Source organism: Xiphophorus couchianus, chromosome 11, assembly GCF_001444195.1.
Source record: "Xiphophorus couchianus chromosome 11, X_couchianus-1.0, whole genome shotgun sequence".
Lineage (NCBI taxonomy): Eukaryota > Metazoa > Chordata > Actinopteri > Cyprinodontiformes > Poeciliidae > Xiphophorus > Xiphophorus couchianus.
Window position 1 is genome coordinate 22,424,143 of NC_040238.1, and position 127,821 is coordinate 22,551,963.

General features: G+C 38.3%; 6 protein-coding genes and 1 long non-coding RNA gene across 10 annotated transcripts; 6 read left to right on the top strand and 1 right to left on the bottom strand.

Annotated features, from left to right (window-relative positions):
* Positions 1-5,784: 5,784 nt before the first annotated feature.
* On the top strand, positions 5,785-31,813 carry LOC114153024 (protocadherin alpha-C2-like). Its single transcript, XM_028031251.1, has 4 exons — positions 5,785-8,609; positions 10,024-10,082; positions 17,219-17,304; positions 27,539-31,813. The coding sequence occupies exons 1-4, from the start codon at positions 6,066-6,068 to the stop codon at positions 27,850-27,852; spliced, it is 3,003 nt and encodes a 1,000-aa protein (XP_027887052.1). The 5' UTR covers positions 5,785-6,065; the 3' UTR covers positions 27,853-31,813.
* A 5,917-nt stretch (positions 31,814-37,730) lies between these two features.
* On the top strand, positions 37,731-47,915 carry LOC114152552 (uncharacterized). The gene is made up of 4 exons (XM_028030474.1): positions 37,731-38,184; positions 39,471-42,624; positions 44,145-44,219; positions 45,569-47,915. Exons 2-4 carry the CDS (start codon positions 39,542-39,544, stop codon positions 45,810-45,812), a joined length of 3,402 nt encoding a protein of 1,133 aa, XP_027886275.1. The 5' UTR covers positions 37,731-38,184; positions 39,471-39,541; the 3' UTR covers positions 45,813-47,915.
* A 1,206-nt stretch (positions 47,916-49,121) lies between these two features.
* LOC114152737 (uncharacterized) lies at positions 49,122-49,891 on the top strand. The gene is made up of 3 exons (XR_003597219.1): positions 49,122-49,354; positions 49,432-49,753; positions 49,833-49,891. It is a non-coding gene; the product is annotated as an uncharacterized LOC114152737 (long non-coding RNA).
* Positions 49,892-59,810: 9,919 nt separating this feature from the next.
* Positions 59,811-71,853, top strand: hrh2b (histamine receptor H2b). Of its 2 annotated transcripts, none has more exons than XM_028030493.1 (3): positions 59,811-59,861; positions 64,859-65,683; positions 69,578-71,853. In XM_028030493.1, exons 2-3 carry the CDS (start codon positions 65,012-65,014, stop codon positions 70,052-70,054), a joined length of 1,149 nt encoding a protein of 382 aa, XP_027886294.1. In that variant the 5' UTR covers positions 59,811-59,861; positions 64,859-65,011; the 3' UTR covers positions 70,055-71,853. The 2 variants fall into 2 exon arrangements, with proteins under 2 accessions (XP_027886294.1, XP_027886295.1); XM_028030494.1 differs by lacking the exon at positions 59,811-59,861 and adding an exon at positions 61,663-61,726.
* An 8,189-nt stretch (positions 71,854-80,042) lies between these two features.
* kcnip1b (Kv channel interacting protein 1 b) lies at positions 80,043-106,256 on the top strand. 2 transcript variants are annotated; one of them, XM_028032124.1, is made up of 9 exons: positions 80,043-80,201; positions 80,626-80,873; positions 99,961-100,085; positions 100,185-100,254; positions 100,359-100,429; positions 101,551-101,658; positions 101,742-101,846; positions 102,391-102,453; positions 103,272-106,256. In XM_028032124.1, exons 2-9 carry the CDS (start codon positions 80,786-80,788, stop codon positions 103,317-103,319), a joined length of 678 nt encoding a protein of 225 aa, XP_027887925.1. In that variant the 5' UTR covers positions 80,043-80,201; positions 80,626-80,785; the 3' UTR covers positions 103,320-106,256. The 2 variants fall into 2 exon arrangements, with proteins under 2 accessions (XP_027887925.1, XP_027887926.1); XM_028032125.1 differs by lacking the exons at positions 80,043-80,201; positions 80,626-80,873 and adding an exon at positions 92,180-92,466.
* Positions 106,257-107,249: 993 nt separating this feature from the next.
* npm1a (nucleophosmin 1a) lies at positions 107,250-113,532 on the top strand. Its single transcript, XM_028032176.1, has 11 exons — positions 107,250-107,405; positions 108,496-108,575; positions 109,754-109,873; positions 109,990-110,083; positions 110,177-110,301; positions 110,386-110,435; positions 111,674-111,731; positions 111,809-111,904; positions 112,018-112,125; positions 112,217-112,291; positions 112,572-113,532. The coding sequence occupies exons 1-11, from the start codon at positions 107,357-107,359 to the stop codon at positions 112,620-112,622; spliced, it is 906 nt and encodes a 301-aa protein (XP_027887977.1). The 5' UTR covers positions 107,250-107,356; the 3' UTR covers positions 112,623-113,532.
* Positions 113,533-116,150: 2,618 nt separating this feature from the next.
* Positions 116,151-119,087, bottom strand: cldn7b (claudin 7b). 2 transcript variants are annotated; one of them, XM_028032147.1, is made up of 4 exons: positions 118,580-119,085; positions 117,142-117,306; positions 116,976-117,060; positions 116,151-116,891 (listed from the first exon to the last, which is right to left on the bottom strand). In XM_028032147.1, the coding sequence occupies exons 1-4, from the start codon at positions 118,800-118,802 to the stop codon at positions 116,735-116,737; spliced, it is 630 nt and encodes a 209-aa protein (XP_027887948.1). In that variant the 5' UTR covers positions 118,803-119,085; the 3' UTR covers positions 116,151-116,734. The 2 variants fall into 2 exon arrangements, with proteins under 2 accessions (XP_027887948.1, XP_027887947.1); XM_028032146.1 differs by having other exon boundaries at positions 116,976-117,306; positions 118,580-119,087.
* Between the last annotated feature and the right edge of the window lie 8,734 nt (positions 119,088-127,821).

Genomic DNA, 127,821 nt, shown 5'->3' on the forward strand with positions numbered 1-127,821 from the left:
GTGGACAGATACCAATAATGATCTGTACTTAGATAACACACACAGGCTAACACACACTAATAGGTGTCATGGAAATAAACAGAGGATGTCATTTCAAGTCTGATAGATTGAGGCATGTGGCAGGGTATTTATGTGCGTGGGCTGAACTAGTTTATGTTTGCTGATTGATTTAGAGTATTCATCACCTTCAAAGTTATGGTGCGACATGACAATGCTTGACAGGTAACCAAAATTCCTAGTATATCCATCTCAAATGTGGTGGCAGTCTGAGTTGCACTTGATGTCTAGATGAATGAATATATACCTGGTAGCTCTGTTTCTTCCTGTGTGTGTCTTCCAAAGAAGAAGGTAACCCCAAAAACAACATTCAATGATTGGCATAGCTCTCCAAACAATACTCCTACATACGTGTCGTTAAGTGGGCATATAAATAAACTTGCCATTGTGTGAGAGCGTATGGAGGAAGTAAGGGGGGGCAGCATGTCCGATTTAGAATGTTGGTCAAAGCTCACGCATTCATCAAGTTGCTGTTGCCATGGAAACACGATTCTTATGCAACAGAAGAAGAAGAAAAAAACCGTTTCTAGAAGCAGGCAGGTGAACGAGAAGCGGCACACTGGAAATGCAGCCGTGTCGGAGCAAGCACCGCTCAATCTGGCGTCTGAAAACCAAAAGAATGTGGCACAACTTCAAACCTAGCAACACACGGATGCACACATGAACTGACAGCCTATAGGGATGTGGAATATTAATTAGAAAAACAGTCGAGAGGCATACTATAGCTGTGGAGGGACAAGAACAATATGGCAGCTCAGGTTGGCCGGTCTATCTACAGGTGAACGATTAGCACCTCGCTTTATAAATTTGACCTTTATGGAAGAGAACTAAGAAGTTTAACGTTTGCCATAAATCAGTGAAGGAGACAAAGCAAACATGTGCGTCAAGGTGATCTGGTCAGATCAGGCCAAAATTGAACTAACATGAAAAACACTCACACGTAATCCTCCATGGTTTACAGTGGGTATGAGATGCTTTTGAACATATTTCTCTTTGTTTCATACCAGACCAACACCATTAGTTTGTTGCTGAACTTATCATATATTCCAACAATGAAATGTTTCAACCATGAATTATAGTAATTACATTACTATAATTCATATATTATAGCCCTCTGATGCATGAATTATGATCCTTTGTGTCAGAATTTTTTTTCCATTTTTTAAAATTCTTTTCTTAAGGCATAAGAAAGGTAGGAAATTTTTTTTGTAAAAATAATTTTTTTTATTTTTTTTATTTTTATGTGATCAATTGTAATTTTGTCCAAATACAGAGTTGTTATTTGAAAAATACATCAGTAGTATTGTTCCTTAGGGGTTATCTGATGTCACAATATTTTTTTTACTTGCAAGAGTCGTCTACAGTAGAAGGAGGGACCGGGTCTGTTCTCATGCTTTTTTGTCTGTCAGCCATATTGTATTTAACAAAAATAATTTCTTGCATTTGCAGCTGATGGCCAGTAGTTGATGGTATATTTTATGATGCATTAGTGTCCACTTCAGTGGTCTGTGTGCATTTATAACATAAAAATCCACAGGAAGCACAAGAAAATGGCTTTTAGATAGCTGTCCACTGTAGTGACCACTATGCATGAAAGGGTTAATAATATATGAATATATATCAATGGTTTCAACCCTCGCGATTCTAAACACTGTCACTTTTTAGACTGAAATTGCTAAAAAGTAATTCCAAATTTAAAACAGAGTTGCCTCTTTCTGTTATGTGTTTTACTTACTGTTCTACGCTATTCTGATATATTCTTTGCCACATGACTCCAGTTCCATTCTGTGGTCTGATCTCTCCTGGTTCCATGTCCCAGATGCACAGCTACAGCTGCAGGGTTGCCTCAGCTGGCAGCGCACTGTGCCTTCATCACTGACAAAAGCTGCTTAAATTTGTAAGTCTGAATAAAGTGTTTGCAAACAGCAAATAGTATTCCTGCCACCCAACTGGAAGTTAGCACATTTCAACGCTATGAAGCTTTTGTGATGGTTGTAGAGGAGACTTTGTTGCTTTCCAGCTGCTGTCTGAAGGAGTAATGTGGCGAAGTGATACATGTCAGAGTAGATTTAAGTAATAACCCTCTACTTCACAGTATAGTGGAGCGGAGGCAGATCAGAGCTGAAATAATGACTGAAAATCATCCAATATAAGTTCCTGGAGAAACACAGATTAAGTTGTGAACTGAGAGTGTAGCTCCTTCTTTGTTATGTTTTGCAGAAAGAAAAGGATTGTTGTTTGAGCAAGAACTGTCATGGCTAAACGTTTCTAGCTTATTGACAGGAAGAACCATGGCTGTCTCTCATGAAATGAACTCATCCGGTGATCTGTCCTGCTTAAGGCTATGAGGACAGCTTCGCAGTGCCAGCTGTTGTGACCGACTTTGCTTCTGTGTTCTGGATGGATTTCCCAGACTCCGGCCTCACTGTGACCTGATGCACCATCCCCTCTTAGCGAAAAACGTTCCTAATTTCAGCTGGTTTAAGCGCTTAGAGCAGGCTTCACAGCCACCGTTTCTTCCTCTTGAACTAAAAGCCTGCATTTTTATGGAGCGTGGCGGCACTTAATGTAATCATTAAAATAGAGAAAATAATGAAATTTAAGTATTCTAAGTGTCTGCGTAAGTACAGAAAACGATATGTGTTTAGTATTTCTTCACTAGCGCTATTCAAGTCTCCATCTGGACTTCTGAGGTTCTGACAGGTTCCATATTTAAATATTAACTAAAGGAATTCGTATATGTCCCATTCTTGAATGTATTTTTCTAAAATATATGTATATTAACCAAAGACTCAGAACTCTGAATAATTGACTCTAGAGTAGTCTGCAGTTTGGATGTGAAGATTATGTGAACAACTTGATTTTTTGTCAGAATTAGCTCTCTTAGTGTGGCATGTATTTAGTTCCAGCCAACATGTGAAATGATATGTTTGGAGTTTTAGGCCTCCTTATTTTGAAAAGGCAAAACAAAACAAAACAAAAAAAACATGGTGATGAGGGGTGGTGGCAGCATCATGTTATGGCGATGCTTTTCTTTCAAGGCAGGGAAACTGTTCGGAGACGAAGGGCAGATTGAGGAGGACGAGGTCCCCTTTAATTCCAGTAGGACCTACAAATTCAACTCAAGGTACAACGAAGGACATCCATGTGTCCAGATCTAAATTCAATTGGGAATCTGAGGCAAGACGCAAAATTAGGCTCACAAATGTTTTTCCTTCGACTCTGACTGGGGTGAAAAAAATGGGCAAAATGTTTCAGTTTCTAAATGTGTCAAGCTGGTGGAGATATACTGCAATAGACTTGCAGCTTAATTGAAACAAAAGAAAGGTAGAGGTTGAGTACATGCTACACTATCAAGACACAACATCACAATGATGTGTTTGCGCTCCTGTCTTGCACAATCCTCCACTGAACGGAAGTTTTGACGAGATCTGGAAAACTTCACGGGGGTGGGAATACTTTTGAGATATACCCAACATGAGCTCATCGTCAGGTTTCTAAATGAGGCAATTAGGACTTCATGAGATCAGCCCCACGCCTCGTTTCCAACGCGGTGATGTGACCTGACAGCGTGAGGTCCGCTGCTGACAGTGATCCATGAGGAGGGAAGGTTGCGATTGTCAGGGCGATGCTGTCTTCCCCAAAACGCTCCCCATGCGGTACGCCGCCTTCGCCGCAGAATAGCTGCCGGCGAAATAAACCGTCCTTACGACTCAAGCGAAGGAAGACAAAGGGACGACAAAAGGATGAGCTCAGTCCCCAAACATGTGTCTGCGTCTGCAGACGCTTCTTCTCTCGTTTCTGTAAGGAAAAAAAAAATTTAAATAAGGAGTGGGTGGGATGCAACTATAAAAACGAAGCTGAATTTTGAGTTTATTAGCGCCACGTTTTTAATCCGGTGATTAGTGTTAATTTATAACCCAACTGGTGTCACTGGGAGCATGTGTGTGAAAGCGATTGGTGCAATCCTTCCAGTTCTTTCTCTTTCCTTCCTCTGCCTCATTCACTCTGTTTCTCTTTTTCTTTCTTTTTTTTTTTTTTTTTTGGACTGGAGGTGTTGTTGGTTGTAGCTCTGAGAACAAGCAATGGAGGGATGAGAGAGGAGAGAAATGGGTGTGGATGGAAGCTGCACCACGGCGGAGAGGAGGAGAGAGCCGGGGTCTGAGCGCGCGCGCCAGGGTGGGTTGCGCTCCTTCCAACGTCAAGTGGGCGTCAGTTAACCAAGCCACTTCCGCCTCTGTGCTGCGTCGGACTTTATGCTCTTTACAACAGTCTGCGCGTTCACAAATTGTTAGAGAAATCCGTCTTATTGAGGAAATTAAAGGTGCCTAAACTCATAGAATATATAAATAAAGGTTTAAATAAGACTCGGAACTCCATCTGCTCATGGTCAAACGAGAAGAGATTTTTAATGCACATCTGCGGAACTAAAATATCCAAAACACATCGTTACAGTAATCCAAAATCTCTTGCCTTCTACTTCTGGTATCATTTTTTTTTATAGAGTCCGAGCTCTACTGGTGTGTATTGGGAAGCCTCGACCAATGGCGTTGCTTTCCTCCATTTATGTAGTCCATTTGGCTCCGTCTTACACTGGATGTGTATTGGAAGTTCCTTGACTTCTCATCTGCTCCGTTTCAAAAGTGCTATTAATCAAATTGTTTGTTCTTTATCTGTCCAAACATCAGTTCCTTCCCACGTCTTGAACTCCGGCCCAGTTCCTTTGCTGGCGAGCAGGAGAAATGTCTGGCGCCAGAACTTTCTTGCACAAAAGCTTAAACTAACAACTTTCCTCTCTTTAATGATTGTTATTCCATGTCTTCTCCAAATCTGAATTCCTTCCTGACTTCTAGGTCAGATTGACCAAGTCCATTTGACACAATACATTTCTTTTAGGTTAAAACATATCTTAGTGCGAACCAACCAAACAACATCATTTTTAACTATTAATATAATTATATTCCTCTACAGTCTCCTGTTTTATCAACGCAACCCTATTAAATTGTCTTTATTTATTTTTTTTAGTTTGAAAATAATTGTTCGCCTTTATCTTATATCCCTACGAAAAACAGAGTCCAAATCATACGTGCATCTCAGTTCATGCATCGCGCATCTCACCTTGGCTTAGACTACAGACAGACCACTCCATCTCCACTCTTTGCTCCAGCATAATAATAATAATAATAATAATAATAATAATAATAATAATAATAATAATATAAAAAATATAAAAAATAAAATCAATAAATTCTAAGCCTTTTCTCTGTTTTGGGTGACTTTTTTCCATGGAGGAAGAAGCATAAATCTCTGACTAATGCTGTGGTATGAAGAACCTTTTTGGAAGAATTAATTTTGGGTGAACTATACGCAGAAAACTGCTTAACTGCGTTGTTAAGACCTGTTAGTAAACATGAATGGATATGGCACTTAAGAACAGGGGCCGTGTTTTTCTAAATCTGGGCCTGGAAACTCCCTATATATTTTTTCAGTTGCAAAGAAAAATATATTTATAACTTTAAAAAATATATATATATCTTTTTCCCTTAGAAAAAAATAGAAATGGAGTTTAACAATATTTAACAATCATGTTAAATCTCAAACTTAACAATAATAATAATAATAATAATAATAATAATAATAATAATAATAATAATAATAATAATAATAGTATTTTACTTTGAAATCTAACTTTGTTGTTTCCGGTTTTGCACGTGCATGTTTTATCAATCTTGACGGTCTCACGGCTCCAGCGGCTGGGAAACACACCCGTCAGCAACGCGCATTGGAGAGAGGAGAAGAAGAAAAAAAACGCATCACGGACAAAGGAAAAATATGGGTGCTCCGTGGAGCATTGATTTCAGCTGGGCAACGCGATGGATGAGCCGCTCCTGTTTCATTCACCGGGAGACCAATTAGCCCACCTTCATGAGGTGCTGGGATGCGAGATACTGCAAGCAAAAAAGGCGGAAGGGTGCGTTTAATCCGTCTGCGGATCCTGTGAGCTTGCCATGGCTGTGACGGGGACATGCAACTGGACAGGGAGGAATGTGCCTTTTTATTATTTCGTGCTGTTTTCCTTATTTTGTGGCCTTGGGTTTGGACAGCTGCGGTATTCGATCACAGAAGAACTGGAAAACGGAGCTCTGGTAGGTGATCTGGCGCACGATTTGGGGTTGGATATTCGAAGGCTCTCCACCCGAAAAATCAAGTTAACCTCCAACAGCGGGAAGCGCTACGTGATTGTCAATCCCAAAAATGGGAAACTGCTCGTCAATGACAGGATCGACAGAGAGGCGCTGTGCGATTTGTCTAGCACCTGCCTCATTAATCTGGAGGTGATGGTAGAAAACCCCACAGAGGTGCACCACGTCGAGGTGGAGATTGTGGATGCAAATGACAATGCGCCGCAGTTCCCCAGAGACGAGTATCAACTGGAAATAACAGAATCTGCTATGCCTGGTTCTCGTTACCCAATTGAAAACGCTCAAGATCCAGATATTGGGTCCAATTCTGTCCGCATGTATCAGCTCAGCACAAACGAGAATTTCGCGCTGGTATCAAACAAACCTTCAATCAACACAAAGCACATAGAGCTAGTGCTCAAAAAGCCCATTGATCGTGAGCAGACGCCTTACCACCAGTTAATTCTAAGTGCTGTAGATGGTGGAATACCTGAAAAAACAGGCATGGCCAAAATCAACATCCGGGTCCTGGACTCAAATGACAACGTTCCGGTGTTCGACAACTCGGTATACAAGGTGAAACTGTTAGAAAACTCCCCCAAAGATACTCTCGTAATAAAACTGAATGCGACTGACTTGGACGAAGGCACAAATGGAGAGGTTTATTACTCTTTCAGCAGCTACACTCCAGAGAGAGTCAGACAGATGTTCAGCATGGACACCAATACAGGTGAAATAAGAGTGAGGAGCAATGTTGACTATGAGGAGACCAACTCGTATGAGATGTACATTCAGGCAATGGATAAGGGCCCAGGTGCAGTTGCAGCCCACTGTAAGGTGGTTGTAGAGGTTGTGGATGTGAACGATAATGTCCCTCAGATAGTGTTGTCATCTCTCTCGAGCCCTGTGAGGGAGGACGCCCGTGCAGACACAGTAGTGGCCCTCATTAGTGTCACTGATCGAGACTCCGGCACTAACAAGCAGGTGACCTTAGAGATCCCAGCAGGCCTTCCATTCAAGATCAAGTCATTCAGAAACTACTACACCCTGGTTACCTCAGCCTTCCTGGACCGCGAGACCACTGATGCCTACAATGTCACTCTGAGTGCCACGGACGGAGGAAACCCTCCCTTGTCTTCCCAGAAGACCATACAGGTGGATGTGGCGGACGTTAATGACAACCCGCCACGTTTTGAGCAGACTTCATACACGGTATATGTGACTGAGAACAATGCCCATGGGGCCTCTTTGTGTACTGTGAAAGCTCAAGATGCAGACATCAAAGAGAACGCACGCATCACCTACACAGTGCTCAATGACAACAACCACGGCATTCCTGTCACCTCATATGTGTCTGTGAAGGCCGATACAGGGGAGGCTTATGCTCTGCGAGCCTTCGACTATGAGTCACTGAGAGAGTTTCATTTCCAGGTCAAAGCCCAAGATGGGGGCATTCCTCCGCTCAGCAGAGTTGCTACCGTCTACATCTATATAATGGATCAGAATGACCATGCTCCACTGATAGTCAGTCCTGCTGGCAATGGGACACGCTCCCTAGAGACGGTACAGAAGAATGCAGAGCCTGGTGCCTTAGTGACAAAAGTGGTGGCATATGATGCAGATGCTGGGCCGAACGCTTGGCTGGTCTACGTGCTGGAGACTGCTACTGACCTGGACCTTTTCAAAGTGCATGAGCACACCGGAGAGATCCGGACCACTCGGAGGATCCTGGAGGACAATTCCACTTCTTTTGCTCTAACAGTTGTGGTGAAAGACCATGGTGAGCCAATTCTCTCCTCTACGGCCACCATCAATGTGGCAGTCATGGAGGTGGCACCGAAAGTGGCACCTGATACCAAGAAAGTCATGCGACCTCATACCACATGGTTTTTTTCAAATGTGACTCTTTACCTTATTGTGGCTTTGAGTGCCACAACATTTGTATTCCTGGTCACTGTGGTGGTGCTCGCCATTGTCCGCTGCCATGCCTACTGCTCACAGCCAGGTTCATGCTCCCCTTGCTGTGGGTCACAGAAGCCCCCTCCAGATGGCGGGAGCAGCAGTGTCAATGCAGGCGGGGGAGGAGGTGCAGGGGCCCCGGGACAGCCTAATAACAACGTTGTGCTTCGAAGAGACCTTAAAGTGGAACCTCATTACATAGAGGTGCGTGGGAATGGTTCCCTGACAAAAACGTACTGCTACAAGACCTGCTTGACCGCCACCTCTGGCAGTGACACCTTCATGTTCTACAACACGGGTCGGCCTATCAGCGGCACCTGGGGTAGTGGCGCTGACCGTTTCTTCACTAGTGGAAGTGGATTTGTAAGGAGACTGAGTATGCCTGATGCCTCACTTCAGATATGCCCAGAGGTGGGTCAGTTTATATTATATTAAATGCAATTGTACATATTAGGTTTGTGTTCTGTGTTTCCATGACGCTGCTCAATGAAAACAGGAAATGTTTGAGAGGCCAGTATGACTACCTTCAATGGGGCTGTGTTTTTCACCAGTAAGATGTCATTCCTGTATGTCAAGTTTGATCCTTCCCTGTAGACTTCATTGCTTTCATTCACCTCCCACTTTGTAATGTGCAATCACACAGCCATGCCGAGCTCAGCACTCATTCTGCATTAGTGTCACTCCTGATGCTTTGCAAGGGACCAGTGTTTTTCTTGATGATTCAGAGATTTGTGCTTCAGACTTTGAGGTTGACATAAAATCTACACCTTCAGAAAAAAAACAACAACAATGTTTTGCCTTTTATTAGTGTCTCAACCATTTCTGAGTGTGACAGCTTGCTAGAGGGTAAAAGATGCAGTTATGGTGTAGTAGAGTTAAACACCCTGATCACGCTTCATAGAATTTTACCTGATTTGTACAGACGTGGGATATTAGAATCCATTACATTTAAAAGATTTAGCAGAGCCCTAAACAAGAAGCTCCATCTGAATTGAACTGAGTCACATCCATTCACCAGATTTCTAATAAAACTGGCTTTAACATTTTAATTTTACCATAATATCTGGTCCGACTGATTGTAAGATAGACGTTTGTTGAAATTGCCCCAAATTTCCACTTAGCCCTTTTTCACTTCCATAATTCTCATGTAATAAAATCAGTAAGTTGTTTATTAGATATAAATGTTTCAAAGTCAGCCTTAAATGTATGGGCGAGATGAACCAATAAATTCCCTTCACTGAGCAACGCGCAAACTACCTGCCACCTATGCCAAGCATAGCAAACCGGTATTGGAATATTACCCAATAATGCCACGGAATGGAACTGTTTTGGCAATCAAGTTTCTTGCATTCTTGGTGTCAACTGCAAGGGATATCTTCTGGGATCTTCCAGCTTTCGGACCAGTTTCATCACTAGCAGACATATTAACTCGAGTTACACATAAACCCACACACACATCAGTGTAATAAAATGCATGAGCACTCAGGGACACGGCCAAACCCTTCCAGCTTCCACATTTGAACAAGATTAAGTAACGATCTGTCAAAAAAGCTGTCATATTGGCTTTGAGAGGCAAACATGTTTAAAATATGTGTGTATGTATGCTAACGTGTATGCTTGTGTGTGGACACAAGTGCAGCCTCCTACCACATCCTGACCTGGGATGTGCATCATAAATAATTGATGAAACCATGGCCCAGCCTGCCTCTGCACAGTATGAGATCAAATTAAACTCACTCTCAACCCTCCCTGTCTCTCTCTCCTTCTGTGTGTTCTTTCCATTTTTTGCTTCTCTTCTCTTCCCCTCTTTCTCTCAATCTCTCAGCCGAAGGCCCCGAATGCTGACTGGCGATACTCTGCATCTCTGAGAGCAGGTGTGCAGAGGTAAGCATTTTTTTTCCCCCTCCAACTTTTTATGTTCTCTTCAGCTGTTACGCCTATTTTGAGATTTTTATCATAGTCCCATTATTATGCAAGTGCATAGTTTGTGCAAGTGAACTTATGAATGCATTCTGAACATTCTCTCAAAAGAAGTTCAGCGATAATGACAAGGATTTTAGTTTGTAAATGTAAAAGCAAGAAATGTATGCAGGATGCAATGTTTGGTACTGAAGAACAACTGGTCTTTAGATACCAGATTGATGCATTAAAGATGATTATTACATTCCTTTATTAAGAATATAGGCAGGAACCTATCTCCGAACTGGCAATTTTGAGGTAAAGTGCAAAAAATAAATGCAACATTTACAGTCCTTTTAGATTCAGGTTCTACTTCAGTGAAGGCTTACAAAGAATATTTTGCTATGGTACTTCTTGAACATTTTCACATTTTTTACAGTACAACTTCAATAGATTTTATTGAGATTTTAGGGGCTGGACCATCACTAAGTTGTGTATAATTGTAAACCAAAAGGAAAATTAAACAGGATGTTATTCAAAGATTGTAAAAATCTGAAAATGTGGGATGCATTTCCAAACAGCCACCTGGATCACACAAAATTAAATCCAGTGTTCCCGATTAGCTTTAGAAGGCATGCAGTTACTATACAGAGCTCATTCACATGCAATTTAAATTCAGAAAAAATGAAGTTGTTCTATGTAGGCATATGAAAGATTATTAGACAAGATCAATCAAAAACAGTCTCGAGGACACAGCAGATAGGTCAAGGATAAAGTTTAAAGCTTGGTTATGTTATAAAATAATATCCAAACCTTTATCATGTCACATGGTTTCAAACCAAACAAAATGGTTGCCATCAAGGCCAGGCCAGGTGAGCATAAGAAAAACAATCAGTAGGAGCATGGTTACTTTTGAGGAACTTCAGTGATCCTGAGCTCAAGTGGAAGAACTGGTTTAACATGACAAATAATTAGACTTCCAGACACTTTATATAAAAAAGTGGCTTTTTATAAAAAGCTTTATAGAAAAATCAATTTAATGTAAAACCAACAAAATTGAAGGAAGAGCTGTTTTCAGTCTACTACAAGCAAGTTAGGGGGCGAGGCAAACATGTCAAGGAAGAAGCTCTCGACAGATGAGAAAAAGAAATTGAACTTTTTGATCGACATACAAAGTGTTGTGTGTGGCAGGAAACAGTGTGCAAACTGAAGGCACCATTGTCTAAATGTGCAGTTGGCAGCACCATAACATGGGATATTTATTGATGAAGCACAGCAACCTAGTAGAGTTTAACGCTGATATTGAGCTATATGAAATACCCACTTTACTGCGCACACTTAATGGAAAAAGATAGTATTAGCAATATCATAATATTATTAGCACAGGCTACTTTTGAAAAAGCAACACAGTGTTGTACCCACAGAAGAAATCAAAGCAGAGCCCAATGGGGAGGTAATGCAGTGAAGCCAATAAGGAACAGGACATCATACACATTATTAAATGATGGAGGCCCCTTGTACTTAAAGCACTGAATGAATAAATCAAGTTATGAACTCAGAAATTACCTATGCGGAGCAGAGTGTGTTTGGCTGTGCTGAAATACTAAATTTGGATTTAAGCTACTGGGAATTGAGGTAGGAAATTACTCAAAGTATTTGTATAAAAGCATGAAAAATTTACTACATCGTCAAAAGAAATTCATTATCACCAGGAGAATGTTTTCTGCTCACTTTTGTAGCCAATAGATGGAAGTAATTTTCCAGAATATGCTTATAGTTTACTGTACAAAACAAAAAAATGTGGCCTTGTGTAAATAATTTCTGCAGCAGAAGGCCGCTTAGAGCTGAAGGGTTGGATCAGAGGGCTTAACCTCTCATAATTCATGAGTCAACTGGCCTAAATAATGAATAAATAAATAATAACATTGTAAGTAGAACAAAAACTATTCAGAAAAATCAAATGCATTGTTAAATCAAACTATACATACAATTTTTTATTTTCTATTTATCCTTGTAATTTATGGCAATACTAAGCTGCAAAGAAATATTAACTGAACAAAATGCTCTGTATGAAGGTACAAAATGGAAGTTGAAAGGAACAAATTAGCATTACATGGGTATAGGTATAAAACTGTTATATGGAATGGTGCGAGGCCATTGGCAGCTGAAAGCTTTTTTAGAAGAAGAAAACTTCCAAAATTAGTTTTCTATCTTGGCATCTCAGTCCTAATGGGAGTAAAGGACCATCCAGGCCTCTCACATCACATTGTTTTTAATGTGCTTCCATTCTGAACGGTGCCTCAGTATTGGGATCAGGGGTGTGGAATTCACAGTGTTCTGTTGCATCAAAACAGGCATATTTATTAAATTTTTAAACCAACTGACCTTCTGAGAATGGAATGAGTTCCCCGAAATTGTCATGTATTTATTACTTGATTGCAACTAACTAATCAGAAAGTAGGTCATGCTGTCTGTCTGAGGGAATCTCCGTCAATGCAGCCAACTAACCGTGATATTAAGTAATATTATTATTGGGCTATTGCTGTGATATTTGGGTTACAGTTGCAACGTTTCTGTTGGAATGACACAAAGGCCTTTCATGTAGTTGAACTTTGCTGCAGAGTGTCTTATCTGACATTCACTTTATCAGTTCTATGTTACAGTGTCACATGCATAGTAAGGCAATGTCAGAGCATTATTTTCATATTTTGTTGTGCCTTCCCACAAAACTGAACTAGAAGTCAGATAAGCCTTAGTGTCTCCGTGGTATAAGTAACTGCATGGTGCCACAGCAACCTACCAATAATAGTTTATTGCTTTTGTTGATTCACCTAGGTTTAGCCAACCAATATGGGTATTCTAATTTTGAAGCAAAATTTTTTTTGGACATGTTCCTATTCAAACTGAAACAAATGCATAGCAGCATCATTTTGCTGCTCAATTCCCCCGCCCCTGCTCCCCTTCCTCACTTTCAGTAACTGTTTCTGGGTACGCCTCAGAGTTTGTTTCAACCTCTGTCCTCGTCCGTCGGAGAGAACGGCTCCAACTGTGGATCCAGTAACCATCTTCCTCTGCAGTGAAGTACTATATAGGTCATCAACATTCAGAGTGTCGCTCCCCCTCCCACCGCCCCTTTCAGTCTTTACGCAGGAAGCATGAAGGACAAAATGAGCTGACGATGACCTTTCTCAGATTATGAGATGCACACATGTATCAATTTCTGCTTTAAAGCCTCCCCTCCATGCATATGTGTGCATCTCTCAGGGGGCAGTTTGAACTTATGTGAACTATGTCTTCTATTAAGTTCTCATAAGTCCTAATTACTAAATTAAATACATATTCCACACACACTAACAAACAGAATATTAAAATTGCTTTTAAACAGGACTGAATAAAGACTCTTGACACAATTTTTATTAGAACAGTTCACTCTTCAAAAAAAAAGAAAAAAAAAGTGATTTGAAATATTGAAACAACCAGAGTCGAATTTTTAAATGGTTAAAGTTCCATAGCAACATAAAATTAAGAGCTTCTCCATTTGGAAATGAGGACAGCTGGAACATCAGGAACTAATGAGTCTCCCTTCCACATCCGCACGCTTTGTGCAAAATTCTCCTAATTTCTTGCTATCTGTGCTTACCACTGACTTGTCCCGTCATCTGCTCCATCTAAGGTTAATTTAATTGGCTATTAGTGTTAATTTTTTATGGCGAGCAGGAGATCAGAACGCGGACGCTGCCTTCAAACACAACATGGATTATCATAAATCATCTCTGCAATTTGCCGCTGCCGTCTCTTCAAATGACAACGCTTGTAACGTACACAGACGCAGACGTGGCTCGCATTAACCCTTAGCCCCAACATGGACGCGGACGTGTCGCTCTGCACTCTGCATGTTGCTCCAACAGTACTGACCAACGGTCATACCTGTCAGTATGCATCCATACAACACTTTCATATGGTTAATTATTTTATTTGTACATACATAGCAATGTATATACACACAATGGGTTTAGGTTTGGCGTAGTAGCTGAAGCTACATAGCTCTCTGTACTGATTGTCTACTTTAGATAAATTAATAAACAAATGTACTCAAGAAGAAACTCTAACAAAAACGTTAGATTTGCTGTCGGAGGAGTAAAATAATCTGACTTCATGGTGAGACAATTGTTAGCACAGTTACCTTCTGGCAAAAACGTCCTGGGCGTCTTTCTGCATGGAGTTCATAAACATCAACTTGACAAGAAATAAAGGCTTGAAATATTCCACTGTACATGTAATATATCTGAGTGACAAAAGAACACATTTTAATTTTAAACAATCTGTATATAGGTTGTTTTAATTTTAACATACAGTTATTGTTAGAGTTTTACCTGTGAGAACACATTCACTTTATCAGGTTCTAAAATTATTTATCTCATGCATGCAGAAAACACAAAATAGATGGTATTATTTATCAAACAGTAGCAAAGTCTAATAAATAGATAATCAGGGAGTTAAAAAAAAGTAACCCTTTGCCTTTTTCCGTAGGTTATAAAAAAATCAATAGTGACTGAGGATGCTATTGATTATTAGCAAGTGTGACCAGTTCTGTACAAGCAGGACTTACAATAATTAACTAGTCTGAAGCACTTTACTGTATGTTAACACGATGCCAAGTAGAAAAGAATCACTACTGACTGTAGAGAAGTCATTGCCTATCTACTTAGGAAGCTATTTAAGACATTTCCACCTACTTAAAGTCTGTCGATAAACAGTGAAAGTGATTCTTCAGAAGTGCAAAATGCTTTTCTATTTTTACAACAGTAGACTTGTTAGTGCTTTGAGCCCCAAAGTCAGCCCTTATAGCAATACGATAAATTGGGGGAACAAAACAAAACAAATCTCCAAAACACAAAATTATACAAGAATTATACTGACCAGTCACTTTACAAGCCTCACTCAATTGGTACATAGACCGTTTACTTTTTCCAGTGTTTCTAATGTCTAAATTCATTGTTTTACATATGCCGCATACAAGATAATCAATAAATGAACTTTTTATTTGACGTTGTCAAAAGAAAATGTTCAACTTCCATATTGGACAGTCTTGGTGAAAAACAAATGTCCCGAGAATGGCGTTAAAAGTTTAAGTGCTTTCGCTGGAGCTTTCACAAATTCCCTAGCAAATCTGTTTTAGGAAGCATCAACAGTGGTTTGACTTTTATCTTCTTCTTTCCATTAGTGCACCCTGCTGTTCTTATGGAAATGTGTACAACTGGGTGTTGGTATAAGCATTAAATGCTCAGAGGAAAAGCTTTCTATTTGTGTAACACAGAGCCAGAAGGGAAGAAAAACCTAAGCTGACAAAAATACAACTATTTCCCAGTAAATTAAAATATAATTAAAGAGCTGATTGATGTAATTCATTTGAAGCAAAGACAAATTGTGTATAATATGGTTTCATTACACACGGCGTGAAATATTTTAAAGATTGTGGCTGCCGAGTGATGAAAACCAATAACTCAGTTTCTAATAAAATGTGAATATTGTCATATTCTGTAATTGAGAATGAATATTCCAATGAGTCTTGTTTTTCAGATTAAAAGTATCTTTTGAAAATAACAATCTTTCAGCAGGCTTAAGCATGCTCTTTGTTATGCCCAGATTTATGGATTTTTTTTCAATTCATCTTTATGTAATATTCTAATCACAACTGTTGCGTAGAGAAAATAATCATGGTAAAAAAGACGGCCTTAAAAAATCAATTTGTGTTTAAATAAGTTAGCTAATTTACTGAAACAAACAAACTTTTGAGTAATGAACATGACTGTGATACTGTGCATCTTTTAGAAGATTGTGAAGTGAAACCCCATTCCCTGCAGTCCAGCCTCCAGGACACTGACTACAACTTGCTTTCCTTGATTGCGCGACGACATCTAATTGTTGTGGTTCACTGTGTTTTGACAAGTCTGGAGTCAACATTGCCATCTACCAGGAAATTCTAGCATGTTATTCTTCTTTCTAGCCTGGTAAAACCCAGATCCTTGTCGTACAATTTGCTTCATACAGGGTCTGGGTTCTCAGCTGTTGTGAAACGATTGTTTCCTGTAGGCTTGGACTTTGTCAAAGTTTTAAATTTTACCCATTTGCTAACGTTTGCTATGCTGTAAACCACCGTCCCTCACTGCAAAGGGAGAAGTGCCGATTAGAAGGATGTGGCTGTTAATGTTAATATTTGGAAGCGTGACGAACACCAACTGAACGACTTCCTTTGTTTCCTCCGCTCCCATTGCTAAAACTGCAGGCTGACTCTTCTCTACAACAGCGCAGAAAATCAAAGTCATTGTTCACAACTTCTCTTTCTGTTCGCTGATTGGCTCAGTCAACCAGAGACAATCCAAGTCAAAGCCAGAAAGCACACTGTGCTGGAAGCGAGAATTATTTTCAAGCGGAATTACACAGGGAGGGAATGGCCAGGCTAGCTTGTTTCTGCTGACCGGCTTTTTGGAAATGCTGACTCAGTTTTCCAGCAACCCGACTTGGCACCTGTCCACAGTGCTGAAATGACCAATATCTAGTATAATATTCATGATGTCACTGTGCCTGACTAGCCAGCATTGACCTCAACCTAAACACTATAGAGAATCTATGGCTCACACTAAAGAGGGCGATAATAGACACCAGCCTAATAAACAACCTGGGCTTCCTGAACGCCACTAGCTGATCTCTTCTATTCTGCCTTGATGCAGTAACTCATGCAAAATGATTCCTGACCAAGAACTGAGTGGATATACTGTGCATTGCTGCACATGAGCCTTACTTTTTCCCCTAACCATATATTTATGTATTCAAAGTCCTTTTTTAACCATATCGTGGGATGTTTGTATTGTCTAAGAAACTAAGTTTAGAGTTTGCGTTTTCTCAATTAACTTTTGCAACATATCACTCTGTATGTAATCTATCTGTATAGAAAATAAGTTTCATTTTCTGAATTCATTTCTGAAATAAATGTAATGCTTTTACAATATGTTCATTTACTTTAGACCCGTGTAGATCAAAATCAGTGTGTTACGGAAACACACACACAAAAAAAATCTAACTTGCCAAATGACTGTTTGGATGTTTGATCTGTCTTCTAGTTCTGTCCACATGGAGGAGTCTTCGGTGATGCAGGGTGCCCAAGGGATGCTGGTGCAGAACTGGCCTACTGTATCCAGTGCTGCAGGTGAGTGGCAGCACTGCAGTAATCAGAAGGCGATGTAAAGCAGGACTTAACATGAGGTAATCTCTGCTGCAAGTCTGGGAGAAAAGAAAAGAACAACAACAACAACAACAAAAAGACATATTCAACATATTTCAACAACCTGAATCTAAGATTCTAAGAGGCGTTTAGGTAAACACATCTTTAATTTAAAATATTGTAATGCTTCATTGAGAAAAGAAAAAAAAACATTCTTGCAGATTTAGCAGATAAATATGCAAGAAAAAACATCACTAATTTGACAAAAAAAAAAAAAGCTTCAAACTCCTGCAAATATAAACAAGTAAAGAAAGCATGACACTTTACAAATTGGGTTTTATTAGTTTCGTGGATTAACAGGCATAGTTACCGCGATAAGTTTTGGATCTCGAAGGCAAGCTACCAGCTTAATCAAGCATTATACACACATGAAGGAATGGTTCTTTTTATCTAACTCTGAGCATTTATATGGATGAGTGAACGCTCCAAAATGTCAGTCTTCTTTTTTAATAACCTTTATCTAGGGCAACACTACAGGGAAAAACAGTGGCTCCATAAAACTTGCAACACAAACGATACCACATCCTTAAACAGGAATATGTTCAGCTGTGAATTTGCTCTAATGTCTAAAATTAAACTTTGCTTTGATTTCACGGGTTATTTGACAGAATTATTGATTGGATGTCTGCATCAACTGGAAGCTGATGTTGATGCAAATCTTAGATGAGATGCCAAATGCTCGAGGTGCTCATGGAGAGCCACAGATAAACAACAGATTCCTCCCTTAAAAGCAGCCAGCAGCATGGTGAGTTGCTGCTGAACAAATGCACTTATTTTCAGCTGGAAATCATTTGTCCTGAGTCGGATACAACATTGAAGATACATTTCAACTTTTAAGGAGTAGTGGAGGATCTTTGGAGTGAGGTTCTGCATCTTACAGTGTTGCAGTGTTAAACAAATGTTAATATCAGACAAAGATAGCCACTAACTGCAAAGAAAGATGAAGTGTTCAGGACAAAAAAAAGCTGTCCAAACCAATCTGGAAGCCTCATTTCCCATCTTTTTTTCCAGCCACACCCAGACCTGGTTACAGTCTGACTTGTAGAATCAGGGATTCATTCATGTTGAACCTGTCTGACAATATGAAGTATGCTAAACAATCTAAAAATAGAAAAATTAAAAAATAATAACACATCCTACTACAAACCAATCCAGGAATTATTAACCATTCACCCACCTTGGTTTTCTAGGAGTTATTTAGTGGAGAAAAGTACAAATGTATGTAAGTCTTCATCAGTCGGAAAGTGGAAGCGGACCAGTTGAAACGAAATATCAACATTGTTGTCCAACAAACTTCTGACCAATTAGACAACACTTTGCACAGAGTGTTGTACCAATTTCAGCACTTTGCATGAAATATGCTGGGGCCTTAAGTCCGGTGGGAGTATCTTTTCTCCTGTGTGATTCTTGGGAAAATATGCCGTCTGGATGAATGCACTAACAAGCTCAAAATCTTGGTCAATAAAGTGAACTGTCGAGCTTAAGTATAACTCCGAGATTCTGCTTGACCACAATTCAAAACTCACTAACTATGGTGCACTGTGTGGCCATAGTGCCACACACTATGGCCACACACACACTCCTCACGTTGGTCTCCTCACGTGAGGAGACCAACAGTTCTAGATGAAGCCGCCCTGCATTCGATTGCCAGCCTGGTTTCTTTGCTGCCTGTCTTCCCTCATTTATCTCTGTCTCTGGTGCAACAACAAGGGTAAACTACTTTTCTTTTTACAGGCAGACATTTGGCCCCAGAATCGACCTGCAGAGTGTTGCATCATTTGCAGAACTGTATGCCTTTGAGCTAATGACTAAGACCATCTGGTACTACTACAAGATGTTGAAAGTGGCAAAAAAATGACTGGAATATGTTTGTGAATTGTTGCAATGCTGCAAAGTGCTCCCTTCCCTTCAGCTGAGCTTCGATTCATTGATTTTCTGTCCGGCTGCAGGAACTTGAACAGGCTTGGAGACTTCAAGGTGAAAGGTAGCATGACAGTCTGTGACAGATGGTTTCTTCCTCCCTGTCAGTAGCTATATATATATATATATATATGTATATATATATATATATATACATATATATATATATATATATATAGTATATTTTCCTAGCTACCTTTAAGAATCTGGAATATTGTGTTTTGTTGATAATATTTCAGCTTGCTTTGTTGAATTTGGCAACATTTTTAGAGCTTAGGCAATGACATACTTTTAGCAGAGGTTCAGATTTTTTTTGTGACACATTTTCATCTTCTGTGGTGGCTACAATATCATATCTACAGTTAATCTTTTGCAATGATGAACTTGTCCAGCGTGCTGCTGTGCACCGAAGTGCAGCATCCCTTAAACTCACATTTTATATAAGCGATCCTTGGCTCAGATGAGGGAGACATTTGTTTCATGCCAGAGGGAGAGGCAAGCTCTTATCAAATATCGGGGGTGAAAGAGACAGAGATCCATTAATAGCAGTTTCGAAAGAGAAAGAGCAAAGGAGGCGTATGAGGGGGGGAGAAAAAGGAAAATGCGAGGTGCGGGGGGATGGAGGAAGAGAAAGGTTAAGAGGATTGTCAGGTTCCTGCAGTGGTGTTGTTGCTAGGTAACGGCATGTGACTTGTTGCCTGGCAACGCACTGTCTAACTGAGAGATTGCTGCAGCAGCCGCACCCACCATCAGTGGGGAGCGGGTGAAGGCAGTTTCCATCGCAACCGGGTGTATCTCTGAATGGAATTTTTGCAGACAGGAGTGGGAGCAGAAGGAGGAAGAAAACTCAGCCAGTGTGATATTAGGCGGAAAGAATGGGAAGTCGAGATGATTCTCTGTGGAGAACCAGGGCTTATTTAGGTCTGTCTTGCCTTGGATACGTACGAAGCGCGTTCCCATTCATTCATGACCTCTTGAGGGATTCACTTGAAAATAGAGCTGTGTCAAGACTGAAATTAAAGTAGCCTATTTTTTTTTTTTTTTTTAATAAGTAGGACATCAGGTTAGGCTAAATGAGGCTTCTTACATCCTCCTCAGGTGTCATGGCAACATCCTCACAAGGAGCTGTGCTTGACCTGCTTACCAGCAGTTACACAATAATCCATTTCAGCTCATCATATGCTGAAATAGGCTTATCTCTGGAAATTTTCTAGATGTGTCAGGGAAGCAGCAGCACGGAAGGCACAAATGTCGTCATAATTGTACCAATCTGGAGCATGACCTGCTCACACACACATACGCACACGGATGAATAGCTCTGATTATTATCAATATCCTAATTAACAATGTCCCGGATGAGGATTTGTCATCGCAACCCGAGAAGCTCTAGGGTCTCCCAAGGTCCTGCAACAATACTTGATTAGAGCTGCAGTGCTGTGTAAGAATTTGGAACCACCCCTCTAGTTCTGATAGCGTGCACTTCCAAGGAGCCAGACTTTCTTGGAATCTTTGGAAGTGGTCTTATGCAAAAGTTACGCTGGCTTTCTGAAAGTCTTTGAAGGACTCTCTTAAAAATTAGATTTTCAAGAGATTTGACTTTATTTAAGAAAATAAGCAATCAGTAGGACAGAGAAAACATGTGCATACATAACCAAGAACAAAATAATTTGTTTACCACTATTTTTCGATTTCAAAAGGAGTAGGAAAAAGTGAAAACTTATTTACCTCAATTTAATGAAATGCGTTACTTACCAACTCGATTTTAAAAAATTTGTAATTAAAACCGTGTTAAAACCATTCATTTACCGATTGAACATACTGTGCTCAATATACTGAGTCAACAAATAAATTGGATTACATAGACAAAATGGTCACAAACTAATTCATAACAAGACAAGAAAATCTACAGATAATTTCCAGTCTTATATATGACCTTTTTAACATGACCATTCTTTCTTTATTCATTTTTTATCCTGACTATTTACTTGTTGAAGTACAGAAAAGAGCATAAACATCAATAGATTATCCAGTGTTGTTTCAGCACTAAGCAGTTAACTTAGCTGAACCCATTTTAAATTGCATTTCTGGCTTCTGTGTTGATGGATCAAAATTCAGCACAGAAAAGTGCCATCTGGTTATAGTGTATCATGAAATATGCTCTTTATAGAGCGTTTTTGGTGATAACCTTATTTTTCAGCTTAATGGTTATCCCTTCCACCCTGGCAATCCAGCAAAATCCTACCTGGCTGATAACAAACGTTCCCCAAAGGATCAGTTTAAGGATTAATCTCCTGCCTGTGCCAAGACCCACATGTGGGGGGAAGTATCGGAATCCTGCACACAAAGTGGAGTTTGCCAAACCGAAGCTTGTTTCTAATTTATTTATTTTTTTGCCTTGATTTTATTTTCCTTTTTGTTTTTCCATGTCTTATTAAGTCACAGCTGCTCATGTGTTTCAAACCTGATCTGGCAAGAGCACGATCTATTTTACATTGTGAAAAAATTGCATGAAAGCCGACATTTTACTTGGGTATATTTAGAAATAAAGTGGTTTTCGTTTTGCTTTGTGTTGGAAAAATGCTCGTTCATTATCATTATTTTATGTTATCTACTTAGAATCGATTGCATTTATCAATTAGATTTATCATTCATTCATTTATTTCCATTGAAATTGGTTTCAGAATAACATGACATATTGACGTTGAAGAGAAACATGCATATCGAAACCTTCATAGTATGTGGAGTTCGTAAGTTCTTTTCGTGTACTGAGACGAAGGGTTTTCGAGATAAAGAAGCATTTGTTCCATCTTTGGGGGTTTTGGAGAAACAGAAAACCATCCTTCAGGCATGTGTTATGAGGAATTTTATATAAAATAAGTAATCTTCTTTGTTAAGGAGTGCTTTTGACCTGCCAACTGTCCACTCACTGCATTTGCAAGTATAGATAAATGTCTAAAAGAGACCCTTTGATCCTTGTGATTTCTGTTTTGATTTTCACTGGTGACTCAATTATTGGAGCTAAAATTTGCTGTTGAAATAAATGTGAGGGAAGCTTACTTTTAAGTTGATTGCAGCTCTTAGAAACCTCTAATTAATAATCCATTAATTTTTGTTTCCCTGTATTATGAATATGACAGGCCCATTTGTTTTAGCCAGTGGCCACGCAGAGTGAGCAGAATGGTTAGGAAGATCAAAAATCATCTCAGAAACTTGCTTTTCATCCTCATAACAACCATCAGTGGCAATCTCAGTCTTTTCTAACTTAACAATTTAAACATAGAGTTTACTAAATTTGGCATTTAACCAGCATTGTGTGCTTTGGTTAGATGAGACAGAGAACAAAACCATCTAGTGAAACTAGAGATTATTATGTGCAAATGCAACACTTTCTTATTCTACAAATAAGAATAAGACCTACAAATTAGTACCAATGAGTACCAAGATATCGTGCTACTAACCTTATTTTTGGTCTACATTTGTGCTACTATAATAAAAGACAAATGTGCTTTAACAGTGTTTACAAATTTTTACCACGTGTACTTTGTGGATAACAGCATATGTATAATTGTCCACCCAAATACACTACTCTCATTTTTATCAATTGTAAATTATATCCTTGTGTTAATGAATAATCCCCATGACATCAGAAAAGATTTAAGCCAAGAAAATCTACTGTAGTGTAACAAAAGACTGACAATAAACTGCATAAAACATTTACATGTTTCATAGATATTACTGGTTTCAGAGAGGAAAATTATTTAGTCAATTGATTATTGAGCTAAAATATGTAAGCTTAAATATAAAAAGCATACTGCAGCTCCAGTGACAGACTTTTCAGAGGCTGTGAATTCATCAGCAGATTTTTATGCAACACCTGCACTGAGTGTAATATTTGGCACTATCATAGAGAAATTGAAATTATCATAGTGCGTCAAAAGTAAACGCTAAGTTTCTACCTTCATTCACTTGAGAGTGAAAACTATTGCATGTTGAAAGACATAATGTAGATAATTTGTGCCAGATTATTCTGTGCAGCAAACTGATGTGTTGCAATAAAGTAATATGTAAAACAGAAAAGTAACCAATGTTTGTACCTCCACTAAAATGCATTAAATATTAAACTTATAGTAATAATTATCATCACATTAAAGCTGCCAGTTGTTTTCAGCTGCTTATTCTGTAGAATTATAATATATTTTTGCTTTTTCTGCTCTGCATAGTATAATTAAAGAGTAAGTATAACAAGCTGACATTAGCTCATTAATTAGTCAAGCTATCTGCTCACATAGCAAACCTGCAATGGCTTACTGTACCTTATGAACTGCAAAGTGGGAAATATTAGCAGTTTAGGTCAGCAACCCAACTCTACACATATCTTTTTTTTTTAAATTACAATTACCTTCTGGTATTTTATAGATCGTAATCTGATGTTTATTTTAATAATGTTTGTGATCATCCACAGATGTAATCTGTTTCTGCTAACCATGGATATCATTTAAATAGGACTTCCAAACGCCGCTGTGTTTTGTTGGGTTTAATACCCAGATTAAGTGCAGACGAACAGACCATGCTCTCAAATTTCATAATCCTCAGAAACAGACATCATTAAGGCATTACGGCAATGAGTCTGCTTATAATGACATGAGACATGTAATGGTTGATCCATCAAATTACCTCAATCACACTGTTAACATGCTTATTTTTACTTTAAAGTAAAAATTTACTTCTATTTTAAAAATTTTACTTTTAAGTTTTTTTCTTGCAAAAACACAAGACAAATGTGATTTAAAAATTAACCGGTATATGTAAATTAACGGGGTTTGTTTCTATGTTTATGTCTTCTCATTTTCTTGCAATTCATTTAATGCCTTGAAATACTGTATATATTTGTTGTCTCTTTTTCTTCCTTGTGGTGCAGCCACATTGCATTGCTATGTTGCTACATCATACAATAACTCTTCCCCTCTCTTAATCTGGAAACATCAATTGCTTCCATCATTGCATTTTAGGGAGCGATATAATCAGTTTGCAGTGAGTTGTGGCTCAATATCTTGCCACAGGTCTCTCTGTGATGCGCCCAGCTTTTCATTGAATGGATAAACGTGGCAGTTACGCAGGGCTATCTATTGACTTGTGCAATCATGTCCATATCGGCCGCTCTTTTTGTAGCCAGCGCATGATATTCCTCCTGTTGCTGAGGTGATTTAATGCGAGAACATGCACGCGGTTGTAGCAGATTTCTTTAAAAATAGTGTTTGTCCTGGAGGGACAGTGGCTAAAACAATTTCAGCACTCCAGCAATGTCATAAATAGCCTACAAAGGAACGAAAAAAAAAAAAAACGAAGAAGCTTTTTGCAATGGCTCATGTTTGATCTAAATAAAATCCAGATTGAAAGTAGGTCAGCGCTGAGGGAACTGGTGTGAGCCTGAGAGCACCATGTCTGCAAAACCCGCCCACCCCCATCCCTTCTGACTGCCTCGCTCTCATGCGTTCTCTCTCTTTTCATCTTATCTAATAACCCCTTTGCATTTCACTCTGAAAAGTCTGACCTTTTGACTCCAACAGGTATATTTTATTGGGGTTTTTTTTTATTATTATTTGTTTCCTTCAAAATAGGATTTTGTTTTTCTTGGCTTGCCAGCTGGGTTCGTTTCTTTTTTGCATTAGAGGCTGTGAATCCCTGTCTCTGGCCTCCTACGTGGTGGGATTATGTAGCTGGTATCATCTAAACACAAAAACCAATCACGCTGGCACATTAAAAAGCTCTCTGGGTTATTACCTTGCCTTACCTTGCTTTTAGTCATCTGGGCCAAATTACAGTTCTAAAAATAATCACTCACTGCTGTGACTTCTTACAAACTGTAGTTCAAGTAATAAAACTTAGTAAATAAATTAAATAGAGCCGGTTCCAAGGTCATCATAGCCCCCCCCCAAAAAAAGTTAAAATTTGTCTTTGAGGTTTCATAAATCACAAAACTATATTCTGTGCAACAATATTCTATTTATGCATGGTCAGTAAGTATTTTAAGGACAAAATGTAGTTACCAAATATAACGCTGCTATATGATCAATTAGTTGTGGTATTCTGTTTATAAAGCCCATTCATATATTGTCTGTCACTCTGTTGTAGATTTTTTTTAATAAATATTAAATCTCCAAAATGCTGCTACACAAACAACTGTCGTGGAAAGACCTTCAATATTTAAATAAGTGTTGCTGCTTCAAACCAAAGTCTTATACAACTTAGTCATCAGATGAGCAGGGCTAATTTAGCACTTTCTTTCTTCATTCAAAGTTGGCCTCTCAAACATAGAAACAACTAGTTGTCAGATTTAAAGAACTCAAATAGTACGGCCCTATTTCACCAGACAAAGTTGTGTGCTGATAGCCACCCGAGAGCACTTTTTGAGATAGACCTGACCTAAATATGATGACTTATTAATATTGTAAGACTGTATGCCATGGGATTTTGCTTCAAGCTTATAAATGGATAAAGTGTTGTTTCTATTGAGGTGAGAGGGCACTGTGAACTCGATGAACTCTTCCAAAGAGCTGGTGCTAAATTTCCAGTAAAATCTCTACACCTAGACTGACCATCTATCACCAGCTCCATGAAAATGACCTCAAGATACATGAATTTGTCCACATAGGGCAAAGACTGGACACCAACACGAAGGGAGAATGTACATGTCAGTTTTAATTGATTACTATCAGTACTTTTTTAGTACAACTTTAACTCTCAACTCAGCCACTGCCTTATTTCCTGTGATTGTGACAAAAGCACTAAGTTGTTAAAAGAAAAAAAACTATGTGGTTAATTTTTTTATTTTTTTTTATGAAGCTAAAAGAATGGAAAGTGGGAGATAGTGAGATATTTCCGCTTCTTGAGTCTGAAAGTTGAAAATGCTTCAAAATATCACACTGACAAATCAAACAGGTTTTAATCTGGAAGATTATTTGTTTTAGTTATATTTTTTAGTTTCTTATTTATTCAAGGACAAAAATATGGTTGAAATCAGACAAGTCTTAAAGAATAACTTGAATATGATAAAGACACGTTGTCAGATCTTAGCTTACATTGATTTCCCACCAGCTGCCTCTGTTTTAACAATGGTTATCTTGAAGTATGATTATACATTCCAGCATAAGAAAATGCACAATATTCCATTCATGAGATTGAGGAAATTTTTCTTTTTACAGTATTTTGGGGGTAAACTGTTAATGCATTTTGCCTTCTAGAAAATGCAGGTTTCAAAATATACCAAGTTTTAAATATCTATAAAATAACTAAACAGCTATAGGTATGCAGCCATACCAACAAAAATAACATAAGTAGCCAAGTAATGTTTACCAGTTTGTGCAGTCTTTAATATCTGACACGGTAATACATCCAGACGAAAACTCAAGAGCTGCTTATTGTTTTACTCCCAAAACAAGAGTCTAAAATATTAATAAAAGGTGCCAAGCCTAACGCACTCACCTTCACATGCAGGAGCCATAAATATTACCTTGGACCATAAGAGTAACTTGAAAGTGTTTTACGAGACATACCGCACTTTTACAAGAAATATTGTGCTGCTAAAATTTCCTAAGATTATTCTATACCCTTTGTATTAACCAAAACAGAACAGCCTCTAAAAATAATAGCTCTAGCTCTCAAAATACAGATAGAGTAAAGCAAGGATTCAGAATATACTGTAGGTGGAAGCTGCTAAGCGCACAATTCAGCAACGTCCGGACAAACCACTTCTTTCCTAATTCAACACTCGCTAACAGTTGCCATCACAGTGTCACTGTTCAAAACACTTGGTCTTAAATCACTGGAATTTGTAGCTTGTCGAAAAAACTTGAAAATGATAAAAAATATTAACTAATTACTCAGAAGGTCAGTCTTTGAGACGATTGTCACAACAACTATCTCAAGGCTAGCTTAAAGTGTGAGGGGAAAACAAGCTTGGCTTTCTAATTGAAGGTTATTATATGAAAAATGGGAATTACATTTGTATTTATTTTATCATTTAATTTTAAGATATGGTTTGCATTTTTCTGAATTTTCTGCCCATTAGCTGGAAACTATTCGTAACATAAAGCATCGTATTTATTGTGGTGACATGTTTCATGAACTTTCACACATAGATGTCCAGCAGATTTCATTGATAAAACAGGCAGTTCAATGCTTCTCACATTTAACATCTTTCATTTTTATTATGTTTTTTTGTTTTGTTTTGTTTTTTTAGATGGAGAGGGCGGTGGGGAACTCTCTCCCCCGGTGGGTGCTGGAGTCAACAGCAATAGCTGGCACTTCCGATACGGTGCTGGACAAGGCTATATCCCTCCTCAGCCTCTGAAACCTGGAGAGATTCCACCCGAGGCCTTCATCATCCCCGGATCTCCAGCCATCATCTCCATCCGCCATGACCCGGGCCCTGTGGATGACAAGGGTGACTTCATAAGCTTCGGCAAGAAGGACGAGGCCAAGAAGAAGAAGAAGAAGAAGAAAGACAAGAAGGACAAAAAGGATAAGGGAAAGGATGACAGCGGGGATGATTAGAGGAGAAGGAGGTGACCAAAAAGCAGAGCTACCAGTTAATCTACCGTACCAGTTTCAGAGCCAGAAAAAAAACCCAAATGCACAATATAACCAAGGGGTCTCCCTTGTGCCATGTTTGCATAGACCTTGTACAGTGGCCAAAGGCTCGTTTGATCAGCCTTGGCTCTCACATTAACCGAACAACAAATATTCCTAATCCAAAGGCTGGACCAAATTGAAACGAAAACCAATTTATTCATTAGCGTAGCCTTCCTGAGATTTACCATCCACTCCCCCAAGCCGCTATCTGCTTTGTACATTTGACAACAGAAATGCGCCATAGATGGTGCTCTATTTGTATCCGACCACTGTCGGCTGAAGCAGTTGATGTCAACGTCTCTGGCACTCTTATATCTTGCCAAGCCAATGTGAAGTGAAAGCCAAACGGAAACTAAAAACAATTGAAGTAGAAGCTTTCCTCTTCGGTATTACAGAGGGCTTATAGGAATTCAGAACATGAAGTCTTTTGTAAAAAAGAGAAAAAAAAAGCAAAAAGTTCTAATATTTCCTATGTATCTTTCATGAGATGAGCACCTTTGAGAGTATGAGGTGGATGAGAGTAGCTGGAGCACGCTTTGACAGAGCTGTGTCTTAATGGAACAGCACATTGGACGGGCTGAAGACCTGCACTGGGTTGCACCAGCTGTCCTGCAAGTTTCTCCCCAGGTTAGTTTATAAGTAAGGGGCTTCATAACTCCTAGTTCATTTGGAATTAGTAAGTTATTGAAATTGATTGTACAAAGTTAGTTTTGAGTATTTTGTCAGCAATAGCAACATGTTGCTATGGTAATTGTTTAAACAGATATGCGACTAGACTGATGGGGAAATAGTATAATGGTTAAAAGATAATAGAACTGTTTTTGTCCATTCTCTGCCAATTATTTTTTGCTAACAATTTTCCAAAGCTGCTGTGATTTTTATCCTATTTGTTTTATTTATGTGTTTTCTTCTTTGGACTGTTCTATAACTTAAACATGCTTAATCTCAAATTTCCTGGAAGTGAGCAGAGCTTGTGGGTTTATTGCCTTAAATTTATTTACAGTTAATACATTTTTTTTTTCTATCAAGCATATGCTAAATGAACTATAGTCTGAAAATGAATAAAATCAGGGATTAATCGGTATACCTCCAATCCCTAGGTGGCAGCACAGTGCTCCCAATACATTATGGAATGTGTGGTATGGGCATCGACTGGCACCAATAGGATACATATGCCACCTTGGTGGCATTAAGGCTGAAATTTATTTCACGTGAATTTTTTGCTACAAGGGGTTGAGCGTTTTTCCACGCTTTGTTACATAAACATTTTGCCCCTGTTGCATTTTTAACAAGTCTAAACATAGACAAGCTACTTTACAGATACTTACAGTCAGCATTTCAAGCTAATTTAAAGCTAATTTAAATTTTTTTTAAGTTTGGCTTAAACACAGCATCTTAAGCTAATTGTCAACACAATAATATTTTTGCCAGACTCATAGGAAAAATAAACTAAATGTTGACCTTTAGCTGGTTGAGTGAAAGATAATCTGTAGAAAATGGACAGAAACATAGAAATGCACACCTAAGGGTTTTTGCTAAATTGCCAATGCAAAAATGTGCTGTTTGCAAACAAAAAAGGGAAAAATGCTACTTTACTGTTCGTGAGTGCAGTTGTGTGATTATGTATCAGTTGCACTTGCTTTATTGCTTGCCTAATTATATAGTTGTTCCATAGGGTAACGCTGAATCAGACTGTTGTGGTATTGCTTGTCAAGTGGGAATTGGAAATAACTAGGGAACCTACATGCAGCTTATGCAGACGGCCTCCAAACTATCCTCTTAAAACATGGCAAGGCTCAATATGGTCTTAATAATACACCCACTCAAACTAAAATTCAGACTCTTCTTGCCTCACACATAGAAAAAAAACAACAACAAACACTGTCTACCCAACAGGACACATAAAAGAAAAACCAAGCTCAGATCAAGAACCCACACTACTTCCTGGAAGCTAAAGAACTGAAGGCCAGTGCTTAATAAAAGAGTGTATTATATGGCTCAGAAGCAGAAAGGTTGCTTGTCGCTTCATTTCTGTTCAATCCCTCCGCCTCTGTCTTTGAATGTTAAGTAGTTGTTCTTCAAGCTCTGCACCACTGCCTCAACTGCTTCAGTGCTTGTAGGATTTGCTTGCCCCCGCTGCCTGTTTCCTCCCTCGACTCCTCACATCTACATGGTTTGGCCTCTTCCGAGTCGCCCTCCTTCAGTGAACTGTGCAGTTGTAACAGCGTATAACATTTGTGTATATTCATATAGCCACACATAGCAATGCAGGAATACAGCGCAACACACTCGCATTTACTATCCCTTCCCTTGGGTTCGTGTTCAGCTCAAAGCGAGCTTGGGCGCTTCTGCTGGTGACTCTCACCTTCTGACTGTTCATTGTTGGCAGCTCTGTCTCCTCTTTCATGGGTTCCTAAGCTTGGCATAGTGAAGACGCCTGATAGGTTAGCAGGACCTCAGATTATGCTCTTCTGGATGTGATGGAGAGGCAAAAAGAGGAGACGGAGGGGAGCAAAAAGCCTTGGTCCAGTGCAACGGAAAGCAAAATCACTGGGCTACTTTTGTGCGAGTAAAGACATTGGAGTTCCTCGATAAGAGCTGATCAACTTGGGTTGACTCAAATCACTTACAAAGAGGGTGAAGCACAGTTCATCGCTAATGGAAATGGACTAAGGTTTTGATTCAATTAGAGATGGGGTTGGGAGTTGGGGGAGGGGGTTCAAACTAGCTGGGGGTGAAAGTGTTTGTTGTGCAGTCATTGGTGGTCATTTAAAAAGAAAAAAAAAAACAGAAAAAGAAAGAAATTCTGCTATTATTCCTACTGTTGTTATTATTGCTTTATTGCTTTTGCTGAAACAAGGTTGCCCGGAAGTGCCATGTCAAGTACCAAACTTGAGCGGTGAAATGTGAACCACTGTTGGCCAGACTGTTCGAAGCAGTAGGCATCAGGACAAAAATGATTAAAAGCGCCGGAAAATTTCACCTCAGTGTTCCTTTCTTTAGACCATCGTATTGCCAATCACCATTGGGGTATGTACGTAGGTGCTGCTATATGGCCCGATCCCTCCCATTCTCCCTGATTCCTGCCCCCTCTGCGACTTTCTGCAGACATACTTCTGTGCTGTCAGATCACCAAGTGGCTGTTTGCATGTTGTAAGCAAAGGAAACAGATTCTATATAGATACTATATATACATAGATATGTTTTTTTTTCTTCTCCAATGTGTATTGGAATACATATAGTTCCGATACTAGAAAATACACCCATGTTGAAAGTCTCGCATTCATCCATCCAAGTAAACACACGTCTACTTCATAAAGACACACTATTGCGAACAGTAAATTGTGGAAAAACCTAAAAGAATCACATTTTTATCCTGCTGAAAACAACTTCAATCTACTAGATATACACGATGCTGTTGTGTTATATTATGAAAGGCCTTTTTTTAAATGTTTTTACCCGTACGATTTTCATAGCAAAGAAAATCAATTCTTAAACCTGTGTTGAGCTTTGTAATGATCAAACAAACACTGATGTGAAATAGAACCATTTACTCATCCTGCATATCTGTCTGTTGCTCAGTAAAAAAAAAAAAAGTGAAAAAAAGAAAAAAAAATGTATATAAAAACATAAAATGTTGTAAAAAATAACGATAAAATTGATGTATTCTCTGCTTGTGTATAGTGAATGTTCCTCAGTCGCTGGGTGCGGGAGCTGTGACTGGCTCAAACCGGTCCACTGTGTCCGTACAGATCTGTTCATGACTTTTTTGTACACCTGCTAATCATTGTTACAGTGATAATAGTGGTTCTTATGATTTCATCAATCTGGTAATGTGTTTTGTTAAGAAGTCACAAATAAAGTTTTTTTCTTACATATCTTACAACTTGGTCAAGCGTTTATTTCGGTGTCAGATGTCTTTTCTGTTTCAACTGACATTTACAAATAATTCAAGATTTCGTCTGAAACTATAAATACAACACACCGGCAAGGTCAGGCTAAGGACAGTGTAAGCCTTTGGGGTTCAGCGTGTTTTCGTACCATGCCTTTAGGAGTTTCTTTGTTTTACATATTGTCACCTTCCTAAAATAATGGCCTAAGTTATTTTTTGCCAAAAGTGGATTTGGCAAATACCACAACCTATTTCTGCCCAAAATATGTTTTAGGCAAAAAAGTCACTATTGGTCAAAAAAAAAATTTATTTTAGGAAAGTGGCAATATGCAAGTTGCACTACTAACTAAAGTTCTGTAATTAGGTACACATCTACTTCATGTTGTTTTAACCTTTTCCACATTTGTTTTCTTTAATTTTTGGTTTTTTTATTTCCCAGAGATATCTAGAAAATGACCTAGAAATACTGTAGTAATTATCTAAGATCTGTTTAAAAGTATGGTTATCTTAGATGTAACATCATTTTTACATTTTGTGTTGATTATCTCAATGAAAGCCCAATACATAATTTCTTTGAAAAAAAACATTGCAAAAAATAAATACTACATTGTTGTCCACAAAACCCTGGGGCCCTGGTCTAATGCTCTTTTAGGCCCTTGCTGAAGTCCAGGCAAGCACACTAGAAATAGTGTTTCTCCAAACATTTAACTTTAACTTTGTGTTTTGTGTAGCTAGTTCTGCTTCTATGTACAAATGTTACTGCTGAAAAAATATACCAGAAAACTTTATCAGTAAGCCTTTTATTACCAAAGATGCAGCACTCTGAACTCAGTAGATCAGGTGACATGACAATGCCGCAAATCATAAGGGCCACATTCTAATAAACACATTGGCTAACTAATTATTTCCAGATCTCCTTAATTAGTTTAAATGGCAAATAGACACATAAATAACTAATTACATACAAATTAGGTGTATCATTCATTAAGATATTAATTGCCTTACCTCAAGCATATAATTACCTAAATTCTTAATTATTTTATGGTTCCGAGCTGCAAAGGCTGTAAATTAAGAATTTGGTCAGGCTTAGCAATCAAAGACACAATGTGGAGCTAATGCTGGTGTAATCAAGACCACCATTTATATTGAAGGGGAATCTTTTAACATGTGCTTCCAGTTTCATGGATGAACATGTTTAGGAAATAAGGATGTGAATTATATCTGATTATGCAGTTTGTTCTGTCTTACAGAAAGTCATGAACAATACATTTTTGTGCTGAAGTCCTTCAACTATAGTACTTTCTTTACTTGGACATCTAGATTTCACCTTTGCCTGCAATTGGAAGCAAATCATTTAGATAATTAGGGATCAAGGACACCAAGAAGATGATGCTGTTTCCAAGATGGTTTGTGTTAGCATGGCTAGTGCTAATGCAACCAATGTCGTATCGTAAATGGACACAAGGACAAAATTTCTGAGTTTAAAGTTGAAAAATGAACTAGAGTGCCCCCTGATATAAAACAACTAAGCAAAACAAAACCAGAAGAAAGAAAAATAAACAGAAAGTTTGAGCATTCACTCTCTTCAAGTATATCAAACAGTTCTATCAGTAATTCTTTGACTTTTACCTTAACCCCATGAATATTTGTGACAAGTATTCGCAAATATATTTGTGCTATGCACAATTAAAACATATTCGGCAGTAGAAACCTGATGAAGGAGAATCGCTTTGCTTCCGATTCATTTTAAAAATGAGCAATTATAAGCTTTTACATATAATCCGGAATATCTAAAAGTATTTTTACTGACACAATTACATTAGGATTACTCAACAGCGGTAGAAAAGTAGCTTTAAATATCATAATTTGATTAATAATAAAAGTTTAGGTCTTAAACAAAGAATGAAAACAGACACAATGAAGGGACGGTGAGGCCTGTACAGTGATGTAAGAAAGTATTTACCTCCTTACAAATGTTTTTGTTTGTTTGTCACTAGCAAACATGTCCCATACCATCACTATACCACTAGTAGAATAGACTGTTGATATGATTTTGAGGCTAATAACAGTTATTATAGGATTTTCAAAGGAAGTTATTGTACTTTATCACATTGTTTTGAAAAGCTTCATAACCTTGAAAATGAAATAATCATTTTCTAGCTACTTTGCAGTGTATAAATAAATAAATAAACAATTAAGAGGTCTGTATTTTGTGCCTCCAGTTACACAGCAGTTATGTCAGTTTTAGAATTATCAAGTTTCTGTTAATGTTTTGTGAAGGATCTGGTGTGTTTTTTTATTATTTTTATTAAAAACAGCTACTTGGATAAAGACAATGTCGTCCTAATTAAATATCCTGTGTAATTTCATTTCTTGTTTATTTTTTAAAATACTTTTAAACAAGAGCCAAAAATATGTAAAAAAAAAAAAAAAAAAAAGCAGTGAACAAGACAGATCTTTCAGAAAACATCCTTTGCATCTGCTTTTGAAAAACGAAACCTACTGTTATTGACTAACCAGCCCCTTCCTGAGGAATTTGGCTAAACAGAGCAACGTTTCAAGAAGTACTTTGTCTGGAGTCCAAACCAGCTCTTTACGTAACTGAAAAAAAAAAGGCAGACTTTTCTCTTCAATTCAATCCAAAACAGGATTTGCATGTAGACTATATGTTGGTCCTCTGACCAGAGCACCTCCTTCTACATGTTTACTGTGTATCTAACATGGCTTCTGGAACTTAATTATTTCAGCTATATATTTCCTACTGACTCACTTTCATGAAATGCCAGATTTTCACTCATATTTTATTAAGTTTATGGTTGCAACATGAACAACTGGTAAACAATTCAAGGGGTTATGCATTTTTTCACAAGAGATTGTATTTATTTTGTTGACATGTGGGACAAAAACGTATTAATAGATATTATTAAATAACATTTTGCAGTAAGGATCCTGGCATAGAATATGGAAGCAGCTGAATGACAACTTGGAAACAAAAGAAAGTGATAAGACCTTGGTGATGCTGCCCCTCAGTGGCTACTTTGTTAAATTACAGGCTTTCTATTATTTTTGTAAAAACAGTTGCAGGAGAAGCCTTTGATACTTTGTTCGAATTATGACAAGTTATGAAGTCAGTTGAGGTATGTGGTCAATAACATATCATTCAATTGAAAATAATATCAAAGACCCTTTTTACTTGTGCCATGATTGGCAAAGCATTAAAGTTAATGAGTACTTAATAGCCTCTACTAAAATATTATGTCACTTTTCATATTTTTGATGAATTGACTCTCAAAAGTGGAACATTTTTCCACCAATGTGATACATTTATGTATCACATTGTTTTTCAACTGAAAAACAAATGTAAAAAACACTTTTTCTTAATTTGTGATGTTTTTTTCAGAGTCTATGATCAGCCAACATCTCAACAAAGTACAATTTTTCTAATCTATCAGACTGTGAGGTGTTTCCTGCTCACAGTCCTCTTTCAGGTCACAGCAAGGATTTCTAATAACATTTTGCCCTAGACTCTGCCTGGACCTTTCTAAAACTTTATTTTTTTTCACTGGTAAACCCATTCTGTTGTTCTTCCAAACTCATCATGATGCTAGAAAAAATACATAAATAAATAAAATAAAAATCCTTCTTCATCTTCAGTTTAACCTTCAGTCTAATAAACTTTGGATCAAAAACGGCCGATATTAAGAACTTCTAATGATTTCAGCCTCCCTAATAAAACAGGGATGCTGTCACCACCAAAGAGGGAACTGTGACACAAAAGTTCTATTTGTGGTTCACAAAAAAACATTGTCACATTGGAAAGGTGTTGCAGCTCTTTTATGTGTTGCTTAACAAGTCACATTCCTTGTTTGTGCACATACGCTTAACAATTAAAGATGATTCTGAATCTATGAAACAACAGACCACGACCCACCGTACTCTGCGATCATGTCCGCTGGTGGTGTGCAGGTGTGAACTCGCCCCTGTTCCATAATTAACCTGAAAAAAAAAACTGCTGCTCTCAGCTCCACCTGGACCCCTCATTTGCAGCCTCTACTGCCACTAGCTGCAGCTACAACGCATCACTCTTCACAAGGAGCCACGCACTCTAAAAGCTATCTGAATGGAAAAGAAACAGAGTGCTGATGCCGAGGTAGGATGTTCAAGAAATACATGAATGAATAATGGATACACACCAGACATGGAAAACTTTGCAGCGCCAATAAAGCAGCGTTCAAGGCGTTTTTCGCTGATATCATATAATGCAACCCACATCCCCAGCAGCTTTGGGGTTGTATTCTTCCCAGAAAGTCAGCTTCGTGATCCCCAGGGATCCAGAAATGGAATTTAAGATCAGCCTACTAAACGCGGCACCATCAGTAAGCTCGCAGACCTATTTAACAGCACTATGAGTAAAGTGATGCGTGTGCAGTGCTGTAAACCCCCTGCTATTTGAGTGTATTATATAAATGCTGCAGTTTCACTTGTCATAATAACAGGTCCAGAGAATGCTGGATGAGTTTATCTACGGCTTTCAGGTATAAGTTCCTTTTCTCTATACAGTGAGAGCAGGTTGCTTAGCTTAATAAAATTATTCTACACAATTTCAATTTAGATTTAGGTTATTCATCCAGAAAACAACTTAGAGCTGAAGCTAACAAAGTTGTTAAACCAACATTTTCAGCAAGAATAGCACAGTTGTTGTGGTCATTTTGATACTGGTTGCACTGCAAAATGAAAGTGCCACATTGAGGTCCATGTTGCTGTCATGAAAACGGAATTTATTTCTAAATATTTAATGTAGGACTTGGTTTTGATGCATGTTGGGGGACATTTCATTTTGGAGTTTGCATTTTCTCTCAAACTATTGAGAGAAAATGGAACATTTCCTGTAGAGAATTCTACAATTTCTTTTGTAGAATTTGTTCTCGTTTTCAAAATCAGAAAATATTTTATTTTTTTCCAGCGTTTTGACTTCTTGGGCTTATTTTTCAGTATTGTTTACGATCCATCCATTTTCTAACCCTTGTCCCTAGTGGAGTCGGGAGGGTTGCTGGTGCCCATCTCCAGCTAACGTTCCGGGCGAGAGGCAAGGTTCACCCTGGACAGGTCGCCAGTCTGTCGCAGGGCAAGACAGAGACATACAGCACAAACAACCATGCACACACTCACACCTAGGGAGAGACCAATTAACCTAACACTCATGTTTTTGGACTGTGGGAGGAAACCGGAGTACCCAGAGAGAACCCACGCACTCTCAGGGAGAACATGCAAACTCCGTGCAGAAAGACCCCGGGCTGGGAATCGAACCCAGGACCTTCTTGCTGCAAGGCAACAGTGCTACTAACTGCACCACTGTGCAGCCCCACATGAAACGTACATTTAAAAAAAAATAAATAAATAAAAATATGTTGTTCAGATATAGAGCTGCAGTTGAGATAAATATTCAGAACACGTTCATATATGGAAAGTACTTAAAGATTGCTCAGCAACAAATGTAACAATGTTTTATGGTGAAATCACTGAATTCTCACAAATTTTGTTTCTATCACTCTGGTGGAGTGGCACAAAAATACACTTGTTCAGGGAAAACGTAATAAATCGACCTGCAGTTGCTGCCAAATGATGAGAATGACGTGAGAAACCGAACACTGTTTACACCGGCGATAATGGAAAAGTGAACCTTATCTGTATGCATGGTGGAAACAAATTACCACTGCTGCACAGTGTCCATCCAATGTAACATTTTTTTTTCATATCTTTCAAGGTGCTGCGTGTTGTTTTCCATTTATTTATTTTTTCTATTGCCACTTCCATTTTATGCTTCATTTAAATTGCATGGTAATTTACAGACGCTCCCTACTCTGCTGATGCAAGTCACTGCCTCCCTCTCCTGTCTGTTTTTCGTTCTCTCTCTTTGCTCTCTCTTCACCCAGCTGTAGACCAGGACGAACGCGTGCTGGTCAGGAGGATAGTGGCAGAAAGAAAGGGGTGAAAGAAGGAGAGAGTGAAGTGGCAGGAGTGACAAAGGACAAGACAGAGAGTAGGACAGAGAAGGGGGCTGCAGCCCAGTGTAGCAGATTGCCATGTTCAGACAATGGAGTGTGCATGGAGTAGCAGAACCAAAACAGGACACAGCTCAGCTGTATGTTGGATCAATAAACGGTAGATGAGTTCAGACTTCAGGCGATGGAGTGGAAACCTTATTATTAAGAAGCATTGCTCGGCCGGTCTGACTGCAAACTGAGTCCTGAGTTTGGAATTTCTAAGAACTGACGTTACAAGGATAAAGTCTCTCCAATCTTTGGAAACCTACAGAAACTTGGACTAATGCAAACTTGAAGCTGGATTGCAATAATATTCAGGTAAGAGTGGGAATCAGAGTAACCATAAATTTGCAGTAAACAGTTGTTATAAGAGTTATAAAATGTTATAAAATGTCCCGTGCTTTTTTTTTTTTTTTTGTTGCCTGTTTTATTTAGCTCTGCAAAGGATTTAGTGAAGTATTAACAGAACATGATAGTTGTCACTGATCATTAGACTGTGCAGGAAGACATAAGTCACTTGACTGAGCTTAAGTAAATTTAAACACAACAATCCAAAATAATAGTCCCTCCTGGTATAGCTGACTAAATGCTCTTCTTGCAGTTTTAAAAGTGTGTGTGTGTGTGTGCGCGCGGGGGGCGGGGGGTGCGTGTGTGTGAGTGAAGGAAAGTCTTCAAAGCAGAAGAAGAGGAGGGAAGGGATGTCAGAATGTGTTTGCATAAAGAATTTGTCATAAATCAACACTTGAAAGCAAAAACGCACACACACACACTTTTAGACTGGATGCTTTTTCAGGGATAAATAAAAAGGCTGCTTTGCTGCCAAAATCCACACATTGCTGCCTTGTTGCCAAACTGTGGTACAGATAAAGAAAATGACATGAGAATACTGGCACATAGATATGATATAAAAATAAATAAATAATTATTTTTTTTAAAACTGTGACAAAAGATGTGAAGGGAACTGCATCCCAGAAGTCACAGTTTGAATTCTGGTCTGAATTAAATTTGTGGTGTGGGTTCATAATGATACATAATAATAGAAGTGCTGCGCCAAGAAGGTCACTGCTGACCTGGAATTGGACGCTTTAGTTTGCTTGACCGGCTCTGATCCATTAGTCAAATATAGGGATGGACTTAAAATGTTATCACTATAATTTGTAGTTTTCATTCCAGTATCTATTCATTTTCATATGAAACTTGCTCTTGTTTTTACCTCTCATCTTATTAGCTTATTTAATTGAGTCACATTTCTGAACTAACTGTATTGTTGCGGTTTGTAAATTGTTTTTGTTTTATTAAAACAGGTCTCTCCTGTAAATGAGAGACTGGCCTTGGATCTCAATGAGTTATTTACGTTATTTCTTTTCTTACTTCTTTTCTGCTATTAATGAAAAATTTTGAAAACTGGGTGCACAGTTCTTTCTGTCTTATCTCGAGTCTGCAATTGATTTCTTGACAGCTCAATCTTTTCATCACTTCTGCTGTATTGAAGCAGTTTTTTTTGTCTCTGCATTGTGCTAGGCAATCTTGCTTGCTTGTGGATTTTCTTTGCACCACCATTTTGAGCGCCTCTCACTGTAAATGTGTTCCTCTTTTACTTTCAGACGAACAAAATGATGCAAAAAGCAATGTCCCTTCCTTGACTTTCCAGACCTTTAAGTGAGCCAAAAAAGGAATGGGGAGGCGAGCGGCTGACCTGACGACGCCGGTTCCGGTGTTGGGTGTCCCCGCCTCTGTCGGGGTGCGGAGTTGGAAGACAACAGGAGGAGACAGAAGCGGAGGAGTCCTGCTGCAGACTTGGGGACAGTGCAGCATCGGCATTCAGACGTCTCCGGGGATTAGCAGATCACTTGTTCAGCTACCTGATAGCGTCTCAAACAATGTTACTCAAACATCTAACACATATACCACCAAGGAAACCCGGGCTATATTGCTTCACGTAAAGAATGACAGTGAGAAAAGGGCTATTTTAAGGCAGAAAACTGAGGAAACCAAGATCAAAAAGGAAGTGACTTTCAAAGCAATTGGAGGTGTCGACTCAAAGGATGTTGCCGGCTGTCAAAAGAGAAGTGGTGGGATGTACTGCTATGCCAGGGCTATTAAAACCAATCCCCTCACGGCAGGCACCACCAGCAGCGGCAGATCCAGATTGAAGTCTTCCACCCGTTACATCAACGGAAGCGTAGTGGATTCTGAGGCAATCGGTGGAATCATCGAAGTCAAGGATGACGCAGAGCCATCAAAGGCCGCGACTTCTCATGGAACGGTCTCGCACCATCCTTGTGCAGACCAGTCAAAAAATATGTGCAACCACCATGGCGGGAAGCAGTCTGTAATATCCAGAGGCGCCGTCCCAGGGGAGACCGGCCCCGTTTCCGAAGCTCTCTTTGGGGAGAAGGCATCAAAGCCAGCGCTCACATCTCTGTTTACTGCCACACATTTACAACTTCCTCATGCACTGAAACAAAACCAGCTAAACTCTCAGAGCAGCAGAGTAAAAAACACACAGAATGCAAGTAACCCACATTTGTATTATCTTAATGAAGAGATAACATATAGACAAACACCCCACCCTGCATGTCCAGTACATTCCAGAGTTGGTCCAGGAACTCTGTATCATACACATGCTTCAAGCGACGTGACATCCATCCAACCGGAAGCCATTGTCCATACTAAAACTGTTACATTTGCTAAAGCCAGAATTGAAAGCAGGCAGGAGAATTCCACTATAAACTTTTTCGCAAAACCTAACCAGAATAATAAAATTTCCCTCCTTTCAAGTTTTTACTCGACACCTCAAATGGCCACGGCAACCAAAACTTTTCAACCTTCCCCTAAGGGCCTCAAGACGTCGCCTCACCATTCCCTACAAGATAATATTATTCAAAATGTATGTGTCTCTGTGCATGCTGTGCCCGAGTGTCCACCTTTATCTTTGTACACTGTAGCCATGGGAACTCAAAGATCATCCAGTCCAGTTGCACAGGCAACTTTTAATTTGGAGAGGATGTGTCCGCATAATAATGCCAGTCCAGCACCAGACGCCTTGCACTCAACACACAAAGCACACATTCTTGAATCAGACCCTTCTTCAGATCTCACAATGGTAAGCGCCCCATCTGATTTAGATAAATGTCAGGAAAAGCCCCCTTCAAGAGCTGCCGACGTATTAACTAAAATATCTCTTGTTGACAATGCAGCTCAATTCCCTGCTTCTGCTAATCCGCCTCAGAAACCTGCACCGCATTCGCTCCTAAGTGCCGCCGTCCCGAAGATCACTTTGAATTATAAAGTTAATCCAGATCAAATTACATGTAGAGGCAGCACAGACAAAGCTGTGGCTCCGCAAATCCACTCGGTTCAGCCTAACTCCTCAGACTCTGAAACTGCGCTGCCTATTTCCGCATCCTCTCCATGCACGATATCTGGTGCATCTAAGTCTCCAGAAGCAAAAGGTGAGTCGCACGCATCTCTCCTGAACTCCATTGCTGGTCGTTGCACAGTCTATAAAAATGCGACTGCCAAAACTGAGGTGAAACAAGTCACATCCCTGAACAGTTCTCTGCCATCTCTGGGCAGAGAAAGACGAGATAATGTTGCTGCATCCGGTACATGTTTGCTTCAGTTTACAGACGCAACTGAGGTACTAAGGAACAGTGATGCACACGACAAAAACAAAGCTCATCGCACACAAGCACCAGACATCAGCAGTCAAAACAGTAATAAACCTCGTGTTTGGGGTGTCGTTACCAGCCAGCAGAGCAACTCCATAGCAACTCCGCTCGTCAAGTCGCCAAATATGTTAGAAACCGCTGAGGAAGGACATGAAACTAAAAGCCAACACACTAATCCAACCATCAACCCCAATGTGGAATTACAATGTAATAAAAACAAATGTAGCGACCATGCTGTCAATGAAGTAGTGGTGCACAAGTCTGAAGAGCATAAAAATTCAAGGGTCACTAACCCTCAGAATTGCTTTTCCCCAATTAAGTCAACCACCTTTCTTCCACAGGGTTGTCTGGACAGAGAAAAACAAAGACTTAAACATTATAAAGGATGCACACAAGCAGACTATGAGGGACAAAGTGCAACAAGCCCACTGGGACAAGCAGCCAGGCACCCCGATTCAAATGCACAACAGTTTGCCTTGGGTGCAGCAGCCAGCCGTGCAAATAGTACGTTTGAATCCAATGCAAATGGGCAGAAGCATCTCAGTTATTCATCGCCCCCGGTCGCAACACAAACTAAATGTGAACCCAATATCTCACAAACAAACACAGAGGTGAAACACATCACCCAGTCTGCTGACTGCCAAAATCCCAATTTTGATATTACATTACGAAGGCAACCACAAACAAGTCCAGAACGTTCTGTCAGCGTGCCAGCATCATTCACCGGCGAAGGAGGGCTCTCAGCACACACAGGCCCTGAATGGGAGTTCGACCTACAGCCGTCTGCAATGCTCTCTAAATCGAGTTTCCCCCTCTGGTCCAGAGAGGTGGAGGGAATAAGCAGACCAGATTTAAAGTTTAGCCCCGCTGCTCCTCAGTCGGGCCCTGAGGGCACCGGGCTGTCTCACTCCCACCCGTCCGACGCAGCGCTGCTGTTGCCGCCTTCCCCGCAGTGCTGCAGATCTGCAGGCCTGGAGCAGAGGCTCAAGACTGTGGAGGCCAGCCTGGCGGCCAACAAGGACAGGATCACCACCCTGCTTAACATCATTCAGGATCTGGAGACATGCAATGCTCCCAGCAGCCTGTAAGTCTGTGTGCTTCACTGTGGCAGCTGGGTAAATAACTTGTCCAACATGTATATAGTACATATACAGGGCTTGAATTGAACTGAACAAACCCAATTGAATTCATATATTCCAAAGAAAGGATATTGGTGAAACACCACTTTCTGCATCTATTCCCTGTGTGATTAATCATTAGTTTCTCTGTAAATAAGCACCCAATGCAAACGGAACAATGATTTGAAGGTTACTAAAATATTGCTTGCTTTAACCAGTATAGCATTTTATTGGTCCTGAGTTCACTTTGGTTTTGTCCTCTCTTGGGTTACCCATTAACTTTAAATCTAAAACCATCTTTTGTGCATTTACACTTAGTGAAGATTTCAAAAAGTGTTATTCACTACATGTAAAGCAAGAGCAACTTATGAACATCTTTTTCAATGTAAAACCAAAAAAACCAAGTTTGGGTTTAATAAACATTTTAGACTTTGGAGCAGAGATGCATAAACACAAGCCATTTTCTTTAAAAAGAAAAGCAATGGAATCATTTTAATTTAGCTCAAGGTAAACCAACTTTACATCCTGGGCCAGATTTGGTGTACGGCCATGTTTATTTGAAATAACCACACCCTGCAAAACATATGCCTCACACTTTAACAGGTCATGCAAACAAGCAATATAAAACACTTTCAGATGTTCAAGTGTTAAAGCGACTCCTAGCAAAATAGTCATCCCAAAAGCCACTACTGTTCAACTTTTGCATGTTTTTGAAACCAATTGGGACTTAAGAATCAAAAAAGATATATATTTTTTTCTGTTTTAGTGTGAAACATATTTGTGTGTTCAGATCTCTCATTTAATGGGGAAAATGGTTAACTGCATAAGTCAGGAGTTTAGATTGTTTCCCTAAGCAATATAAAGGAAAACCATACCTCACTAGCACAGATTTCTTTAAATATTAGATATTTACAAAACATTTTAATGTTTACTGCCATTGTCATTGCAAACCCCTCCTCCCCCCGGAAAACAATGATGTAACAGGTCACATAAATGTGTTTTAGAGGTGACTTTAGGTGACAATTGCATAATAATAAATCATGGTTGTTAGTGCAATGATGTGGGGCTGCGACATCATTAAAAGCCTGCAAACAGGTCAGCGACTGTGTGTGAGTATGTGTGTGTGAGTGTGACAGAAACCTACTTGGGCAATTCAAGGGGCCACGTCTCACAGAGATTTATTTTAGCCACCCGGCTCTTCTGGGAAAAATAAGGGGAATTAAAACGCCCTTCTGGCAAAGTGTCTCTGTCAGTCACTCTCACTGGCTGCTGTGCGTTAATAAGTTGCGACTGCCTCTAAGGTCATCTTTCAAAATAACAGACTCCTAATAAGAGACGGGTGTCTAACAAAACGCATGCCAGGCAGCTCGTCACTGCCAGCAGCAGCCTGAACGAATTCAGAAGGAGAGGATAAGTGCAAAGATGATTGAGCTGTTTATCTGAGAAGATGAGCGCTGTGGAAGTAATTTCTTTTTGTTTGTTTCAGTCGGAGATATCATAAAAGTGGACTCGACCTGAGAAACTGCTCGACCTGCCAGAAGACTGCTTGTATTGTGTACAGGTGAGGCAATAGCGAAATCTTTGATCTGATATGTTTTTGGGGGGGTTTTTTACAGGTGACATAGACTCCTCTGGTGTGTGATGAATTTAGTGAATTTGTGCTGCTTCTTGGTGTTTCATTTGCTCAAGTAGAGATGACTTTGAAAAGGAAGACATGGACTTTGATTAACACACAGTATCTACCCAAACACTTAGGGTGAACATAAAAATATGGACTTTGTTGAGAGGGGTTGGCAAAGGACTCAATTTATGGATACGCCTGCTGTTTTTCATTTCTCTGAAAACTTGATGGATTTGCATCACACCTAATGAAAAGCTGCCGCTGCAGTTGAGAGAGAGACGTCTTTGTTTCATTTCATAATACAGAAAGAGAGTGTGTTTTTGTCTCAGTGTACACCACAAATCTTCTGAAATGTCAGTAAATGCAAACAGTAGCTCCATGCGACAAAGGAGAACTTCATCAGTAATTACTTCCCCACATTTTGCTATTTCATTCTTTCCTGTGATTATTTGTAAGCAAACTCTTAGACTATGATCAGGATTAAGACAAGAACAGTTATCTACATCTGTAAGTTTCTTTCATGCATCATTGTAAAGGATAAACTTTACATTTTGCTGAAGGAGTTAAGACTCTTTGGTCTTCAATGTCAATGTACGGAAGTGTTTTTCAATTATGTCGGCTTTTTTTGTTGCTCATGTAATGTTTTAGGATTCATCATTCTTTTTTTTTTTTGTACTTCCCATATCTGTGCCTTGTCTTGGTTTTGCACTCATTTGCAGAAATGTTGCATCATGCGTAGGCACCAGAAAAGGTAAAACTTCAACAATTTGCCCCAGTAATATTGGAAGCAGGAAGGAGGTTAAGTGAGGTTGTTAAATCTAAAAGTATTCTCCTCCTCATTCTGACAATAAAAGCCGTCTTCAAATATTCAAAACCTGTCCCTTGATCTACTTACTTTCAAAACTGCTTGTGTTTTAGACAGAGAGATGTTGAAGTGCTAAATGCTGCATGTTGGCATCTGGCCCTAAGAGGCCAAGTCAGACATGAGCATATTTACATGAGACGTGTCTTTAGAAGAATACGGGTGCCACGCTGGAAAATGTGTTCATGTCCAAAGTAATTACAGACTACTAAAATCTCATAAGGAAAGACGTTGCACATACAGACTACCGTCACACAATGCAATTTGTCTGTAGCAGCTCTTAAGCAACATGTGGCATGAAGACGTTTGAACCTCCATACAAATGATCTGGAAATCCTTAACTCAAGTTTGAGGTTCAGTTTGGACAAACTAAACCTTTAATACGTTTAATTAATAGTTTCTTTATTTTTGCCATGTCTCTATCCAGTGTTGAGTATGACTTCAGGCAGCAGGAGCGACACTTCTTGGAGGTTCTGAATCACTCACCAGGTGACAGCAACAGTTTCCCCGCACATCTGGCGGAGCCTTTAAACCTCAGCCTCCTCCGACACGCAATCTCTAAGAACCTCGCAAAGACAAAGTTGAAGAGCAAAAAGCTGTGCAAGACTCTGCTCAAGTGGATTCCAAGAAAAAAATCATCCACTGTAGATCTCTGTGTTACCAGCATGTGACCAGAATGCAAGAGTCTACCCTGAACTACAGTTTGGAATAATCTTAATAAAACCTAACCACAAAACTGGCAGCTACCCATTACTAAGAGACAGTAGGTCATTGGGTTATCGTTTAATCAACCAGTACTATGGTATCACTGGCTACGAGATACTGTAACATATTTTTTTTTGTTTGGTTGTTTTTTTTTTTTTTACTAGAAGTTTTCTTAACAAGACAAGTTTAAAGGTAAAACAGAAAAAAAGTGGAATTTTGCAGAATGCTATAAAGGTTTGTTCTAAAAGCTGCTGCACTAGGCTATCACAGAGCAGATATACAAGTTTTCAAATTACTTTAATATGTTCAAATTCATATTCTGTCTTATTGCAGCAACAAACTTCAGTGCATAATATTTGGATTTTATGTGACAGAGCAAGATAAAGGTCAGCATTATATAAAAAGAAAATAAAACCTAAAACAAATTGAACCCAAAAAAGTGCATTTGTGTACAACCCATTACTCTCATAACCCACAATAAAGTCTTTAGCAACAAAACTTCAGAAATTACCTAAGTAATAAATTAGACCTAAAATGCATGTAATTTAATCTCAGTAGAAATAAACTGTTCTGAGACAAAACGGCGTACAAATAATGTTGAAAACATGTTGAAAGATTGGCTGCGTAAATGAGGTCATCACTACATAATGTTTCCACTCATGTCTTAGAATGTCTTTGTGGAACCAATAGCAGCCTTTGACCAGAACCTCAGACTGCGAGACTATGTATCTTTGTGGTGCAGAGCAACATATCCCACAGAATACTGTGTATTGATCTCAAAATTGAAAGAGTACGGCAGAACAAACTGACCAAACATCGTTATGTCTTAACAGACAGAGCGGTCAAAGAGAGCACGGAGGTTCCGCAAAGAGGCTCAACTCTGGAGGAGCTGCAGAGGATCAAATGACAGAAGGACTATCAGTCAATTAATCCATATGGATGGTCCATATGGATGTTTGCATGGTTTAAATCAGTGCATATAAATATGTTATAATGGCAAACATAAATTAAAACTAATAATAGGAGAACTTATGTCACTTGAAACTTATCAGATGGTCTTCATCTGTTGTGACTGAGTTTTCAGCCACTTTTCAAAGAAACAGTCTCTAGACGTCAAATGGCAGAGACATTTCACAAAGTCCTTGCATTTGTCATTGCAGTAAAATGGTGGTTCAAAAAGTCTTGACTTGGATGCATCGAATAGAAATGGGTACTGCACTTCCCAGATTTTAAACAATTTGTTTTATGTCATTTCAGTCTATCACATAAAAAGCAAAAAAAAAAAAACCAAAACATAAAAATTTCCTTCTGGCCATACCTTGGCAACATGGGAAGTAAACTTCAGGTTTATTATACCCAGCATGAGTGGTCCACAGCCTGACAACCCTTATATGTCAGAGCAGGAGGATGCCTACACTTGAAGATATGTGGTTGGGTATTTTTTTACTTAATGTATCCCTGGTAGATGCATGCTGTCATCACATACAACTGAAACCAGAAGATTAGATAAACAAAATGTTAAAAAATTAATAAAAGAAAACACCATTTCTCACCATCTGAACTTAAGTCACAAAAAATATTCTCTTTCTTTTGGTCAGTTAGAATTACTAAAATTATTTACATTTACTTACTGAGATAACGAGAGAAACAGTATGTCAGGGATGTAATTTTTTATGTATTCAAAAGAAATCAGACATTCAGATAGATTTCCTCTCTATTTGGTAGTGTTACCTATGACTTTGGTCAAGTGTTTTGGGGATGCTTCCCACGAGCTTCTCATAACAGTTTGCTGGAAGTCTGGCTGATTCCTCCTGATAGAACAGGTGGAACTGGGATAGACTGGTTTTCTCCCAAAGTTTTCAAAAGTGGTATAAGGATTTCTTTGTTTTGCTTTTCAATGTTAATATTTAAATATGCCTGGTTGTATTTGATGACTAACCCCAATCCCAGATTTCTATATCTAATTTTCTATATACGACTGTTCTCTTTGCACTGTTGAGATTAATGCAGTTGACTGAAAGTTGACCTATTATCTTGTTCACCTGAAAATAAATGTCTCAAGCTTTGTTTCACTGACTGTTGATTTCTCCCCGGTGTTGTGTTGTGTTCCTAATAAAGATTCAGCACGTCCAACCATTTTCGCAGCTGCAAAATGGCCACATGGGCCCCAGAAAAATAGAGTATTCTCCATTATGTCTCTGTCAATCGTGCGATGGTCTCAAAATCCCCAAACAATCTGAAGTTCATAAAGGGTTTCTGAGGAAAACAACGACGCAACAAAGGCTACAGTGAAGCATGAGTCACAGACAGGCTGGTCATGAGCGCGGGAACACGTTCCTGAAGAGCAGCATGGACAAAGACTAGCTGACATTATACTCCAGCTAAAGCAGCAGGACTAGTGAAATTAGTGTGAAAACTTGAAAGAAACAAAGGAGAGCAACAACGCTGGTATTAGCTCCTAAACTCAGAAAGCAGGCGTTGCACTTGTCCTTTAATAGAAAGATGCCAAAGAAGAAATACAAGAGTGAAAATTAGTCTCTATATCAATGGAACAAGAGGGAAATATGGGCTCATAGCGATCGTACACAGTCTTCAGCAGGCCTTTTGTTTGCCTGCACAATAAAAGAAAATGTAACAGATTGATAACCTCCACTAAAGTATCTCAAAGACTAAGAAACGAATCGGTCTCGCATGAAATGAATCACTCTTATCTACTGAAAACACACATTGTACTTACTAATTCAAAGCTCTGAGGGAAGCGTTATCTGAGTAAGAAATTAAATTCTAAGCATTTAAACTAAAAGAAAGGGGTTATATTTTTCCAGTTTGAGGTATAATTTCAGGCAAATCCAGCTCAATACTGAGGTAAAGACAAACAACTTTGCCTGATTAAAAACAGAGGAATACTGGGGCACATGCATTCCCATATCTAGAACCCTAGAAGGGAGCATGTTAATCAGATTAAATCTGAATGAGATTCAGTGGCGAGACCTTAAAACTGGCTGCTCCGAGTGGGCCAGAATCCCTCCACAATGTTTTTAAAAGCCCATCGCCACTTATCACAAGCACTTTATGGCAGTTGTTGTTGCTATCAAATTATCAAGTTGCTGAAAGTTCTATGGAGGCGCTAATTTCATTTTCCAGCAGGACTTGGCATCTGCTCACACAGCCAGAAGTACCATTACCTGATGCAATGGAAATGGTGTCACCTAATTGGATGGCCAGCAAGCTAAACAGGGTGTATGGAGTGAATTTGAAGACTAATTTTTGTTAGGTTGGGGTTCTTTTTCCTGTTTTATTTTGTTTTCTTTTCCTCTTCTGTCCTGGGTTTTTTCTGGGAAGCTGCGTTTCCTTTAACAGCCATCAGATGTCACCAGTGAGCGGAGCCCCTGGAGAAGTGTGGCGGCCAACCTGTAGACGCACCTGTGTCTAATTTTCAAGAGCTGCGGAGGTGCTTCATAAGGACAGCCTAGCTGACACTCCAGTGCCTGAGTGTTTGCCTTCACTGGTAGACGTTTTTCTTAGGAAGAAGCCTTCTATGATCGCTCCCTGTGTTCTGATCGCTCCTTGTGTTCTCCCCGTCAGATTTCCTTGTGATCGCCCTGTGACTCCTGGATGTGGACAAGCGCTCCCCCCTGGATTTCCTTGTGTTCCTCACGACGCCATTGGTATTACCAATCGGTTGCCTTCCTCCGTGCACTTACCTCCCTGGTCCCTCCCCGTGGATCCTCTGTGCCTCGCCACCGACTGAGCCTGCCAGCGTTTCATGTTCCGGGAGCTAACTGTCGAAGCCCCGCTCGGAAGTCAGCCCACTCTGCTCTCCAGCTGCAAGGCTTACCTGCTCGCTCTCCGACGGTAACTCACTTCTCCAGCCGCCACCATTGACAATACTAACCTCCGCATTCAAGTAAGCGTCCTACGAAAGATTCTCAGAATTATTCCATTTGACCCATCCCGTGTCTCACTCCGCTTTTTCTCATATACAGTCTGATGACCAGTTTCCTCCAGTCCCAGGTTCCAGAACTATTTCCCCTGACCCCTCTTCATTCACCAAAATAAATATTATTGTTGTTTCATATCGCTTCTCTTGGTGTGTTCTTGCATGTGGGTAACCCGGCTATCACCCATCATGACAATTTTATGAAATATGTTCAGTTTTGTGAAAAAAAGATTTTTCAGTTTTGAGAACTGAAAACTGAAATGCTGCCTATTGCTTTACAAAAGCAATAGGCAGCATTGATACTCAAACAAAAACCGTGCTGTAAAAAGAAAATCTAAGGATAATAAAGCAAATATATTGTATTTTATTACTTTTATTAGTTTAAAAAAAATCACAGAAGACAAAAAAATTAAGAAAATGATTAAGAAAATATTCCAGTAAACAACAAATGTATTTAGTTAAATATTAGAGATTAGTGAGATAATCTCTTCTAAAATAACAACTAAAACTTTACCCTATAAGTTGCATATAGAAATGGTGGAGATGTCGGGTTTTTTTCCCTTGAGGTTAATCTGTCGGCTAGAGTTGCAGACAGACACTGGAAAGAATGATCTGATCAATAAAAGCATGTGTTGTACTGCAGGGAAGAATTAGGAAGTAATGAGACAAGAAAATCAGAGTACTTGGAAGTGCATGTAAGCAGCCTGCATCTTGCATAGTGTTGGGACTTTTAGCTGCATTTAATAGTAATCTCTCCATTTGTTTTTCTGTTCTTGTTAGCATTGTATCATGTTACTGTTTTCATAATTTTATAAATCCTGTTCACTATATGTCTTCTGCAGCCCTTGCAAATGTTGTTTTCTTTGTTTGTTTGTATGTGCAATCCTCTTCAATCCTTTACTTATTTGCTCCTTATAGCTAAGATTATTTATCTCACAATCAAATGTAGTTTGCTCATTAAAAATGTTAGCAAACAGTTTTGGTTCTGGTCACAATATCCGTGAACCCAATTTTGAAATAACCTGCATCTGCTATACTACTGCACCTCTTTACTTAAAAGTGTCTAGATTTTCCCCGTCTCCAACAAGAAAGTGCTACATTACAGTCAACCATTTTTTTATTTTAAAAATTGTGAAAATGTTATGTCTCCTTTTTAATAATGTTTTATTAATTTATTCGTTCTATTTGGTTTTAGTTTTTTTTTTTTTAAATGAAGCTTGAGATAAGGTCAACAATTATACCCCTAATTTTAAGTTGCGATTTCATAAAACCTTGGAAGACCAGACCCAACATGGTGGCGGCAGCATCTGGTCTGAGTTGGTGAAATATGAATGGAGCAAAAATACTTTGGAAGAAAAAAAATTGTTGACAATCGCAACAGACAAAGATAAAAAAGTTACACATGCGTCTCCTAGCAGAACTGTGAACCCAAACATACAGAGTTGTGTCAAAATGGTTTACATTTAAGCATATTTATGTGTAAATAAAAAAGAATACAGTGAAAGTCCAGACCGAAATCAATTCGGGAATCTATGACAAAACTTGAAAATTAAGTTTCACAGATGCTATCCGTCTAATGGGACTGAGCGCGAGTTATTTTTAAAGGAAGAATGGGTGTGAATTCCCTGACCTAGATGTGCAAATCACTTAGAAACGTAACCCATAATGCTCGCAGCTAAATGTGGTTTTACTAATGGAAAGTATTGACTCGGGGTGCTGACTACAAATGCATGACAGAATCTTCAGATTCAAATTTATTAAAATTAACATTTTACCTCATCTTCAGAATGTACTACTTTGCATTTGTCTATCATAAAAAAGCAACACTTTACTACTTGTGAACTGAGTCTGAAAAAGTGTTTAATTTAAAGCAGTGAATGGTGAAGGGAGACAAAAGACAACAGGTCGCTAATGTGAGCTCAGACTGGCCCCCTGCCAGGGACAAAAGAAACTAAAGTGACTTTCATATCCACCATGCAAACTACTGCGCACGTTTGAAGAGGATTCTACAACAAGCAGTGGGTGACATAACAAATAAAGATCACCATTAGGAAAAGGCAAAAAGCCTTTGGGAGTTAAAGTAGGGTGCAGAAATAGGGTTAGATAAGAGAAAGAACTCAATCGAAAATCTAAATAATCTTAAGAAATAGTGGAAAAACTACACTCTTTACTGCTTTTTAGATTTTTCTTTAACACTGGTGAAATTGTAGTCTTTCAGATTTCTTTTTCTGGCACCTCTATCAATGTTCAAACAAATGGTAATAAATCCCAAAATCCATGGTTTCAAGCAACAGAGATCTAAATAATCTCTAAAGGGTTACATACCATGGAATGATGGTGGTGGGTTGCCGGTTTAATCCCCGCTCTGTCTGCCTTTGTTGTTGTGTCCTTGCATTCCTGTTCTCTGTGGCTACGAGTGTATGAATGGCTGAATGGCTGAATATAGTGTGAAACACCACATAGCCCTAATCCTACCTCTGGTCATTATAAAGCGCTACACAAATACATTTACCATTTCACGTCCACTTTGACAACCATTTATTTCAGGTAGTATTAATAATCCACTAATATTCTACTGTAAGGAAATCTGGATATGATGTTCATATTTCATTCTCCTGGATTATAGCCTGATTGTAAATTGAACAAACAACAAACAAAATGCAAAATGAAGGAACAGGGGATCAAAGGATACAGTTGCTATTGTTTTGAGGATGAAATTAAAATGAACACAAGGTAGCTGATCAAACGTTTAAGACCATAACCCAAAAATAATCCCAATAGAGAAAAACATGTTGTCAAAGAAAGGTCTCATGTCTAACCCCCACTACTCAAGGCATGCTTGGTGCCATTGGTTCCAGTAGGTTGTGTCCTTGCACAACCCAATAGGTTGTGTCCTTGCACAACCTATTGGGTTGTGCAAAGACACATAACCTTGTGTGTCCTTGCACACAAGGTTGTGCAAGAACAACCTTGCACAACCTAGGAAGGTTAGTAGGAAGGTTCCTACCAACCTTCCTACCAGTAGGTTGGTAGGAAGGTGGCTCCATGTGGAGAACATGGAATCACAAAATCCATGGTATTGGACCCCAATCCAGTTTTGTGTACCTCCCTTGCCATTAATACAATACATGTTTTCAATGGGAATTAGTAAAGGGGTTCTACACAGGACGGTCATGAGAAGAAGTCTTTTGGCTGATGGGCACTGTGAACTGCTTTGGCATGTCATTGCCGCTTAAAAAAGCCCCTCTGTCAAGAGGGATACCTGATGCAGCAGCCGGCTGCAGTTTGACACCTCAGCACAACCTGGAGCTCCTTTATTCAAATGAGGTGGAACCAAGCGTCTTAAATCAGGATAGGCCACGTCGACTAGGCAGCAATGAAAACATCTCCGCTGGGATCTACGGGTCAAGCTCCGGAAACCATCAGGGCTGTCAGAAAATAAACATATCCTCTGTCCGTCAGTGTTGCTTGTGTAACGCTGTTTTGCAAAGTCCAAACAAGTACATTTGTATCATTGTAGAAGGCACAGGCCTTGGAGAGACCTTATAGTCTGCTATTATACAGAAAGGTCTTCATCAGTAGGGGCCACAACTTGGGTCAAGGATCTGTCTTTGTCTTTAAAGACAGCCAACTGAAAACCTGAGCTAAGAGCAAGGGAAAATGTTTTGAGCCTTGAAATATTATGATATTTAAAATGACTTTCACTCTGCCCCACCTCGGCAGTGATGACTCATTGTGAGAGGCCTTGAATGTGCAGCTCATTAATCCTGCCTCGTAAAAAGACAGAAAGTCTTCCTATTTTTGCCATCGTGGTGCAGCGAAAGTTATAAATTTAAGCCATTGATCAGCAGACGAAGAGCTCGTTTGAGTTTGGATGCATTTATTTAAATGATTTGTTCACTCATTTTGGTCTCTTGTTCTTATTTATTTATTTATTTATTGGTTGCATTTAAAGCTCAACTCGAGACTTCAATCCAAACAGAGAAGATGCAAATCCTTCAGCAGGAGGAGTTTAGGGTTGATTCAAGGTCGTATTTCAAAAGAGTCAACTGGCTCAAACAGACAAAATAGTGAAGTGTAAAATCTTCAGAAAATGAAATATTTTCAATAAATGAACTGTTAGTTTTGAGCATCCTATCTTATTATCTTCACAGTTCATGAAAATGACTTCATTTCCAAGAAAAATGAACTGAAATACATGTTAGTTGAGCGTAATGGTAAGAAATTGAAGCCGAAAGGCACAAATTGGTACTAATGTGTACAAAATGGGGCCACGATTTGGCAAAGGGGGATAAATTAATATGAGTATATTTACCCAACGCAGAAGTAACACCCTGGTCTGCAGCCTCTTAGTGGTTTTCAGCTCATTATTTTGGTTCACTGGTCCATCAGGTTGAGCTTTAGTGCTTTGAGCAGCCTCTGCATAAGGAAGCCACAGGCAGCAACTCGATCCCAGTCTGAAAACTCCATAATAAAGAAGCTGACACACAAATAACAAGAGTTTGATGTAAAATTTTTCATCTAAATTATTCCAATAATTCCCAGGTATTCTCTGACATAAAAAAGTCCCACACTAGTGAATAAACTTACTTAGATATTGAAAGTTTTTATGTATTTGTTGACTTTAAATTTTAACCTTTTAATGCCATGGCATGTAAAATATGGTTTCAGGGACTTGGATTTTCAGTGATTCTTGAGATTTTGACTAAACATACTGTATGTATTTATGTCAAGCCTTACAAGTGATGGTCTGTCAGAGCTTAAGAATAAATCATGTTTGAGAGAGTATTCCAAAGGCAGCACCGAGACAAGGGACAGGTCTGCAGAATGATGCAATAAAATGTTAACTGCACCTACAGGAAAAAAAGTTTAGACCTCCAAACAGGCTGGGGAAAAAAATAAATAAATATTATCCCAAACGAACCGGTCCCTCTAAGCTGACAGTCGTGAAAGCACATCATAAAAACATCCACAGTCCTTTTAAATGCAATTGGTGTTGATTTGCAGGGTGTTTTTTTCCCCCCGCATCACCACAAGCTTTATGTGACAGCAGTGATTCATAGTTATGTTTAATCCTATAGGACAACATATGCAAATTATGTGACAGAGCCATAGAGCAGGTTATTTAGGAGCAGTAAACAAGGCCTTCGCCTAGTTGGACATTTCTCAACAAAAATTCACAAACATTTAAGCGAAAGAAAAGTATATCATTTGTATAAGCGTCAAGAAAAGGATTGTCTCAGCTGTTGCCACTGTCTTGTGAGAGTGACCCTCCCATGAGCTTCATGCATTAATCATTCCACTGCGATGCTTCTCTCCAGGGACAGTTTGATGTGAAATAAGTATGGCGAGCTAAAACCTCATGCAGATGTGACAGTTATAATTTTTTTTCTGCATATACTATTTAAAAGTTCTTCATTAAATTAATTCTTTGTGCAATATCATTGTCAAATAAAATTTTCTAATGCTATTTTGTACATTAGCAGCTTGCTGTAGTGTGTGTTTTAATGATAGTTTGCATGCTAGAGTTTGTAAATGAATTTTGACAACGTCGGCACGATGTCGGCAAATAAACGGCAAATTCAGTGCAACGTGGAAAACAGAGTTCTACCCATATCTCTCCTTCGTGTAATATTTCAGGAGGAAATCTAAATGGTGTATGAGTGTGTATATTTTATTATTTTATTAAATTAAATAATATTAACTTCAACTCTGTGTGTCAATGGTGAAATGAAAAGTTTATTACACCGCATGTTCTGATCTATTTTCTTTGCTGTTGAATGAATCAAGAGACAAACGTTATCTGTTTTTGGGATGTTTCAAAAACGGGTGAGAAACCGTTTCAAACCTCAGTGGGATTTATTGGATAAGGTACAACAGAGGATCAGCGTGTAAGTAAGTGCATTGGGAGGGCAGTTTTCAGTTGCAGCAGTGGTCATAATGCACTGAGGCATGGAGTACTACTGTTTCTCATTAAGCATGCTTCAGCTGGTACGTTCTAACTCTGACCTTATTAAAGAAAGACAAACAGTGGCTGATGTAAGTCCCTAGGCGTTTAGTAAGTCTGTTCTGGTGAACTGGTCCTCACCTCAGTTGCCTGTTAATACTTTTTTTTTTTCCTTTCCATTTACCAAATAATAGCATTCATCACTCCTCTCTTACTGCTCTCTATATATGGAAACACCGCTGCCGGTTTGAATCACAGACAGGATCCATGACTCATTTTGACGTGGAGACTCAGTGACAACGTTCCTTGGGGTCTACGAATGGGGCAAAAGCGACCAGAGTAGGATTTAGCTTTTACTCCTGCTCTCGTGGCTGAGCATCTTCCAGGGGGCTTTAGAGGAGCGATAATCCACTGAAATGTGGGAGACAGACTTCCTCTGGGACAGAAATGCGATATGACAGCAGAACGGTCAATGGTAGAGAACAGAGAGAGCTTGGTGTTTACACAACGGAGCAAATATATTTTGTTCTTAATAATGTCACTTTGCAAACTCTACTATGATACATTGGGTTCACCGCTTAAGGGGTTATATAGCAACAATCATTTTTAAAGAATTTGATTTCGGTCTGATAAGTAAAAATGGGTCAAAATTACCAGCTGATGTTTATTTCCATTTTATTACTGTTTGTGTGTTTCAAGGGGGGAAGGAGAAGAAAGGTTGGCACTGAGCTATTTTGGATTGGCCTTCAGTGTTTTCTGCTAGCAAGCAGAAATCATGGTTCTATCAAGTCATCCTGGTACATCGCACTGTCACTGTCATATCTGATAGTTCGTTTTCTAAAATGTGTATTAGTTTTAGACCATATGTGACACATTTCATACCTTAGAAAGTGCTAAATTTTTGTCTTGTCAATCTACCGATATTTTCCAAAAAATCTTGGAAATAAGCAAATAAGCTTGCATCATGCTATTAAGGTGTTTTTTTTTTTATTATTCTATTGCTCTGGCAGCGATCACCCCTCGGTCTGAAAACTCCATTTTGCGTTTACTCCGGTTCTCTTTGACTTTACAATTAGTTGCTGATCTAAGCTAATTAAACAGCAAAAAAAAAACAACTCTTAAACATCATACACTTTCGGTGATAGCTTTCTATGGCCAGAGCTGTCTCTTAAAATTGGAACAATTGTGGGATGGGCTTTAATTACCAGGACTGTAGCATTTCTAATATATGATTTTGATAAGTAAAGTTAATTAAATGAGTCTATAAAGTCTTATGTGAGCTTAACACTTAGAGCACACCTTAGAATTAGGGATATTGAATCTGTAGGTTGGCATTTAAATGAGTTTACAACAGCACATAGCTCTATGCATCCTTATGAAGCTACAAGTGTTGTTTTCCCCAATTTAATTAAAGAAAAATCCCTCATGTCTCATATACTTTAAATCCTCTGATATTTAGAAGCAACTGGAAAATAAAAAATCAGCTCCACCTACAGTAATATTAACTTCAGCAAATCATTAGCAAACCTATATGATGTCTGAAAAAGTTAGACCTTGGAGCTGCCTGCGCGTCGCTTTTGATGGGATTTACTTTGATGACAGAAGAAAGCCTGAGATTAGAAGGGATTCAACACAAAGCAGGTCAAGTCTAAGAACAGTGAGGAAAAAGCTTGTTAGAAACGTCACTTCAGGCTCATCTCATTAGCACAGCGTTGTGATTGATGACGACTGACAGCCGAGATGGAGAACTATTTTTTTAACACCTAACATTCAAGGATGTAAAATATATGAAAGATGAGGGGAGCGTCTGTGACTGGGAAGCATTACAGAATGCTATGGTCACTGCCAATTTGAAGCTTCATTTAAATTTAAAGGCTATACATGCAAGGATGGACTAATGCTTAACAGTGCTATATTACAGGGCAAAGATTGTTTTTAATTGGTTGCAGTCACGTTATTTGACCGCTCTCATAAAATAATGTGATTCAAATTAAAAAGTGACTGAAAACTTGTATGTCACATTGACACAGACTACAGTAAATATTAGATGTTGCACAAAATGAATAGTTATTCGAACTTATTTTTGTTTGCATAGCAAGTCTGCAGCACGTATTGAGTGTGCAGTTGGCAGTTCTGCTTTTCCTGCGTATTTTTATATTCACCTGATTTCCCACCAATGTCCAGCAGATGGGAGAAAAGACTTGCAAAAGAGAACCGACATACTGAGTTAGTCCTCCATATACTCACCACATCCCCCATAATGAGCTCCAAATCTTTGAGGTTTCAAGTCAGGTCTAGGTGCACCATTCCAAAGCTTATTCAGAATAAACATATTAGTATAATTACTTTAAATCTGAATATGCAGCGGCTATGAATAATTTTGACAGTGTCTACATTTCAGCTTGACCTAAGTAGGGTTTATAAACCACGGCACACTGCCATTTCCAGTTACAACAAACAAAACCTTCTGAGATAACCGGCCTTTCTTTTCCGACTGTAAAATGCGTGATTGATGGGCTGAGGAGTTTAAGTACCTCAATGATGCTCTCGTACTCTTTGCAACTTCTCCATCATTGCTAATTTAATTCAGTAAATGTTGATGATTCATTTGGTAGTTAATGTGCTTGTCTCACTTTCTCATTCATATATGCAAGTAACAGGCCAGAACTTGAAGAATGAGAAGTTGGTGTTACAGCAGTCAAGCACTGTGACCCATTCTTCATAATTCATGTTACTGTTCAATCTTTATACAAGCAGGATTCTGTAGCCTGACTTTAATTGTTAACTTGTTGTTTTAGGGGCAGGGAAGGCTGGCGTGTGGGTAAAGAAAAATGAGCTCGGATTAAATCTGTTTGAATTTGTAGTAATATTTGTCTGTGGTTTTATTTGTCTAATTTTACCTTTCATCTTGTGCAACAATTCAGTCATCTTTTGTATCTTTTTGCATTTTTTTCCTTTACAAGTTTCTCTTTGTATTCAGTTTAGATTATTTGTCATCTAAAAATAAGAGGTCACCATTCTCCGGCGAATAATGGCACCATTCTTTTGTGTAGTTGAATGCCGCCTACTCCTGATTCAGTATTTGCACATATATTTATTTGTGGTTCAAAATTCTAGGATTTACATCAAATTATTTTACTTCACCTCTGTATTGTGTGACAACATAGCCTAGTGTGGCTATAAATTTCCATAAAAAAAACTGTCTATGGCAATTATTAACAAAACTAGTAATTGAAATCAAAATTACCAAATCAGCACTCTTCCTGATCATCATGAAAACATTAGTCCAATAGTTCAGTCTTAGTTATTGTTTACAAATACCTGCCTGACATGGCTTAGTTATTAAAATAACCATTGATGAAAGAATAAGTCAATTATCTTTTTCATAGGTACAATCATTTTTGTCTAACCCCGTTTCATTTGTTTATTTTTGTGGGTTTGTTTTATTGATCTGTACAGCACTTTGAGCTGCTTTTAGTATGAGGGGTGCTTTATAAATAAAATTGATTGATTGATTTATAAAAATGATGTTGTTGAACCAAATTTCAAAAACAGTGTCTGATTTCTATTTGTTAATTTTCCGTACATTTTTATTTATTATTACTGTTGTTAGTTTCAAGTTGTGTCAGTGACCACCTTGGGGTTTTTTGGGGGGGGTAGCAACAATTTTGTCCACATGCATAATTCATAATTTACCAAGTAGCGCAATCTGTTTTCCATGTAGAGGAAGGTAGATTTGGAAACCTTTCTCTGTCTTCATCAATAAAATACAAATTTAAAAACTGCCTTAACTGTTTTATCAAAAAGTAACTTGAAACATTTAAGTGTGGCCAATCACAAGAAAGTAAGGAGATAAATACTAATAAATACTGTAGGTTCGACATGTGCATGAGTTGAGCACCATGTACTTCTGCAGTTAAAGCTACAAAATGATTATGGTAACTAAAAGAAGCTAAACTGCAGGAGTCCAAAGGGTATTTGGTGATGGCACTTTCATGTTAATGGGAGGAAACATGAGTGGGGGTGGAGACAGAGGAAGAGAGGGAGTGGGTAATAAATATACTCATGCAGGATCGAGGAACGTGAGAACATTCGTGATCAAGGAGGAGAAAAGGAGCAGCGAATATGGTAAGTCAATAAGATTTTAATTAGTTTTTCTTATGGCATATTTAAAACTAAGGCAAATGCATGCATTTTTTTCCCTCATGTTTAAAAATATCCCTGATAAAATTCTAGTGTCTTCCAAAAATGACAATAAAATTGTTATGCTTACTTAGCTGGACTGATATACGTAGTTTGAACCGATGTGAGAGTTGCTTAGTGATACATAAATGTCACTTTTTGTGGTTAAACATTGACCGCATGTAGGTACATCTTAAGGGGATGGTAAAGTATGGAAAAATAAAAATGTGATGGTAAGACAACAAGAGAAGGAGTCAGTTGCCACCAAACGGTAGTTAACATGTAAGGGACACGAAGGAACACTTTGTACATTTGAGCATTTTTACCTCATTGAAATTCTTAGCAATAAACTTCTGCTTGTTTACTTTATTTCACGTTAACAGTTCAAATGTTTTGTGTACCTACTTCTATGTATTCTGGGTGTTTTCTAAAGGGAACTTAAACATATGTCAAATGTGATTATGAGGCTACTTTAAAAAAACAAAAACTCTTCTGACGTATTTAACTTTAAATAAACAAAAACCATTACAAGGTGAACATGGAAGCGAGGATTAATAAATAACGGCAAAAAAAACAAATCAACTCAATAAAAGTCGCATAACTTCCTTTTGTGAATTTTATGGGGCTGTGTTTCTGCTAATTTCCCACTTCACATGTTAATTTAGTGATTTATGATGTGAAGCTCGCTCTTGTTGTTAATTCATATGCCTTTTTCATTAAGCAGTGTGTTTTCAAAATACTGTGTACAGTTGTGCTGTCGAAACACTACGCTATTTAATTACAGGAAACAAGAGCCTTTGTTATTGTGTGCGGTACAGATCAGCATGTGACTGTGCCGCTCATTTGGAACATGGTATCAAGCAGTAAAGTAATCGTGTGGTATTAGCCAAATAACAAGACAGTATTAGCCCTCAGAGGTGTAATCTAGCAAGTCATACATAAAGTGTTAACACAGGCTAAGGCTCAGCCATCTATGCAGTCTGTGTGATTATGCATTAAGTGCATACACATGCAGCCTTCCACATTTCAGGCATGATAGTATTCCAGAGACCAATAAGCACTTAATGTTTTCCTTTCTCCTACTCAGCCTCTCTCTCCCTTCTGGATCAGACTTTGCTAGAAATAGGAAACTAAATTATGCAATGACCTGTTAAATGAGCTCAAATTGTTCATAATATGATAGTGTCGTATTTCACCTGTTGCCAATCTCTTTAGGCACCTCGCCAGCAGGACATGGCGAAATGATAACAAAAGTAATTTACTTTATCTTAGCTCTGGAAATGATTCTGACAGTTTGCTTTTAGAGTCAACTCACTGTTTTACCACGCTACACCCTGATTCTTAAAGAGCAGAAAGGAGCTGACTGGTTAAACAGCTTGAGTCAGACGTCATCAGTTCAGAACAAACACGGTTGCGATGGAAACGATGGGAAGTGTCCGTGCGTGATTAAATTGTCTGGCATTTTTGTGAGGTGTTAATGCTCCTTCAGACTGAATGTGAGGAATAATGTATGATCCACATTTAAAGTAGCTAGCTAATGTTTGGACTAGAATAAAATACAAATTCATAAATTCCTTTTGAAATATATTTTTTAAATTTTATCCCTTTGCAACTACAAAAGGTTTGTCTTGTTACATGTGATTCACCAATTTAAAGTTGTGCATAATTGTGAAAACTAAGGAAATCACTTGATTGTATATTTTAAAAACACAAATGTTAAAAGTGTGTAATGCATTTGTGTTATAGGAAGAATCACTCACAACACTGTCACATATTTACTGCCATGTCAACCACTCATCATATCACATGAGGTAATCTTCCTCAGTGCAAACTGAGTGTCTGCATAGCATGACATGATAATAGAAAAATGTTATTATTATGGATAGCAGGGGCATTTTCACAGTTCTTATATAGATTTTGTTGCAGGTATGGTTTTATATATATTGTGTCTCTAATTTTTAATGCTTAAACCACTGAATGTTTCTGTATGTCCAAAAAATGTTTTAACCCGGGATCATATAATATTAGATGCATATAGTAAAGATGAAAGTATTTTCATGCTTAAAACAGTTTATCTTCTTATTATAGAAAGCAAAGACGATACACAATACTGTGAAGGCGGTAGTAGTAACTGTTATTTTAGAGAAAAAGAAGAAAAACTGTGGTTCTAATTAACTTAAAGTATGTTTGTATATTTTCCATATCTTTAGTTGTTTATTTTAAATAGATGCTATCACAGTCATTCATTTATGAACCACATAATAAAAAAAATTTCTGATCAGTCTTCTGCTGGGAAAACTGACAGGAACTTCCATGAAGCAAAACAAAGTGGAGCCCAGGTAAAATGGTGCTTCCTTTTTCAGCTTTGGTAGCTACTGAAAATTCCCTGTACAAACACTACATGAATGGCACTGTCCAGTTAAACATACACCATAAAGCCAGAGGTGCAAATGTCTTATCTCTCTTCTTTATGTACTACATTTAATATTGCTTGGGTCTCTGTGTTATAATTTTACAGACAGATTAGTAACGATGCTGTGTAAATTGGTGGGAAGTTTCTACCTGGATTCATGACCAGCAACAAAAACAAAGTTTCCGTGCTTAGTACACATGTTATTTTGTCATTTTAACAAGTTTAGACTTTAGAGGAATATGACGTTTGCCGTTTTGTGTAGTGCAAGTTAAAGAGGAGAATTAATCTACATTAATGTCAACAATTGTCTAAAAATCTTTAGGAGGCAGTTGAATTTATTGCAGTATATAAATAACAGACATAATGTAATTGCACTGGCTGGAAATTTTCCATTTTAGTTCATCATCAGTGGCTCCTTTATGAATCATTATGGCTTGAGAAACATTAAATCTTATTTTCTGCTCCTTAGCTGCTGATGAATGTTAGTGTTGAATGAAGTATTTTGTTTCTGTTTCTCCTCTCAGAGCTTGAAGACGCATGTGTGTGTGTTTGATGCCAAGAAAGCACTGCCTTACATCACCCAATTAAATTAGATGTTGCTGTAAAATTAGTTTAGCTTCTTAATTATCGAATAATTTGTGTGTGTCATAAATTTCATTTATGTACGTTATCTTAGCCTCACCAGTTGGGGCAGCCGGGGCCTTGACAGAAGATACAAAAGTAATTGCGAGCGCATTTGGTACGTTTTGTTTGCTTGATTTCCCACAAGGTATTGTGTTTTGTGACAAGGTGGACATGAACAACATAGATCTGTAAATTCAGGCAGTGGGTATTAACTAATAGGACATGAGTTTACTATGTAAAAATGAGAAATAGAGGAAAATAAAACAGCTCTCTAGTGTATTTTCAAACTATGTGAGGGGACACAATAAATTGTTCATCTTACGTCAAGTTATTTCAAAAGAGTTTACATTTATACAACCACTATACACACTGAATGTTTTATGATTGTTTAAAAAAGATTGCTGTGTGACCTTGCTACTGGTGAGTAATTACTGCTCTGCCTACGCATTCTCCAATAAATCTCCAGAGACAAACTCTTTGACCTCAGCATCTATGAGTTTTTTTTTTATTTATCTATTTATACTGTTTGTGTTGGGGATCTTTTAAAGTCCACCCCCTTTTTCTATTAATGAATGCATAAATTTACTTCACTTACTTCCAAATTCCCATGAAAACTCCTGAATGCATATTTGCTTTATGAATTGTTATATCTAGTCAAATAAAATCTGGTATAGCTTGTGGTGCTGCAAGAGGATCTGCAAGATGTGCTAATGATGCCAGATGACCATTAGTTAGCTTACTCTGCAGCCGGATGACAGCATTATATATTTCAAATTATATGAGAAAAATAAACAGTTTATGGGATAAACAAATCGTTAGAAAGTAACACAGTAACCATGCTGAGGAAGTAACTTGTTGGAAACCTGGAACAATATGGAGGATTGAAGAACTTACTGCATGCATATAAAGCCAATAAAAGTATTCAACCTGATTTGACGATAATTTTTTTATTTTGTAAAGGAAGCCATATAATTTGACACTTTCAATGATATAAGATATTTAAAGAGAAGTCTAATGATAAAGGCAAAAACAGATTTTTACAAACTACGGTGGAACCAGGTATCCATAGGGGTTAAGGATCACAACTGTCAGTGAATTTCTAACCTCAGCGAATATATGAGACCCCCTCAAAAAACTTGCATAAATCTCTGTTTTAAGAATTCAAACACCAAACATACCTTACTATTCATTAACATTCACAGTAGAAGCCACCCTTGTACTACCACAGAACATAAAGTCTAAAGTCTTCCATCTTTGAGGGTATAGTCAATCAGCACCAAGGAAAGTTAAACGCACTCCTGGATTGGCTGCTTTGAAAACACAAGCAGCCAATCACGGCAGCACTACGTCGCAACAAAGTCACAAGTAAGAGAATCTGTGAACAATGAAGCTCACAATTAGGTCACCTAATAGACCAGTTGTAATAGACCAATTGTAATGGTCAGTACATTCAAAATATATAACAAAAGATAAAATAATTGATTGATGACTTTTGAAGTGACTGACCTGATTCAAAGAGTTTGTGAAAATGAGATTACTTGACAGCAGCTGATGTGTTTTAACTGATTATTTTATTAAAAAACATTTATCTGGTCCATCAGTACTCCTGCTACATCAAGACAGAAGACATTTGAGAAATTAACAGTCATTAGTGTAGGTCAGGAGCCTAAGAAATATTTACCATTTACTTCTTTTTAATTAACCTTTTCAGGGTCAGAAAAACATTCAAACATTGGTGAAAATTTGGGACACCATATTTGATAAATCTAACATCTCCATGAAGGATATTTGAAAGGATCTAGGTGAAAAAATATGAGTTAGATTTAGTGTGGTTGTGCTTTCAATGAATGTGAATTCATGAAATGTTTAACCTGTAAGTAATACGTTCTTATTCTGTCTTTCCCAGGGGCCTGTTTACTTCAGCAACACTGTCAGAGTTTGAAAAGACATGGCGAAAAAGGCCTATCCATGCAGTGATGTGCTTTTGAAGATGACAGCTGTCCCTCAAAGAAACACCAAAAGGAGAATCATATTTTGAATAACTGAACTGGCCAAGTGGATGATTCATTTTAATTTAGCTAAAAGTGACAGTAACCCGGTGGAAATGACTGTCACCACAGTTCTCCGTTGGCTGTTCCTCATGTCCGTTATACTTCTGACCATCGGTGGTAACATACTGGTGTGCTTGGCAGTGGGGCTCAGCCGACGTTTGTGGCGAACAGCTAACTGCTTTGTGGTGTCGCTGGCAGTTGCAGATCTCCTGCTTGGCGTGTTGGTGCTCCCCTTGTCTGCCACGCTGGAGCTCCGCAACAGTAAATGGCCTTTTGGAGGAACACTGTGCAATATTTACATCTCAGTGGATGTCATGCTGTGTACATGCTCCATCCTGACCCTGTTGGCAATCAGTGTGAACAGGTACCTGGCCATTTCATCTCCCCTCAGCCACTCTCAAAGAGTCACCCCACGAAGGGTGTCACTTGCCATTATCTTCATCTGGCTGCTGTCGCTGGCCGTGGCTTTTTTCCCCATCCACCTGGGCTGGAATACAGCAGACTACAGGGTGCAAAACTTGGACTGGGAATTTGGGGATGAGGGCACTGATAAAGGACACTACTGCCAGTTTGAATTTAACAACAACTATGTCCTTATTTATGCCTTTGGCTCTTTTTACTTACCACTGATGGTCATGTGCGGAATGTATCTTTGCATTTTCAGAGTGGCACGTGAACAGGTTAGTGTCAATTACTGATTTATCTTAAATCATCTATAAACTGAAACCATTTGAAACCAGACAGATAGTTCTAATAGCACGTATTCCCTGAGTGATTTGCCACAGGTCAATGGTTTGGTGCATCATTTTGTCTTTTTCCATTGTAAAAACGGCCCATACAACCAACCTGTACCGCAGTAAGCTATTTCTGGGCCCTTTTCAGTTGGAGCTCCATAGCGCAATAATGTGTTATGGTTAGGATGGAGCTACTAGCATCACACAACATGTGTGATGCTAGTAGCTCACACATGAGCTACTAGCCAATCATTTGGATTGCCATCCAATCATTTATTTTGATTGGATGGCAAAAAAATAAAATGCCAGACATAGAGGTGCACATTTGTTGTTGAAAACTGATATGAAGCTAGGGGTTGAACGACTACATATTTTTTAAGGTCGACTACATCATGATAATAGTCGAGTCGATGTCGACTAGTCGCGGTGACGTCATAGTGACGTAAGCGCAAAAACCCTTCACAAATACTTGGAGGCTTTATTAGCTATTTTAACAGCAAATATTGACAACCTCCCCCCCCCACACACACACATACACACACACACTCTCCCCTTCTCCTGCTTTTACTAAGTCTATTATGGAGATTCTTCGTGAGCAGCGGGGAAAAGTTTGTTGCACAAAGTCGGGTCTGACTTTTTTTTTCTAAACACCGGCTGATGCTGATGATCTCTGGATAGTTACTATAGGAGTCAAATTATCACACTGACTACATGGTGCTTTTGGAACATCACAAGCCAAACTTGTTATGAACGGATCCCGTTTGGTTACAGCTGAATTCAACAAAACCACCTGCTTCTCCTCCGCCCGATGCGCGGCAGGAAGCTCTGCTGACTCAGCAGATTGAACGATTTAAGATATTTTCTAGTCAACGTCAACATGATAAAAGTCGAGTCGATGTCGAGTTGACTAGTCATTGTGACGTCATAGCAACGCAAGACGCAAAGCTTAAGTGAAATATTTCCACACTGTTGACGAATTTCTACCTGTTTGACAAGATGCGGGCTTGTCCTGTTTTGAAGACGCCATTTTGTAGCCAGTGTTCTGTCAGATCTGCTGTCAGAGTTTCATACACTTCTGACAGCTGATCTGATGACACTTCTAAGCACGAACTGTCATTCTTAGCACGAACTCACGGCTATATATAAGTCAGACAAGTACACACTGTCATTACCAACTACAGGCTTTTATTTAATCAGCAGCTGTCATTACCACAGATCTTTATTTAATCAGCAACATAACATCATAATGTATTAGTTAGATCGTCGTGACAAAGACACTCGCGTGCCGGCTAAGTGACATCCTTAGCGGGAAGGGGGCGAGTTTTAGACGGCTCGTGTTTTGTAGTGGACTGCAGCTGCAACTCCATCTCCTTTTAAAAACACTAAAACCACAAATATGCATCCATCTACATATCATTTAAACTAATGTATTAACTTATTTTTCTTGTGTCTTGTGACGTATACTGTGCTGTCAGATCAGCACAGGCTGTCACCACCGGCACTCACATGACTGCGACTAGTCCACATGAAATGTAAAAACTCCCGAGACGTCCTAGAGTCGACTAGTCGACTAATTGGTTCAACCCCTATATGAAGCCATGTTAGGTATTTGGGTTTAGTGCTAATTCCCGGTGAGACAATACGCCGAACCATAAAATAGCATACCGGACCACACTGAACAGTGCTGGACCACTTAGGGAAAAGAGGCATTTATGTTATGATTACTCCTTTGCATCATATTAAAACTCACCATATGTACAAAACATTCAAAAGCTGTGAAAATACGTTGCATATTTTCCCTTACATGGCCAAGTATTACTGTGCACAGAGCCCTTCATACAAATTCACATCCCTGTTGAAGATGCATGGACCCCTCCAAATGTTCTTTTTAGATTTCTATAGTTACAAAATTTTAATTTCAACTGTTTTGGTTCAAGATGCCATGCAGTAAGTGATTCCCAACCCTGGTCCTCAAGTACTCCTGCCATGCATGTGTAACCACTACTTAATTTAATTAGCAATAAATTCAGTAGGAAAGTTACTTTTGTTCTAGGGTCACACAGGAGGATGATAAGCATACAAGTTTTAACAACTCAAGTTTATTTTTCTTTCCCCACAAAAAAATAATAATCCAGGTAACACTAATTACCTTAATAAAATTAAGGTATAAAACTTAAATTGTCCACCCTAATATAAAAATATCAAATTAATATATAGAAAATTGAGGGCAGTTGTTTTTTTAACAGTAGCTTTAAAGCTTATTTCAACAAAAGAAATTACATATTCCAGTTAGTCCTTCAATATAACAGTTCAGTCAGTCAGTTCAGTCAATGTCCACATAAGTTGTCCGTTATGAAAATGTTCATGAACAAATAGTTTGTGGAATAAAAAAAAAGATTTGGGGCCCCCTTTTAGTTCAATAAGCTTATCTGTTGTCCACGCGAAACATCCAGCTCCAGCAGCACCAGGCCCTCCGTCTTTCCAGGCTTCAGTCCGAGTCACAAAGATGGCGGCGGATCCCTCCTGGTTCTGGAACCACTGGCTTCGTTCAGGTATCGGTCGTCCAAAAAAAATAAACAACCTGCATGCAGAGCGTTAACCGATCAGGCAGGTATACGGAAATCATAGAAATCTTTCAATTACTTCTCAGTGAAAATCAAATTAGCGTTTAAAATAAACCAAAAACGCTCAGTAATAAATAAATTACTTAATAAACATCACTTCATCATAAACGGTCTCATTTCGCAGAGCTATACTACTTACAGAGCGACACTTTATACTCCGGTTGGTTTTTTTTCCTGTTCGGAAAAAAAAACTGAGCAATGTTAGCTCCAGCTAGGTAGCAGCTGAAAATAAAACAACAGACTCACCGGAGAAATCTCAGAACAGAATGTACATTATCCAGTTCAAAATAAACAGATTTCTCTCATATCACAGCAACACTTATGCGTAGTAACTTCTCTACTTCTGCTGAAATGTGCTTAATCTGCATAGTCTGCCATTTCTTTTTTTCTTCTTCCATCTTCTTTACTCTTCTTCTCGTACCGACACAGGAGAAATATGGGTCTAGTGCCCTCTACAGGACATTCTAAGAACTAACAAACAAACACATTAAACATACAGACAGATCAGCATAGTTTATGGGGGTTACACATGTTTTAGGTTTCTTCTTGCTTCCACACATCTGACTTAAATGAATAGGTGATTAACAGGCTTCAGCTGCTCTTGATGATCTCAAAGGAGATCCTGCCATCATTTCAAACGGATGTTCTGGAAAAGAGATACATTGAAAACATGCAGGGGAGGGTTGGGAACCACTGCACTATAATAAAGTTCTCTTTGAATGAGCAATAAGTGTGGGTTTGAGGTGCTTTTCCAAATTTTTATTTGTTGTTTTATACTAGGTGTTTTTCCTGCTGAAAATCTTAATCTCACACTTTTTGTTTTGCACTGTTTTCATACAGCAATTTCCAGACTTAAACACACACACCTAACTTACCTTATTGGTGTGGTCTCTTGTCCCAGTTTGTGGAGTGGTTAGAGAAACAGCCCATTGTTTCAATCCATATTAAAACTTCAGGGGAATCAGAATGTTAAATGTAATTAACATGAACAATAACTATTAACAATAATTTACATATTTGTGGAGGGATTTTTGTACTTTATGTTTTGGGCTGTTGACTTCATGTGGCAACACATCATATTGTCACTTGTCCAAAAAGCTGTTGCAGATTTTGTGATTTTGAATGTAGATTTTTGTAATCAGTTCCTTGGATTAATGAAAAAACTTATTTTGTTTTCTCTGCCTCTCCATCCCTACCCTACGACCAATCTTTTCAGGTAAGACGTATCCGTGCTACCACTCCGTCATTTGCACGCTCAGCGACTGCTGCCATAGCCCAAGAGCACAAGGCTACAGTCACCCTGGCAGCTGTACTTGGTGCATTTGTCATCTGTTGGTTTCCCTACTTCAGCTACTTCACTTGCATGGGTGTAAAGGAAAAGAGAAATCCTCCCAACACCCTCCATTCTGTAGTTCTGTGGCTAGGATATTTGAACTCTACCCTTAATCCCATCCTCTATCCAGCATTCAACAGGGATTTCCGTCGAGCCTATGGGGAACTGCTTCGCTGTCGAGGATCATCGCGCAGGACTCTGCAGCTTACTCCTGTGACTCTGTACAAACGACTGAACTTTTTCAAGCTATTCAGGGTCTCCCAAAACTCTAAGAAAAGCACAGCCGCGGTTGTGGTTGAAAGACAGAAGAGCCTTTCTTTGCCCTGTGAAGGAAGGCATGGTGCAGATGATTCATGGTGAAAGTTCTATGGATGAGAGCCTGTATAAACATTGTGGGTACAAATCTACTAAACTGTTCACAGCACCAGCATAAGTGACTATTCTACTATCAAATAATCATTTTGTGCTTCAATATGTGGGGCTATAGATGAAGATGACGCCAAATCCAAGGTTCAAGGGATCGCTTTTATTGTACATAGTTTTGAAGTATCTGAAGTGCTGTTTAGGTGAGTTTAATAAAGTAATATTTTCTAGGACATGTTCCAGCAAAAGGCATGGGAACGCCGGTGCCTAAAGGATGCAAAGTGTTTGTTTTCTCTCCCTACACCCCTGCAAGTCGTAGTGAATATGTGACCAACAACTTGATTTGATATGCATAACCGGTTTATGTTTAACATGACCAGAGCAGATTGACCTCAAGGACTTCCTGGACATCTTAACAGAATTTCTGTAAATAAAGTAATCTTTTAAGGATTGCTTTCTTAGCATGTTAAACTACTGTGGAATGAAGAGCGTTGTTCTCATAATCGTGTTTATGTAAACACATAGCATAGCTGTCTAAAATAATTTTGCTGGATTTAAAACAATCCGATTTGAGTTGTTTTGCTAAACAGGGCCTGGTTTAGGCCGATTTGAAACAAGGTTGGGGTTGTGGGTTTGACCAGGCAAACTTGTTTATGTTTTCAACCCCAAAACTGGATTATGGATTATTGTCTAAAGCTAAGAACAAGAGTGGGTTAAAAAAAATAATCAATATCTTGAATTACAAGACAAGTAATATTAAAATGCGTAAACTGTATGCCTAGTTTATTCCTACACTCAAAATTAGTAGGTTAGAAACAGCAAAAAAACCAAAAACATAATAGACTGCAGATTACATATGAATAACAATAATCATGCTAAATTTATAGTTATTTAGCTTCAGTGCATAATTTTTCAGAATTAAAGTAATATGGCTGTAGCAAGTAATATGGATATGCAGTTGCTAAAATGTATGCATAAATATTTCTTCTTGGTCTGTTTATATTACCTTTTAAAGCAGCTCTTTTGGTAGAATTTAATGCTACTCATAGACAGTGCTAACTTGTGCTGACTACTTAGCATCCAAAAGGCTAATGCTACCGAGTTTAGGTGAACAAACTTCTCTGGTGCAAAGTTAAATATGGACTCTGAGTCCGCCTTGGGTTGATTTAACCCAACAGGGTTGGGTTATGGGTTGGACCCAAAATACAGGTTAGGTTTTCAACCCGAAATATCACGTGTAATTGTATATATAACATTAAATCAAACAATGCAAACCCTATAAATAACTTGTCACTGTCAGAATGAGTCCTTATGCCTTTGTGAATAATAAAGGTCAAAAGTGAGGCGGTATTTAACATAGACTGAACTCCTGTAAAAGGAAACAACAAGAACATCAACCAAGAAATAATTGTTACCTGCTCTAAGGTCAGAATTGTTTGATTAGTCTCTCTGTTGCTTCAGTTTTCTATGGGACCAAAATGTATGTATATTTATTTTTTTGCATTGTTTCTAATAAGATGAAAAACATACCACGATTGCCCCATTCAAAGTGCGTCATCGTATGCCTGATGAAAATATATTGCCCCATCAGCATAAGGCCAATCCAATATAGTACTTGTCTCATTGTTTATACAAAGTCTGATGCAAAGATCATATATGTCATTTAAAATCCTTAGTCATTTTTATTGACTTAGTCATTATCTTTGTTTACTTGTACTTTGTGTTCTCCTGTGCTACATTTCAATGGCGCAAAGATTAATAAAATCACATCTGCTGCACGAAAAGCAGAATTTTTATCTCAATGTCAATAATTGCATTGTTATTAAGTTTGGTGTGTTTGACTATGAATTATTCAAGTCACAGAAAGAAACCTATTTACAGCTGTTGTTTTTTAAGCTTTTTTTATTATGAAAATAAAAGTTTTTTATAGATTTTCTGTAAGGAAAAATGTAAATGATGAAACGAACTAGCAATATTGCAATATTGAGCGGCACAGAGATGCATCCTAGATACAGGATGTAGTTCGATCGAGTTTGATGATACAGAAGAGCAAACTAATGTCTTGGTTGATTTAATGTTTCTTGTAAAACAGCTTTCAACAGGAGTTTTTATCCAACTCTCAAATGGCAGAGCAACATCTTGATAGAGACTTGTGTTTTTGCAGAATGACTTTTGTAAATACAATCCTGTTCAAGAGAGACAGACATTACACTGCTGTGAAATTGGCAAGAGTTTTAAACACCAAAATGGTGTGAACCCTCCATGTAGGAGCATCAATATACTACAGTATATTGAGTTGTTTTGTCATAATTCCAAACATTTAAGATCATTAGTCAAATTTTAATCTCAAACAAAGATAACCTGAGTAAATACTCAATGGAGTGCCAAAATAATTTTGATTTGATTCATTAAAGGGAACCTCCCTATGTGATCCTCTACAAATGCAAAGTGTTGAGCCTTTCTAGGAGTATAAACATTAGGATATTTGGGGGAAAATGTTTTGTGGTTTGGCAAGACAAAATTGGAACTTTTTGGAAGATGTGCATCCCATTATATCTGGTATAACGCTGACACGGCATATCAGAAAAATAGCATATTAACAGTCAAACATGGTGATAGATGACGCATGTTTGCCTTTGCTGCAGTACCTGGATAACGCGTTAACTGAGTGTCCGGCCATGAGTTCGAGAACTTAAGCTGAAGCTCACTTGAGCTATGCAGCAAGACATGGGTAAGATGCATAGCAGCAGCTGAATGAGTCAAAACAAAAATAAAATAAAGATTTTGGTGTGGTCTTGTCAAAATCTGGATTTATCCAATTAAGATGTTGTGGCATTAACCATAAAAATGTTATCCATCCTACAGGCTTTCCAGTGGCTGAATAAAACATTTTAGAAGGTGGAAAAAAAAATCTTCCAGAAATCTTAAAATTGATTTCAAATGCTTGGTGACAGTCAAGTGGGGAGCAACCAACTAATAGGTTTAGGGATTAATTACTTTTTCAGATAGGGCAGTTTAAAAACAACATTTTGAATTTCTTTTTTGTTGTTAAAATTTCCAGGTCCCTCTTGAAAATGAGATCTAGATCTCAATGTGATTTTACCTGGTTAAATAAAGGAAATAAAAAAAACCTTTGAGGGTCCTTCAGATTTAACTGTGACATAAAGGAAAAGCTGGACAAATCTGGTGAAATTGTTTTATAGCACTGCATGCTAACCCATTACCTTTAATGGGAACAAGAACTCTCACAACATAGCTATGTTTACTTAAAGTGAAATATTAGTAAAATTTCCTTACCACTGGAGATGAAAGAATTAATGAGTAGGGATTTATTGTACTTCCTCAGAGATCACAGCCTGCATTAAGTGCAAGAGCGGAGTCATAGGTTAACAGCTCAGGCTAGACAAAAGCAGCTTGATCTGTGGAATACAGTCTGAGTGAAGCACTTTTTAATGTATCACTCATCTCCAATAACCTTCTGAGGATGTTTGCTTTCACAAAAGTAATGGAGAGTCTTTATCTTTTGCAGTCACTGTTGCCTCATTGATCTATTTTGAATTTTTAAGCGGTGCCAATTCATTTGAATTGGTCCATCTCAAACATGCTGCTCAGGCACACCGAATAGAGAGACAATGCACAGAAGAACAGCTGCAAAGTTTTTTACCTGCTTGTAATTGACAATAATTTTTCAAATGGGACACATATGGGTAGGAAATAGGTTGAAAAGTGGAAAACGGATAGGATTGTCTACGGACTGTTAAGGAAATATGAATATTGTTGAGTGTTTAATATGGCTAATCTCATGCCATGTGCGTTTAAGAGATAAACATTCCTATTTGGACAAATGTTAAGCAGAGATAAACATTCTCCTGGCAGGGCTGTAACTTAGAGCAGCCACAAAACACTATTCTCTTGAAAGGCTTTAAATTAGCAGGCCATAAATAATATCTTCCCCTGCCGAGAGGTCGAAGGTTGGGGGTTTCCCAGGGGCTCTGAGCTGCATCTGGAGTTGAGCACAGATTTCGAATCTGGGAAACATCTATGTTTAATTTCGGATATACCTTTTAAATATTGTTCGTGATAAGGCAAAGATTCAAATCTTGGGAGATGCTGAGTCCAAAAGAGTAAAATAGGTTTTGTGAAAATTAACTTATAACTTTAACAACTAAAATGACTCTTGAGTTTGGTCATTAAAACTTAGGGGAAGGTTGACGTTTTTCCAAGGTGGTTCTCTGATTGGTTGAACAACAGAACGCCTTCTTTGCATATATTAAAGTGAGGAAACGCCTACTCACTATAAAGTACATGTAACGCTAATATACAGAGAGTTTTTGCCATCTTTTTTCTCTCCACGTTGGGCGCCTTTGTCTGTCTGTGTGTTTCGTGTTTGTTTTTGTCTCTCCTTGTGTGTTGTTATTTTATGAGAAATGCATATCTCTGTATCTCTGCAGCTTTGTTGTTCATTGCTTTGTATGAATTAAACTCTGTGATCTGGGACGTCAGCACGCTTTGTTTAGTTTCGTTTTACAGCTGGCCGCCGCTCGCCGAGAAGAACCCGGCTGTGTTGAGGAAGAGACGAGCCAAACGTTTTGTTCAAAGTTTTAATACATTCTTCCTCAATAGGACATTGGCACAAAATGGACACAAAGTGTGTTTTGTGTCCAGAAAGTGGGACCCAAATGAGTTCTATATGTAGTGCCCATTTTGAACTAGGTACTATTATCCCATCATAGACCTGTGAGTTGGCCAAGCACAGCATCCATAAGACCGTTTTTGCTCAAAGTAGGATAGAATAATGAGGGAAAAAAAAGTAACTGAAGACTTTTTTTTTTAAAGTCCCAAGTAAAATAGCTTCTGTGGCACAAGAGCAAAGATGACCAAGATGGCGGCGCGTGAACAACGCGAGGCTCAGCATCCCTCCAGAATCTGCTCTTTAATGGTTTTTTTATCTATTCATGACTGGACTTTTTTTTCGGAATTGCACAGCGTTGCTGCACTACAGCAGACACGAACTTCTGGACCTTTGGAGCTACAAATTTGACTCTATGATCGCCGATCTCCGACTCATCCCAGAGATCTTCAGAACACCGGAGGCTGCTCACTTCTCCCGGCCGGGTGGAAGTGTACGCAGGCCGCGACGAGAACGTAAACAAAAGCGGGATAAGCGTGGAGGGGTGCGAGCTAGGCTAAAGCTAACACCACATCAGCTCCCTTTACCCAGCATTTTCCTCGCCATGAAAGAACTCTATGCGGCTATTAGCAAACACCAAACCAAATACCCCGAGGCTGCTTTTATTGTTGCAGGTGATTTCAATCACTCCAACTTGAAGACAGTTCTTCCCAGATTCCACCAACATGTCTCCTGCCACACCAGAGGAGACAAGACCCTGGACCACGTCTACTCCAATCTGGCTGGAGCCTACAATGTGACACCCCTCCCCAACATCGGACAATCAGACCATCTCTCCCTGTTCCTCACACCTCAGTACTTACCACTGATCCAACGTGTGAAACCTACCGTGAGGACAGTAAAGGTGTGGCCAGAGGGCTCAGACGCTGTGCTCCAGGACCGGTTCAGGAATACAGATTGGACTATTTTCCACCATACAGACTTGGATCAGTACGCCTCATCTGTACTGAACCATATTTCCACCACCATAGAACGTGTCACCACCTGCAAACGCATTACCATGTACCCCAACCAGAAACCCTGGATGAACCGAGACGTTCGTCTCCTGCTGAAGGCCCGCAACATCGCCTTCAGGTCAGGGGATGCACAGACTTACAGTGCAGCCAGGGCTGAGCTGAAGAAGGGAATCAAGAAGGCCAAACACCACTACAAAAGGAAGGTGGAGGATCATTTTTCTAATGATTTATCTATAATCCATTCCCTAACATTCTTGTATATTCTGTATAATCTGTGCATATAGCTCCCATATTTATATTTATACACAATATCTATATCTCTTGCTATAACCCATACATACATAGTCTTGTACATCTGTAAATAAATATTTATATCTCGTAGAGCACTTCTGAATAGATGCAAACTACATCTCGTTGCTTGTACTTGTGACAGTGCAATGACAATAAAGTTGAATTCTATTCTATTCTATTCTAAAATGTTTTATACAAATGCTGAGCCCACACCTCAAAGTGAAAATTGAAATTCTCTGAAAACAGACGTGATAAATTTTGTAGTAATAATGTTTTAGAAACAACCTAAACAAAAAATAGTGTCACAACTATGAAGACAGATGCTATAAACTTCCACCAGATGGCAGTATGAATCAGCAGTTTTTCATGAGTTTGCCAGAGATGCTCAGTAACGCACATTATGAAAGACAATTCATAACCGAGATAATTTTATTTTTATTTTTTTCTTTGAAGGTTAAGATACATTTGGAACAATTCAGAGAAGGACTGCAGTAAGACTGAAAGCTTAATTATTTGTATGGTTCATTAGAGAATGCTTCAATAATTACATTTATAACAGTCCCAAGAGAGAGCATACATACATTTGACATACAAATTGAAGCCCTTGGTCCATTCCACTTAAAGCTTTCAGTTCGAAAATCAAGCGGAGCAGAGGGAAGAACTTACAATGCAAGAAACCATTATGATTATAATAGAGTAATAAAATATGTTTGTTTAAAAAAAAAAGCTTCCTTCTGCAAGCAAGAAATCGTCTCTGCCAAGCTGGCTTTAATTACATGCTATTTATTTCTCGCCGAGGGAAAAGGAAAGTGTTTACATTGCACATACAATATGAGAGTGAGTAGGACGGGAGGTGGGCGGTTAGGAGCCAAACTTAAAATATAATTTTGTTTGTGATTTCTTCACAGCTACTCAAGCCCACATTGCATGAGCTTACAGAGGAGCTGAGGGATGTGATTGGAGAGCAGGTTGTTGTTTGTAAAAGCACATATTCTAATGTACCCTCAGAGGAGAGCGGTTGCCATGGATAATTAAAGAAATTTCCTCTGATTGCAGTGGGAGCTACAGATTCTCATCTGGTATAAACAGGGGAAAACATTAAAAGCATCGCTCTATGCTGTGTTTTAATCATACCTTTGCTTTGTGTTTCATTTTGAATACTTGTTCGTCTAATTTTTCTACTGTAACCTGCGTAAAAGCATCCATCTCTATGAAGTCTGTCAAAGGGTTTCATCTTTTGCAGTAATTCTGGTTCTAACCAGCTTCTACTGTTGTATTGGTATGTTTGTAGTTTTTATAGAAAATCCATCTATCTGTCCATCCATCCATCCATCCATCCATCCATCCACATCATCAAAACTGATCTACAGACTTGGTCCGTTTTTGTTTTGTTTTGTTTTTGCAGAACAGCTCAAATTCAATGAAAATCTGAGATAGCACTTGGGAAGATACATTTTCAAGTACTTACTCAGATTCTCAATTGGATTTGTGTATGTGTACTTTAGCTACCCGTTCTAACTCCTGAATACATTTTTTGTAACTATGTTTATGCTTATTGTTGTTTTAATACTGGATGGTGACTCTTCTTCCCAGCAAGAATTATTTAATAGCCTATAAGACAGTTTTCTTCCACGATCAATCTGTATTTAGCTTCATCCAACTTTTTGTTTTATCAATTCTGACCAGCTTCCTTGACCCTCAACAGTATGACGCTGCCACCACCATGTTTCATAGTTGATGTGGTGTGTTCACAGTCATGTGGAGGGTTTTTTTCTTCTTCGTCTTCCTGTCAGCAAATGGGAGCTTTTATGGAATTTTTTCACCACTAATTTCTTCTTCCTCTGTGTTTTTGGCTCTGCCTCACTAGGTCAGGTACCAGAATGGTTTTTCTCTGATGCTCTCACTTCTCATTGTTCCCTGGTCAGATGATGTGTAGAGAATCGTGGAACAGGTTAGTCTGAGCATGCTCAGTGCGGGGGTTTTGGAGGCGTGGGAGGCACTGAGATGCTGCTGTAGTGATCCGCATCCACCTGACAGCAGTTGTTTTTATGTTGATGATGCCACACAGGTAACCCTAAAGAAAGACAAAACAAAAACAAAAACTGACCCTTCAAACCAGGAAATGAAAGAAGCCTCAGATGAAAAGCTGAATTTATTATGTGATTGCATCGCTTTTCTTTTTTTTTCTCTAGTTGTAGAAATGTGCTTCACTATAGCAACAACATTTTCCTCCTGGAAAAAAACGATCACATAAATATCCCCAAATCACCATGGACACTAAATGTTTTTTTCTTGTCCTGGTTTCTACCCTTGGTGACATTTTTAAAGTTGTGAAGGTTGTTTTTAAAGTAAAGAAAAAAATGTTTTGAGAGTGTACTGTAATCCATACTTTAGAGTGTCATACCATGAGTTTTTTAGTATTTTACTCTTCATAATATGATTTGACATTAACCATAAAGGCTTTGGGTGACATGTTACATGGATACCTGGAGGCTGAAACACAGAGAGAACCCCAGAAGTGATTCAGATTATAAAGCAGTCATTTGCTGGTATCTATGTGCTGACCCTGCTTGGCTGTTTAATGGTTTCTCTGGAACAGACATGATTACAAGGAGCAAATGAGATTGCCGACCAATTCCTCCCATGGGTCAAGAGGTACTTGGATTGTATGGTGGAAGCTGTAATACATAGTCAGGTTCAATAGTATTTCATTGGGACAAACTCATTTAGTCTAAATAATCATAATGATCAACCTTGATAGATGCAAATATGTGTCCTTTACTGTCAGGCATGCTGTGCAGATTGGACTTAAAATACAAAATATCTTGCTGTGTTTTTTCTAATGATAAAATGTACAACATTTTTTACTTTTTTTTTTAGCTGGTGTGAACTTGAACTACTCACCTTAAAAAAAAACATGATAATATTTTTTTTCTTCTTTTTTTTTAGATAAAGACAACACACTCAAAAACTCGAAGTTATGCTAAACAACTGTTTACGACATATGTTCTTATGGTTGTTCACAGAGATTTCATTATTCCCTGCCGTTTTACCTGCTCAGTAGTAAGTATATGTTTTTGCTAGCAATGTTCAATATTTGCACCAACTTTCCTGGAAGGAAAATGTGGGTACAGAAAATGAAAACAGTACTAATATTTTAACCCAATATTTTATTCTGAATCAGAAAAAGGTACATGTACTGAAACTTAGCTAGCAAAACGACCTGAATTCTATTGTTTTTACCTGTATTTTCATTCTTTACTTTGTTTCTTTTGTGTGTGTGTGTGTATCCATTTTTTACTGCCTGATATTCAGGGTGAAAACACTGCCAGACTGAGGCCTCCTGAAACAGAAAGAGTGGCTGTGAGCGGATAAATAGAATCTATAAGCATTAAATATAGACAAGATGAGGGGGGAGGAAATGGACAGAGGCAGCACTGCGTCATGCTTTCCCAGAGCGTTTCCCCAGTTCACTGGAGTGAGAAATAAAAAGCTCTGTCTCCAAAAAGCACACTGCAGACTTACATAATCTGTTTTAAGAGTGACTTCGACACTGAGTAGACTGTTGTGTTCCACCTCAAGTGGGACTTTGGTACTGCTTCAAGGATGATAGCCTCTTTGTTTGTCACCAAACTGACAAAAAAAAAATGTTTCAAGATTCTTATTGATTTTTCAAATGGTTATTTAAACAAAGATTATGTTTTTTATTATTATTAGTGCTCAAACATGTAATTTGTACTATTTATTGCAATCTAGTCAATGTTTTGAAGCTATTACATGTAAAAGAAAATTAAAAATAAGTTTACCTTTTATGCTTCACAAGCTATAAACCTCCGGTCTTACCACATAAAATGCCGATCTTTACCCAGACTGTTTACCGGATCGTGTAGCTGCGTTTGTAGCTGCGTTTGCACTTTAAAAAAGACTCAAGGAGCCTCAACCAGACTGAAAGCAAGGGAGCAGAAATGCAAGGAGGGAGGAGGGACCACCAAGGAGGGAGGGGAGGGGGAGGGGGAGGGTACGGTGGTGGCTGCTGGCGCTTTATGCAGTTTAGTTCTGCTCAGAGCACCAGCGCAGAGCTCCTTCACAGCCTGCAGGGCTGCCTCTGCAGTTCAGGGGAAATCCTCACATGGAAATAACAGCTGCACGGGGGGGAAGTGGGACAAAAGGTTTTTAGAACAGAAGACAAGAAGAGGAGGCTGGCAAGGTGAGTAAAACCGGATGGGATGACTGTTTCTGTCTCCTGGCAAACAAACTTTGAGGTTCTGCATGTTCTGCTTTTGGAGTTTCTTTAAATATTTTACTACTCCTTAGCTTTGGTTTCTGCTGCAACAATTTACTCCTTTTGCATTTTGTTTCATGTTTGTTCGAATGTTTGTGCTTCAGTTGCCATTTCAGAGTTATTTTTGAATCTTTTTTGGCAACTATAATATTGGTTTGTTTAGCTGTCTGTAAAGTTTACCACACACTGTGTGCGTGCAGGTGCATGAGTGTGTCATGTGTAATTCTTGTATTTTATGAGTGCGACAGTCGATTGAAGCTAAGCAGGCTACCAGGATGTTTTACAGTTGCTATTAATAACCTTATTCTGTGGGAAAAAAAAAAATTATATTTCTGTTTCTTTCCAAAAGGACATCTCATCCCTTGACCCCACCTGATGATCCCACGATTCCCTGACACTGGTTCTTCTTGCAGCAGAGGTCGCGTGCCACATTACGGCGGGGTCATTTTTGACATCTTCAGATACCTTGGTGTAAACCCGCCCTGTCCGCCCCTGCCTCAACCCCCACAATGGCTGGCTGTACCAGCCGCTGCAGGCAGGGGGTGCAAAAGCTAATTCAGTCCCTGCAGAGACTGGTCTCAGGAACCCTCACTAAAGGTATGGGGGCTTTTGGCTTATGCACTTCCAAATTTCTCAATGTTTTGTGTATGCAGGCCGTCTTATTCAGTGGTCTTCTATCTATTAGCAGCATCTGGTGTCACTCTTGCTTTTATTAAGCCACTTTCTACCAGTTGACAGTTTGGACCTGGTTTATCTTATGGTGCTGGTGGAGGCTTGTGACCAGTTTACCACACTAGAAGCTGTTATTCCTCAACAGCTGTGGGTGTCTTCTAATAGCATCTGTTTCGTATCACCTTTTAGCAGGATGATTCTGAAAATTAAAACTGTGATTCAGTTGAGATCAGTGTTTACAGTGTGAGACAAAGGTTAGCTGAAGCAACTACTGGAACACAACACAACGTTTAGGTGCTCAAATGTCAAATTACTAAGACAATTCATATTACTATATTACTTTAAAATGTTTCACGTGTCATTTATAAGAGTATAAAGTGCAGGATTGCATCTTACCTAATTGTTTGCTTTGCATAGCCCACAGAAAGCTTTGCTCAAACTTTTTGGCCAAACTTACAAAAAATGTTCAGGCTGTCCAAGCTAGTGGTGAGCTCATGCCCTGAAAGTTGAGTTGAAAGTTGATGTCCAGGAATGACGTCCTTCCAGTTTGACTGAGCTTGGTGCTTTGCAAAAAAAGAAATTAAGCAAAAAATCTTCACATTGACAAATTTAGGTGCAGAAAACTGAGAAAATACTTGGCAGCATACCAGCAGGGAAAGGTCGAGTGTTTACTCAGAGGGGCTGAATACAAATGCACAATTATGAATCTTCACAATGAAAAGTTTCAAAACCATACATCATTTTCCCTCTACTTTCAGATTATGGATTACTTATGCCATCTGAATATGATAAGTAGTAATCAAGATAAAACTGAGAATTTGAGGTGCTTTGAGAGAAAAAGCAAAAATGAAGCAAAAACCCACAAATTACTCCAACTCAGGCTATGATCCTTAAAAATATGTACAGATTGCAAATGAAGTTACTCATTATTAACTTTCTTCTACTTGCCATGCAGCAACTTTAGTATGTGAAATGTCCAGCTCTATACCCACCAAAATGTTTCTCCCTGAGATCCGTCTTTTAGATGTCTGCTGCACAATTTCGCAGGCCAAACAGCTAGGTCACATTAGCGTGCGTCCCTGAGGCAAAAGTCGTGATGTACTCTAAAAGCTACGGCCCCTTTCTTCCTGTGACATCTCATCCCGTAGTTAAAAGTTGCTTTCAGTGTCATTGGGAAAAAAACATAAATGATGAGTCAGAGAGTCATGCTGCTCTGCCCGCTTTCAGGGGAAGACTGTTTGTTCCAACCTGACTTTTAAATTCAGCCTATGCAAATGCATGGCATATTAAATCACTCCAAATCTGCAGGCAGTGCATAATTAAAACCAGCTTCGCCTGGGGGATTATTCCACATATAAACAATAGCGGTGTGCGTTGAATGGAACTTGGTTCTGATAGGACGCTTCCTGCAAAAAACAAATGAGTTGACTGTAATGTTCGCAAACTGGATTTGCATTGTCAACCATGACATTAGATTTTTGATGCAGAAATTACATTTTTTTAAAAATGATGAAAAGAAAAAAGTACTTCACTTTTCTGCAAGACTACAGCCTCCTCACACCTTCAGGGTTTTATGTGAGTGAAGCGGCTTCACATACGCCGAGCCAATTCCAGACCTGGATTTGCGTTAAGGAGCTTAATCATCACTGCTGGAACTGAGTAATTAAATGAAACGGAATGGAATCCAAAATAGCAAAGATTAAAAAAAAAAAAAAAAAAAATGAAGCTTGCAGAAAGATGTTCTGTTTTTATTTGCCAGTAATCCTGTCTCGGTTCTTTAAGCACGAATAGCTGATGAAACAGAGTACCAGTTGTATTGAACATCTACTGCCGTGATGCTGTATCTCTGTTTCAGCGCTTAGTACTGTTTTGTGCATTGTGGTTTCAGCGCGCGATCGACCTCCTCTGGAATAAAGGTAACTTGTGCACTGAGGAGCAAAGGGAGCCTTTCATTATGCTGCTGCATTATTAAATATTCCAGCGCTAATGAAGTGCTTTTACCAAAACTAAGAATACACAAATAGTAACAAAGTGGGCAAAAAAAATGGTCAATTATTTTATCCCATAGTGATACAATTATTGGTTTTGGTTAAAACAGCAGCATTCTATTCATTAATAAATATACATACATATTGGATACTATGTATAATGATTATGTGTACAGTTGAACTATTTAAGTATAGCATAGTTCTGGCTTAACAGTATCAATTTTCAAAATTATGAGAACATATAAAAAAGTATTCAACAGGAACCCTGATATCAGAGAAATTCACACCTTAGTCAAAAATGTAAAGCTCTAAAGCTGAGTCAATATCTCTCTGATAAAGACTTAATCAAATCACAGTGTGTCCTCAGGCCAGTTCTAGAAATGTAGATTCCTATATGCAAAAGTTGGTCTGGCATCTGTGGTAACTTTTGAAATGTGTCTCATAGCAATGAAATTTAATGTATTTATTGTGATTTAAACCAACACAAGGCAGTACAGGACTGGGAAGTGGAAGAAACACATTACAGGGTTCTTCTTAAGTTTTGTCAGAACAAAAATCTGAAAAGTGCGGCATGCATTTTTATTCAGAGCTTTGGCATCTGTCATTTTCAGAACCACCTCTGCTACAGTTATAGCTCTATATTTGTTGTGGTATGTCTCAACCAATATTAAACACCTAAAGACTGACTTTTTTTTGTCACACTTCTTTGAGAAATGATTTGAGGTCAGTCAGATTGGATGGCAAGCATTTGTGAACATCAAATGTTAAGTCTTGCTCTGATTTGAACTCAGACCAGCTTTCCTGATCCACTGTTGAAGATTAAAATCCCAACACCAAGTTTCACAGTACTGAAAATGTGTTCAGGACGATGTTCAGTGTTCATTAGGCTCCAGACATAATTCACGTGGCCATGGAAGTTCAACAAAGTCACATCTAGCTTCAGACTCTTCTTCAACCTTTTGAATTCGTCCCGAAAGTATTGTCTTACTGTAGTAAGAAACATTTAAGTTAAATTTGCAGAGTGCCTAACTAATAGTCGCCCAAACAGCAAATTTCCCCTACCTGAGCGAGCTGTTATGTCTGCAGCTCCTCCAGAGTTACCATGATCCACTTGGCTGAAGAGTTCTGGAAGATCTCTAACTGTTATAACCTAAACGTTCCTTTAAACTCCAAGCAGCTGCATTTCTTTTGTGAATCCACTACAGACAGCTAGACTAAACTTACTACTTGGACTTCTGGAATCAAATACATAGAAGGATGAGGTTGTAAGGTAAAAAAAAAAAAAAACCTGCTAAAGATTAAAGGGATGTGAATAGTTTTGCAAGGCACTGTGATAAATGTTTACCTGATAGATATTCGTATTCTAAATTGAATGATTCATGCAGGCTTGAAACCTCGCTGCGTTTTTTATTGGGGCTTTTGTAAATTTAGGGTTGATGCTCCTTTGCCTGCTCTCACTTTAACGTCGCACAGCTTCATCTCTACGGACTGCAATGGAGCAACAGCACATGGTTACATATGCATGGGAGGAAACAAGAAAACTGCACACACAACACACAACAGCATTCTATTCAGTTTTCAGAGCTATAATGTCTAGTTAAACATGATTGCATCCATGGTGTGTAATTTTTCTTTTTTTTCTTTTGTTCTTGCATGAACTGTGATCTTTGTCTCTCAGTTTTTTTTTTGTTTTTTTTTTTTTAAAAAGAAGCCCTGCTTCCCCATCATGAATATTTATCTTTAGACCTTTAGACGGCAAGCTGAGCTTTCCAGAGCAGAGGCTGATGATATGCCTTAGGCCTGAATCTGACTTGGCACGCATTGTTATTGTTATCTTCCAGGAGATATGCTGCGATTTGTACTCCAGTGTCAAATGTTTTTGAGCAAAAACTTTTGCTCATATAAGCAAAAGTCCATTCAAAATTGAAATTTCTTTTATGAAAACCCTGTCATTGGACTGGAAGAGTGAAAGCTGGTTCCCTCCAAAAACAAAATCCCTCCATATTTAAGGCTCTTTAAATGTGATTTGAGTTCCTAACATCAGATTAATTCATGGATGCACCTTAAAATGTGCCTTACTGATAATAATCAGTGTGTTTCAAATAGAGCATAACTTACCTGCAATGGTGGCACTTTTTTGTCAAATCAAACAGTTCTAAAGTTCCTCAGATTTGATTCAGACTAATTATTTTTGATCTTTTATGCTAAGTGGCCAAAGCGAAATTTTACTTACGTTTCACACAAATGGAAAACAAATTCTTCCGAGCTTCCACCTCACAGAGTACTCCACTTTTGTAGCCCTTAAATACATTTTTTGGTTTACTTTAGATGTCCAGGAGTGCCAAAAAATTACATTTGTTCTCTCCCGGTGCTGCGTAGACATCTTTACAATCTTTTTGGATCATTTTTTTCAGTCTGTCAATTTTTCTCTATGGTCTATTACATTTTCTTGTCCATTACATCACAGCATTTTCTGTGGAACTGCTAAACAAGATCATGGACTTGCGGCTAATCGGTTTGGTGAATCCGCCATGTTATTTCCTCGCAGTAATTTTCAAGTTCAAGTTATGCTGAAATTGTAAGTAGACAAATCAAAATGTTCGCTCTTGTCGTTTATTAGCTCGCAGGAGTCCTTACATCGTCCCCTGGCATCACAACTTGGTTAAACTAAATTTTTCTCTGGAGTTTACCCGCACCAGAGGGGCAATTTGGTTTGAGCGGGGCATTTAAGGATGAGTGCTTCATCAACCCCCGCCAGTATCGAGTGTGATTTTCCAAAAGACTTGGTCTGATTGATGGGTTTATTCGTTCTCTCTAAGCCAACAAGAGACACATTTTCACTTTGGGACAAGTTTTTTTTTTTTTTTTTCTCTAGTTGACAAAATTTGGATTTGAACACAGCCTTTTGAAATTAAACTGCCTTTGTACTTAACATTTGTTTACTGATCCAAAACATTTCAGTGTGACCTGAAGAAGAAGAAGAAGAAGTTTGTAAAGGGGCAAATTCTTCATGTAGCAGTGTTTGTGTCCTTTCCTGACTACTTTGCAGTGATGTTCTAAGTCCCATTGATCTAGTAAAATGAGAAGGATTTGACTGTAACGGCACATTCAAAGGAAGTGAATTTCTTTGAACCCTGCAACTGTTAACCCACATTTTAGTCATTAACAGTGACAGTAAGCTACATGAATAGGGTGACATGTATTTTTTATTAATAACTGCAAAAATCATTAGCTCTTAAAAGAAGTATTTTTTTTTCTTCCTTTTAATATATTCATGTGACATCTTTTCCTCCCTTCACCCACGCACCACCTGCTGCCTCATGTTCTCATTCCCCGGTTAAGTGAAATAACTTTTGGCAAACATGCTGGAATCACGTAGAAATCCACACTCTTTGGCAACACCACTAGTCTTAGCTGATACAAAATTTGGATTTTTCAGAATAGTTCAGAGAAAATCATAAAAATGAACGTGACACACTTGCCAGCCCATGCTGGGCTCACCAGATGAAAAAGAGTTAGAAATAATATTTTTAAGTGCGTACTTTTAAATTTGTGTGGACGGATTCTGATGTACGACACAAACCCATCAGCGGTGGGATCTGTGTCGACCAAACTCTACAGCAGCCTCACCAGCCCTTACTCTGTCCACCCCCAGAAAGACTCTTTTTTTACTAGTTTTTTCACTCCACTTGGCTGTTACAGCAGTGGATTGCAGCCAACAACGTGCAACTTTGCTTTTAATTTTTTACATCACCTCACTACATGCTTTTATGTAACCAACCTCTCCAAGATTTATTTATATCTCTTGCAGATGCATCCTCTCTGTGTCTGTGTTTCAGAATTTTTGCTTTAGCTCCAGGTTTTCTTTCTTATTGTTTAAGTTAAACAATTCTCTTTGTGTAGTTGTTGCACACACAGAATGGTGACTGTTGGGTTATGTGTAGTACCTCATACTACTTGTATGTTTGGCATGAGTGTTTTTTTTTGGGGGGGGGGGGATTGTCTCTGGCAGATTCTTGCTCATTTGTATATTTATTTTGACGTTGGTTCATCTCCAGTTGGTGGATTCTGCTGCCATCTGTTGTTCATTAACTAACATTACATAACAGAAACTCTTTCTCTAACTGAAAATCAGATCCTTCACTAAAACCCTGAAAGTAAAACAACATTTTTATTTATTTATTTTTTTGTAATATTTTATTCAGCTATTTTATTCTACAGAACCAATGGAGAGACACAATGACCCACATAGAGATACGTGCAGAGGGGGAATTAAGCGTAGATTATTCTAAGTAAGCCAGAGTGATCCACTGGACAGATGTGTGGTATCTGGAGCATTTTGCAGCCTGTCACACTGCAGCGTGATGAGATGTGTATACTCTCATGTTTTCTGTATTTCCCGAGGTCCACACAACAAATCAACAACTACACAGAAGATGAAATATTTTTTAAAAAAAGCTCAAAAAAAGACAAGAACAGCACCTTAAAGTAATAGGATCTACCAGAATTTACTCTTTGTTCTTTGAGTAAATAGTTTATTTATGTAATTTTCAGTTCAGGAAATAGACATCCATTGTCCTAAAAAAATAAAACTTGTGTGAGCAAAGATTTTTAATCAATAGGGTTTAATATGACAGCACAAACTTTGCAGCTCTTTTGTAAAGGCTTTCCACAAGGTCTAAGGAATGTGAAGATACAATGCACTCCTCCATCACAATTATCAATAATAAAAATGAAAAAAAATGGATTTTAATGAGTTTCACAACTTTGTTTTTAAACAATTAATTAAACCTTCAGTGCTGCTGCAAGCTAACACCAATATCTCTTATGTAAATAGCAGTGAGGGAGTTCAGCTGTACTGACAACTTTGTCCTAAGCTTTGACAGATGGAGAAGGTAATGAAAAAACATGGAAGAAGTATTGGAGGCCTGTTTCCCCGTGACACTGTAAGACCTGACATCTTTAAAGAAGGCAGTAGCATCTGTAAATCTCTTTAAATTAGCAGAGCTGTTACCAAAGGAGGGCATAAAACATTTTTACCACTTTTGGAGCTGCTCTCCTTAGACACGTCCGAACCTGAGGCAACATTCACAGCGCGTCTTTTTTAAAGTGCAATGAGGTTAGTTGTGCTAATTAATAGTCAGCTGGTGTCTGGATCTTTATTGCATCTTAAATTTGTTCTTGCTGCTGTTTGTCGTGGATATAAACATGCATTAATTGCACTGCTTGATCGTAAATTGGGGGAACAGATCAAACTACTCCAAGCATAATTCAAACACTGTGACGATTTACTACGCGTCAGAAAATCCTTTAGATATTTTATATATATATATTCTGTCTCATTACAACCTACAAGCCCCAGTGTGATTAACACCTTCATGTGTTTTATTAGGACTTTATGTAATAGTCTAACACAAGATATTGCATAACTGAGAAGTGGTATGAAAAGCATAAATGGTTCTGGATTTTTACAAATGAGAAAAGTGTGGAATTTATTTGTCTTTAGCCCTTTTTCTCAGTTACTTCTAAATAATATCAAATGCATCTCACTTCTTTAGAAGTCGCTTAATTAGGCCTGTTGAGGTTTATAAAAATAATACCTTGTGGATCCCGTCCTGAAACATGTAGTTTAAAGAAAGCAATAGCCAATCCCATTTGCAGTTTCAAGTCAGGAGAAGGGGCAAAGTAGTGGGAAGATTGTTTCGCTTTATGGCCTATTATGTACATTTGTGTTTGAACTTTTGAAACGGGCAGATATAAACATTTTTAGAGGGGTTCTCAGGTATTTGCAGATTTTAGCTTTTTGCAGGTAGCTGTGGTTCTTGGGACCATTGTATGAGAAAATGTAAAAAAAGAGAAGTTGCAGATGCAACTTTTTGTCACATATTGGAGGTATTTATACCTCCAAGAGCTATAAATACTCTTGGAGGTGAATTAATTTCCAAACCTTCATCTATTAGGTTATTACATGATTCTAAAGATGTAATGTTAAGCTACCCTTTGCATTAGCAGTCAGAGATTTTAACGTACCATGTAGGTTGGAATCAAATTTGCAGCCGTGTTGTGTTTTTGAACATACAATGCTATAAAATAATAAAAAATCTTCCAAAAAAAAAAAAACATGTAATACCAGAATAAAGTATTAAGCAAACACTTAGAAAACAATAACTTCTCAAAAAACTTTTTTTTTTCCTGTTTGAGCCTCTGCAATTCTCTTATAGCAAAAAGAGTAATTTTGTTTAAAAATCAATATATTTTATGATCATTTGTCATTTTCCCTTTAAGGAAATATAATGAATATTCAGCTGAAAATGTATGTAATTTTTACATGTAGTTGTAGCTGTTAATAAAGGACGAATGAAAAGAGAGACAGCCTATTTTATTTTTGAATGGCAAAAAAAAACTGCAAAAGATGTTATATAACTGTGGGAGAGCCATATATATCTGAATAATGAATACCTTTATATTTAATTGATGCAGACGTGTTAAGTTTGTGCCTCAGCTCCACCTCGGTAATCAAAGGGATGGCCCCAATAAAACCACTCAAACAACTGCAAACATCAGCGTAATCATTTCCTTTAAAGGAATAGTGACGAAAAGGTTAAGCCTTAAATTTTAATCTAGCACCAGTAGTCCTTCTTTTCTGCTCTTCAACAAAAATATGATAAAACATAACAACACCATTGGAAAAAAACTGCCCTGCATACATTTTTTTCACCAAGAATTTTTCTTTTCTCTTTAAGCCATCCCCGACACCCACACACTGGCATCCACTCATCCTCAAAAACACACACAAAGAAACACTGCAGGGCTGTAACATTCCCAGTCCGCAGTATTTGGAATATTTAAGAAGTCTTTTGTTTTTTTTCCCTGTTCCACATTGAGCCTTGGCTTTCACTTGTGTCCAAACAGCAACCCTAAAATGTCTATTCAAATGTTGGTGTTTGTATTATCAAATGAGTGCTAACGATTTATTGTATGGTACATGGTACTAAATTATACAACGCTATAATGTTTTTTGATACATAAATGTGCATGTGCTGGGTAGTGTGTCTCAGTCCTGCAATGAACTGTCATCCCAGCCTGTGTGTGTTCATGCAGCTTCGCGTTCCTTAAACAAAATGGTTCTGAGTGAATACAGTACCTGAGGAGAAGGTTATGCTATTGTCCAAACAGAGCAAGGATACTCTGCCATCCATGTAGCAACTGTCTGATATTAATGATGGTTAACATATAAAAAGCAATAAAACTGTTCCAATTTTAACATAGCGTCTTAGGTTTATGTAACCTTCAATAACAATTAAAGTTCATTACTGGAATATAATCGAATTGAGACTCATCGAGTGTGGCGTCCAGCAGAGACCAGAGAGGCTGTTAAGTTTATGAGTTGCGTTTTGAGTGATTACATTGATCGTTTTACCAGTCCCGCCCAGGTTTAATTACTACCCCACCCGCAGAATCAACAAACTGTCACTTTCTAACAAAGTGACGTTTTCTCAATTTTTTTTTTTTTTTTATGCAGCTACTTCAGGGAGTTCAAGAACAAAACATTTTACTTCGGTCAGGTGTTTAAAGTTTTGCAAAGGCATTTCTAAGGCGTTCGGACTCCAGTAAACCACCGTGAGAACTATTATCTACAAATGGGGAAAAAAAAAAAACATGGAACAGTGGAGGAACCTCTAGGGATTGGCCAGCATACCAAACATACTGCAAGAGCACACTGGAGACTTAAGAGGTCAAGCAAAAAGCCAGAACATCAGCGAAATCACAGCAGGTGTCACTTGCGTCAGTAGAGGTCAGGGTTCAAGAATCAACGATAAGAAAGAGACAAAGCAAAAGTGGCAACATGGGAAAATTCCAACCTGAAAACCACTGCTAACTACACTGAACGCCAAGGCCCATCTCACATTTGCCAAAAAATATTTTAATGATCCTGAAATCTTCTGTTGTAAATGTTTTCTAGGCTGACAAAAGAGGAATAAAATAAATAAATTAATTAATAAAAGAAACTTGTAAGTCCTGATATATGTGGTATAAAATGAACACAGAATCTCATAAGAAGATTCTGTGTTAAACATGAATGATTTGGGGTTCCTTTACTGCTTCAAGACCTGAACGACTTGTCTATAAAATTCTGAACCTTATTTTCAACGAGAAACCCTGAAGAAGATTCAGTTCTTGGTACTTGATCTTAAACTCACATGTAGTTGGTTTATTCATCCCAATAAAGTTGAAACACACCAGCCACTCCACCAAAGTCTGGATTTGAATTTGGCTGATAAACTCTTCGATTACCTAGCCAAAGCTTTTCCAGTGGTGTAAAAAAAAAAAATACAATTTCGTAATGCAAATGTGCTTTATGTCAGTTGTTGCTGCGGAGGGTGGCAAAGCTACATATTAGGTTAACAGGGCAATTACTTTTTCATTCAGGTCCTTATTGGTTTGAATGGCTGTATGCTCATTTGAAATCATTTCAAGTATACATTTTGTACTTCCTCTTGTTGTTTTTGTCGGATAATAAGGTTAGTTTGAAGACATGAAACATTTAAATCTAATGAGCAAAAAATAAAACAAAATGACAGCAGAAAAGGTTTAAATAAACATTTTACCAGTTGAAATGTGTGACTTCTGAACATTTGTTTACATAAATGGTTTTCTATGTACTTTTCTTAACCAACGGTTATAAAAGGAAGCAAGTATTTTTATTTTAAAGTTGATTAGTTTACTTGTTCAGACCAACTGTCTACCTATAATTAGTTCCTGAACTTACAAAAGTGAGTCTACACAGAAACCATGTATCTGCAACCTCATTAGGGTTAACTGTGTGCTTTATGGAGCAAAGTGTCAACTTTAGCCAGCACTGAATGGAAGTCAGCCTTAATATCAGAGTTTGAGTGTGCAGCTTTTCAGAAGGAAAACAAAACAAAACAAAAACATTCAGGTATCATTACCATCAGAAAAAAAAAAGATCGGACAGGTAAAAGGAATTAATAAAAGCAAAAGTGACGGGGGTTTTCAAACACCAACTTCTCTCCTGTCAGCTGGCGTTATCTGGGAGTTCATCGCTTTGCAATGAGACGAGTGCATGAAGATGCAGCCTGGAAAGAAAACATGAAAAAGGAGGGAGGAGGGGGTGCAAGCCTGACAGATGAGTGGAGTGAAAGCACAGCACAGAGGGAGGGGCGTAGAACGGCTGGAGCGAGCTCGTTGGTGAAGAGTGGGGTAGAGGGATGGAGGCAGAAGTGTGGGGAGGGGGGGCAACAGAAAAATCAAGAGAGTCCGCTCAAACCGGAGGCAGAAGTGAAAGCTTCTGAGGAGACGCGAGAGTGGGGTAAAAGCCCTGAGAGAGAGGGAGAGTGAGAGAAAGCAAACCTGTGGAGGAAGCCAGAGACAGGACGACAAGCTGATAAAATATAGTGGACTGATAACTCTGAGGGGGCTTTTTGGCTAAGCAGGTTTTCACAGTGACAACATGGGAGCAGTGGTGGGCACTTTGACCATGCAAACCAAACAGAGAAGACCATCAAGAGGTACGTCAAGACTTATCTGAGAGACACTATGAGATGCCTAGAAGTCATTTTAGGCACGTTGGTTTAATGTGTGTTTGCTTGAATTGCTGTGAGACTGGACATAGTTGTGTGTCAGCAAAACCGCTTACCTATGTTTATGTAAAAATGTTGAACAATTGGATTTAATTTTCATGTGTTTTGCACAGGAAAGCATGTGTAATACGATTATTTGTTTAAAGAAACAGGTGTAGTCAGGGAGTAACACTGGCTGCAGAAGTGCAACGGTTAAAGTGATTGAAGTCTTTGACTGATGTAGAGTTGTGGTAATGACGGTGCTGATGAGTCTACAGGATGCCGAGATGTCCTTGACAAGCAGAACACACACACACACACACACACTCACGCCCCCTCCCTGACTCTGTGATTCTGCGTGTGTTCCTGCCAGTCAAACGTGTCAGCGAGTGTGTGCGAGCGAACGAGAAACGCGCCACGGAGCAAATGAGAGTTCAGGCGTGCAAATTAACAGGCAGCTCACATATCGTACCTCTTCCTGGCCTTATGCTTGAGAAGCCAGTTGTCATGGAGACTGGGTTGTAAAAAGGCACAAAGGAGAGTGCAAACACAGAAGCCCCACCAACAATGACGCTCGCAGAGCCGATCTAGGTTAAAATAAGGGGGGGATTAGAAGGGCATTGAGAGCAAAAGCAAATGAGAAACCTCACAAGAAGAGGGTTTTGTTTTATGATGTCATTTTATCCTGTTTTGAGATCTCCAAAAACATTCTTGCACACCAGATCAGGTTGTTTCTCTGACTAAAGTACTCAGTTTAAAAAAGTGTGTCGTGTCCGCTTTTACCGAGTTGTGGGAGATAAGATTAGACAGATAAGACTTCAATCCCCCGCATGAGAAATAGCCAATGTAGGAAACAGGGCACAGACGGATGTTTGTCTCACTTGACACGAATAAAGCCGGTCTACATTTAGTCCAACTGGTGGATACATCTGTGGTATTAAATTTGCCAGAAATCAGAACACAATTTGTAAAAAAAAAAAAAAAAAGAAAATAATAAAAAAATGTACTGTTAATAATCAGGGCAGATATTTAGCAACAGAACATTTGAAACACTTTTAAAGGAAGTTATTTAACTAATTTAAAGGACGTACATTACCATTTTTACAACTTTTTCTTTTTTAATTCTGCTCTTATTATTATTTTACATGTCCAAAATTGGAGAAATAGGCAGAAAAACTGCAAATGTAAAAAAAAATAGGGACCTGAGAACATATCCAAAAGTTGATGTCAAGAAATTATCTAATTTATGGAGTGTTGATTAAGGGCATCAATGCGCAGCATTTTTGACACCCAAGGCAAAAAGTAATAATTTGCCGTTTTTATATGAACTCATAAAACAAGAAACATATGTGGTGATTTATTAGTCAGGAGAGCAGTGGCATGGAGACCTAACAAGCCGGGCTCCTACCCAAAAATAAAAAAGCTCTCTGTGACAACCTTAGTTTACAGAAACTCTAAATTCTTCAGGCATTACAGCTAGACATTGCAATTCCATGAGATTCCAAAGTTGCTGCCGTTGCCAGTGGGCATTAGTGATCCCGTTTTAGCAACTTTGCCATTAGTACAGCCTACATTATGCTACCACAACACTAGTCAAACATTTGTCTGTGTAACTGAACCGTGTGGGATTAACTATAGAAATGTAACGTAGATCTCAAAACATTATTCCCACTCTGTCTACAATTTATTTTCTCATCACAATATGTCATTTGGCCCTAAAAAGTTTCTTCAAGTTAATGCTGTTCAAGTTGTGTTTGTACAAGCCAATTGGCTCAGACAGTTATTGTCGTGTACTTTACAGGAGGAATGTTTAAAGAGTGTGTAACTGATTTATTCAATATCAAGATCTGCATTCATCTGCCAAGTAAAACCGAGTTATGCTAAAATAAGTAAACCATATTTTTCCGAATGTCAAAGAAATGTCAAAAACCGGCTTTTCCGGTTATGTGAAAGGGAATGAGCTTCCAAACGTAAAACCCGAAACGCAACATCAGATTCTTTTGTTTTTGGAAATCTCAAATCTTCAATAAATAACGATGGGCTGTGTTTTGTTGCTAAGAAACGAAGTAAAGTTGCGCAAGTAAGCGTGAAAGAGTAGCGGCAAAAGCTGTGAGATCGCAAACTTAATGCAAAGTTTGGGTATCGGAGCGACTGGTGGCATCCACTTCCTGATATGTTCTTAGCTTAGTGGTTTCTGTTCTGTATATAAAGGATTACCTGAAGAATGAACACACAGCATGCAGTGGCGCTCTGTTTTGAGCTGGAAAACGAAGAGGGGAAACCCGCAGCCGCAGTCTGGGCGCAGTGAGGATTGCCATGATGACGATGGCGGATCGATCATTCTTATTAGCAACTGACAAAGAGTATCAGAGACTGAGAATACGATGAGATCCTGGCAGTTTGAGAGGCAGCTACTCAGAGATCCAAGCAGGGGAATGATGGCGCTGCGCAGCTGCAAGGAGTCGATCACTACGGGGTGAGGCAGAGCCACTCCCCCAGCAGCTAGTAGTAAACAGCTTACAGCCACGGCTAACTCCGGGAGCCAAGGTAGAAAAACCTTTTCCCTATAGTCCAAAATACTTGTTTTTTACTCCAAAACGCAGCCACAGTATGTTCAAAAGAAAAACATAAGGGGAATCATTTGCATATTTAGAGTCTACATAGTCTAATAATCTCCCCACTCAGCTCCTGGATCACTGTAAAAACTTTGAGTTTTGTGTCAAATCCACATGAATTAAATTCATTCATCAAAGAAATAAATTTTCTCACTGCATCTTTGATTCATTTTGTCCAGCTGTAGACTGTTAGCCTCTGTCCAATCAGTCAGGTATTGTGTAGTTGGTGCTTTTAATCAGTTTTCAGTTGATTAAATCCAAGTCTATGGAAGACAAAATGTCACTAAAATCACTCTGTGCTTTTAAAATCTTTCAGAAAATCGTAAAAGTGCATCGAATCGTATCGAATTGTATTGTTTGCCAAATATCATGATACATATTGTATCGTGGATCGTATCGTGAGATTATTGTATCGTTACATCCCTAGATTCTATATGCATGAGAACTAGTCATGTAGTCTGGCTGCTAACTCAAGCTATCCGTGCTAACTGTAGAGCCAACAGTGTTTTCCTTTTCCCTCGGCTTTGACAAGTTTCCTTGTTTAACAATCCTGGAACAAATATTCTTCCCAGTGGAGTGCTTATTTTTATAAACTGAATATTGCTACATATGCTTGTACAAATATATTCAAAATAAGAATGTTACACATTGCAATATATAAAAAAAATTCTTTGTTCTTCTTACCTTCTATCTCTGTGATCATCTTAAGATTTGCAATCATTAATATGAGAATATTTTGGATTAGGAAAGCCTGTCACAGAGTGTAATTTCACACCATAATAATGGGCTAAATGAGGTTAAAATATCAGCAACAACTTTAGCCATGAAGGCAGAGGCAACCAGGATGAAGTGCAAACAGTACTATGATGTTCTAGACAACTTACACATAATCAGCAACCTAAAACATAAGGTTCAATATTGCTTGCATTGAACTAAATGAATGCATGAACCCTTTAAATTTTGCGAGAGAGATTGTAAATAACAGGAACTAGGGCATACAATAAAACATCACCAAATGAAGCAAAAAATAAAAGTCCAGATAAAGCCAAGAAGCCATGTTATGGGCAACAAAAGACAATGTCCTACAAGTCAAATCCAAAGATTAAAAAGCAGAAAAAGTGGCAGCAATATATATTTTGAAGAGTTGATTAGGTTTAGACATGATATTTGTCTTACTTCATTCTCTTAAAAATTAACTACAGAAGTTGATTCCGCATGCTGGCTCAGGAATGACTCCATGTTGGGATACCAGCTCAGGGTATATTGCAGTGCAGTTGAAAATGAGCGATTGCTGGCAATAACTGGAAGGCTAAAGTCAATAACAAGGAGGCTGGAACAATGTTTGTTATGGTAGCACAGTCAGTCCTGCTGCCTCCTGTGTCTAAACCTACTTTATTTTGACACTTTTTCAGTAGCTGACTTCAGTCTGTGCTTGGTTCAAAGAGCAGAAGGTGGTTTGGTTCAGGTATCAATGATTAAATGGATGAGTTTATGAAAACATTATCAGGTCCTAAACACACTCTTAGCATCTACTGTAGAAAGTTCTTTTTGCTTTTTTGCAAATGCTAAATCTACTAAAGTATTTTATAGTGAATTATTTTATTTTTCCTGCTCATCAATTTATTAACCAAGTAGCATTCTCATGAAGCAAATTGTACAATAAAAAATTATTGTACAATTTGTGGTTCAGATTTGCTGATTCACCTATTCACAGATTTGTCTGTTGAACATAGCTGGAAATATAAGGGTATATTTGTAATTTGTACCACTAAAATAGGCGGTTATGAAAGTTTTCAGAGGAGTTCTCAAGTGAGATTAAATTTTTAACCAAAATATGCCAGAAATGTGAATGATCCATATGTAGGTGATCAGCTACATATGCTGTATTGTTTGACACAGGAGGTTTTGCTGATGTGCCGTCAGCTTGAGTTGTAAGCTAAAGTCGCTCTTGTTGATATTCTCTCACTTGGTGTTGAAAATAAATGGAGTCCATTTATTTCTCCGAACATCTTACTCAAATGCTTTTTCAAGTTTTAATTTCTGCTTCCTTTTAACTTCAATCAAAGTTATATTGTTTCATCTCGTGGCCCTTAAAATGTTTGTCTCTTTCTGACTCGAAGATGGTGACTAAACGTGGGAAATATTTGCACAGTTCTGGAAAAAATTATGCTGCCATTCTGAAATCCTGAAATCACAGCAGGGTGTGCCATTAACAACATAACAGAATTGATATCCACCTCTAATTATCATCATCCTGCCAGCATATAGCGCTTCCGTCCCAGTGGAGGCTGATGAGGCTTCATGTATCAAGCAGCTGTTTTACCGTTAATATATTTTAAAAATCCCTTTTTGGAAATCAACACAGTTAATGTTGGGAAAATGTTAACATAATCTCTCTGCTTGCATTTTGCACTATTAAACAGGAGAAGATGGAGAAGATGATCTGATCTGCTGTTAGGCGCCTCCCTGGGCAGGGTTTTTTTTCTGAAATCAGTGCCTTATTTTTTGTCGTTTAATAAACATCTTTACTCTTGTCAAACACGTCCTGTTTCCTATTCCAGCATGTGTTGTTCTCCCTGACTCCTCATCTTTTATCCCTCACCCTCCGCCTGTCTTCTCTCACCAGCGTAGTGCTGCAGCCGCCCTCTAATCAGTACCTCTGTTTCCTGTTTCTTTCTCACACCCCCGTTACATTTCATCTGCTTCATCTGCCGTAAATCAAAGCTTCCCTGACAGCCGGTTCATAGGTGCGTCGACACCTTTGTTGTTTTGTTGTGTTGTGAGATCGAACAGTCAGTCATAATAGAGGCAAAGGTGCAAGCTGCATTGAAATGCAATCCCTATGACAACAAGAAGCTCTAGGACGGTATAGCTGAGGGAGTCTTCGGGTTGCGAGGAACTGATATTTTGTCCCATCATTATGATTTCATTTTGAAACATTTTAGGAAGGGCAAACATTTAAGCACATTTATTCAGTGTGGGGGAAAATTTACATTCAAATTTATGTTTTTTTTTTATCTATATATAAAATCACTGCCCCATTGATATCCCTCATTATTGTTCATTCGTTCATCCAAATTTATGTATGCTTTCTCATGCTCTCTTCTCTCTCAAAGGTTGTTTATAGGAAGGTTTGTTTATCGAATTTACGTTGGGGGGATTGAGATGGCCATGGAAGAAAGTTTAATTTGGGTCTAATAAATTACTTCTGTGTTTATCTGATTATATATTTTGGTTCATTGGAGAATGTACACGACATAAATACTATCATTGGGGAAAAAGACCCACCGAGAACCAGTTTTCTGTTTTCTAACACACTGCACTCCATTTTTATTTTCAAATCCCCTGGTATTTTTAAAAACCTAATGATGAAATTTACTCAAATACAGTTCTTTGAGTAAGAAACCTATTCTTTCTCGATCCTCCTACACCATACATGCTGTATATAACAGTGGGAATGAGGTGAGGTTTTAAATAATCCAATATTTTTGTCCCATACCAAACCTGTTGCCATAAAATGTAGTCCTACTTTCATACAGCTACTGGGATTTAAAGTCCCAGTAGCATTTAGCAAAAATCTACATGTTTATATTTTAAAAGTAGGAGCGAGAGGCCGGTCCAGTTGTTTTAAACTTTTTAATAATTGCTCTGACTGTAGATGTGACCCACTTTGGACAGCTAGCTGTTTTTGTTTTGCCACTTCCTAAATTACAAATATGAACATAGATCTGCCCTTATTGGTCGTTTCCATCATCCCATGTAATTAAAGGCATTTTGAAGTTGTTAGAACTGCTGCCTTGCATTAGGGAGGCTCTGGATTCAATCTGAAGCATGGGGCTTTTTGCATGACTTTTGCATGTTCCTTTGATAAAGCTAGGTTTATTTTTTTTAATGGGTTACTCAAGCTTCTTCATACAGACCAAAATATGCATGATAGATGAATTTATAGGTGACATGGAGAAAAGCAAATACCTTTCATGTGGTATTTTTCCCCATTCAACATGTCCTCCATTTAAAGGTTGAAATTGTCTGTAAGATCATTTCTAAAGGGTTTTTTCGCATCTTTACAAGAAATGCGAATAAGTGTGGAAGGCATCAACCTGATGCTTTGACTAAACCAGTTGAATTCATAGCTCTGCCTCAATTCAGATTTGAAGTACTGTGAGTATAATTGCCGTTGTTTATTCAAGAACATCTAATATTTCTTTATTTCTGCACTGTGCAACCACAATCCAGTGAAAACTGTGCTGCCGAGATTTATTGCCCTCACCACTTTCTCAGCGGATCTGCATCTGCCAGTGGGTGTTTCCTTCTGGATATTTGCTCACCCTTGTGAACTCATCTGAGATGCCCGTTGCACCATGTTTTGGCTGTGAGCGCTGACCTGTGTCCAGACAGCGCGACAGTGACAAACAGGACCCCGCAGCACCGGCATCTCCTCACATCATTAACCACCATCCATCTCCGGCGCACCCGATACTGAGCACCGCGTTCCCATCAATAAAACGCTTCAACTCCTGTGGGAGCAATCGGTTTATTCATGTGCAAGCAGCTCTTCTTGAATCCTTCATTTTTATTTTTTTTTTCCTCCCTGTTCTGCTTCCCTCTACCTCTGTAAACACGATTTTCTGCAGCGTAATCAGATTTATGATGTTTTCTACCAACTTCACAGTCTCAGTTTTTCTTATTTTGAGTGTCTGAAAAGCTTTAATTTTTTTCAGAGGACCATATGTTTAATAAGCAGGGCACAGGTTTTGAGAGTAATTAATATCTTTGTGGGGGGTTTTTTTGTTTGTTTTTTTTTATTTTTTTTTTCATTTTGCTGCAGATAAAGCAGATGATGAGCTTGAGATGACCATGGTGTGTCACAGGCCAGAGGGTCTCGAGCAACTGGAAGCCCAAACTAACTTCTCCAAGCAGGAGCTGCAGATCCTCTATCGCGGATTTAAGAATGTATTTACACACATCAGATCACTTTGCTTTGATACATAATATATCCTTCCAGGCAAAACTCCAACTGACATTATTATTAAATATTATTTTCCTCCAAAGGAATGTCCCAGTGGAGTCGTAAATGAGGAGACCTTCAAGCACATTTATGCACAGTTTTTCCCTCATGGAGGTAAAAAGTTGTTGACACTGCTTTTTTTTTCCATTTCATTTCTCTTCGGTGTTGGTTTTTATGTACTGTATGCTTAAACATTGATTTTGTGGTTGTTTTTGCAGATGCAAGCATGTACGCACATTATCTTTTCAACGCTTTTGACACAACAAACAATGGATCCATCAAATTTAAGGTAAAACTACAACTGAAAGCAGTTATAATATGTGATAATGTCCTTTGTAACAACTCCATCACGGCACATGTCCCTCCACACATTTCCTTCCCTATACATTACTGGTCGAATGGCTTTGTTTGTACCTCAAGAACAAACCCAGAACTAACAGTTTTCCTGTTAGTATTCAGACTGAACACTTTAAAAATATTAACAAAATGGTCAATACAGTTGGAGGTACATAAACAAAACAGTTCAAGAGGAAGCATTTGGGCTTATAAATTCATTTTAACCGAATGAAAAGTTTCTCATTATGTTGAAAAGTAGTTTATAAGAAATACCTTTCTTCTGTTATTTCCCAACTCCTCGTATTCAGTCTGTATTGAGCATCTTAATGGTCTTTAGTTTCCTTGAATTTCAAACAGAGAATATGTCGTACAGCTACCTTGGCAAAATCCCATCCAAAACAAAAGATACAGAAATTGTCCAATAATAATAATAATAACCCTGAATTACCCTGAATGTTGGTACAAAGTTTTGAGACTTTCCGAAATGACATGAGATAAACTACTCAAAATTATAGTGCCATCTAGTGGTTCATGTTTGTCAAACTGGATAGCCTCTTGTAAGATTGTAACATAGAGTGTGAACCCCGGGAGACTGGGGTTCGATTCCCCGACGGGGAGTGAAATTTGTTTCAGGTCCCTCTTGAAAATGAGATCTAGATCTCAATGGGGTTTACCTGATTAAATAAAGGAATGAAAAATTTAATCTGATCTCTTAATAAGTCTGAGATACATCACTAACCTTTTTAGCTTGCTTGCGATGAAACCTTTTTCACTTATTTTTTACTCACAATATGCAAATCTTTCAGTCATTCGGGTTTGGTTAAAGAAAATTTAGTTCGATGGTTTTACTTTTTTTTTTTTTAAATGTAGCAAAATTATGAAGAAAAGGCAACCTGTCAGGAAAATCGTCCAAATATTGATTTACATCGAGAGTTTTTGTAGAGATAATTTGTGATCCAAAAAATACTACTGCTTTACTACTTACTTTACCTCTGTAGCCTTAGACACCCTACAAAACTGGTAAAAAATAACGTTTTTGTGCCTTATTGCTGTTTCTGCTTGTCCTGCTGGCAGGACTTTGTGGTGGGCTTATCCATTCTGCTGAGAGGAACCCTGAGGGAAAAGCTGGAGTGGACGTTTCATCTTTATGACATCAACAGAGATGGATACATAAACAGAGAGGTGAGACCTCGCTACTTGAGCATTGTGGCTATATTATAATTTAAAATGTTTCTCTCTACACGGCTTGAATTGTGTTCACGCAGGAAATGACGGAGATTGTAAGAGCCATTTACGACATGATGGGCAAGTACACCTACCCTGCTTTAAAGGGAGATGTCCCACAGCAGCATGTGGATGCCTTTTTTCAGGTTTGTTTCCAACATACATCAGCAACATAAAAGAGGCAAGTTGTTACTAGACTCACTGAACAAGGCAAGACTTTTAGCTAAAACTAACTCTTTCACAATGAAGAAAAAAAACAGTTTTAATGATCTTCCTTCTGCCAAAACTTGCTGTTGAATGACTGAAATAAATAGCTCATTTTGTTTAAACTGCATGAGTACATCTTTTCTAAGGCTGAATGTGGCACAAATCAGAGGAGAATAAACAAAGACCAAGTTCAACAAGAGTCTCTATGCTGAAAAAGAAAAACAGCTTGTCAGCCTGACGTAGCCATGAGAAAAGACATTTGTGGACGTCCAGTGTTCTAGAGGGAGGAACTGGACTCATAAACCTATTTTTAAGCTGCTTATTCAACAAGGCTTCTGGATGAGATTTTGCAGTGCTTGACAGTAGTCTGGAACCACCTGCACACATTCTTTATTCTTTGCTTAGTCTTTGCATTTCGTTACACTGTCAGCAAACTTCAATGCAACCTTAAATTACCCCTAATTACCCTTTACTTTCCTACAGAAGATGGATAAGAACAAAGATGGAGTGGTGACTATGGAAGAGTTTATTATTGCCTGCCAAGAGGTACGCATTTTCCAACATCTGTGTGGCATATGCTTAAGAACAATAAGTAAATGCATAATGTAACCTATCCTGTCATCTCTGCTTATATTGTCTTTTCAGTTTGAATTTGTATTTTTCTGATAATTATATATTGCACGGCTTTATGGGAAAGATCAATTTTTCAGCAGTTCTATGTATGCTGGTATAAATGCCCAGTTTTTAAAATTTTTTGTGTGTGTGTCAAAGTTCCAATAATTTGCTGAGCCAGTATTTTGGCTCAGCAAATTATAGTTTAGTTTAGGAAATAAAACTAATTGAGATGTTTGCTAAAAAAAAAGAAAAGAAAAGAAAAAGAACATTGAATGGAAGAATGACTTTATACACATAAGTGTGTCAGTAAAAACTCTTATGTCGGAGAAGTGGCACAACGAACGAGGGTTAAAAAAACACAATCCAACACCCACAACATTTTTAAGAACATGTAAAAGACAAAATGTGTTTTCTTTTTAACCTTTTTTTTACATTAAACATTACTGTGCTTAAATGCTTAAAGAAAACCTGTAGAAAAAATTAAACAAGCAGCTTAATGTAAAGATAACTTCTATAAGAACCCAAATCAGGAGCTGTTTGATGTAGAGGATTACAATAAAATCAATCCAGGTTGTTATCCAAGACAGACTTAACCGTCGCTTAAGTGGCCTTGCTTTGTCAACTTACAGTATGTCATATATTTGTAAATGTTTTCCTATCAGTTACTCAACACACAGTAGTCATCTACTCTAGTTCTTAAAGCAGTGCTGACGGTAAAACTCATTTATCCGCCTTCTATCTCCCTGCAGGATGAAAACATGATGAGATCCATGCAGCTGTTTGAAAACGTGATGTAGGACGGCTTGAAACGAAGAAGACAGGAGCATGGCAAACCAGAGGGCTTTGTGTGTGTGTGTGTGGGCGTGTGTGTGTATGTGTGTTGGAGTGCACATGTGCCGTACATCCAGTCTATCCTCCTGTTTCTGCTCTCGCCAGCTGAGCTCTGGATGCAGCCAGAGCTTCCTGTGATGACACTAATGAGGGGACTGGAGTGGAATGCCCTCAGCCTTCCCGCTGCGTTTGGCCACACAGCAAAGTGATTAATGTGACAGGCGTTGAGCTCCGTCAAACAGATTGGCCGTTTATAGATAAAGATGCTCCGACATTGAAAGGATGCTTTGACCTTTGAAGAAACATGCCTTCCAGAGGTGGACCTATTTTTCATTTTTTGCCATGTGTTGTTTGCTTTTTTCTATCCAGACTTACTTGCATGTGTTTGAGGGGAAAAAAATGTCTTACTTCCTGATACTTGTCAATTTTTTCCTCAAACGTTTGCCATAAGTACATCCGCATTTATTGACTCATACATCCAGTGGTTGGAAGGATTTAAAAATTTAATTTGCAAGTCTCTGAATTTAGTGATGCTACTACATTTGTGTTGACTTGGCTGCTGCTCAGACCTCTCTGTCTTTTGCTTGTTGTTGTTCTGTGAAACGCCTGCATTAGAGAGCTCAGACGTTTAAGGTAGTAAATTATATAGACCTTACATGCTGTGTCAGTTGCCTGTCTTTTGTATTTCAAAAGACTTCATGTTGTCAAAAAAAATCTAATGTGTATGACTTTTAATTGATAGCATTTTTATGAGGTCAAGTCAAAGCAAAGCAAAGCAAAGAAATATATGGAATTTCCAGGGATTACATTATTTAAGCAATAGTTTGGGATTTTCAAAGTTAAGTTGCGATAAAATAGTCATGTGCTCTTAATATTTCAGCTGCTGAAGATAACTCTTTTGACACTTTTGTCGAGTGAGTAGTAGCATTTCCCCTGAGGCTAAAGCTAACGGCTAGTCCTATATCCTTCTACATACTCCAGTTTTCATAAATGTCATAGTGAGAAGTATTTTAATCCTCGTCGCAATTAAACTGATGCAAGAGTTATTTACCAAAGAAACACAAGTAGCCTAGGTTTTGGTGTGTTGCCAACAATCCTCATTATCATAGCATGTACTTATGAATAAACTTGGTTTTCTGGACAGAGCATGAGCTTTAAACTGCCTGCAGTTTAACACTGAATAGAAATCTTTACAAAGGTCCTTTCTGCATTTCTACTCTAAATGACTGCATACTTTCAGTTAAATATCCATGTAATGTAAGAAAGCATTCACAACAAATTACTATATCGTCTTTAGGATTGAAGCAGATTTACAAATCTATATTTCATGAAGAATATTAGAGTTTTATCTACTATGTGGAAGTTAGTTGGCAACTTTCTTTAATAATAATCCAGGTTGGAGGGTGTTGGACCAATTGACTTTTACTGCCTTATAGATTTGTAAAACCAAAAACATCAAAATATTTTATCCAATCTCAAAAACTTCATAGGCCAGGGGAACACAATCTTACAAACCTTTAAACCTTTGTCATGTTTGGACTGGGCTGCATTTCCCAAGAAACAGATTCTTATTTATACAGGCAAAGGAGGATGGACGCTGTACGGCACCAGTGATCTTCCTTTCCGAATCATGTATTGTCCAGTCAGAGTTTGGTAAAGCACCATAAAAAGCAAAAATATTATAGCAGTTTAAGTGAAAAATATTTGACTGATTTCAAAACAGCCTTACTTTTTTATATTTACTCTGAGTGAAAACGCTGACATGTTTGGCTCTCAGCATGTGTTTCACATACATCAGTGTCACACTGCCTCCTAGCTTAGTTTAATGTATTTTAAAAAACTATCTATTTAACTCTTAATACTTACCCAATAGAAATATGGCAATGTTTAGAGGTTCAGACTATATCTGTCAGATAAACCACCATGATGTTTTTGAGATTGGAGTTGTTTATGACGGCCCACTTTAGTCTTGGGCCGTTTTGGAGTAGCTATTAGCTTCAGCCTCTTGGACCATTTTACCTGAATTTACACTGCTTAAAAGACTCCAGAAGAGGTATCTTTTGCAGATCAGAGGACAGATTTTACCTTTAAAATAACCTAACCTCAAAACATCTGTGCTATCCTCTGATATTAATGCAGAGGCCAGCATTTAGATGGTAGTGGATAGCTCATTTTGCTAAGTATAGAAGGGTGAAGGTTGTCAGAAGTCAGATTTAATATCAGCTTTGAAATGATATGTCCTGACATAATGAACACGTGACACTGACCAAAACAACGATTTTACACCTAAAGTACAAACAGAACAGAACATCGATTGTTGCTTTCTGTGAGTTTTTCAGTATTTGAAAGATAATAGAAAACTCACAGGCCTACAGTATTTTAATCACTGAAATATTAACCATTTGCTTTTTAAAGTCAGTGGAGCGGTTCTTTAGAGTGTGCTTCATCTGTGTGACAACCCCTCCCCCGCTGTACAGTATCCTTTGTTGAAACAGTTGCTGTATCATATTAACAGAAGATTCATTTAAAGCCATAAAATAAATATTTAAATTATTTGATTGTTGTATTTTACTTTACTTTGCGTAAGCTAGATATCATAAAATATTCAAACTATTCACATCATTGTGTTGGACAAGGGAATATGCAACGTTCTGCAAAACTCACTGCATAAATGAATAAATGATGAACACCACACAGAGAACTCTGCATTTACAGTAACTAGGATGTGTCCAAAATAAAGCCCAGATACATTTTAGAAATAAGACTTTTCTCCGAATATTAAAATTTGTGCACTCACAAGTAGCAGCTGATTTAGCTTGAGCTATAGCGTCCTCCAGAGTTCTGAACACTCCAAACAAAGATGTGTACAAACGCCTTAAAATAAATGGTTGTTATGGAGACTTGCCACCCGCTGCTCCAGCTCTGTAAGAGTAAGAAATTATATTACCACACTTAACACCCTCCTTCATGTGTGTGGTGGAAAGATAACATGTGCCCTTCTTCCAGTTCCAGTTTTTTCAAGCTGCTGTTTATTTCCTTACTTAAGGAGATTAGCACACATCCAGTTGACTGAGTTGTCTTTGCCACTTTGAAACATGAGTCAGAGAAATGGATGTCTGTCAAGTCACATTTATGACCAGAGGAAACCAATATTCATAAGTAATTAATTAAACATTTCTAGGAATTCTGATCGACTTTGGAAAAATGACAGAACAGATTATAAAGATGTTGGAGTTTTAAATGCAGTTGCAAATAGGTACAGGTACAGCTTGTACAACTGACTGGAAATGCCATCTCATCTCTGAAGCGGTTGAAAATCAGTTTGCTGTTTTAAAAGGCCTTCCTGCTGATATTTATTTTTAGTGTGATTTGGTGTCATTTTGTTGTAAATAGCCTTATCAGTGACATAAAGTCTAAATAAGATTAAAAACAATAAATGCAAAATCTACTGGAGATTGACACACGAAATTCCACTATATTTACACAGATTTTCATTGAGTACATAGAATTTTTTTTTTTAAATTGTATTTGTTGTTTAAAATGTTTTGAGACTGCACATTAGTGTTCAAAATATAAAAGTATAATTAAATTATGATGATTTTTCCATCCATCCATTTTCTAACACCCTTGTCCCTAGTAGGTCGGGAGTGGTGCTGGTGCCTATCTCCATCTAGCGTTCCGAGCGAGAGGCGGGGTTCACCCTGGACAGATCGCCAGTCTGTCGCAGTATAATACGTTGTTTAAAGGTATATTAGAAAGCAACAGCAGTGTAAAGGTAAATAGAAGCCAGTCGAGAGCAGTAGATTAATATAAAGCAGGAGATAAAGCAGAAGAAGAAACTCATAATACTGTTATCCTGTGGGGGGCAGTGTTGCCGTTTTGTTTTTCATACAACGAAGAAGAAGAAGCAGCAGAAGAAGAAAGAGAAGAACCCACGTTTGTTAAAGCCTCTCACATTACATTTGCAGCGAAGGCAGGCAGCGGGTTACCTCTATCCGAGAAAATGAACGGACTAAACGACGAGCCAATGGCACCGCAGACCTTTCTTTATGGTGAGATAATGTTTTAAAACCCAGAGTTTGTATATTTGTTGTCGATTGATACAACTATTAAAAGAGATAGTTCTTACATTCAGGCCAATGTTGAAGTCGCACGCGCTCCTCTGGGATTTATATTAAGTCTGTTTTGTGACAAAGAATGAGATATTTAAAACATTAAAACCTTTTTGAAGGTGACGTTTTACAGCAGTAAAACAGAGTTGTTCGAGTCCTGGTGAAAAAACGAGAGTCTTTCGGATCCAGTTTTCTGCACACGTGCTTTTTGTAGTCAATATGGCGGCGCCCGTGATTTAAGTAAATTGCTTTAAATTTTAACTACATTCAGCCTATAACACACGAACCGGGTCACTCGTTCAAAACTTACTCGACATTTTCCGTGCGTGTTTACTTAAAGCTACAGGGTAAATTGACATTGTTTTCTGTAATGAAGGTTAAAACCGTCTCAACGTGCCTTCAGACACGCACACTGCTGGCCGCAGCGCAGATTGAACGAGCCACTGAATTTTGACTGGAGATTTCATCTGGTTGCCTCCGATCTGTTCCAAAGGCTTTAGTCTAATTTGGTATGGAGCCAATTTTATGTAGCCAACGGGGCCTCATTTTAGTTTCCTTTGTTTAGATCATGTATCAATTCAAGTTTAAAATTTTGATTCAACGAAGTACTGATTTTTAAGAATTTTAAATACTAACTTTTTTTAATATTCATTAGTGTGTTGGTTTCACTGTAGTGTATTACTTTGTATTTGGAATGTGTCTTAAACATAAAAGTTTGTTTTAAAATTGTTTCAAAGCAACAAAAAAAGTGTATCATGAACTATAATTGATATATTGATTGCTAAGTTCATAAAGTGATATTTTAACCAGCAGAAAGTCATTTTGAACAACATTTTTTTACCTTTTCCTGCACGTGCTTTATCTTCACAAGTAATTTTTTTGGACTCCAGAGCGCCCTCCTGTGTCAATTTTCAAAACTTCATCTGAAACCCAAATAATTTCTTTGGAAAATTGCAAGACTGAAGATGCATTTCACTTTTATTTTGATTCAGTTTTTTCCTTTACTTTATTATTATTTTTTTTTTATCAGGGTGTGTTCTGGCAGCCGGCAAGGAGGTGGTCTTCAATCCTGATGATGATGAGTTGGAGCATCAACTAGATCTGAGGATGGTGAGGCCCATAAGTCCCTCAGATATGAAAAATAAAGATTCAGAACAGACGCACAGAACATTATAATGCTTATTTTTTCTTAGACGGGTAATTTCTTCTGTTTAATTAAATGTTGGTGCACAGCTATAGTACAGACTTGTATACAAGTTCAGTCAGAATATTTCTCAGGATGGTAATTGCTGGCTCTAAATGAATTAACATCTGTAAACACTTTACTCACTTTGGGGAAATCAGAGAAGACGTTTCCTCTGCAACAACAGTTCAATCAGACATGCAGTCTGTAGCTCCTTTGCTGGCAGCACCCAGATAGTGAACTGTATTGATTATTACAAGGCCACAGAATGGCAGTCTAGGCAAATAGGACATAAAGCTATATTAAACACAATGAGATTGAACTGGAAATGAACACACAAAAAAAGGCCTAGGTTCAATTAGGGTCCAACTTCAAAACAACAAAAATCTTTATTACAGCCTTGGGTTCAAATGTAGTGATTAAAAAGTATGACTTGCATTCATTAACTGTATGCATTATGATTCTGTGTGGTTTAGATCTTGACATTATCTACAATTAAGCAATGTTGAGGTCAGCAGCACCAGTGTAAGGCAGTTTTGATTTGTCAAACTTGTGTAAATTTTAGATGTTATCCATTTCCAGCACCTCTGAATGGTTTATTAGCAGGCTCCTGTAGTACCTGATGACATGTTGAGGGTGTATCAAGAATTTGACTTCTCGCTTGACCAAAAACGCATCAGAAGCACACAGGATGTCGGTTTTTAAGAGCAGGAGTTGAATGTTGCTGATTTAAGCTTTTATATAAACATGTTATTGGGAGAACATGTAGCCGACGGCACGTCTAACTTCATTCAGCAACTTAAAACAACTTGGTGACATATTTTTCTACCCTCAGTGTCCTCTGTGTGTTTCATTAACAGCTCATCATGCATGACAATGGTGGTGCACTGGTCACTGAGAAACTTTATTATCCATCTCCTTACACAGCAATCAGACTCTTTATCTGCCATTTTTGGTTGGAATCTATAGTATTATAGTAGGTGTCACCAGTTGAGCTTTTGAAACTGAAGAAAGCTTCTGCAAAGATCTGAGCTGAAAGTCACAGTAAAGGTTCCGGGAATAAAGTTGGGGTTTTTAAATCTGCCTGCTGTTCTTACTCCTGCAGGCATGTGTGGACCCCAGCTCCAAGGATGAACTCCACTTGGTGGAGGTTGAAGGACAGGATTCAGAGGGTCAGAAAGTCAAGGCAGCGCTAGTTTCACTCAAGCCGTCCACCCTGCCCAGCGTAAGTCTATATCTTCCTAGTCATTGATGTTATATTTACCAGGTATGTTAGATATTATGTATATCTGATATACAAATTACCTTGTTACCTTATTGGTTGATGTTGTTCTTCTTCAGGTGTGTCTTGGTGGGTTCACAGTCACACCCCCAGCAGTGTTTCGTCTGAAGACCGGTTCAGGTCCAGTTCACCTCAGTGGACAACACCTCATCAGTGAGTATTTGTTGGCAAATAAGCCCAAATGTTGACATTATTCCAGTACTTACAGCTGGCTCATATTAAACTTCTGAATATTTTCCCCAAAAGTGATGGAGAACGACCAGTCTTTTGATGAAGAAGATGATGAAGAGGAAGAAGAGGAGGAGGAAGAGGAAGAAGCCGTTCCAGCGTCAAAGAAAAGATCCATCCCATTCCCTGCTGCCAAGTCTCAGGTTTGTCTCAGTCATTTAACAAACCTCACCAGGTTCCATGTAGAAAGACGTCTGTGTGAACCAAACCCGATCTGATCTCTACAGAAAAAAATAAAAATGGAAGCAGGGGATGACGATGAGGAGGAAGATGATGAGTGAGTATCGAGCTTTACTTTTTTTTTTTTTTTTTCAGAATGCAATAATTTGATATTCTCAGAATTGAATTCAAATATATATATTTAAATGGCACATATATCTGGGTTAAGAGTTCAGACTGTCTCTCTGTAGCAGAACAGAATGCTGCTCTGAGGTGAAGCTTTATTGCTGAGGTTCCCCAGCATTAAGGGTAGAACACTTTACTAACAAGGTACCATCTTTATGACTCATGTTAAAAGGGGAAATCCACTATCAGAATCAGTCTAATCGTTTCCATGCAGCAGTGCTTCTCAATTCCAGTCCTCAGGCCCCCTTGCTCTGCATGTTTTAGATTTGCCTCTATACCAGAACAGCTGATTCAAATGATTGCGTGACCATCAAGTCCTGCGGAAGCCTGTTAATCACCCATTATTCAAACCAGGCGTGTGGCAGAAGTGAAACACCTAAAACATGCAGGCAGGGGGGGGCGTGAGGACTGGAATTGAGAAACACTGCCCTACAGTAATGCGTTTTGCCCTCTAAACATCCCCAGCAGTCCATTTGCTGGATAACAACTGTAACCTTCTACGCATCTTTGTTTTTGTAAAAAAAAATAATAAATCACGTTTGGTTGTAGCAAATTCTAAAATGGCATCGACTAACAGTGAAGGCCTCCTCTTGTTACGATGCAAGAGCCTTATGTGAATGCTGCATTTCAAAATGATTGTGAAAAGAAATTTTAATAAGAACCACTAGATGGCGCTTTTCTACCACAGTTCGAGAACCTACCTGGTTATGTTACCTTATTGTTAGAAAATGAGTTCAGCCAGTCTGATATTTATATACATTTACAAACCTTTTAAGGTTGCTTTATTTTTATTTATTTATTTATTTATTTTGTTGTCTGTAAGTTTATGGTTGACCCTATTTGCTCCCCAGTAGGAAATGACATGTTTTGTTCTGATTAAGCCTGAGTGGGCTGGTTTTGTCTTTAAATTCTTCTTATTTTGATCTAATCAAAATAGATTAAAATAAGAATCAAGATTCAAATCCTTTATCAATGCTATAAATTACCATTACATTTGTAAGCCTATTCAGTCCTAAAGTACTGTTAATTTCTTTTAGAGCTGTGTAGATGTTTTTGCTGTTTTAATTTAGCCATTAGTTACAGTCATGACATTTTTATCTTTGTGTCAAGAATGGAGTTGCATTTCAACTAATCAGATTTTCTGAATTTTTCTTTTTTTTCTTCCCAAAGGAATGACGAAGAGGAGGATGAGGATGAAGAGAGTGAAGCTGAGGAATCACCAGTGAAGGTGAGCAAACATTCAGAGGTTTTGTGCATTAAAATATATTGTGTGTGCTCTTTCTTATGGCTATCTCTTCATCACAGGCCAAACAAACTCAACCCAAAGCAACTCCGGCCAAACAAAAGGGCCCGGCTCAGAATGGCAAGAACTCCGTGCAGAGCACACCTGCCCCGAAGCAGGTTAGACGCTTTTCACAAACACGGCTTCTATGAAACATTTATGGAGTCTACCAAAGCACTGATGAATTCCTGAAAGCTCAGGGCTAATTTAAGTTGACCTTTGTTTACTTTAGAAGACCCCCAAGGTTAAAGCCGAGAAGTCACCGAAGACTCCGGCAACTCCCAAAGTGAATTTAACCTTACCTCAGCTTAAAATTAAGCTGATGGAGGCAATGAAGAAGGTTGGTGTACTTATACATGCTTCCTAAACCTGCCTAATTTATTGCCTGTTAATGATTTTGGTGTGATAACCGAAGAATTTGCCTTTTCTAGGGTGTCATGTTACCTAAAGTGCAGCCCAAGTTTGAGAACTTTGTGAAGAATTCCAACAAAGTGTGCGACCCCCAGGTAAAACAGCCACTTTTTTATGAAAAGCAATCAGTTTACAGATATTTTTTGTAGGCTATATGGTTGGTAGAAGCATTACAAAAACAATCCAAGAATGTTTCTAATTTTTCATATTTCATGCATGTTTTTTTGCCACAAGAGGGCACTATAGCCACATATTTAAATTTCCAACATTTTAGATTAGTAGAACTGAATCCACGTAGCTCCGATACTGCCATTTCCCCTGAGGCTGTTTGATTGTTTCTTTATGGGTGTGACATGTTGTTTCGTTTCTCTTTAGATCATTGCAGATCTGTGGAAGTGGCGGCAGTCGCTGAAGGACGAAAAGTAGCTGACTCTGTAGTTTTTACCAATTTTATGACCTGTTCATCCCCATAGCCTCTCATATTCTCAAAGTCTAAGTCTGTGCCTCAGTTTTCCTTGGAATCACTCTGCCTTCCTGAATGTAGAGCTTGAATATTAGTATCACCCCCTCCTTTAGACAAAACTGAAGCCTTTTCAAAGATTACTGGAAATGAAAGTTTCTGGACTGTTAGGACACGAGTGTATGTAAATTTGTTTTCGCTTATATCTGGTTCAAATTGAATTGTTCTCTTGGGTGTAAAAAGCATCACATCATACAAAATGCATACCTTGTTAAATGACTGTTGAAATAATCTACCCCTTTATTCCTGACTTTTGACTCTACCATGATCAACTTATTCAAAACTTGTCATGTTTAACCGTCCAATTAATGTTTTTTTTTTTTTTTTCCCCTCATGAGTAAGAAGTTGGATAAAATGCAATTCAGCTTTGTCAAGTTGTTCAAACTTGAGTCCCTTAGGGCCGTCAACGGTAAGGCTGTGTATCGTTGAAAGGTGTTTTATGCCTTAGGGAGTCTGCAAATGACTTGTATCTCTCTGAAATTCCAGTGTGTGCTCACAATTCAAAGGTACAAATTCAATGCTCATTTGACTAAAGTAAGATCATGAAGGTGTAGGAGTGGTAAATGAGATCATTCCATTCCGTTTCCATTTTAGTTACATAATTTTTTTTAATCTTTACTTTTTTTTTTTTTTTTAAACCTCTGGTTTGATTGTTCATGTCTCAAAATTGATTAAAACAATATGGCGTGGCTCTTAATTTTTTTTTACTGTTTCTGTTAGAATCAGAAATGTTCCCAGGTTTCAGGATGCTTGCAGTGTTTGATCTTTTTTATTTGAAGCAACTTATTAAAACAATAAAATGAAATTAATATTTGGTGTTATTTGTAGTGCCTTTACTCTGCCACTCCCATTCCCCCATAATGCACACCTTCCTACCCAGGACACATTAACTACAGTATTGGTATTTCATTAATATAATCCAGTTTTAGCATTTTGATTATAAATATGTCTTGGTTATTTTCTCACAGTTTTATCAGCTATCTAATGAGGATAGCTGATATCCTCATTAAATATCAGGTTCTCTTAAGGTTTGAGAAACTGAAGACAAATGAACTTTATGGACCAAATTTGTGCACATGAGGAATTTGACTTCAGTCTACTTGCCTCTCACTTCCATTTAGAATTTAATGTTTGAGAACAGTTTGATTAAATTCGAAAAGAGTATTTGTTAAACTAAACGTTACGGGTTTGGCCTCTCTGATTTTGTGTTTTGGCCTCGTTTTAAAAAGTGTATTAAAGCTTATTGTGCTCAGTCTGATGGGTTAGAGGAAGCATTCTTGTGTTGGGAGTAGGATGTAAAAACTGTTTTTCTGACCTTTGATCATATAAAATTTTTTACAGATGTGTGTTTGACTATCTGACAAAAGAAGCAGCCAATGGAATGTTTTATGGAGTCAAAAGTAATGACTTTAGAGAGGTTTGCTATCACCGTAGGTGGGCTTTATTGAATTTGGATTTAACAAGCCCTTTACAGGGAGGATACTACCTTCATGTTAAGGTGATTAAAATTGTTTATCTGTATTCCAAATGAGTCAGAGTTGTTTCCTTTGATGTAACCTCTAAGGAAAACTTTTTTTCTTTTTCCATTTAAGTACTGGAATTGGATGTTTAATTTAGGTCACTGGTTCAGCTGTGCTATTCTTCTAAATGCCTGAGCTATTAGTATATTATTTACACAAAGGTAGTAAAGTCTTAGAGAGCATACATTTATGATCAGCTGTTGCAATGCTCTGATTGGTTGCCTGTGGTGTGACTAAGCAGCTTTCTTTGCTGATTAAATTAGCGGAAATCGCAAAAATGTTGAGACAGGAATTTATTCAGAAGTATATCTTTTCCTTTTCCAAGAAAAAGGGAATTGCAGTGGAGGAGTTGACAACTTCAGCTCTTATATTGCTTTAAGGTACTTATTCATGCAAAGAAACGATGTTCAATAGACTGGATATTGAACTTTTGAGGAACTGGAGCAGTCTGATCTAAGGGTTTAAGCCACTTTATTTTAATAATATGACAATAAGGGACACTAATGATTAGTCTGGCAGCCAGAACGAGGACAGATTGTAGGTAGAACTAGAGCAAGACAACACATGATCAATAAATCAAAACATACTCTGAAGATGAACGAAATACCTGAACCAATGCAAGGTATGAATTTAAATAGAATACCCCACCTTCTCGAAATATACTTCAGATTATTCATTTGTTTAAAGGATTACAGATACACTGTCAATCTCAAGTAGTGCTACTTCCAGATGTAATAAACTGGGCTACATGTTTTATTGGGATTAATGCAGTTATGTCCACCGAGTAAGGCTCCCCTCCCCCCATCGCCATAAGGTGGTTCTACATTTTATATTTTAACAAGCTGCAGTTTGAACATCCACCTACAGGAAGACCTTCTACCACAGAATAAGAGTATGCAGTAGAGATTTGTCGCTTAGAAAGCAGGTATGTTGTGTTTCAAGGGAACATATTTCCTCAGAAAGCCCAGCACTGTCCTATGATCACAATTTGACCAAGTGCAGGCAGAGAGAGAAAACTATGGCTTAAAAGAAAACTGCTAATGCAAGAAGTTGTTGCTGAGCCAGGGAGGTTAATGTCCTGACTGCTGCATTCTAGGGGCACAAGCAAGCATAACCATAGGTTCCTCCTCCCAGCCGTTTTTATAGTATGAGAAACTCATGGCTCGTTTACATCCCTGTTGTTTTTGTAGTTTCTCATTTCAAATAATCTACTTGCAGGTTTTTTCCACTTATAATTGGTCTTCATGCATACATATTTGAAATTCTAATCTGCTGAACATTTCATTGGATCAGAGTGTGCCCTTTTTTAACTCCGGGGCATTTTCGTCAACTGTAAATTTGCTCTTTCTGTACAATCTTCGGTGTAAAGCTACATGCTTCAACTTGTCTTTCCCTTTCTTGGTACAAATGTATTTTCCCACAGAGGGACATTTGTTTCTTTTGTTTTAGTCTGCACAACACTGAAATCTTTACTCCATATCCTAATCAGTCTTAAATGTGAGGTTATCAAAAAGATTTAATGCACAATGATGCAGTGTATAATGCAAACTCATTTTGGAACAGAGAGTTAATACGGAGCTAGTCACCATCCAGTGCTGGGCTCCACTCAACACAGTTCAAGGATGATGGAGTGAAGTAAAGAATTCAGCATGCATTCTGCAGCCTCTCTAAGGGGTGATTGACTTATCATTGTGACTGGCGCCAATCTTATGTTATGAAAGTACGCTTTTAATCAGAGCAAATACACACAGACCCCCCCCAAAAAAAAATCCATAACAGTTCTACTTCAGGAACACTTACTTGTGCCTTCTTTCTTGGCAGAAAGTTATTTAAATTAGATATTTGAGAGCCAGTCAGTCTTTCCATCTTTCCATTATATAAAGTTTGAATATATTAAGCATTTTTAAGTCAGTATCAAGAAATTAGATCTTGCACTTTAACTTTATTTACAACATAAAAATTTCAGATTAAAAAAAAAAGCCAATACAAGCAAAGCTCATTCACACAAGTTACAAAATTGGCAATCTGAGTACAAGTCATAGTATCATTACTAATGCATTAAAAGACCTTAGTCTAAAAAGGACATAAAAAACAAACCCTTACAGTAAAACAGATGTTGCCCAACATTGTCCATTCAAATGTACTGCAAATGAAGTGCTTCCTACATCAAGGTTCTCCATAATTAACTTAGTGTTTTACAGCTGTCAGCTACATACACAGTACACTAAAAGTACACATAAAGCACAGACTACAGTTTCAGACAGGACAGGACAGGACCGGTGTGTTCTGAAGTAAACAGCCGGTATTTTAAAAAAAACTTTTCAAAGCATTTGGTAAAATATTACAGTAACATCAATGGTAGTCCTGCAAAAAACTAAAAAGGTGATATAAAATAAAGTCAGTACTTCATGGATACTTTTTTTTTTATACATTTCTCCAGATGGATTCAGCGTGAATATTAAAATGTTCTTTCAAACAATAACCAATTCCTATCTTCTTCAAACGTAGTCCTGCTTGTTGCTGGGGGGCCTGCTGGACATGGGATAGTTGGGCGAACGCTTTTCTCTTGGGCAGGATGCCGCCAGCATAGCACCTCCAATTATACCCAAAAAAGATCCAGCCCAGGCGATGAAGATGGCAGACCCGAACTCATACCTTCAGAGAGCAGAGTAATAAAAATGTAAAATCTGTTTCTGCACGCACAGAAGTAAGCGCAACCAAAAATCCAGAAAAACTCACTTTGTGTTGACAGGAGTGAAGGGATCGTAGAAGGCTCGGACGATGTCGTTGGCATACCAAGAGCAGGCCACAATGGCACACAAAGCTGTGGGAGAACATGCATTATTTGATACGTTTCCACTAGTTTTGAAAGGTCCTGGTTTGAGTTTAGGGATTTGCTTCTTACCTCCAAGCAAGATAATAATGCCACCAGTCATAGCAATCTTTGCCTTCTTAACCTGGTCGTCACCTCCGCAGTTGGTGCATTTCATCCCCATACAAGCTGCTCCCATCCCAGCTACAACCACAATTATGCTCACGACCATGAGGGCGCGTGTTGCTTGAAGGGCACCTAGATAAGGGAACAAAAGAAGTCGGTCAGGCCATCAGTTATTGTCAAACCCAACACGCAAACGAGACAAAAAAAATAAATAGTTTCAATGAACTGATGCCGCTATAGTCGTGCCCGGTTCATGTGTGCATGTAGGCGCCACCTTTTGGGAAAAGGTGTTATAAAATTCCTTTGGGACAGATCAGTTGACATCTCTTGCCACTGTAGAAACTGGCTTCAGCCAGAAACTCAGGAAATAGCGTGGGGGTAGGGTAGTGATTGTGTAGGTGTGCTAAAACAGGTCTGACCAGGTTTCAAATTTCTTGTTATGGAGGACACTCCCAGTTCTAGCAACTCAGCCCGCTTTTCTGAGAAACTCCGGTGTTTGGAGCCACCAGATATATTCCCAGTCTCTTGGAATCAGTCTTATAAATGCAATTGGCTTTCATACTAAAAATATATGATGGCACCCAAGTTCCTTGATGGGTTTGATTATCTAAACAGAAAAAAAAAAGTGTGGGGGGGAAGTAGCACCTCCCATTTACCCAGTCAGCCAACAGGAAGTTAAAAAACTAATCTAAAATACTCCATGTCAAACCTCTTAAACTTCCCGTTTCTGTCTTTGATAACCAACAAAACTAAACTTTATTCAGGCTATTTTAGACTTCCCCACTGCTACGCACTTCCTTCAGGTAAAGGGCCTTTTGTACTGCTCTATAGGGTCTGTTGACTAAACAATGGCTTACCCAGGTGTTTAACCTTTAACTACATCTGCTGTGTAAAAAAACAAAAAGATTTCCGCAAGGAGGGAGGGCTTTACAGGACAATAATGCCCTTAGGCCCAGGCCGTTGTGTTGATTCCCCACTTTTCAGGTGGAAAATGCAAAGAATGTTAAATATTTGAATTTCTAGCAACGGTTTTAAGCAATTTCCCTCCAGAGTAGGCGAGGTCCCCGTTGGGTTAAAAACAACAACAACAAAAAAAACATGTAATGTCAAACAAGGGACTTATTCAAAAGAAAAACCTGTTTGTCAAGGCCACAGAAGCCAAAAGTAAAGTACCAACTGACATGAAGCAGCGGCAATAAAATGGTAACAGGTGAATTGTTAGTTACTTTTTTCCTTGGAATAAATGTCTAGGTGACCTTTCACAAAGCCCATGTAGAACTAGGAGTGGGGGTCATATTTTTAGGTTAACTCCGTCAAAACACGTAGTTACATACTGACCCCCGTTTATTATTATTATTATTATTATTATTATTTTTAAACACAAAGCATAATTACTGTTACTTACTGTTGAGCTGCAGCATGGAGTCGTACACTTTGCACTGGATCTGGCCTGTGCTCTGAAACGCGCAGGACATCCACAGTCCTTCGTACATAGACACTGCCGTGATGATGTTTGACCCAACAAAGGCCGACATCTTCCACTGTGGCAAAATGGTGCCAACTATCAATCCAATCACTCCCATGAGAGCCAGAGCGAAGCCCAGAATCTGAAGACCCTTGTTTGCCATTTCGACGACTTGTTTTCCTTCTAAGTTGGGAACAACAGCAACAAAAAGCCAAAGACGTCCACCTGCTGCGAAAGTCCTGTTTCTTTAAAGTCCAACAAGCAAAACACAAAAAAGACCTACTCTACTTGCTTCTTATAAAGTTATGTCCTTTTTAAAATATATATATTAAAAAGGTTCTTTGCTTTCTGCAAATGAAAGAGTAGCACACAGCAGCGATATGTCGGCTTAAAAACTCTCTCGGTAAATGCTTGCGCACCTGTTCCTCTTCCGCACCTTAACTAGGGAGTGGACGGCGGGAGCGAGCTTTTTTAGGCGGTTTCTAGGGCAGGTGGGCGGGGACGCGCACGCAGTTTCGACTCATCGGCGTAAGAAGGAACACTTGAAGTTTCGTGATGTAAGCGTTTCCTGGCAAGACACCGGACAGTAACACTGATACTACGCCTGGTTTGATATGGTTTTGAAACAGAAAATGTCTAGTAAAAACATGCGAATACAATTTCAACATGTTTATTTCGTCTCACTTTCAGTACCTTTCTAAATTAAAATAATTTTGCTCAGTGCATTCTTGCTAATGATACGAAACAAAAGAGTCGTTATGTCCTATCATTCAACTAAATTACGTCAGGTGATGACTAGATACACGTTTCCCAGGTGAAACCACCGGAAGTCTGATGGTAAACAAGTATTAGACGCAGATCTTTCACACACAATATTACGCAACAGCAAGCTTTCTTTTTATAGTTGTGAGAGAGTCAAATGTGTCCCTATGAATTCAGCCTGAATGACTCATTTACGTGGATTTATGCACGTGTCTAAATAAATGACTAATACATTTTTAGGAATGCTGTCATTGACTAAAAAAAAAATCCTGAAAGGCTTTTTAATTTGTGTTTACAAATTTAGTTTATTTAAATTCCAGGATTGGTAGGTCTATAGATGTTCTGTAATTCATCTATTACAGAACGATGCCAGTATATCTCAGCAAGTTGCAGAAAACTTATGTTTTGTACCTGTCAACAAACTTCTGGCATCGTTCTAACTAAATGTGTCTACTAATTTTGGCTAAAATCATAGAGCTGTGTTGGTTTGCTTGTACAAATCTGGTTTTTGAGCATAGTCCATACATTTTCAAAAAGATTGAATGTGTAACTTAAAAAAAATTGCAGATACATTATGTTGCAGGTATGTTTCGCTGCCTGTGGTAGTGTTGTATTGCATAAAAAAATGAAGAAAAAAAAAGAAGGATGGTGACTTCCTGACAACTTTCAACTAAGCCTAAAATCAAAAGCTATATGTTAAACAATTGAGACACAACTGGTGTTCTAACCCAGAAGGATATCAAATGTAGTAAATCAGCTTATTTAAATTAACTCTTAACATTGCTATTGATATAAATTGTCACATTTCCAAAGGAAAACTATGGATAATATGCTTTTAGATTTGGATTTCAGTTTGGCCTAGTTACATGTTGCTGATCTGCTCACTGATCATTTGAATGATGGAACAGTATTTTTATATGAGCAATTGTCATTTCCCTTTTAGAGACTTCTCGGCACTGCATCATTAAATATAGAAGAAGAAGAAGAAGAAGAAGAGAGGACAAAAGAGAACTCCTCTCTGTGAATCATTGTTGAAACATTTCGAAAGTTTTCTAGTCAGCTGTGGAGAAGTTTAAAGCAAAGTCATGTATTGAAACAATATTCAAAGCTTTCAACAATCTTTCTTCATTAAATCCATTAAATGAGAATCAAAAGAGGTTGACCCAATTGAAAACCTACTAAGATATATCCCTCTAAAATGAAAAACCAGGAAGGGAAATAAAGCATTTCAAGGCGAGAGTACATCATGATGTTCTGTCTGGGGAAGAGGGGGTTGAATCCTTATGCATGCCACACCTTTCAGATATTTCTCGTAAAGAGATGAAATAAAATATACTTTGTTTTATACAACTATGTGGTGTTAGGGTGTCACATAAAAATCAGACGGAAAAGATTGAGGTCTGTGTTTGTAACGTGACAAAATGTGGAAAAAGATTGAGAGGAATTACCTTTTGTTCATATCTCCGATAGAAGAATGCTGTGATATTTTCTTATTATAACAGCAGTAGAGGTGGGATTTGAGTGAACCTTTAGTCAGTTTGTTAACAAATTCAAACTTAGTGTAAATTTGCAGGAAAACAAAAGGTTAAAATTTGGACAGACTGTTTCTTTGAAGTTAAGTAACTCATAGGTGGAAATATCAAGATCTTAATATCTGCTGGGTTTAGATATGCATCATTTTTGAATATACATGATTAGTTAATTGCTTGTAGGCTGATGCATTCAACGTAAGTTTTCAAATTTATTGGCTAAGTAAAAAAGGTGTTGTAATTAAATTCACATTTAAACCCTAAGCTGAATTCTTTTTATGTTTCCAGCTTTTTTTTTTTACATTTTTTTGTCTTGTCTTTCTGTGAAGACCTACTTCTCTTGGATATCAACAGATGCTGTTGAACTGAAACTGTGTTCAATCAGTTTTGTAAACTGAAACCTCTTTTTTTATGACCTGGTCTGATCTTCCGATCGTATCTGGTACAGTCCTCATCTGTCATCAAATGACACAATAATAAAACCATCAAAAATTGTACATCATTTTATCCCAACTGAGAAAACAACTTCAATATACATTCCATACTTAATACTTGCTCAAATGTTATCTGTTGTAACCCCAAATCTTCTGTCATAATTGCTATTTTGTGATGTGTGTTATGCTGTTTTTTCATTCAGCAGTTCTAACATAATTTCCCTTATTTCACAACAAGCATCCATCTCAAATGGCTAGAATAGTTTGAGGAGATATACACTGTAAAAACATTTCTTTCTATCTCTAACAACTTGTTTCGTTTGGGAAGAGAGACGTCTCAGTCACAATGGAGGATGATTCAGTTAGCTCACTTGTCAAACCGGTTTCATCGGGCTCCCTCTTTCTGTTCTAAGCACTAGCAATGACAACATGCATGGACTTGTCATTGCATTTTTTTGTTGTTGTTGTTCCATTTTAAACACTTTTACTGATATTATCTCCACGCTCTTTGTAAGGAAAATGGTCGGTTTCAGCTTCCATAACACCGCAGGGTTGTTTTTTTTAGGCTGATACTCAAGCCACTCTCTGAGTCATCACGCAGCACAAACACACGGAATATGCAGTAAATGTTTTCTCCTTCCCGCCGGTTTCTTGTGCTGTCACATGAGTCATCTCAGGTGAAAGAGACGACAAGGAATGGAACAATTTAAATATGCTTGTTCCTCTCTGGGGCGTGTTTCCGGATCAGCTGTCTCTGTTCTCTCCAACCGTTTCGACAATACCAAGTGGAGCTAATTTAAATAAAGTTGTGGCCTAGTGTTTAAGTTACTCTGAAAGTGACTCACCCTATAAAAGAGCAGCTGCTCCTTTGACAGGGACTTTTAAAAGTTGCTTTTTTTATGTTTGATCATTTTTGGTGAGGCTAAATCCGGGCAATTTTTGTGAAAGTTCATTATAATCCATAACCCATTTGAAATTGTTGGCTTTGATATGTTGAGGTGTACAATTAGCAGTTAATTACTTTTTTAAGACTATCACTTTGCTTTGAAATAACCTCACAATCTGACACTGCCGTAATCTTACCTTTCTGACTAATCCTTTAATCTCAATGTACATTTTGTACCTTCAAACTACAGAGCATGTTAGATAAATAGGGACAACTTTGAGGTACAATACTGCCATCTAAAGGTGACCATAGGTATTTTAAATGTCATACAGATCTATAGCTACTCGGTTTATGTTCTTTTAGTTTCGTTCTATACAGAGGATTTATAAAGTGACAAGTTCAAAACGACTTTTCTTTGATCTGCATTGTCTCCAGGCGTGAGCTGGAGATGTATTATTATTGTATTATTTTTTTTCATATTTTTTTCAATACCAAAATGATTCAACAGAAAATAAGTAAACTTCTCAGTACCCAGAGCTAAATCCTATGAAACTACTGTGGAATTACGTAAAGGAAGGGAGCATATGAGAGAGAGTAAAGGGGGCTCACATTGTTAAATGTGACTTAATTTTTTTCTTTCCTTGACTCATAACTTTCAGATATTCAGACACAATGTGTGATGTGGTTCCTTTCACAAAAACTGCATTTTTCTCAAACCAACTTTCACTTCTGGATTCCTTTTTGACACTTCCAGGAAAGAATTAAGAGCTCCATCCCATCTTTAGTCATTTTTGTTTTAGCCTTTTCATAAGCACAAGCGCTGACACTTGTTCATAGTTTTGGTATTTAGTACCTGCAAACGTTGATGATCTGCGATTGATGCAGGAGTAGACAGAAGATTAATGGCTTCTGGTGCAAAACATAATTAACACAAGGATGCGATTTTTTTTGTCAAGTCAAATTTAGGATATAGGGTCCTATAAAAAAAGCATAAACACTCAGAGAGTAATTGGTTCCCCCAGCTTTCCAGGGAACTATATTTGGTTTAACACTGTAATCCTTATTTGCTGCATTAGGAAACATAAAGCTCCATTCAGTCTGCCCGTGGACCGCTTCGCTCTGTGTGGGTTTACTGCGAATAATCTCATACAAATGCACAAGTCATGCTTCCACGAGATTATAGATGGCACAGCGAAGTATATAAGGAGGATCAGACGAGGGAAAAGAGCGGCTGTCTGACCCCCACTGAGGTCACGTCTCAAAAGGGGAAGTCGATGTAAAAGCGGCAACAGCCCAAGAGCTCACGATAATCTGTCACATCACATGCGGCTCAATTTCAGCTCGTTCTGCGGAAAGACTTGAAGCATAATTATCCTGCCTGTCAAACATCGATTTGCCATCGTTGTCACTGAGCGATTGTAGCGTCTAATCGACTGGCGTGCTGCAAAACACAGATGTAAATGGAGCCATTCATCCGTCTTATACTTTCTGCTTAAACAATTCTTTGAATAGAGCCGTGGCTGCTCGGTAGATGAGATAGATGTGAGTTCATTAATCCTGAATAATCCCAAAAAGTCCCAAATAAATGATCCAGAAAGAATTCTACCCTCCTTTTCTAATCAGTTCTACAACTTGTAACTACTTATCTGACCACCATAGTTAAATGGTGGATCTATTTTTACAAAATGCAAAGTTAATTTAAACATAGAAATAAATAGATTTTGAATTACATGTTTTTTTTATTATTATTATTGTACAATCTTTGTTTACTTATTTAATTTTAGTCTTCAATGAGTAAAGTATATTTTATGATATAGTGAGTTGGTAATAATTTGTCTTAATTGGAATGTGTAGTGTACAGTTCAGCCTACAATAGAGCATGACCATTACAACCACAAATTTCCATGTTAATGTCCTTTTTGAGAAGGATATTTAGGTTTAGATTTCTTAGCATTGTACTGCCTCACAGAAGTAGTGCAAAGGCTTTATTAAAAAAAAAAAAAGGATAATGCTGGCATGCTCATGCTTGTAAATGCAGTTTTGTTTTGAACAAAACAGAATCATTTAAAATCCCATTATAATTTATCCAAGTTTCCTGAGCTGAAATGAACCAAGTCCTCAGTGTGCTTTCATAAAGCAGTCGCATAGAGTCCTCCATTTTGCCGATTGAATTTAAGTCATGCAAATGGGAAATGATGGCGACACAACAGTGCTGCTCTGTATTAGATTATGTTTGTTGAGGATGTAGGGAAATGTCAACATTATGTACTTCTTATCCATGTTAATGTTGCTGCTTTGTGATGCATCAGTGAGGCCTCTGAAATAATCCTTGCTTATTCTCCACCTAATCTCTTCTGGCAGATGGGTTTTTAAAACAGGTAGAAGTTTTGCTCGTGTGCTGATCTGCGGTTTCCTGCATTCCCTTGGATAACTGGGCTCAGTTTTAGGATCGTCAGAGGTGTTTTGACCTGCCAGAGGTTTATACCTGTTGGCACAAATACAGCCAGAGACACTGACTCTCCCGTGCTGATTAAGCCTGCGTGTTTTGCCCCTTCATGTTTTATGTTTACATGCTGAGACAGCCCCACAAAACACTTTTTCTTTTCAGAGAAAAGATAGAGAGCTAGAGTCAAAAACTTACAACATTAACCTAGTTTTTTTTCCAACTCAGATGGATTTAGTGTGATATAAAGTATTTCAAAATGCTTTTAGGAAAATATTTCATGGCAAAGCAATTTTTCCCCCAGCTCTTTTACATATTTCTCATTTGTCCTGACGCTGTGGAAATAAACTTTTTGTCATGAGCTGGAAAGGATAATGGTAATGAAAGAAAGCAGCAAACTATGTAGAAGAATGGCCAATGTTCCCTCTAAGCTGCGCGCTTGCGCAATCGCGCACTGCTCGCACATTCTCAGCGCACAATAAAATCTATGCAGCGCATAAAATAAAAATCCAACGTAAACTATACATTGAGCTCAGACATCAGTTTTGACTATGGACCAATAACGTATAACGATCTAACTCGGTGAGTCACAGGTGTCCAGCCAATGATACGATACGGCTCACTTACGCTACGTAGCCAATCATTGCATTGCTATTGTGTGTACGCGCTTTGCGCTGTGGCACCGTGCAGATTTGCTAGGTAGGAAAAGTGCGGCGGAGTTAAGAGACACTAAAGCTACAACCCTATCATGGCTAAGCGAACAGTGGGCAGTGGGACATCCACTCATCAAGCCAAAGCAAAACAGAAATGCGCTTCTTTTAAGATGGAATGGCTGTCGGAGCTTGTGCAAATAGAAGAGCAAGTGGTGTAACTGGGTGAGATATTTTCTTTTTCGAGTGAGAAAGTTTACTCTGCAAAACATGCAGCGAAGCCAAAGTAGCAAGCGAGTTTTCAGAGGGAAAAATGTGGACTGAATGGAAGTTGGACTACCTCGAGCGTACAACCACTGGAGAGGTGAGAAAGAAAGACAGACGTGGAAAAAAAACTGCGTAATTAAATATTTTACAGACAAAGAGTTTATACACTATCACAAGCTAGAGCACACATTTCATTGTGCAGAATGTGAATGTTTTAATGTGAACAAAGAGTTATGTCTGAAAGGTGAAATTGTCTCATTTCTCACCATGGCCAAAGCAGGACTCTTCTATAGAACATACTATGCATTTCATGAACAGCAATGTTTTTGTTTTTTTCATTTTAAGTGGGGCAAATCACTTGTATTAAAAGCAAACTGATGGAAGTTGCTGCTGTAATCTGATTCTTTTAATAAGCCATGTAACTTTCTTTGATCCCAGATTTTTAACAGGTGTAATACTGGTGTGTGGCCACAGTGCTCACACCTGATGTTGCTCACAGTGGTCCTCAGTGTATTCAGGGAGTATGGAGTGAAAATAGTGTCAAAAAGATTAAAGATTTGTGCGTGCGTAACAGGATTTGTGCGTGCGTAAAAAGATTTGTGCGTGCGTAAAAAGATTTGTGCGTGTGTAAAAAGATTTGTGCGTGCGTAACAGGATTTGTAAACCTTAAAAATAAAATACATGTTGAAAAAGTACACACAAATCACCTGGTACGCACACACAAAACTGCAGTTACACACAAATCCGGTTACGAGTGCACAACTATTTTTGAGACTCATTTCACGCCTCGGTGGAAGCTCCAAGATTTGTGTGTAGATGGTGCGTTTACATGCTAGTAAAAGCTGGGACATCTGAGTTTTCTTCGGAACTGTTTCTTTTTTCCACAGTTCAATACGTATTTCTCTCTTTACTTGTCTCGTGGCTTAGACATATTTTTGTGAGAGAAAAATACATACGTCATTACACCCACGTCTACTTTTTAATACTATAAGATTGTTTATATATGAATCCGCATTTGGGACCTATACAACTGTAATTACTTGGGTAAAAAATTCGACCACTAGGTGGCGGAAGTTTATTCCGCTCTGACTGGGAAAAGCCTTCATTCAAACTGAGAGAAGAAACAAGAGAATGGCGGGTCAGCCGAGTGATCGTGTTCGTGGTCTACCGTCCGAAGTGGATGTGGTTATTCCGTCAGTTTGTCGAAGAAGGTAATATGTCTGCATGAGCATTTTGACAGTATTTATATGTTATTTTGAAAATGACAAAAGACATGTGCATTACATACCAGCATATTTCTGCTAATCATGTCTTACAACACAGCACAGATAAATTAGGTACATTAGCAGTATTCATATAAAGTAATTATTTGCATTTGGTGGAAAAAGGATGCAAAGCCCTTGTTAGGTTTCCAAACAGTTTTGTATACCAGTTACAAAAAGACTATGTGGCTATAGAACAGACTTAAAGTAAAATGAGAAGGTGTCTGGTGTTTACGCTGCACCAAAAATACGATTCAGTTGTATTTGAGAAGGAATGCAATTCACAAAACACCACATTTTGAGGACCTTCAACGAATAAATCACATTATTATATAGATGCCACAGGAAACATGGTGTTTCTCTTAGTCTATGCTTTGACAGGAGGTCAATCAGTTAACAAGGTAAAAGGTATTCAAATGATTTTGATTTTTTAATGATATCACATTTATATGGATCTGTTGCTTATATTTAAAATACTTTTGCCTAAATATCTCAAACGCGACTTTATGAATGATTCAATTATACAGAAAATTCCACATGTATCTAAAACAAATTAATTTATACTTTTCATAGCGTCTTCAGACAAACTGCGCGAGCTCCTGAGGTTTTGGGTTGGCTGGGAGGTCCCTTGCCAAGAGCTGAAGCTTGAAGTTGTCCTGTCAACTGGGCCTAACCATATGCCGACGTCTTCAACCTGTAGTGAGCAATTACGGCTACCAAGTCACTACACCACCTACCAGGCCCTGTCAGCCGACATGAATGTGTGTCTGAAATCAGTAGAGACAGGCTTTCAACTTCAAGCTTCAGCTTTGTGTGTAACTGCAGTTTTGTGTGTGCGTACCAGGTGATTTGTGTGTACTTTTCAACATGTATTTTATTTTTAAGGTTTACAAATCCTGTTACGCACGCACAAATCTTTTTACGCACGCACAAATCTTTTTACACACGC

Coding starts and splice junctions, on each gene's coding strand:
- LOC114153024 (XM_028031251.1), top strand. CDS start 6,066: ATGGCTGTGACGGGGACATGCAACTGGACAGGGAGGAATGTGCCTTTT. Junction 10,083..17,218: donor CTGAGAGCAGGTGTGCAGAG/GTAAGCATTTTT, acceptor TCTGTCTTCTAG/TTCTGTCCACATGGAGGAGT. Junction 17,305..27,538: donor TACTGTATCCAGTGCTGCAG/GTGAGTGGCAGC, acceptor TTGTTTTTTTAG/ATGGAGAGGGCGGTGGGGAA.
- LOC114152552 (XM_028030474.1), top strand. CDS start 39,542: ATGGGGAGGCGAGCGGCTGACCTGACGACGCCGGTTCCGGTGTTGGGT. Junction 42,625..44,144: donor TGCAATGCTCCCAGCAGCCT/GTAAGTCTGTGT, acceptor TGTTTGTTTCAG/TCGGAGATATCATAAAAGTG. Junction 44,220..45,568: donor ACTGCTTGTATTGTGTACAG/GTGAGGCAATAG, acceptor GTCTCTATCCAG/TGTTGAGTATGACTTCAGGC.
- hrh2b (XM_028030493.1), top strand. CDS start 65,012: ATGATTCATTTTAATTTAGCTAAAAGTGACAGTAACCCGGTGGAAATG. Junction 65,684..69,577: donor TCAGAGTGGCACGTGAACAG/GTTAGTGTCAAT, acceptor CAATCTTTTCAG/GTAAGACGTATCCGTGCTAC.
- kcnip1b (XM_028032124.1), top strand. CDS start 80,786: ATGGCTGGCTGTACCAGCCGCTGCAGGCAGGGGGTGCAAAAGCTAATT. Junction 100,086..100,184: donor TCTATCGCGGATTTAAGAAT/GTATTTACACAC, acceptor TTTCCTCCAAAG/GAATGTCCCAGTGGAGTCGT. Junction 100,430..101,550: donor ATGGATCCATCAAATTTAAG/GTAAAACTACAA, acceptor TCCTGCTGGCAG/GACTTTGTGGTGGGCTTATC.
- npm1a (XM_028032176.1), top strand. CDS start 107,357: ATGAACGGACTAAACGACGAGCCAATGGCACCGCAGACCTTTCTTTAT. Junction 111,732..111,808: donor CTGAGGAATCACCAGTGAAG/GTGAGCAAACAT, acceptor TCTTCATCACAG/GCCAAACAAACTCAACCCAA. Junction 112,292..112,571: donor ACAAAGTGTGCGACCCCCAG/GTAAAACAGCCA, acceptor GTTTCTCTTTAG/ATCATTGCAGATCTGTGGAA.
- cldn7b (XM_028032146.1), bottom strand. CDS start 118,802: ATGGCAAACAAGGGTCTTCAGATTCTGGGCTTCGCTCTGGCTCTCATG. Junction 117,307..118,579: donor CTCCATGCTGCAGCTCAACA/GTAAGTAACAGT, acceptor TCCCTTATCTAG/GTGCCCTTCAAGCAACACGC. Junction 116,892..116,975: donor TTCACTCCTGTCAACACAAA/GTGAGTTTTTCT, acceptor TGCTCTCTGAAG/GTATGAGTTCGGGTCTGCCA.